General features: G+C 35.1%; 1 protein-coding gene across 1 annotated transcript; it reads left to right on the forward strand.

Moving 5' to 3' along the window:
• The first annotated feature begins 23,329 nt into the window (after positions 1–23,329).
• LOC125677079 (uncharacterized) lies at positions 23,330–103,929 on the forward strand. Its single transcript, XM_056159027.1, has 14 exons — positions 23,330–23,341; positions 25,181–25,375; positions 26,714–26,821; positions 30,904–30,970; positions 31,122–31,348; positions 31,929–31,997; positions 50,642–50,692; positions 65,343–65,861; positions 78,350–78,592; positions 88,821–89,321; positions 93,893–94,147; positions 99,108–99,338; positions 99,530–99,639; positions 101,777–103,929. Exons 2-14 carry the CDS (start codon positions 25,183–25,185, stop codon positions 102,986–102,988), a joined length of 3,786 nt encoding a protein of 1,261 aa, XP_056015002.1. The 5' UTR covers positions 23,330–23,341; positions 25,181–25,182; the 3' UTR covers positions 102,989–103,929.
• The last annotated feature ends 5,613 nt before the right edge of the window (positions 103,930–109,542 follow it).

Raw genomic sequence — 109,542 nt, forward strand, 5'->3', positions numbered from 1 at the left:
TTTACGATAAACAAGTTTAACGATTTGGTAACAAGTGGTTCTATTTATTAGATACAATATATCTCAGAATAGTTTACTTTTACAAATGATAGTGTGGATGTTGTTATTATTCAATGCTTAATCTTAATTTTACAAAGAGGAGTCCTGTGGAAACAGTGTATACAGTTACATCAGCACGATAAAAAAATCCTCATATCGAAACAGTCTAAATGCATGACGAGGGTAGCGGGGCATTACAAAACAACACAACTGTGGGCTTTTTACTCAAGTATAACATTGAACTATTTAAGATTTTCAATAATTGAATAGCGCTGAATTATTTAAGATTTTGTCTATGCATAATTTCAAACGGTTACCCGGAAGACTTGTCAGTTAGTGAAGGATCACCTCTGTGGGAAATTTTCGCTAAGACATTTTCGATTAATTATTTATCTGGTACACTGTCACTGTTAAAGATCGTATCAAAGATATTACAAAACGAGAGAAATGTTGAAATGGTGGAGGAAAAATATTTTTATTAAGTAAGCATAATTATAGACCTAGTAATGCATGTTCCGTGGTTCTAGGATTTGAGCAACATCTAATATTCTTCAGAACTAATTGTACTGTCACAACTTTGAAGAAATAGATGTGCTACATGTCGATGGTTTAAGCTTTATTGATCCGTATGATCAGTTGTATAAACCAGCAGACCACTCATAGCAACAACAGACCCGCAATCATTTATTCATTATTTTTGTTGATGTAGTGTCAGTTCCTATGTAAAGTTTACTCGTTCTCAAGTCCTTTCTCTTTCAAAGGTTTCAATGCTAGAGCATTGCTCTGACGTCATTTCTTTGTTCGTTTGGTCTGAAAAAAAAAATAACTTCCGATATCACTGAGTAGTCTGTCATTAATTTAGGTATTAATTAATGCTTAAGTACAATAAATGCCTCACACAGTTTTGTATGAAAAGAATATCAAACAGTTGTCTACTCTAACGGGCCTCACTCTGATATTATTTAAACAGAACTGTATACAGGAATCCAATATAAGTTCATTTCTTGATAATTTAATATGACGCCATTCTTGTTCTCAGAATGATACCTTCTACGTTTACCCCCCCCCTCCCCCTTCCCCTACATCATTTTCTTTGTAGTTCTACATTATCAAGTAAAATAATGTGGTTTGCCATTTTTCTTCTATATGACACTAACTATACTTTGCACTCTTTTGCTATAAATCATCCACTACATCGCGCTCTGGCACATCATTCAATTCCCTTTTAATATCGAACTCCTATCAATGTTTTTACAGGTGATTAACTCGGATAACCAGGATTTAATGCGTGGGTAATATGCATCTGTCTTAGTAAAATTGGACGACACAATACTATTAGAAAAAGGAACATTGAAATGAGCGATAAAAATATAATATCAGATTACTAATTAGAAAATCGATAATAAAGATAAACTAGTTATGACATCATTGTTGTTATTTGTACGGGTTTATACCACTCATTGTGTGTTTATCGTTCCCATCCGACCATTGATGATGTAAGCTGTACAATAACTTATTACACAAGAGTTTACAGTTGTATTCAGAAGGTTACTTTGAGAAGGTCTACGCTACGGAAGCGTTGCGTAATCACTGCCAAATGAAAAACAAGACTTTATCTGTGTATTGCGTATGATATAATAAGTAGTACTATCACAGACTAAGTGATACACGTGACATAAATAAGTCGTAGATACGAGATAATAAGTATGTATGTACGATAATCTGTACCGTACTGCGATACAACTGAGTAGTACGTAATATATGGCAAAGTGGAACGGTTTTGAAAAATCAAAATTTGAAATTCATTCTCTTGTATTTACATTCAGCTTTTATTTCAATCGGAATTCCCAGCAGGGAAAATGAGCGTACAATATTTATCTATATTCATACGCGCATCAACGAGGGAATGACTATCACTACAAGTTCTAAAAACATTGACGGCAAACATATATGATAATATTGAACTCACAGCGGGTGCCATTGTTGCTACATGCAACTATTTCAGACATTTCTCTGATATTCATCCACTGTAATTAATGTTGCTGCTCACTGCGCATCTTACAGCTAGTCGATTGTACTGTCCTATAATTTACATGATTGTTTATAACATTGCAAATTTTTTTTTCATATTATAATAAGTTATGAATTGAAGTATCAGAATAAAACGAGAGTGGAATCTAATCAATGGTAAGAGCTGAACAATTGTTTACTTCACAAATAAATCTCAATTTACCGCACTTCATAGAAAACGTGAAGCGCTGCAGTTTATAACCTAATGCATCTTCAACTATGAAATTTATTTTTTCATATTCAAATTTTACACTCCTTACTGTCAAAATCTGCAGGCATTAAAATGGACACAAGATACTTATATGTATTCATATGCGCGTTGTTCACCTCTGCAGCGCATTCATGAGGAAATGGCTATCACTAAAATCTGTAAATATATCAAAGGCAAACACATTGGAAATGTGAATATAATAGGATAAGTGCATGCATGGTGTAAAATAGATGTTTGATAAATTCTAACAGTAATACCAGCTTATTCAATGCGTGTATATTTGTAATATGATCAAGTTGAAGATGTACAATGCAGTTAAATGTTTTGTTTTGGAGTAAAAATGTACCTACCGCTAGTACACATTATTTAATTTAGTGTTTCATTGTTGTCATAATTAATAAGCAAACGTATTTCTTCGATTAGAAATGTTCAACTTATTCTCTTGAGCTTGATTCTCAGCTGGACCAGTGCTTAACTTATACTTGAAATTCTAAGCGACATCGTGCACGTTGAATTTAAAATGAAAAACAAATAGTATACCGTCCTCATAAAATATTTCGCGTTTTAGTCTCCGTTCGCAAGTAAAATATCGCTAATTACAAAGCCAATAGAAAGTAGCTCAATATGACATGTACATGTATTTGAAACAAATTAGAACTAAACAAAAATCAATGGTGTTGAAAAGAATCCTGTATGACAGTTCTTTGCGCCGATGAATCGCGAGCTGTTTTCTAACGTAGTCTTGTTTTGTCAGTAGAGTAGTAAAACACATTGTAGTGATGTCTACGTCCACGATGAAAGCGATTTTTGTCCACGGACTACTCTTCTCTCTGATAGGTAAGTCAGATCCACGCATTGAAACTCTTACATGTGATGTATCATTAAATATTAATCATCAGATGAACGAAACTTGCAACACATTTATCGCTTAATTAGATTTAGTTTTACTTTTTCAGTTCTTTCTTCATGTTTTATTAATTAATTTCTAGAAATGTTGTTTTAAATACTTTGATACTACAATTAGCAGTCAGTTTCAACAACACGATGCTGGACGGAAGACAATGTTTCTCCACACTTATCAAATAAGGGTTACTATCAGATTGATTTCCTAATGAGTTTAAAACTTGTATATTTATCGCATTACACTGTATGAAATAATACATGTTGCTATGCTAAAAATAGAGTCTTTTTGATCCCGAAATCGGAGACTCAAAGGCATACAGTTGATGACATGCCCGCCTCGCTGTTTGTCCGCAAAAACAGAACTTGTGAGTGATAGGAACTTTATATTTCATCTGTGTATTCCTTGCAACAAGGCATTTCTTTCCGTACCATTTTTGAGCTGATGACCTAATGACATTGACCTTCAGTTTGACCATAACATATTGTTTCACAAACACATTTTGCTTCCATGCTCAAAATGACACGAATTGCATTCAATCTAATGAAAATCACGATCGAATAGTGTAAGTCGCGGATCCAAGAAGTCTGGTTGTTGGGGGTTGATTTTATCTACTCCTCTATGCAATAAATTCGCTCAGGGTGGTGGGGACCTTAGCACTTCTTTAAATAAAAACAATCTCACAAGTTTGAAAATCAAACCACACGCAATATAATTTCTGGTATTTTTTAGCTCAGGTAAGCTGAAAGCTTAAATGAGCTTTTCTGATCGCCTGTTGTACGTCCTCTGTCCATCTGTAAAGGTTTTTTTTTAACATTTCCGACTTCTTCTCCAGAACCACTGGACCAATCATAACCAAACTTGGCATCCTTGGCTGAGGGGCTTCCAAATTTGTTCAAATTAAGACTCATGCCCCTTCAAAGGGGAGATAATCACAAAAATGCAAAAATAGGGTGGGGTTATTTAAAGATCTTCTTCTCAAGAACCACTGGACCAGAAATTTACAGCTTCCTCAAATAGTGCAAATTCAATGTTATTAAATTCATGGCCCCCGGGGTATCGATGGGGCCACACTAGAGGATCAGAGTTTTACATACAAATATATAGGAAAATCTTTTAAAATCTTCTTCTCAAGAAGCACTGGGCTAGAAGAGCTGAATCTTACATGAAATCTTTCTGACATAGCGCAGATTCACGTTTGTTAAAATTATTGTCCCGGGGTACGATGGGGGTCACAATAGGGGATCAAAGATTTGCATATAAATATATCGGGAAAATATTTTTAAAACTTCTCAAAAACTACTGGGCCAGGAAAGTGGAAATTTACATGAAAGCTTTCTAACGGTGCAGATTTAAGTTTATTACAATCGTGACCTCCGGAAGTAATAGGAGATGAAAGTTTTAGGTACAAATACATAGGGAAAATCTTGAAAAATCTTATTTGTTAAAGCCATGACCCCTGGGGTTATAATGAGGCCACAATAGAAAGTTTTACATAACTAATAAATAGAAAAAATATTTACAAATGTTCTTTAAAACCATTGGGCTAAAGAAGTTTACATTTGCACAAAAGCTTCCTAACATAGTTCAGATTGAAGTTGTAAAAATCATGGTTCCCGGGGGTAAGATGTGGTCACAGTAGGGGATCAAAATTTTAAACTTTTAGCTACAAATATATGGGAACAATCATTAAAAATCTTCTGAAAAATCACTGGCCAGAAAAGTTTACATTTACATGAAAGCTTAATGACATAGTGCATATTCAATTTTGTAAAATTCATGCCCCCCCCCCCCTTTTGGAGTAGGTTGGGGCCACAATAGGGATCAAAGTTTTACGTACGAATATATAGGACATATCTTTGAATATGAGCCAAGGTGACTCAGGTGATTGATGAGGTCCAGCAAACGTCAGCTGATTGACAGATAGAACACGTGTGTTTCGTGAATTCGTGTGTAAAAAATAGAAATTAGAAAATTAATAGTGAATAAAATATCAGTTTATCTTCCTTTCCTAAATACATATATCAAATTATTTTATTGCATTTTAGATTTATAGTGGTGAAATAATTTTCCACGATATCTGATTAATTCAATTAGACTTTTACATTACTCATTGTGTAGAATTAATCACACTCACATTCTATATGCACTTTTCTGTCGATTCACGTAATCTTCATTACTTATACACAGTTGAACCCACTATGTTTAAAGTTAAAATTGCTCAAGGAAAGGTGAATATAACGAACATTGATCAATCTCATAAGTCCTATAAGCAATACAAAACAGAGAGCTGGGGAAACATGGATCCATGGATATACCAGAGGTTGTATCAGGTGCTTAGGATGAGTAAACATCCCATGTCGTCCGGTCACACCCGCCTGAGCCCTAAATCTTGATCTTGCTCAATGAAAAAGACGGAATAAAAAATGAATTTCTTGATATTCTGTTCATTATGTCCAGTTGAATGATGCTTTTTCATGGAAGGTGGAGAGAACGAACAGTGATTAATCTCATAACTCCTATAAGCAATACAAAATAGAAAGTTGCATAAACACGGACCCCTGGACACATCAGAAGTGGGATCGGGTGCCTAGGGGGAGTAAGTGGAAATATTTAATAGTTTGGTGAATGCATAGCATTTACCTGTCGTTTTGTCAAATGCTAAGTGACATGTTTCATCAGGCCGTTCTTTATATACTGCTTATGACTACGCATTATTCCGTTTACCTGATCAATATATAGCACTCACGGCAGGTGTGACCGATCAATTTTGTATTGCTTATAAGATTGACCACTGTTGGTTATCTTGACTTTTTATGCTGATTTATCATAAGGCCACATACTGGTTGACTAGAATATGTACTGGTCTAGTTTCCAAACGTCTTAGATTCACATTTCGTGCCACAATTATCCACAATGTGATCTTGACCATTATCTGAAATGAGAAGTTGGTTATATGTAAAACTCATTTATTGGTTTTTGTTGCTTAAAATAGGTTTTGGTGAGTTCATTTTATCAACTCCTCTATAGAATCATTCCACTCAAAGTAATGCAGACTCTATCACATCTTACCATCTTTACAATTAGATTTAATATTCAGCTCTAGTAGCAAATACTTTGCTGAACGTATTTTATTATATATGATATTATGACATTATTTGTCGAAATGCGCATCTGACGAATCAAAATTGGTACCGTATAAGTTTTATATTACAACCCCTGGGTCGAGGCCTCTGCTGATGGAATGTAAGTCTCTTATGGTGTCTACAGCCCAGAAGCTAAGTACTTCGGTACTAGCTTCAAAATACGAATATTGATCTATATCTAATTGCTGTGAATAGATTTAGAAATTAATTTGAAAATTAAGGATTATCTCCCTCCTACATAGCTCTGATACTCAGACGAATTTGGCTCCAGTCTTTGGCACACTGGTTTTCCTTTTAGCTCCTACAAGTTTATTTTTATTTCGGATTTCCAAAATATTGGCTTGATCATCACTGAAGAGACATTATTTGTCGAAATACACATCCGGTGCATCGAAATTGGTACCGTATAAGTTTCATATATATACAAAATGATCAGAAGCAAGTTCGTAAAACTCGCATGTATGAGTTCGTAACATGTGTACATATTCGACGTTTCAATGCAAAATTTCTGTAAAACTGACTTTTCTACTGTCGATCAAGTGAATATGTAAATAGAAAACAACCAGAATATCACTAGAAATACAATCTAATGTCAACAGTGATACTTCACAGAATTCTATTAAAAAATTCCTGCATTCAGAAAAGGATTAGTAATGGTAATTTCACCGACCATAATGCAGTATTGGTTAAAAACACGGAGTCCCGCTGACTGAAAGTTCACGCTTCAGCGGTACCTTTGAAGTTACGGTTTCTCTAACAACCTTCAATCTGAAAAAAATCCATGTAACATGGTGTGTTGACAGAGTGTTAAGGTGATTGCTGGAATGCGATGATTCCATGTTTCCAATTATAATTTTTGCTGATTGTTCATTCGTAATTTGAGGAGTAACTCTTATTGATATTATGGCTATATCGTCCTTGTTATTTGTTTGTTTATTTATGTGTTGGGTTAATTGAAGGTATCAATAATGGATTTTCTAAAAAGGATATCGGCTTCAAGACTATTCGGCGTATTTTTATAACACATGTGTTTTCATGTATATACCCATCTCCAAAACCATATAGAGATCCCTAGTCATATGTAAATTTTATGTAACGATAACAGTTCCGTGGACCTTTCAATTCCAAAGATATGCATTTATTTACATACGTGTCAGCAATCTAGAAATCATTCCATCGGCAAAAATAGCGTCAACTGATTTCTGTTAGTGTCAAATTAAAGCAAACTGAAGATATTGTGCATAGCCACATTCAATGTTAGAGTTGGTGAATCCATTTTCCACTTTAACGATAAAACCAAGACATGATCGGCAGTTAATTCTTTTATTTTAATGTGGAAACAACCAGTTTAAATTTCAGATGTAAATTGAATCAAATATTGATAAAAGAAATTTTCTGTTTTCAAGAGAATTTCTTTGAATTTTCAAATTGAGCCATACGCCCTAGAATTCCATTTTTAATCCATATTTCTCGTGGGCTGCGACCACGTTCTCAAACAGCAAGTGTCAAATGATTTATAGATAGAACACGTGTACCTCGAGTGTAACAAATCGGTAGTGAATAGATAAATTGAATAGTTATATTGCCTTTTAGATTCATAATGGCGAAATAACTTTCCATAATATTTGATTGATTGATATTCCATTAGACTTTTGCAGCACTTGTTGTGTAGAATTAATCACGCTCATATTATATATGTACTTTTCTGTTGATTCACGTAATCCTCATTATTTGTATACAAAGTTGAAGCTATTAAAATTTTGCCCAAAAAAGGGTCAAAATTGCTCATTAAAAAGAAGGTAATGTAAAAACTACGATTTTTGTATATTATGTTCATCATGTTGAATTATGCCACAAAGCTTGACAGCTGTATGTACAATTGTACCATTTACTGAAACTTTAGTCTTCCAAAGTTGTCATTAAATCACATCTTAAACCACAAATTGAATTATTTCTACCATTTGAATGAGAGGTGAAGATAATGAACAGTGATCAATCTCATAACTTCTACAAGCAATACAAAATAGATAGCTGGAAAAACACGGACCCTTGGACACACCAGAGGTGGGATCAGTTGCCTAGGAGGAGTAAGCATCCCCTGTCGACCGCTCACACCCGCCGTAAGCCGTATATCCTGATCAGTAGATAGAAATATGCTGGCATAACGAACAAATTTTAGAACGAGAAAATCTTCCATATATATGCAAAAACCATTAGCTATACGAAACGTCGAAAGGGTAAGTATTAAGAGAATACTGTTAATTATAAACATGGATACAAACCCAGTGAAGGCGTCAAACCCGGTCAGAGATGCCACACTTTCATTATAACTGGCCAAGCCGGTTGTGGAATGACTTACATATGCACGGATAAAAATAATAGAAACCTGTAGTATTTAGTAGATAAGTTTTCATGGATTCCGAAAAAAGACCATGAAAGCACAGTTGACAATGCTCCACATGTTAACAACATGACCAGATAAACGGAGTTACCCGTAGTCAAAACCAGTGTACCAAGAACGGCCTATCAATCGGTATGAAAGACGTCAGACAGAATTTGACCCAATGATAGGTTGTATTGGCAAACTAGATCATTATAACGACCATATAATTTACGCGATGCTGATTTTAAAATTAAGACCATATGGCTATTTTTGTAGATTGGATATATAAAACTTTCATCGCCAATTATTGATGCTTACGAAATTGCATATGTGGGCAGTTTCCTACTATATGATTTGCATAGAGCTCTGTGAAATGAATTTCAAATTTTCAGTAATATCATAGACACTTTTAAAGATAAAGGATAAGTTTATACCTTGAGGTTTTTAGTAGAAGTTCTTGTCATTTAAGTAATGATAAATTGTTTAGTTGTGTAAGTCATGCCAATCCCCCCTTCTCTCCATTTTCTTAAAAGAGGAGTTGTATTAAACCAAAATCAAAAATAAGCATAAACCAAAGAATTATTACATTACAAGTTATCAAAAATGTTCTTGTACTAAATTATCAACATGAAATATTTTAACAAAAATGGACAATTTTTAGCGTACCTGATATGTTAAAATAGTGGAGTACAATTCAGACAACGTTTTCACTTACCAGTGTCTATATCTATGTTGAGAAAATTAATTGTTATAGAGACACAACATACATCAGCACAAGCTAATGGTTTTTAGGGTAATTCTCTATACCTTTTTATTTTGGAATGATTCCATATGTATCTGGTGCATATCTTTCAGTACCTTAATATATTTTTAAATTTCTACCCTAGACATAATAAGCATGATAATCTCTGATGATTATGTCATCTCCTAGGCTGCTTATTCTCTTTTTCTTGAGTTGGTAGACATTGTTTACTTTTTTGTTCTTTTTATAGAAAAAGTCATTATATATATATATATATATATATATATATATATATATATATATATATATATATATATATATATTATTTTCTATTATATCTTTTGTTTATCATATTAATTAATTCCAGTTTATAATCCGCGAAGAATAAACTGACCCAAACCAGATTATATTCGTATAATATGCCGCAAAATTCAAGTCATTCGTCATATAATTTCAATTCTTATTGTTCTTTGAAGTCGTTCATACTCCGACATATTAAGAAAATACTATAAATGCATTGTTTAGGCCTACTCAGAATAAGTCTTCAAATATCAGAAAATGCAATAATTTGCGGATTTTAACTCTATGACGATTTCTACTACATGAAAACTTACCCTGGCATGCAACGTTGTCGCTAATAGTAAATCCGACATAAGAAAATATATATAAACAAATGACAAATCGTGATCCACATGCCATTGTGACTAAAGTGATCAGATATAAAATCTGACATCTGATTTTTTTCTTTGTTGAAAGGCGGATCAAGCAATGAAGCACCCACCCACCCCCACCTGCCCCCCACCCCCACCCCCAACCCCGTATTCCAGATTGAGAAATGTGTTTCAAACTGAACAGGGTAATGTTTACTTGGTATTTCATAAAAGGCCCAAATCAGTGCTGCGATGTTAATTCAGAAAGGAAAAAAATAGTTCCAGCAACTGATTGTCAAGAGAGTGTGTCCCCATACCAAACCAGGTTATACAAAAATAGCCTGCGTTCCTCAATTTGACTTCAATCAATCAGAGACTAGAATACAATAAGGATTAAATTATTTAATAATATTCATATATTATTTTTGTTAAGTCTCGGTGCACAGTAACAATGAAATATTACGGGTAGGAGTTGACTATTGCAATTATTAAGATAATACGCTATTTCTGATTTGACCAATAATTGTTTCCCTTCATGGAACTCTTACGCACAGTGAGACGCAAAACATACTTTCGTCAACATGCGGTGGGTACAAACGGTTATCGATACCTTCATATATTGCTTAAAGGCCGTATATAAGACATTATGCATCCACCCAATCTGCAAGGTCCCATGATATTAGTAAATTTATAAGTATTCATAATAAAATATCTCAAACAAAAATCGATAATCACTATCATTCTTTGATTAAAGTATCACTCATGCAGAAGAGGAAATAAAAAAAATTATTTTCAAACATTTCGCAATATCATAAATTCTATAACGAATACAATTCTAAGAGTAGGACAAACACTAATTACTGTACACACCACAGGTGGGACCAAGTGCCTAGCAAGAGTAAGCATTCCCTGTTCACCAGTCATATTCGTCGTGAGCCTTGATCAGAGTCATGTATATTCAAAACGAGTTCATGTGTGTGAAAACAAAACCATCAGACAACCTTCTATTTGTTGACAGAGGGTATTTGCAAATTAGACCATTATAACGATGATACAATTTGCGAAATGCTGGATTCAAACACGACTGTTGAAACCTCTGTAACATCAGGCCCATGCTCGGCGTTAGGGCCTTTGATCAGGGAGGGATCTTTATCGTGCCACACCTGCTGTGACATGGGGCCTTTTTTTCGGTTTTTCGGTCTCATCCGAAGGACCCCCCCCCCCCCATTTAGTTGCCTCTTTCGACAAACAATGAGTACTGAGGACCTATTCCAATCCGGATCCCACGGGATTCATATGTAGCTGATAATGGGATATTGTTACATAAATCTGGGAAGTTTTTATTTCATTTCATTAGCATATAACAACAATATGAAAGAATACACATCTGATATACATGTATATACTCAACATATTATCTGTCATATATCAAAAAAATAAATTCGAAGTATCATGCCTATTGTAAATTACATGATATATTCTAAACAAACATGTATACAAGTGATGAATATGAAACATTCTATAATATGAACTAACTGAATCTGGGGAGTTGACGATGGAGAAGTCGAAGACATCCGGAATTTGTTTTATAGCTGTTTAATATCTGTGTTCAATAAAATTTATAGATATGGCAAAGATATGGAAAATCCTGTGGTGTCCTTTATTTCGAGGTCATTAGGATGATATGAATCTACATATGGATGAAAATGAGTATTGTTAAAAAAATAAAAACGTTAATGTATCCAATATCTACTTGAAGACAAGCGAACGGATCAGCTATTAAAGAAGCACAATTTTGGTGATGGAAATCCCAAAAGATCGTTACTGATTTTTTCTGTAGGACATGTCGGTTCTCTTGCAGAGGAGCAAGAGCAGTACACCACTCTTGATCGCGGAAATGAAACGCGGATTAAAGATGTATAGGCACATGTAAAAATACTATAACAATTGTCCATGACTAGGATTAAACTTGGGTCAGGCTAATGTGTAATAAGATCGCTGCACCCACTGTTCATTACGAGGATTTAAAGTGAGATCACAATAATCACTCCTCATATATTGGTAATGAGAGCATTTTAATTACTGCATCAACTGAACACCCTGATTCAAGTTTGATGAATAATGTCTTTAATGATCACACAATCATCGCTATGGGTGTTCCATATAATCTTCGCATCGGAGGGATCATATAATCCTCACTAGGGAAGAACATGTCAAACATCGCTAGGGAAGGACCAGACAATTCTGGCTAGGAAAAATCGGAGATTCCACGCTAGGGAGACCAGTCAATTCTCGTTAGAGGGAATTCAGACAAGCATGGGTCGGGAGAAATAAGATAATCCTCGATTGAGAGGGATCAGATAATCCTCTATAGGTCGGGATTCTGTAACTCTTGCTAAGGAGCTACCAGATAATCCTCACTAGGGAGAAATCGGAGAACCCTCGTGAAGTAGGTACCAGGCAATCCTCGCTTGAGAGGGATAAGAACATTCTCTCTAGGGAGAGCCTAGACAATCCTCGGTAGGTAGGGAGCCTAGGCAATCCTCGGTAGGTAGTGAGCCTAGACAATACTCGGTAGGTAGGGAGCCTAGACAATCCTCGCTAGGTAGAGAGCCTAGACAATCTTCGGTAGGTAGGGAGCATAGACAATCCTCGGTAGGTAGTGAACCTAGATAATACTCGGTAGGTAGAGAGCCTTGGCAATCCTCGGTAGGAAGAGAGCCTTGACAATACTCGGTAGGAAGAGAGCCTTGACAATACTCGGTAGGTAGAGAGCCTTGACAATACTCGGTAGGTAGAGAGCCTTGACAATACTCGGTAGGTGGGGAGCCTAGACAATCCTCGGTAGGTAGGGAGAGCCTTGACAATACTCAGTAGGCAGGGAGTCTAGACAATCCTCAGTAGGTAGGGGCTAAACAACCTAACTAGGGAAGGTTCCGAACTGCTATCTTATTGTTCAAATGTCTGAAATTTAGAAAATCTTTAATTTTCTTTTTGAATAAGTTTGAATAGCATTGTCATGGACTGAACGTTGTAGACATAGTAGACGAGTGTACATGGTATACATATATAATGAATGCACCTAGAATTATTGTGAGTCATGCGAACGCTTTCCATCAACAGGGGTACAACCATGAGGGGGATTACTTCATAGCATTATTTCATATTAAGATAATATCTTTGATTCAATGCCTTTTGAAGTTTTATTTACACATTACATTGTATATGTGAGTACACTGTGTAATGTTAGTAGTCAGCCTTTGTTGTGACCACGAGCCGAACATCTAAAACAGTGTATCAATGACAAATCCGGCGGGAAAGTTTATAAAAGAGGAAAGAAATTATATAAGGGCAATTAAGGACAGTGTTTTATCTCATTTCCAGAATCTGTTGCATTTTTTACGATTTTGAATGCTGATTATACAGTGATCCCCCGCTATACCACCCCCCCCCCTCCCCCGTTATAACGCCTCCCCCGCATATCGCCAAAAAAGTTCAAAATCCTGTTTTCCTCGCTATGTAAAACCCCGTAATAACGTCATCCCCGCATACCCCCATCTGCCAACCTATTTACAGGTACAATTTGGTCAATTACCGTTATAATCACCTCCGCTAATTATCGCCAATCAACGGCAGGAAAAGTTCAGTGAGCAGGCTTAACCAATTATCCACCGTTAGTCCTCCAGGTATCAAAGTTTGGAACAAATAATAAGTTTTCTTAAATTAAAACCACAGAGAAAGTGTTCAATTTCAGTTGATTTCTTGTATTTCATTTTCAGGTATCTTGACATCTCTGATACCAATCAATTTCTCCAAAATATGACACAAACTTTAACTTATGGAAGTTGTGAGGAGGAATTTTCAAGGGAATGTCAGATGGAGAAGAAACATCAGTCAACAAGACAGTGTAAAAGGATAAAGTGTCTGTTATAGGTGCTTACCATAGTCTGCCTATTGTGCATTCAGTGATGGTTTTTCAAACGAACTATGCTCATCAACAAAATGTTCTTAAAATTTGTGGAGTAGAGAGCCACTTTCAGATAAGACAGTAGTGTGGTTCATTTTAGTGGACATTATTTTAGACGCGAGGTGCTTTATGAAACTTAAAACACTGTGTTCATTCATCATAATGTAATAAGAGTTATTGTGGTCAATCATTTTATGCTTTAGTTAAATGGAGATAATGTGAAGTACATATGTAAATGCCCATATTCTGCACAACATATCTTTCAGTGACATTATTTCTTCGAGACCAAGCTCTGGAGAGTTGATGGTCATTAATGTGTAGAACTTTACTGATTTTTCTGTGTGTACAATAGCAAGTGCCACTTGCATTGAACCCAAACAGAGTGGAGAAATAATGTGTTGAATTCAGAGATTACAACTTATAAAATTTGCAGACTCAAGACTTTTTAAAGAAATTCGTGGAGGAGGGGGGTGATCACATTATAGATATGTCTATAAATGCTCTGATTGATGTAGTTTTACAGAGAGTGATATGTAATTTTTCAATTTGTTTTAAATTTCAGATTAATCAGTCACCAACTTGGCGCAAGTCAGTGTGAAATCTTTAATGTAAATTATTTAATATTGTTCACAGTTCGAATGTTACATCACTGAATATAGAAATTCTAAAAAAAAAAAATATGAAATTGATTTCCTCTCTTTTCCGTTTGAAAGAAATTGGAATTTATTTCTTCTCTTATGGCAGTGCAAAATTTTCACCAAATATATAAGTTCCATAAAAGGTCACTTTTATGACAGTGTAAAATGACTACGTTCAAAATGAGTACAAAAAATAGACCCTTTATTTGACTTATTTTGCCAAATAAAATATAATTTCCAATAAAGGTCATTTTAGTACACCGGAAAAGAAAAAATAAGTTAAGATTTAGCACAGAAAAAGCATGATTGAAAAAAAAACTAAGTCCTAAACGGTACAGAAAAAGCACATTAGATAAAAACAAAGTAAAAAAAAAAGCTTTCACAGGCAATCTGGTCTAGTAAAAAAAAAGTATAATTTTTCTAACCTTTGTCTAAAAAGTACGCTTTTATATGGTATAAAAGTATCATTAAAGTATACCTTGGTGTACTTTTTTTTGGTATGGGTAGCCTAATCGAGGGTTAAAATTAGGGTTAGCCCTCAGTTATTTATTTGTCATCCAAAACAAAGTGTTCCCATATTCTTTCTTGCCTTTTTGAGACGAAAACATTAATATCAAGCTAAATATCATAGGTCAAGAAATGATAATATGGCTTCCAATAATCTATTAATGTCCTTATAAGAGTATTAGGGTTATAGAGCATTAGGCTTGTAAGGAAATTAGTAGATTTTTGACCGCGAAATTTTCATTTCTTGAGCTATGACATTTGGCCTTATACCATTTCTTCGTCTCAATGAGGAAAAAAGGAATATGTCATCAAATATTTTTACGATTAATAGGTGCCCCCACCCTAGACATGGGCCATAACCCTAGCCATGTGAGGGTTAAAATCAGGGTTAGCCTTCAGTCATTTATTTTTCATCCAAAAGAATGTTCCCATAGTTTTTCTCGTCTCTTTGAGACGAAAAAAATGACATAAAGCACAATATCATAGTTGAAGTAATAAAAATTTTGCACTCTAAAATACTTTAAATTCGTATTTAGATTAGATCCCTTTTAGCAGGGTAGATAAGAAAGACATATTAATGTCCTAAAACTTTAGAATTCAAAAGAACTTTATATCATTTTATTCGTCTTGAGGAGACGAGAAGGAATATATCATCATATTTTATGTAACATGAATAATAAGAGTTTTGACCCCTCATAACCCGATTTGAGACTTGGACTTTTATCGGCGAACGACTGAAAATGCTTTTTGGGTTTCATAATTTTATTGATCAAGCTAGAATTATAAACTTGGTATCATCTGTTCTGCCTCATTGAGACAAAATAAATGATATAAGGAACATTAAGGTGTGACAATTAATAAGGGAATCAGCCCAAAAAAGCATTTTTATCACTTGCTGTAAAATGACTAAGTCCAAATTGTAAAAGGTTTTGGGCATAACATTTTCATTATCCATCCTACATTTATTTTCATTACATATTCTTTCTCGTCTCAAGAAACAAAGAGAATGATGTAAAGACCATTAGTGTAGCTTGAGTACAAAAGACATCCAGCCCCCCAAGTGATTAATTTCTACTCGGCGAAGTCAAAGTCCAGTTTTCAGTCAATAACTTTTTTATTTTTTGTCGCGGGGAAAATTGAAATCGCATATTCTTACACGTCTTGTCAAGACAAAGAATTTAATGTATAAATAGATATCAGGGTTTTGGACCGGAGAATCTGGATATGGCCTTTTCTGCCACCAAAAAAACCCGACTCCAGTTTCTCCACACATATTGAGAGCTGGAACTTTTATTACTAAGGCTATAATTTTGATATTGGTACTATTTTCTCGTCTTCTTACATGGAATGAAATGATTTAAAGAACTTTAACATACCTCAATCAATAAAAAAATAGATTTTTTCAGTGGGGATGATCTACCCCCTCAATAAGAAGATGAATAAAAATATGTGAAGCGATATATTAGCGAGCGAAGTGCGCGAGCGACGCGACGAGCTCGCTCCAATGATTACACATATGAGTCACGTAATTTGCTCTTCATCAGTTGAAAAAAGATGAGTATTTCCCATAATGCCTCTGGAAAAATGTCGCCGTCACTGCGGTATACTTCATTGACAATCCCGTAATTGAAATATTTAGATTGTTTAGAAAGTACAATTAACGTTTCTAAATTCCAGACAAGCTTTCTCATAGCTTCAAACGTTTTGTCTTTGCTTGGTTTGAGAGAAGAAGAAAAAAACATTGCAGCTAATATGAACTCACAATTTGTAACTGTTTACATCAAGCGCGTTATATTTCCCGCGTTAAATGAAGAGGTGCATAAATGTCGTGTTGCAAGATGTTAATGAGCTTCGCTCGTCTCAACGGTCACACCGTACAACATATTATTCTAGCTATCTGATCTAAATAGTATTTCGTACTTGGTTTTCAATGATATAAAAGAGGACACGTGCTTTAGAATAAAAGTTTACCACTGGATTACCTGGCACGTGCCTGTATGGGAAGGATTTACCTGGAATACACAATGGCGCGTGCCGCAGAATAAACAACGCTACCTGTAAATTACCTGACACGTGCCAAGATCGTCCCGCTCGTGCCAAGATACCATGTTGGAAGGGGTTACCTGAATTACACACGCACACGTGCCATAGAATAAACATTGCTACCTGTAAATTACCTGGCACGTGCCTCACTGAAGGCACACGTTTTACAGCATCATTAATATACTAATTCAACGAAATATAGAATTTAATTTGTAATGGTTATCTTTTAGCATCCGAGTAATATTCACATTATCAAAGAGATGGGCGAACTCTCTGTCACACTCATCTCTTTGAGAATGTGAATTTTACGAGGATGCTAGAAGATGACCGACTTGTCACATATTTCAAAAGCTTCTCATTTTACCTTCATTGAACCATACATTCAATACAGTGGTAAATTGTCATATACCATCGTCGGAAGATCCAAGTGTATATAAAATTTAATGCGTAAGACAACAAAACTAACTTAACGAAAATGATTATCCCTGTCAGTATCAATCACATATTGGTAACTTCATAAATTACTTCTCAGGAATTTAATTCTATATATGTATTTGTGCCAATGTTTCATGAAAACATTTATAACACAAATATCAAAGTAGGAAAAGTATTAAAGCCCTGCCTTAGCAAACTCTTTATAAAATGAGAGAGAGAGAGAGAGAGAGAGAGAGAGAGAGAGAGAGAGAGAGAGAGAGAGAGAGAGAATTTAACATTACTGACTGAAAAAAACGATCACAGGTATGTGTATATCTATTACATAACAATTCCTGTCTGCTTCAACGCCCTAAAGGGGCTGAAATAAACAATCGAACATGCTCCCCTGCTTAGAATTTAATGCCCAACAAAAATATCAGCATTGCTCTATCTAGCTCCGTATAGGCACCACGACGCGAATTTGGGATCCATGCTGCCAAGGGGGCTAATTTCGGTATTTTCGGTAAATACGGTAAATTCGACGGCCTTTTCTTCCTCAGATATTAAATTAATCGAATTTTATTTATTTTTCGCACATACATACATAATTTATGAATACTTTGGTGGGTAGAACATGTCCCGTAGAGCTACAATGCTACCCCTTTTATTCGGTTTAGAGTCTCTATATAGGCGCCCTTTCTGTGGCTCTATAGGGACTGAGAAAACCAATCCAATATGCTACCCTGCTTAGAATTTATCGTTCTTTCTAACAAAAATATCAGCATTGCTCTATCTAGCTCCGTATAGGCACCACGAGGGGAATGCGGGACCCCCAGCAGCCCAGGAAGCGAATTTCCGTATTTTTTTGGAAGAAACGACAAATTGGACGACCATTTCTTTCTCGGGGAGTTCATTAATCGACTTGAATGTATTCTTCCCATATAGATACATTTTTTATAAATGTTTTGGTGGGTAGAACATGCCTCTATCTACCTGGGTAGTTCTAGTAGAGCTAAAATATAGAGGGCTACCCCTTTTATATAGAAATCCGTCGTAGAGCATTTATAGAGCTGCCCTTTCTGTTGCTCTAAAGGGATTGGAAAAATCAATCGAATATGCTACACTGCTTAACATTTAATGATCTTTACCACAAAAGTATGCTCTATCTAGCTCCGTATAAGCACTCCGACGCGAATGTGAGCCCCCCCCCCCCCCCCCCCCCCCCACACACACACACACACACCGCGCAGTCCAGGAAGCGAATGTCCCTATTTCCGTATTATCGTTATATACGGCAAATTGGACGGCCTTTTTTTTTACCCGGGGAGTTAGTTATTTGACTTTAATTGATTTTCCCACATAAATACATTCTTTGTAGAAATTTCGGTTACCCCTTTTATTCGATAAAGAGTATCTATAGAGGCATCATTTCTCTGGTCGCGAAAGGGCTGGGGGAAAAACACTCAACAATTCAATATGCTACCCTGCTTAGAATTTAATGCTCTTTTAAACAAAAATATCAACATTGCTCTATCTAGCTCGGTATAGGCACAATGACGCGAAATACGAACCCCCCGATGACCTGGAAAGGATTTTCCGTATATTCGGTAAACATGGCAAATTGGATGGCCATTTTGTCCTCGGTGAAATAATTAATCGACTCTAATTTATTTTTATTACATAGATACATTCTTTAAGAATATTTTGGTGGGTAGAACATGCCTCTATCTACCTGGGTAGTCCACGTAGAGCTAAAATACGGAGGGCTACCCCTTTGTACGGAAATCCGCAGTAGAACCTTTATTGAGCGGCACTTTCTGTGGCCCTAAAGGGACCGGGAAAAAAACCCAACAACAATTAAATATGCTACGCTGCTTAGAATTTAATGCTCTTTCTAACAAAAATATCAGTATTGCTCTATCTAGCTCCATATAGGTACCCCGACGCGAATGCAACCCCCCCCCTCGCGAACCTGTAAAGGATTTTCCGTATTTTCGATTGATGTGGCAAATGAGACGGCTATATCTATCAAAGCACGAATGATTTAAAACAATTACAAAATTTAGGAAAACTGTTGAGAAATATGTGTAAGAGAAATATTAAATATGTTATCAAAAATAGCTAGATATATTCATGCATTTCTTAATTTTAATTGATTTAAAAACTCCATCCACCAAGTGCTATCTGATATAGTCACTGTTGGGACGTCTTTTGTATTTTGTTAATCATATGTTGTAAACAGATGGAACATGATTGTTTCTTCTGAATACACCTTATTTAAAATCCAAATACATTCCTCTATTATATTCCTCCATACCTCATTTACTGGAGACATTTAAATTGATCAACAGCGAAGTGCAGATCATTACAGGCAGACGCCATGACGGTAGCGCTCTTTAGAAGGGAGGGGATCAACGCCCGTCCGGATGTTACTTATTAGTACCGCGCACAGCTTTTCTGGTGGAATTATATCAGGTACAGAAGTTATGAAATACACATATCATATTTGTATTAGATGAATATAAGTTTGGTTGTACTTTCGCTTTGAAAATGTCGTCATAGTTACATGTATATAAATATTTATACATGTGTTCTAAAAATGTTTTATGAATTGTGAAACCGACTTTGAGTAGTTATGTAACAAATAAAACTAACAACGCGTTTTGCAATGGTAATCGCTTTAATTGAAGATGACATACATGTGCATATCTGTTCGATATTACTAGAGGAAATACACTGGTCTTATTTATGTTTGACCCGAACTGTTAGATAATTAGCGGATAAGAGGTGAAAATGTAACTAAATTAAAAAAAGTCCACATATAAAAACACTCACATGTGTGTTATTCATCACAATACATGACCGGTATTATGTAAATTTACCTATATAATACAGAATAACCCCCTCCCCCCACACATGTTTAAAGCTTCCACTGTGGGGAAGTGTTTCCCAACGGAATGCAATCCGCATAGTAAATCCTCGCGTCTCACAGTAACTGATGTTAAAGTTTCCTAATATGTCACCTTAACAAGGATACCACTCTGTGCTTTTGCTTGAGGCAGACTAAAGCCATCACCAATTGAAACTTGTCATATAAATGTCACAATAAAAAAAATGGAGTTGCATTATACAAAATACATAAAGTAGATATAGGGAGTTAGGAAACTAGTGAATTTTGTACATATGAACTTGGCACTTTAATCTCATATGCCACCAAAATACTGATAATTGTAATAAAAATTTGCAAACACAGATAACTAACATTTGGACCCACATTCCTTTTAATTCACCACCCGATTTTTAATGTGCAAAATAAAGCTGATAAGATTTCTTGATTCTGTGGCTATATCTATATTTGCAGTTTTATCAAACGTCTAAGTTACAGTTTTCCGACCCGTATTAATGAGGTCTCTTAATCGTGACATTGGGGTTTTTTCGTTTTTAAGGTCACATACAAAATACTTGGCGAAGGAATAGCCCGTGCACATCGTAAACGTCTTTTATTTAGTAGGACTAGACTTGTCGGATGCGAAGAAATAACGACCTAATATTTTTGCATGAACCCTGGGGTACACGCAGGAAATATACAACCGAGGCTAAACCGGATGTTATAGACAAAAGTCAGCTTATGTATGCATGGGTATACGTTTTGGGGAGTTGATTTCATCAATTCCTCTATGCAGTCACTCGGCTCAAAGTGTTGTGGACCTTACTACCTCTTTACAAACAGATGCCATGTTCAGCGCTAGCAACAAATACAATGTAGTTCGTAACCCGTTTACGCATTGCATGTTTAAATGCATAATTTCTATATAATTAACTTTTCTACCATCGGCCAATTGAGTATGTTAATTGAAAAACGACCAAATTATCACTGGAAATGCAATCTAATGTCAACAGCGATATTTCACACTATTCAAAAATCCCTACACGCAGACAGAATATCACCGATCATAGTACAGTACAGACAACAACAAAAACAAAAAACAAAAAACAAAAAAACAACAACAAACAAGCACGGGTATGCGGACTGAGAGTCTACTCTCTAGCGTGGGCCTAGAAAACAGTCGGTGTCTTCTAGGTATCCTACTGTAGCAGATGTGTGGAGCTTTCTAATTCAAAGAAATATACATATACATGTACACACGTTTCCAAAATCGGGAAATCAAACAATGGGGAATGATAGCGGTATTAACTGATTAAATTGAAGCGAACCGAATATCTCATGAATCGCCACATTCAATGTTGGAGTGGCTGCATTCATTGTCAACTTTATTGATAAAACTTCCGAGCTCGATAGTATATTTATTTTCATCATTTTAGTATGAAAACAACCAGGCAGTTTAAACTTTTTTCAAACTTTCACTTGTAAATCTTATTGAATATCGATGAAAGAAAAAAACACAAATATTTTGTTGTTTTCAAGATAATTTGTCATAAGTTTGAAAATTAAACCACACACCATAGAATTTCAAGGTCTTCGATACGTATTTCTAACGCAGATTTTTTTTTTTTTTTCCTGTATGATGTTTAATTTGAATGTCCATTGAATTAATTAATTCAATATCTCTTTGCTGCACATCTGGTTTTGCGTCACATTTTGAGATTATTTTTATCTCGATCCCTGATCCCTGATGCTTGATGCGCGTATGTTCCCAAATATATAATACGCATAGAACGCTGATACTTTGTTAAGTACATTTTACCATTTAGCTGTTTGTCTATTATTCCAAAAGTTTGATCGTATTTTTTACAGGTTTTCTTACTTTTGATTCAATGTTTATATTAAATATCCACCTCGTGAGTGTCCTACATCCGTACTCATATTACGAAGGATCAACTTTAGAATAATAAAACAACTTTTTTTTTTACAATCTATAGGAAGCATTAATTTAAATGCACCATAACATACATAGTGCAATTAAATTGATGCTTACTGTAGATTGTTTAAAATCGCTGTTTGATATTAAAATTGTTATAAGGTTTTTAGTAGAAACAAATGAAACTTGAAATGTTGCTGTCATATTGTTAGTATATGTAAATCCATTGAATATTATACTTGTTGTGGAAAATCATTGGCGTTTTATGTTCGTACTGCATACGATATTGTGTATACAATAGGTACTGTGTATTGGGTTGTGAGATATAATCGCGTAAAGAGTTTACTTCACTACACGACACGATATAAGTTATATTCAATGAATTAGACATTTAAATCAGAATTAAATATTTTAGTAATGTATTCTTTTACTAAACACCATGTATGCAAAAAATACAATATATTTAATGTTGATCTGTGGTATACTTTCAGATCAATGCATCATGGAATATTTCATATACAGGGACCGTGGAGAAGAGGGCACGGAAAACTACACATCATAGTTTGCAGGATCCATGTGGAGTAACAACAGACGGTAAATATAGTGGTTTATATGGGATGACAGCATCCGGTAAGTAAAATGATTTATCTGAAGTTACAACAGCCGGAAAGTATAATGATTGCTGTGTTATAACAACAGCCGGTACGTATAATGGCATCTCCTTAGTGACAACAGCCGGTAAGTATGGTGGTCTCTGTGGAGTAACAACATTTGGTAAGTATAATGGTTTCTGTGGAGTAACAACAGACGGTAATTATAATGGTGTTTTGGAGTGACAACAGCCGGTACGTATAATGGTTTATGTGAAGTGACAACATCTTGTAAGCATATTGTTTTCTGTGGAGTGACAACGTCCATTAAGTAATATGTATACGGTGTGACCGTTGGACCGAGCGAAGCATGTACGTAACTCCGTGTCCCGAGTGGTAATCATGATTCCGTTAAGTACGGTGGATTATGATTCATTTAAAAATGTATATTTTGAATGAAATTTCCTTGCGCTAAACACCCAGTAACATCTCAATATTAAAGGAGTTTATATGGGGACAACAGTTTTACATGATCCGCCTATTCATTGAACGCGGGAAATAAAACGCAAGGTGACGTAAACTGTGCATTGTGACGTCACATTTACCCTCGACTTTTTTCTCTTTTTCAAAGCAAACAATTATAAACAACAATAATACATTCCGTATGCAATGAAAAAGGCCGTTAAAACTAAACAAAATTAACCAATAAATTCAAAATGGTAAAAAAGTAACCGCAATTTTATCGTATATTCTTATTCAAAGAAACTCATGAACTCGTTCATCTATTTAGTCGTATCACGGTTTTATATGTATTTATTTGCTAAAACCTGTTACAATTATAATTATACTATTCACTTTGAACAAACTGAGTGTTTAAATTACGAATTGTACGTAAGAATCTTATATTATTGGCATTCAAAATAAAACACGAATAACTGTTGAAGCAGGTGATGAAAAAAAAAAATGGCGGCGCTCATAGGAATGACGGAAATTTCAGTGAACGTATATAGAGATTATCTCTTTTTCTTTTGCTGATTTTGACTTTTTTCTTTTACATACGTGTTACCTTTAGAGCCTTGCTTCGCGGACGGGCCTTCGGCCCGTCCGAGCTTCGCTTGGTATAATGGTTTCTGTGGCGTGACAACAGCCGGTTAGTATGGTGGTCTCTGTGGAGTAACAACAGTCGGGAAGTATAGAGATTTCTGTTGGCTAACAACAGGTGGTAAGTAAAATGGTTTATGTGGAGTGACAACAGTCGGCAAGTCTAATGATTTCTGTGGAGTGACAACAGCCGATAATTATAATGGTTTCTGTGGAGTGACTGTATCCGGTAAATATAATGGTTTATGTGGGGTGACAACAGTCGGTAAGTGAAATGTTTTCCGTGCAGTAACGACGACCGGTAAGTATCCCAAGTTGTTACAATGTTGGAGATTAATGCACAAAACAAAATGTGATGATTTACGTTATCATTGCTTAACTGTTGTTATACGCAATAACCCGAGTAAACCTAATACATCGAGTAAAAGATATCCATACGTTGGATAAAATACACAATGCTGTGACTTATTGTTGAGTCGCCTTCCGCTACCAAACATAAAAACACATATCTTGGTAATAGGTTACTCGATTGCAACATTCTGAAAAATTAATCTTTAGATCGGGCAGCTATTGTTGTATCGAAAGTGAATCGTACCTAATCATCACTAATTTGTATACAAGGGTTGCTGAAACGAAACATAATTTTTGTAACTCCTTTTTCTGAAGGGTTCCAATTTCTTTTTAGTTTCAATATTCTGCATTGTTTTAATTTCAGATAAGGTACATTGTACATTAGGAGAAAAAACCATTTGTTAACTGTCTTTTATTTAAAATACAGTTAAGTTCTCAAATTCAAACACTTTTGAATCCTTTGAAAATAATATCCTCATCATCTGATTTTTCAAATTTCTTACAATATCATACCAAGACTTAGTATGTACAATGCATCAACACTATCTCTAATTTTTAACTTTTGTTCCGTCTTGACACTTTCTTCTTTCTACTCTGATATCAAAAGGTATGAACTACCATGGCTTTGGCTACATTGTGGACTCCTGTCCTGTAAATGAGACGGAACAGAGAGCAGCTGCTAGGAGACTGAACTGTGGTGTGGATCAATATAGAAACAGTCAGTATGTCTGTGCTCCAAATCCGCAACGGACGGCTATTGTTGAATATTGCTACAGTGGCACTGTGGGACTTCAAAATCCAGGTAGTACGCCTTAGACATCACCAAATTGTCCTTGTCTGATGTTTAAAAAATCATATTCTTTACAACCGTAGATGTGTAAGAAAAACTAACTGCACAATGATGTAGAGCACGTAGAGCAGGAATGCCTTTACCAGCGATGTATATTTCATGATTCCTAGGATAGAGTTTAGACTTCAGGCCTAGCTAAAATTTAGTATGCAGTGTTTATGTATAAAACATACAATTCATATTCTAAATGCTATTGATTATAAATTCAAGCTAAATAGATATTCAAAAGCAGCATGTAGGCCTTTACTAAACTTGTAAATTTCATGGCCTCAGTGGTAGAGGCTTTGTTATTAGGGTATGGCCAAAGGGGTCAGTAAAACTGCCAAATAATGACAAATGTTCAAACATCTTCTCCACAACCATGACAACTGCACAGCTGTAAGGAAAGGTAAATCCATGTACAGTAACTCGCTTCTAAAGTGGAATAAAAATAGTGTCATTATTGTCCTTATCATTTAAAGGGCTTTTTTAAGTTTACTACAATTAGGGTATAAAAGGTAAATGCATATTTAGGAAATGCAGAAAAGGATATACCAACATTGTGATTTTTTTATGCCCCCGAGATGGAAGATCCGAGGGGGGGGGGGGTATATTGTTTTTGTCCTGTCTGTCATTCTGTCTGAAACTTTAACCTTACTAATAACTTTTGACCAGTAAGGGCTGGTGACCTTGGAGTTTGACCTACTTTTTGAAAACTTAACCTTGCTAATAACTTAAGTAAGTGATAGAGCTTTGCTATTTTACAGGAATATTCCTTGTGACAAGAACTTTCCGTGGATACTAAACCTTTTGCCCTTTACATTTGACCTACTTTTAAAAAAATTGACATTGGTCATAACTTCTAAATGGTAAATATTAGAGTTTTCATATTGCACATGAGGATTTCTTGTGACAAGATCTTTCTACTAGTAGCAATATATTCATCCTTCATTGTGACCTTGGCCATTATCGGGGGCATTTATTTCACAAACACATCTTGTTTTACTCTAGGACGGGTTCACATTAGTCAGACCGTGTTAATGTTACATATTTCATTTTATTTAAAGTCTTTTATCAGTATAGGCACTTTCGGGGGTATGTAAGTTTTAAAAACACATATTGTTTTATACAGTTGCTGGATATTAGACTTGAGCTTACAGATGTAGAACAGGAAATCTTTGATACATCTGATAACCCAGGTGGCCTAGTGATCGATACTTTAAGTAATACTCAGTTCTGTACGGATATTTTGTATCCGACACTTCCTGTACTTATTGATATTGATACTGTAACCACTTGCTCTCCAACCAGGCACCTGTTTGAAAGTATACAATGATGAAAGTTATGACTCAGTTAACTGTACCAACTTTAAGAAGGGCTGTACAACGGATTACTTCAATAGTGCTAATCTGTATAAATGTAAGTACACTATATTGATTTAAATAATGGTTATGCATACATTCTAGTGACACTCTAGTTTTTAGCTCACCTGAGCTGAAAGCTCAAGTGAGCTTTTCTGATCGCTTTTTGTCCGTCGTCTGTTTGTCTGTCTGTCCGTCTGTCTGTTAAACTTTTCACATTTTCGACTTCTTCTCCAGAACCACTGCGACAATTTCAACCAAGCATGGCCAAAAGCATCCTTGGATGAAGGCCTTTCAAGTTTGTTCAAATGAAGGGCCATGTCCTTGTCAAAGGGGAGATAATCACAAAAATGCAAAAATAGGGTAGGGTCATTTAAAAATCTTCTTCTCAAGAACCACTAGGCCAGAAGAGCTGAATTTTACCTGAAAGCTTCCTGACATAGTGCAAATTCAAGTTTGTTCAAATCATGGCCCCCGGGGGTAGGATGGGGCCACAATAGGGGATCAAAGTTTTACATTCAAAAATATATAGGGAAAAACTTTAAAAATCTTCTTCTCAAGAACCAATGAGCCAGAAAAGCTGAGATTTACATGAAAGCTTCCTGACATAATGCAAATTCAAGTTTGTTCAAATCATGGCTCCCGGGGGTAGGATGGTGCCACAATAGGGGATCAAATTTTTTCATACAAATATATAGGAAAATTGTTTAAAAGCCTTCTTCTCAAGAACCACTAATTTAGAAAAGCTGAGATTCACATGGAAGCTTCCTCACATAATACAGATTCAAGTTTGTTCAAATCATGGGCCCATGGGATTGGATGGGGCCACAATAGGTGATCAAAGTTTTACATACGAATATATAGGAAAAGTCTTTAAAAATCTTCCTCTCAAGAACCACTGAGTCAGAAAAGCTTATTTTTACATGAAAACTTTCTGATATAGTGCAGATTCAAGTTTGTTCAAATCATGGCCCCCGGGGATAGGATGGGGTCCCAAGGGGGATCAAAGTTTTGCACACAAATATATAGGGAAAAACTTTAAAAATCTTCATCTCAAGAACCAATAAACCAGAAAAGCTTAGATTTACATGAAAGCTTCCTGACATAATGCAGGTTGAAGTTTGTTCAAATCATGGACCCCGGGTGTTGGATGGGGCCACAATAGGGGATCAAAATTTTACATGCAAATATATAGGAAAAATCTTTAAAAATCTTCTCAAGAACCACTGAGCCAGAAAAGCTGATTTTAACATGAAAACTTTCTGACATAGTGCAAATTCAAGCTTGTTCAAATCATGGGCCCCGGGGGTTAAATGGGGCCACAATAGGGGATCAAACTTTTACATACAAATATATAGGAATAATCTTTAAAAATCTTCTTCTCAAGAACCACTGAGTCAGAAAAGCTGATTTTTATAAGAACACTTTCTGACATAGTGCAAATTCAAGTTTGTTCAAACTATGGCCCCCGGGGATAGGATGGTGCCACAATAGGGGATCAAATTTTTTCATACAAATATATAGGAAAATTGATTAAAAACCTTCTCAAGAACCACTTATTTAGAAAAGCTTAGATGTACATGGAAGCTTCCTGATATAATGCAGATTCAAGTTTGTTCAAATGATGGGCCCCTGGGATTGGATGGGGCCACAATAGGGGATCAAAGTTTTACATACGAATATATAGGAAAAATCTTTTAATATATTCTTCTCAAGAACCACTGAGCCAGAAAAGCTGAGATTTAAATGAAAGCTTCCTGACATAATGCAGCTTCAACTTGTTCACATCATTGGCCCCGGGGGTTAAATGGGGCCACAATAGGGGATCAAAATTTTACATACAAATATATAGGAATAATCTTTAAAAATATTCTTCTCAAGAACCACTGAGTTAGAAAAGCTGATTTTAACATGAAAACTTTCTGACATAGTGCAAATTCAAGTTTGTTCAAATCATAGCCCCCGGGGCTAGGATTGGGCCACACTAGGGAATCAAAGTTTTACATACAAATATATAGGGAAAAACTTTAAAAATCTTCTCCGCAAGAACCACTAATTTAGAAAAGCTGAGATGTACATGGAATCTTCCTGACATAATGCAGATTCAAGTTTGTTCAAATCATGGGTCCGGAGGTTGGATGGGGCCACAATAGGGGATCAAAGTTTTACATACAAATATATACGAAAAATCTTTAACAATCTTTTTCTCAAGAACCACTGAGCCAGAAAAGCTGAGATTTAGATGAAAGCATCCTGACATAATGCAGTTTCAATTTTGTTCAAATCATGGACCCCGAGGGTTGGATGGTGCCACAATAGGGGATCAAAATTTTACATACAAATATATAGGAAAAAGTCTTTTAAAATCTTCTTCTCAAGAACCACTGAGCCAGGAAAGCTGATATTTACATGTAAACTTCCTGACATAATGCAGATTCAAGTTTGTTCAAATCATGGCCCCCGGGGATAGGATGGTGCCAGAAGGGGGAGGATCAAAGTTTTACATGCAAGATGAAGATAACGAACAGTGATCAATCTCATAATAACTCCTACAAGCAATACAAATTAGATAGTTGGGCAAACACGAACCCCTGGACACACCAGAGGTGGGATCAGGTGCCTAGGAGGAGTAAATATCTCCTACATACAAATATTTAGGGAAAAACTTTAAAAATCTTCTTCTCAAGAACTACTAAGCCAGAAAAGCTGAAATTTACATGAAAGCTTTCTGACATAATGCAGATTCACGTTTGTTCAAATCATAGCCCCGGGGGTAGGATGGGGCCACACGGGGGATCAAAGTTTTACATACAAATATACAGTTAAAATCTTTTTCTCAATAACCACTGAGTCAGAAAAGCTGATATTTACAAGAAAACTTTCTGACATAGTGCAGATTCAAGTTTGTTCAAATCATGGCCCCCGAGGGGTAGGATGGGCCACAAGTGAGATGGGGGGGGGGTCAAAGTTTTACATACAAATATAGGAGAAAGCTTTAAAAGTCTTCTTCTCAAGAACCATTGGGCTTAAGAAGTTGACATATTCATGAAAGCTTTCTGACAGTGTAGATTCAAGTTTGCAAAGGGTAGTTTGGGCCATAATAGGGACTAAGGTTTTACATGCAAATATATATGGAAAGTCTTCAGATATGGGCCAAGGTGTCTCAGGTGAGCGATTTGGCCCATGGGCCTCTTGTCCTTTTAGCTCTCAGAAGTTTTTTGTTATTTCGAATTTCCAACATTTCTGCTTGAGCATCACTGAAGAGACATTAGATGTCGCCATGTGTATCTGATACATCAAAATTGGTCACGTACAAGTTTTACATACATGCATGTTGTAAAATCAAAAGTTAATACATGATTCCATTAATTATGTTATGTTTTATCACAGCGTAAGTAAAAAAAATTAAAAATTTTAATCAATACAATATGTTTATACAGAAAATATAATGATGTATTGTTAACTATTGTAAATAAATCACATTTGTATGAAAAGTCATTGTAAATTTTAATGAAATACAAAAGATCAGAAAATACAAGTTAAGCCATTGTGAAAGGGATAGTAAGGGTCGTTTTATTTTAAATAATTGAAATGAGTCCATTTGACTAAACAGGTCACTTTTGTAATTAATAACAATTCCATGTATTTATCTGCACTTATTTCCAAATTTAAAACAATTATAATATTCATACATCCCCTCAATTTTTGCTTCCTGGAAAAAAAATCAATCTGTTATATAAGTTGGCACCTAATGTAGATTTTGACGCACAGTGGATCATTTCAAAGTTGATAAATTTCATTCATTTATCTTTTTAAAAATAATATTAGAAGGGAATAAGATGATTTTAGATGAAGAAACAAAATCAGCAAAATGAACTTTTCTACCCCTCTAAGTATGGTAAATACATTACATCTTTAATCAAGCGTACAAAGTAAGTTATAGGTTTCAATAGTAGGGTTAATGCTTTAAAAAACAACACAGAGTTAGATATGTTTGACAATAAAATCCTTGCATTTACATTTTATTCTGAACATGCGGTTGCACTCTGTGTAAAATTCCATATGTGATCTTTATGTGTTGCGGATTTACAGATATCACACAGAGTGTAAATATTTCAGGCTACCTTTTCTCTTTTTCAGATCCAGCCTGTCATCAAATTAATACCCAAGATCGATGCTATTATGAAGATCCAACCTGTCCAAATATGTAAGTTAAGAAAGATGGTAAGAAACAGAAAGAGGTTAAATTAACAAACAGATTATAAAGATAAGTCTATCGTTTCTGTTTTAAATAGAAAAGAATCCTGTTATGTTCTTGTTATATGAAATTAAAATATTGCTTTCACTACATAAAACAGGGAGACAACGCCTTTCTCGAATGAGACGTTCACTTCAACACCCAGAAATCTATCGAATATCACAGACACAACCTTTAATTCTACCATGAACACAGCCATTCAGTCTGATGACAATGTCCTAAAGGCAATACTAACAGGCAGTTTTGCTGGAGTCCTCGTTCTTGTTCTTGCAATCTTTCTATTTTGGATAGTCCGTTTGAGGAAAAGGAACAGAGCTAGAAAAGAAGGTACAAAACCTTATGCATCTACAAATTACAACAAAATTGTCTGAAGTACATGTCTTGATAAGGTGTATATTCATCCAATGATTTCGTTCTTGACACCACTATCAAAACAAGAAACATTACTTGCATGTTTTACAGGAATGAAATACATGCCATTGATATTATTTCATGTTCAGATGATGCTGTGTTTGGATAATTTGAACTCCTTGATAGAAATTGTTGTGTATTATTTTCGGTTGCTTATCCACTGAATTCATTGTAATCACTCGGCAATTCAGAAGTTCTTTTCATTACATCAGTTACACTGCATTATTGTTTGAAATAGTGTAAGTGGGTGCCAACTAGAGACATCAATAGAACTAATTAATTGGATGCTAACCAAAAGAACCAACTTTTCTGACAAAAAAGCACTGTATTTTCCAGAATACTTATAAATACAGTATCATTAGCAATTGATCCTGAGACTTGTGATACGGTAATTGAAGTAGAAGATAACGGATGCACATCGAGCGATAACTTTTACATGTATATGTTAACGACTACATGTATACTGATTATGATGTTTTAAAAAATTCTTTTTCAGAAATTTCATATGAACTTGAAAGGTTTATCAATGTAGATACGGACTCACGACGCAGCACATCAACGATAGGTATAAAAGAATATATTTACAAACTCCCAGTATAAGTAAAACTGATAACTAATAAGAAAAAGAGGACCATATTGAAAAATTGATATTGACTACTACCTCCAGAATCAATGTTCTAAAACCACAAAATATTTCAGAAGAAAAAGCGAAATCCATTTTTTTCTATACTAACGTGTTTCGAAGCTAAGTATTTAATGGTAGCATTTTGCATGTTTGAAATTTAGATTATCAATAGAAAATATATTTCAAAATTCCTAATATTGCCAATGTAAAACTCAGTAAAAGGACTAAGGTGAATAGGACTTGGAATCTAATATACATGTATATCAGACATTACCTATAAATTGCATACACCAATTATGTAATTATGACCCCATATATATTAAGATCATAACATAGTTATGGCCCAAATTACTTTGTCTGTAATGCAACATTGAAAGCAACATTCATCAAAGTAGCTTGCATCGTTAACCTTGTTGTAACCATATAAAAACAGGTGATCCTCATTTCACATAAATCTACCGTGTTACAAAAAAATAAATTGTTATGATGTATTTACCATCCTTCCTGATCAATGAAGTCGTCACACCACTGCTACTTGATCGTCTCCCAATCTAGGCACGTAACATCGTCTCTCAAGGGAATGGATTGGTGTAGGTGAGAAGAATTAAAGTTGACTTGTCTAAATTTGTTGATATCCCTTAGGGAGGGAGAATTTGGATACTTCATTGAGAACATTACCTGAAAAGGTTTTCCCAAGGCTTCGGTTTCTTAAATCACACATGTGTGTGTATGGACGGGGGACAGTGCTCATCTTAAATTCATAATTAATATACTATCATGTTATCTTGGTATGTCTATCACGCAGACATTTTAATCAAACTGCATCAACACCGCTAAACTTTGCAAAACAATATTCCACACACCATCCTTATACTTACTGACACTTTAACTGACTCCCTCATTGAGATAATCCAATACCTTTATTCTACCCATACAAACATATTAAAAACACATAAATCTAAAATTAGTACATTGTATAGTTTAATTCTTCAAATACAGTATAACGTAAGATAAGCAAAAAGGTGCTCCAAACAGGCTTTGTCCTTTGTCCTGGGATACTAGGGAAAATGAGGGTTCATGTCCCTTTCGAAGAGAAGATAATCACAAAAATGCAAAAATAGGGTGAGGTTATTTAAGAACCACTGGGTCAAAGGAGTTGAAACTCATATGACAGCTTCCTCACATTGTGCAAATTAAAGTGTGTTAAAAGGTTAGGGTTGGGCCGCAATAGGGGGTAATAGATTTACATATACATATAGTGAAAATCTTTATAAAAAAATCTTATCAAAAACCAATGAGCCAGAAAAGTATAAATTTATTTGAAAGCTTCCTGATATAGTGCAGATTAAAGTGTGTTAAAATCATGGTCCATGGGGTTAGAGTTGGGCCGCAATAGGGGATAGTGGATTTACATGCACATATAGTGAAGATATTTTTAAAAAATCGTATCAAGAACCACTGCGCCAGAAAAGTACAAATTTATTTGAAAGCTTCCTGACATAGTGCAGATTCAAGTTTGTTAAAATCATAACCTCCGGGGAAGGATTGAGCCATAATAAGGAATCAAAAATTTGCATATAAAAATATCTGGAAAATCTTCAAAAAAATTCTCAAGAGCCACTCGACCAGAAAAGTTTATATTCACATAACAGCTTCCTGACATAGAGTAGATACAAGTTTGTTCAAAGCATGGCCCCCAGGGGGTAGAGTGGGACCACTATTAAAGGGAATCAAAGTTTTGCATGCATATACATGTATATTAGGGAAATCTTTAAAACTTTTCCTCAAGAGCCACTCTTCCAGACAAGTTTATATCTATATGATAGATTCCTGACGTAGTATAGATTTAAATCTATAAACATCATGGTTCCGGGGGCTAGGATGGGACCACACTAGGGGATCAACGTTTTACATACAAATGTGTAAGGAAATCTTTTAAAAATCTACTTTCAAAAACTACTGAGCCAGGGAAGTTTACATTTATATGAAAGCTGTCAGACATAGTGCAGATTCAAGTTTGTAGAATCATGGCCCCTGGGAGTAAGTTGGGGACACATTAGAGATCAGAATCTTACACGCGAATATATAGAGATAATTCTTTAAATATTGGTCAATGTGACTCAGGTGAGCGATTTGGCCCACGGACCCCTTATTTACCCTGTTGATATATTAATGATATCCTTACATTCATTCAACGATTGATAAGATCTTTAAACAAAAGCTCAAAACCAACTTGAGCTTTGGTGCAATCCAGATAGTCTTCAAATATGCTTATTTTGCACGTTTCTGTTTTAACTTTTGATGTGAATGTAACTTGTATCATTTAAGAAGCATCTGATTTTGGTTAATGTAATATTCTAATTCATCACATGATACGCTGGATGGTTCACATTTTTAGATATTTCTAACTGGATTCATTTTGCTTCTCACTTCTTCGGAATATTTCTGGAGACTTCTCAATGTCAGGAGTATTAATACACTTAATTCTATCTGGCAATGCGACAGAAAATAATGAGATGTATGACACGCTTATTTATAATATTCCTCTATAAAGCTATATTGTATGATTTATGAGATATCTTCTATCTTTCATAAGATATCTGATCAATATCAATTTTATAAGATATCTTGTGTAAGGTACAGTTTGTATGTTATCTCAAAAGATGTATATGGTATGTTATAAACTATATACGACATTCCTAAACTTTACGCAATATATTCTATATTATGTACTATACGTTATAAAGTCTATTGGATATCTTATTAAAAAAAATGAAGATATCTTATAAATTTCTTTTTAGAAGATATCATGTAAAGCATATAACATATATTTTATCTTTTGTAAGATATCTCACCAAATTTATAAGATATTTTATAAGATAATGAATATTTATAAGATGTCTCGTCAACTATATGAGGCGTCTTATAAAATAAACAAAGTATTTAATATGTTTTGTTAGATATCTTACAAAAGTAAACTCAAATGATACTTGATAAAGTATGAACTATATAACAAATTTCACCTTGATCAGTTATCTTGTATATTCAACTCGTCATATCTTACAGTTTATGAGATATATCATAAAATATAGGTTACAATATATATTATATTATATCTTATAAAGTTTATGAGATAAATTATATACTCTATAAGTTATATCCTATGTTCAATGATATATCTTATAAGGAAAATAATATATCTCATATTTTTATAGGAAATGTTATAAAGGATGAAAGGAGTAGATAACGAATAGTGATGAAAGGACATAAGAATCTCATAAATTTTTAAGTCATCTTATAAAATTTTAAAGATATCTTATAACATTGATGATATTTTTAGAGAGTAATAAATATGAAAACGGCGTACCATAGGAGGTGATCCGATCTGTGTGTATAATTTTATCAATGTGACGGAGATTTTGCATGGAATTATTCATTTTACGATGATGTTCAAGAAATGAGTAAAATGTGTTGATTTTTAATTATACAGTGAAAACCCAGTATATGATTACTCAGCAATTCGTGGTTTTTTTTCAAAACAGTTGTGAAGTAGATATTTATTGTTTGAGAGATACGAGCGTATTTAGCAGTTTCATTAATTAATGATAAATGCTACGTGTATATAATTTTTTGATAGACGAACCTCACTAAGTGGAACTAAAATTAATGTCGGAATTTTGTCATTGAAACAGATAACAACTTTTGAATTTCTTCCATTGAATATCTCAACATTGCAACAATGACATCGAACCTATTTTATTAAAAACATAAATTCATTTCCCGTTGTTAAAAGAGAATATTTACATTTCCAATATTTTGCCTTCAACATCTTTACCAACTGTAATGATAGCAAGTCCAATAGAAATGTTATGCAGCCGTGAACAATGTGCGTATGAATATTGATAGATATAGGTACATCTAGGTCTATTTTAAAGGCCGAAGCAAATGAATGTAGAATGTAAATAGAAAAAAAAATCATTTTGATAATACATGAGGACATGAGGACATGAACTGCGAACACTTCACGCCAGCATATTTTTTCACGACGACCCACGGTGATTCATGAAGTATGCTGACGTAAAACAACACAGTTCATGACCTCATGCATTATCGAAAATTGTTTTAAAAAAAGATACGTTTTGGTGTCAAATGAAAATGTAAAACCATCACTTTAAAATTAGTTGTACATGTGGATAGAACAGGGTGTGGTCAACAAAAACTTATAGGTTAAAACTTGAGAAGAAAAGACACATTTCTCACAATATTTTTCTGAGGTTTCCAGAATGATTTCAAAAGAAATATACAAAATCAAAGTTCAAGGCCAGAGGTTTAAGTATTACGTTATTCTACAATCCCATAAAACACGACAGACAGTTTGTAAAACACTTGATATTCCGTGTACCTCGAATACATCTCATGCCATTTTTCATTAACCATTGTCGCCGTTGTTGTTTGTAATCTATACTATTCTATACTATATTCCCATTGTAAAATGGTAAAAACGTGGTATCCGTATCGCGGCAGGCATTGGCACGTTATAGAACCATCACCGTTATGTCCCTCAGCATGGGTCTAAATTTGTGGTACTTTACGTACAGCTGCAATCAAATTAAAATTAGATCCGATGTGTAGCAATTAGTAGATGAACAGGTCATAGGATCTAATTTGAATTAGATTGCCTAGAGCTGGCGAGGTAGAAATATGAATGAAAAATGTTCAACGGAATGTCTTTAAAAATATTCTTCTCAAAAACCAATGAAGCAGAAGAGCTGAAATTTATATGAAAGCTTCATGACATAGTGCAGATTCAAATTTGTTCAAACCATGGTCCCCGGGGATAGAATGGGGCCACAAAAGGGGATCAAAATTTTACATAGACATATATAGGGAAAATCTTTAAAAAAGTCTTCTCAAGAGCCAATTAGCCAGAAGAGCTAAGAATTACATAAAAGCTTCCTGACATAGTGCAGATTCAAGTTTGTTCAAATCAAGGCCCCCGAGGGTGGGTCGGGGCCACAATAGGGGATGGAAGTTTTACATGATACTACATAAAGAAAATCTTTAAAAATTATCTTCTCAAGAACCAATGAGCCAGAGGAGCTGAGATTTACATGAAAGCTTCCTGACAGAGTGCAGATTCAAGTTTGTAAAAATCATGACGTCCAGGGGTAGGTTGAGGCCACAATACGGACTAAGGTTTTACATGCAAATGTTTATGGAAAGCCTTCAGATATGGGTCAAGGTAACTCAGGTGAGCGATGTGGCCCATGAGCCTCTTGTATAGGTTAACGAACACATGTATACGGATTGTGATTTTTTAGAAATGTCACATGGACTTGAAAGGTTTATCAATACAGATTTGGACTTCCGACGCGGAACCTCAATTATAGGGATAAAAGAATATTCACAAACTCCCACTATAAGTAAAACTGAAAAACTGATAAGAAAAAGGGGAATATATTTTAAAGTTTATATTCATTACAACCTCCAGAATCACTGTTCTAAAAACACAGAAGAAAAATCGAAGTTTAATTTTTCTGTAGTAAGGTGTTGTCACTCATGATTAAATCCATGCATAATTTCGAATCTATGTATTTAATGGTAGCACTTTGTATGTTTGCCATATAGATTGTCAATAGAAATTCATTTCATAATTCCTAATATTTGCCAATGTAAAACTCGGTAAAAGGACTAAGGTATATAGGACGTGGTATCTGATGTACATGTACATAAGATACTATCTATAAATAGCATGCAACAACTATGAAACTATGACCCCATATATAATAAAATTATAACGTAGTTATGGCCCAAATTACTTTGTCTGTAATGCAACATTGAAAGCAACATTCACCAAAGTAGCTTGCAACGTTAACCCTGTTGTAACCATATAAAAACAAGTGTTCCCCATTTCACATAAAACTAGTACTTATTGTAACGGGGACCGTTACAGATGTTCCCCAAACATTCCCCCATTCAGCAAGTGGTGTCATTTATTTCAGTACAAGTGGTTTTTACCATTGCAAACTGTGAAACATGTGAATATATAACTATTTCATAACGTTCAGTCCATTTCATGCTAATACAAATCAGTTATAAAGATCTGAGAGTTTTATGCACGTGTACGTACGTGCATATAAATAATTCGACCATCTCGATACATCAGAAGTCATACTATATGTGTAGAAGAGAAGTTTCACAACTGTTCAATGAAAAAGGAGAAATTAACGGCAACTCAAAACTACAAAGACCGAGATCAATGCACGTGCATACACGTGCGCGTGAGTACCACACAGCAATTTTGTTGATGCTATTCAATAGACATTTGAACAATATACTTACTATATGAATTTGGTATCAATTGCTTCACTCATAAGAAAGTTATTGGGATTTCAAAATCGTCCAATCAGAATTAAGCACACGTGCATGCGCGCGTGCAGGGAAGTGATTTTGAGACTATTAATAAATTGAGAGGCCCGAAACATACCTGCAACCTAATTTTCAAACCTATTCATTGCAATCTCAAAATGTTATACACCAATAATTAAATTTAGACGTCAAGAATTACAATGCACGCGCATTCACGCGCACGCAATTTTGATAATGGAGAATTTGTTGACACCATTTCATAGACATTCATATCATAGATCCTCAGGGTAAATTTGAATTCATTTCAGTTTTTAATTCAATAGTTATGACCATTTTAGTACCCGAAAAATGAAAGAAAAGATATGCACGTGCATACACGGGCACGTGAGTATGACTAAGCATCAATGTTGATGTCGTTCAATAGACATTTGATAGATATACTTACAGTATGAATTTCATATTGTTTCCATCATTTATAAGAAAGTTATGGCGATTTGAAAATCGTCCAATCAGAATTAAGTACACGTGCATGCACGTGCCGGATAGTTATTTTGACTGTTTTCGTTTGTTAAGAATATCAAGATACATATACAATACAAGTTTGAAAAGATTTTGACAAAAAACAAAAAAGTTATGGTCATTGAAAGAATTGAATATTCAAATGTAAATGCACGTGCGTGCGCATGCGCGTTTTCAAATTTTATAACATAGATTTGTAGATATTTATAATATTTACCTATCCTGCAAATATGATTAAATTGTCTTAATTTACTTGAAAGTTATAAACGGTTTTGTCTTATCCAATCAAATTGAAGCACACGTGCATGCGCGTGCAGAATTGAAATTTTGACGATGCCAAACGGTTAAGGGTCTCAAGTTATACCTGGAATATAAATATCAAACGATTTCATTGAAAAATAAAAAAGTTAGATGCATTCCAAAGTTTGTAAACAAAAAATCCAATGCACGTGCATGCACATGCATGCATTTTCAGACAAAATGACGTTCGTTCCGCACATCTACAAAGAGTATTCTATCATCCTAAAAAGGTTTCGTCTTGATCCCTTCAGTAGTTTCTGAGAACACTCGTGGACAAAAAAGGGTGACAAGAATAAAGAAAGAATAATAATAATAATAACTAGAAACTCATTACTAGTAATGAGTAGGTCTTCCGTTAGACCACTTCCGGTAAAGAACTTTCTGTTCCTACAAAAACCATTTAAATGTATCAGAAAATGTGCCTTAACAATGAATGAGAAATGTATTATCGAATTTTTTACTCCTTTCTCGTAACTTCCGGTGACGACCGGAAGTACTATTCAGATGCGTTTTCCTATAAATGACAACGACTCTTTACTGTCTATATTCCCTGAAAATTTCACGTCTTTATCTGAAAGAGTTCTCAAAAAAAAAAGTAAACCTAAGAAAGAAAAAGTAGTAGGTTACTACCGACCGGAAGTCAATTTTGAAAAACAAAATGATCAAAACTTTACAAGTTGATACTTTTATTAAGACATGTGAAAATCATATGAAAGACTTCAAATACAAGCGAGATTTATGGGGACAAAGAGACGAAAATTGAAAAGGTATTTTATCAAGAAACCGGAAGTAGTCGTTTTGACTACTGACAGAGTCAATATTCTTTTGACACTTTGAAGGAGACTTAATAAACTAGTATAGGTTTCAATTTAAAGGAAAAAGTTTGAAATTTGCGATTCTTTCCATCACTTCCGGTGACGACAGGAAGTGACGTTCGACATGTTCAAACCCCTTCTGGACGCCTACAAACGGAGATTGATCATCCCGGAATATTTGATGAACCTATATTTTACCTTTTCCAAGAAAAATGCTGGACAAAATTCCTTTTGAAAAACAGAAAATCGGCCATATTTTCCGACCGGAAGTGAATTTTGTAAAAACAAAAATAATTATAGCAAGGTCATTTCATAAGACATTATTCCTGAAAATTTCAGCCATCTCTGAGAAATCACTCGAAGAAATCGGAAAATCGACATTTTTTCAAATACTTCCGGTATAGACCGGAAGTGACGGACAAAAAAATTGAATGTATGTGTACAATGGACTAATGTCAGTTGATCAACTCTACAAGTTTCAAGCGTCTATCTACATTCATTGTTGAGAAACTGAAAAAACAAGGTTTGAATATGTCCACCCTATATCTCACGACCGGAAGTGAATTTTTTCAAAAATATTTAAATTTACTCTAGACATTTATAATGTCTATAACATATGTAAAATTCAAATCATTAACTTGTTTTATGACCGAGATTTATGGCACTGAAAAATGAGCGAATGAATAATCTTTCTTTGATATAACCGGAAGTTCGAGTTTCAACTTCCGGTGGGGTCAACATTTTTTTGAGAATTAGAACCAGACCTAGTAAACCGATATAGGTTTCAGTTTGAAAGAAAAAAGTTTGAAATATATGTTTCATTTAATCACTTCCGGTGACGACCGGAAGTGACGGCCGACATTCTTAACCCCCTACTGCACGCCTACAATTTGAGATCTATTAACTCTGAAAATTTGGTGACTCTATCTTTTACCGTTTCTGAGAAAAACGCTGGACAACGAAAACAGCTAATAAGCCGTATTTGCCGACCGGAAGTAAATTTTACAAAATTATTTGACGTGACTTTAGACATTTATAGTGACTATTATATATTTAAAACTCAACTCATTAACTACTTTCATGACCGAGATTTATGGCACTGAAAAATGAGAGAATGAATAGGCTTTCTTTGATATAACCGGAAGTTGAAGATTCAACTTCCGGTGGGGTCAACATTTTTTGAGAATTAGAACGAGATATAGTAAACCGAAATAGGTTTCAATTTGAAAGAAAAAAGTTTGAAATTCCTGTTTCCTTTAATCACTTCCGGTGACGACCGGAAGTGACGGCCGACATTCTTAACCCCCTACTGCACGCCTACAAAGTGAGATCTATTAACTCTGAAAATTTGGTGACTCTATCTTTTACCGTTTCTGAGAAAAACGCTGGACAAAATATCTTGTAAAAAGACGAAAATTGGACATATCTTGCGACCGGAAGTGAATTTTGAAAAAAATGAAAAAAATGCCTCGAGGTACCATTGTTCTCTATAACCTGTGAAAGTTTCAGGAAAATCCATCCAACGGTCTAGGAGACGAAAGGGGAAAAAAAAAAAAAAAATAATAATAATAATAATAAACAGTAGAATCACTAGAAGGTCTTCCGTTGAAAACGGAAGACCTTAACTAGTACTTATTGTAACGGGGACCGTTACAGATGTTCCCAAACATTCCCCCATTTAGTAAGTGGTGACATTTATTTCAGTACACGTTGTTTTGATCATTGCAAACTGTGTAGCATGTGAATATATAACTATCTTATAACGTTCAGTCCATTTCAAACTAGTTCAAATCAGTTATAAAGATCTGAGAGTTTTGTGCACGTGTACGTACGTGCATGCACGTGCATATAAATAATTCGACCATCTCGATACATTAGAAGTCTTACTATATGAGTACAAGAGAAGTTTCACAACTGTTCAATGAAAACCGAGAAATTAACGGCAACTCAAAACTACAAAGACCGAAATCAATGCACGTGCATACACGTGCGCGTGAGTACCACACAGCAATTTTGTTGATGCTATTCAATAGACATTTGAACAATATACTTGCTATATGAATTTGGTATCGATTGCTTCACTCATAAGAAAGTTATTGGGATTTCAAAATCGTCCAATCAGAATTAAACGCACGTGCATCAGCGTGCAGGGAAGTGATTTTGAGACTATTAATAAATTGAGAGGCCCAAAACATACCTGCAACCTAATTTTCAAACCTATTCATTGCAATCTCAAAATGTTATAGACCAATACTTAAATTTAGACATCAAAAATTACAATGCACGCGCATTCACGCGCACCCGATTTTGATAATGGAAAATTTGTTGACATCATTTCATAGACATTCATATCATAGATCCTCAGGGTAAATTTGAATTCATTTCAGTTTTTAATTCAATAGTTATGACCATTTTAGTACCCGAAAAATGAAAGAAAAGCTATGCACGTGCATACACGCGCACGTGAGTATGACTCAGCATCAATGTTGATGTCATTCAATAGACATTTGATAGATATACTTACAGTATAAATTTCATATTGTTTCCATCATTTATAAGAAAGTTATGACGATTTGAAAATCGTCCAATCAGAAGTTAGCACACGTGCATGCACGTGCCGGATGGTAATTATGACTGTACACTTTTGTTAAGAATATTAAGATACATATACAATACATGTTTGAAAAGATTTTGACAAAAATATAAAAAGTTATGGTCATTGAAAGAATTGAACCTTCAAAACACAATGCATGTGCGTGCGCATGCGCATTTGCAATTTTTATTACATCGAGCTGTAGATATTTGGCATGTCTACCTATCCTGTAAATATCATTAAATTTCCTTAATTGGTATGAATGTTATAAACGGTTTTGTATTATCCAATCAAATTGAAGCACACGTGCATGAGCGTGCAGAATTGAAATTTTGACGATGCCAAACAGTTAAGGGTCCCTTGTTATACCTACGATATAAATAGCAAACGATTTCATTGAAAAATAAAAAAGTTAGACTCATTCCAAAGTTTGTAAACAAAAAATCCAATGCACGTGCATGCACATGCATGCATTTTCAGACAAAATGACATTCGTTCCGCACATCTACATATGCTATACTATCATCCTAAAAAGATTTCATATTGATCCCTTGAGTAGTTTCTTAGAACACTCGTGGACAAAAAAGTCCCAAGAAGAAAGAAAGAATAATAATAATAACTAGTACTTATTGTAACGGGGACCGTTACAGATGTTCCCCAAACATTCCCCCATTTAGTAAGTGGTGACATTTCTTTCAGTACAAGTTGTTTTGACCATTGCAAACTGTGGAGCATGTGAATATATAACTATCTTATAACATTCAGTCCATTTCATACTAGTTCAAATCAGTTATAAAAATCTGAGAGTTTTGTGTACGTGCACGTACGTGCATGCACGTGCATATAAATAATCCGACCATCTCGATACATTAGAAGTCTTACTATATGAGTACAAGAGAAGTTTCAAAACAGTTCAATGAAAATCGAGAAATTAACAACAACTCAAAACTGCAAAGACCGAGATCAATGCACGTGGATACACGTGCGCGTGAGTACCATACAACAATTTTGTTGATGCTATTCAATAGACATTTGAACAATATACTTACTATATGAATTTGGTATCGATCGCTTCACTCATAAGAAAGTTATTGGGATTTCAAAATCGTCCAATCAGAATTTAGCGCACGTGCATGCGCGTGCAGGGAAGTGATTTTGAGACTATTAATAAATTGACAGGCCCAAAACATACCTGCAACCTAAATTTCAAACCTATTCATTGCAATCTCAAAATGTTATAGACCAATACTTAAATTTAGACGTCAAGAATTACAATGCACGCGCATTCACGCGCACGCGATTTTGATAATGGAAAATTTGTTGACACCATTTCATAGACATTCATATCATAGATCCTCAGGGTAAATTTGAATTCATTTCAGTTTTTAATTCAATAGTTATAACTATTTTAGTACCCGAAAAAATGAAAGAAAAGCTATGCACGTGCATACACGGGCACGTGAGTATGACTCAGCATCAGTGTTGATGTCATTCAATAGACATTTGATAGATATACTTTCAGTATAAATTTCATATTGTTTCCATCATTTATAAGAAAGTTATGGCGATTTGAAAATCGTCCAATCAGAATTTAGCACACGTGCATGCACGTGCCGGATGGTAATTATGACTGTACACTTTTGTTAAGAATATCAAGATACATATACAATACAAGTTTGAAAAGATTTGGACAAAAAACAAAAAAAGTTATGGTCATTGAAAGAATTGAACCTTCAAAAGACAATGCACGTGCGTGCGCATGCGCGTTTGCAATTTTTATTACATCAATCTTTAAATATTTGACATGTCTACTTATCCTGTAAATATCATTAAATTTCCTTGATTGGCATGAATGATATAAACGGTTTTGTATTATCCAATCAAATTGAAGCACACGTGCATGCGCGTGCAGAATTGAAATTTTGACGATGCCAAACAGTTAAGGGTCCCTTGTTATACCTACGATATAAATAGCAAACGATTTCATTGAAAAATAAAAAAGTTAGACTCATTCCAAAGTTGGTAAACAAAAAATCCAATGCACGTGCATGCACATGCATGCATTTTCAGACAAAATGACATTCGTTCCGCACATCTACATATGCTATACTATCATCCTAAAAAGGTTTCATATTGATCCCTTGAGTAGTTTCTGAGAACACTCGTGGACAAAAAAGTCCCAAGAAGAAAGAAAGAAAAATAATAATAATAATAAGAAACAGAGTAAAACCAATATGTTCCCAAACTTCGTTTGGGGAACATAATAAGAAACAGAGTAAAACCAATATGTTCCCAAACTTTGTTTGGGGAACATAATTACAAGAACGTAAATTGTTATGATGTATTCACCATCCTTCCTGATCAATGAAGTCGCCACACCACTGCTACTTGATCGTCTCCCAATCTAGGCACGTAACATCGTCTCTCAAGGGAAGGGGTTGGTGTATTTGAGAAGAATTAAAGTTGACTTGTCTAGATTTATTGATACCCCCTAAAATAGCTCGATCTCCAATATCTTAAACTGTAGGAAGGGAGAATTTGAATACGTCATTGGGAACATTACCTGAAAAGGTTTTCCCAAGGCTTTGATTTCTAAAATCATATATATGGGTGTATGGAAGGGGGACAGTGCTCATCTTTCGGTACATGGATTCAATTCCTAATTAATCTACTACCATGTTCTTTTGTTATGTCTGTCACACATACATTTTAATCAAACTGCATCAACACCGCTAAACTTTGCAAAACAATATTCCACACATCATATTTATACTTACTGACACTTTAACTGACTCCCTCATTGAGATAATTGAATACGTTTAACATACCCATACAAACATATTGAAAAAAACACAAATCTAAAATTAGTACATTGTATAGTTTAATTCTTCAAATACAGTATAACGTAAGATAAGCAAAAAAGGTGCTCCTAACAGGCTTTGTCCTTTTCCCTGGTATACTAGAGAAAAAGGCTCGCTCGTCAGTAAGTTCAGAACATACCAGATATACTTTTGGATAATCTAATTCGAATTTCCCCTGCATCATATAAGGACAAAATTGTGACATGACACTCTTTAGGTCATCTACCCAACGGAGCTTTTCTAATGAGCTGTTGTTCGTCGACTGTCGGTAAACTTTTCATATTTTTTACTTCTTCTCTAGAACGACTGAGCCAATTTCAACTACACTTGGCAAAAAGTATCCTTGGAGAAAGTGCTTTCAAGTTTATTCAAATGAGGGTTCATGTCCCTTTCAAAGAAAAGATAATCACAAAAATGCAAAAATAGGGTGAGGTTATTTAAGAACCACTGAGTCAAAAGAGTTGAAACTCATTTGACAGCTTCCTTACATAGTGCAGATTAAAATCATGGTCCCTGGGGTTAGGGTTGGGCCGCAATAGGGGATAATGGATTTACATGCACATATAGTGAAACTGTTTTTAAAAAATCGTATCAAGAACCACTGAGTCAGAAAAGTACAAATTTATTTGAAAGCTTCCTGACATAGTGCAGATTCAAGTTTGTTAAAATCATAACCTCCGCGGAAAGATTGAGCCATAATAAGGAATCAAAATTTTGCATATAAAAATATCTGGAAAATCTTCAAAAAATTTCTCAAGAACCACTCGACCAGAAAAGTTTATATTCACATAACAGCTTACTGACAAAAGCAGATACAAGTTTGTTCAAAGCATGGCCCCCAGGGGGTAGGGTTGGACCACTAATAAAGGGAATCAAAGTTTTACATACATATACATGTATATTAGGGAAATCTTTAAAACTTTTCCTTAAGAACCACTCTGCCAGACAAGTTTATATATATATGATAGATTCATGACGTAGTGCATATTCAAATCTATAAATATCATGGTCCCAGGGTCTAGGATGGGGCCACACTAGGGGATCAACATTTAGATACAAATGTTTGAGGAAGTCTTTAAAAATCTTCTTTCAAAAACTACTGAGCCAGGAAAGTTTACATTTATATGAAAGCTGTCAGACATAGTTCAGATTTAAGTTTGTAGAATCATGGCCCCCGGGGGTAAGTTGGGGACACGTTAGGGATCAAAGTCTTACACGCGAATATATAGAGATAATTCTTTAAATATTGGTCAATGTGACTAAGGTGAGCGATTTGGCCCACTGACCTCTTGTTTACTCTGTTGTTACATTAATGATATCCTTACATTCATTCAATGATTGATAAGATCTTTAAACAAAAGCTCAAAACCAACTTGAGTTTTGGTGCAATCCAGATAGTCTTCAAATATGCTTATTTTGCACGTTTCTGTTTTAACTTTTGATGTGAATGTAAATTGTATCATTTAAGAAGCATCTGATTTTGGTTAATGAGATATTTTAATTCATCACATGATACGCGGGATGGTTCACATTTTTAGATATCTCTAACTGGATTCATTTTGCTTCACTCTTCTTCGGAATATTTCTGGAGATTTCTCAATGTCAGGAGTATTAATACACTTAATTCTATCTGGCATGCGACAGAAAATAATGAGACGTATGACAGGCTTATTTATTCCTCTATAAAGCTATATTATATGATTTATGAGATATCTTCTATCTTTTATAAGGTATCTGATCAATATCAAATTTATAAGATATCTTGTGTAAGGTACAGTTTGTATGTTATCTCAAAAGATGTATATGGTATGTTATAAACTATATAAGATATTCCTAAACTTTAGACGATATATTGTATATTAAGTACTATATGTTATAAAGTCCATTAGATATCTTATAAAAATGAAGATATCTGATAAATTTCTTTTTAGAAGATATCATGTAAAGCATATAACATATGTTTTATCTTTTGTAAGATATCTCATCAACTTTATAAGATATTTTATAAGATAATGAATATTTATAAGATGTCTCGTCAACTATATGAGGCGTCTTATAAAATAAACAAAGTATTTAATATGTTTTGTTAGATATCTTACAAAAGTAAACTCAAATGATACTTTTTAAAGTATGAACTATATAACAAATTTCACCTTTATCAGTTATCTTGTATATTCAACTAGTCATATCATACAGTTTATGAGATATATCATACAATATATGATATATACGCTTTTCTTATGAAGGTTACAAGATACATGGTATTATATCTTATAAAGTTTATGACATATATTATATACTCTATAAGATATATCCTATGTTTAATGAGATATCTTATAAGGAAAATAATATATCTCATATTTTATAAGAAATCTTATAAAGGATGGAAGGTGAAGATAACACTATTCGTTATGACAGGACATAAGAAATCTCATAAATTTTTTAAAACATCTTATAAATATTTAAAAATATCTTATAACATTGATAATATTTTTAGATAGTAATAAATATAAAAACGGCGTACCATAGGAGGTGATCCGATCTGTGTGTATAATTTTATCAATGTGACGGAGATCTTGCATGGAATTATTCATTTTACGATGATGTTCAAGGAATGAGTAAAATGTGTTGACTTTTATTCATACAGTGAAACCCCAGTATATGATTACTCAGAAATTCGTGATTTTTTTTTTCAAAAACGTTGTAAAGTAGATATTTATTATGTGATGGATACGTTCGTATTTAGCAGTTTCATTAATTAATGATAAATGCTACATGTATATAATTTTGTGAAAGACGAACCTCACTTAGTGGAACTAAAATTAATGTCAGAATTTTGTCATTGAAACAGATAACAACTTTTGAATTTCTTACATTGAATATCTCAACATTGCAATAATGACATCGAACGTATTTCATTAAAAACATAAATTCATTTCCCGATGTTAAAAGAGAATATTTACATTTCCAATATTTTGCCTTCAATATCTTTACCAACTGTAATGATAGCAAGTCCAATATAAATGTTATGCAGCCGTGACCAATGCGCGTATGAATATTGATAGATATAGTACATCTAGGTCTATTTTAAAGGCCGAAGCAAATGAATGTAGAATGTAAATAGAAAAAAAACCATTTTGATAATACATGAGGACATGAACTGCGGACACCTCACAGCAGCATATTTTTTTTCACGACGACCCACGGTGATTCATGAAGTATGCTGACATAAAACGACACAGCTCATGACCTCATATATTTTCAAAAATTATTTTAAAAAAGATGCGTTTTTGGTGTCAAATAAAAATATAAAACCATCACTTCAAAATTAGTTGTGCATGTGGATAGAGCAGGGTGGGGTCAACAAAAACTTATAGGTTAAAACTTAGGAACAAAAGACACATTTCTCACAATATTTTCCTGAGGTTTCCAGAATGATTTCAAAAGAAATATACAAAATCAAAGTTCAAGGCCAGAGGTTTAAGTATTACGTTATTCTACACTCCTATAAAACACGACAAACAGTTTGTAAAACACTTGCTATTCCGTGTACATCGAATACATCTCATGCCATTGTCGTCGTTGTTGTTTGTAATCTATACTATTCTATACTATATTCCCATCGTAAAATGATAAAAACGTGGTGTCCGTATCGCGGCAGGCATTGGCACGTTATAGAACCATCACCGGTATGTCCCTCAGCATGGGTCTAAATTTGTGGTACTTTACGTACAGCTGCAATCAAATTAAAATTAGATCCGATGTGTAGCAATTAGTAGATGAACAGGTCATAGGATCTAATTTGAATTAGATTGCCCAGAGCTGGCGAGGTAGAAATATGAATGAAAAATGTTCAACGGAATGTAAAACAAACAAACATACAACGATGGGTAGCATTCTCTGTCGCCAGATCAAACATTTCATATGTACTTTCATTAAAACGTTTGCTGGGAATGTAAATAATGTGTGTCGTGACTCAAAAGTAGGTCACGGTGGCCTTATCTTGTAATCCATCCATCCAAACATACGTCTATGACGCACCACCATAGGCAATCCTTAATAATGCAGACACAATCTAACACACATAGTGCACACTAAAACATGTTATATACATGTGTATATATATTTTATTTGATAAAGACAATTTGTTAGTTTCTTAGATTTACTTAAAATGATTTAGGCATTGTTTAAATGTTTTTGATTAATTGTTAGAAATCTATAATTGAAATTTAATTGTTTTATTTGATCATTAGAAAGAACATTGCTGCACGTGTTTGTAATTTCTCAAACTTGACATCTTTCTCCCCGTCCCACGGTATCGATGCTATTCGCTTGAAATTGTTATCAGATTTTTGGTCAGATCTAAGACTGGTGTTTCTTTGAATTTGTTATGCTTACTCTAAATGTTTCCTGTCCTGTAAATTAATGTCATTAAGCTTTCCCCTAATTTTAGTACCGTTTTTAAATTTGTTTCATTGGTTCATTTAATGAAAAGTGGGAGGAGTTGTCAAAGATGAGACGTGCGTGAGTTTGTCTGTTATTCACTCTCTTTTTACTTTTACTTTTGACTCTTACAAATGTTTGTGTTAAAATGCAGTTTTTAATTTTGTACTTTTTGGACTTGAATAAATTCTAAACTTTAATAAGGAATCATTATTTACAAAACAACGAAAACACTACAAACACGCATGTGGTATAATTATTCAATAAGGGCCCTTTGAATACAAATTATATCAAATTAAGAAAAGCAAGAAAAAGGCAAGTTTTCGTTGCAAAATTAAATACAACATAACGCTTATCGTTTATAATAAGAAGTGTAATCCAACACAAAACGATATAGGAATCGTAATAGTCTGATTGATAAAGATGATAATATCGGCGATCAACAAGGAAGTTGTTCGTAACGAATTTAACAGTGACAAACATCCACCCTCCAATTGTCTGTAAGTTTTAATCTGATGAAATATTGTACATTGACAAAAACAATGAAGTTCAAACCGTTTACAATGCATTGAAATTATCCCAGTATATCTGATCTTTAATACTGTATCAAAATAACTCTACTGCCGGGGTATTCTTACTAATTGTTGCGTGCACTTATCAATGTATGTTTATAATTCATTTCAGAAGTAGAGCTTACACTTGGTGACTACAGTGTATGGAAAACACCCCTTTCAGGTAAGATATACTTTAAAATAATTAACAGCATTGCTCTTTTTATAAAGTACACATGGATCACTAACTTGAAAGCCAATCAATTCATCTTAATATCCCTAACGTCTAAAATAATTCGAAATAATATCCCTGGATACTGTTGTAATAACCAGGTAGGCTGTATGAGGATGTCCCATCATTTGTCCGTGTCGTTGTTCTACTGTCACATTCCAACTTTGAAACTGATTTTGGTGGATTTTTAAGACACCTGAACCAAAGATTCAAGTGGGCTTTTCTAATCAAATTTGTCCGGCATTTGTTTTTATTATTGACTTTTCAAATTTCTCTTTTCTTCTTCACAAACACTGGAACAATATGAAACAGGCATAGAACAAATTATCAGTGGGTTAATTGGATTAAAGAGTAGCTAAGGTCATTTAAAAAAAAATATCAAGAACCACTGAGCCAGAGAAGTTGTAATTTATATGAAAATTTCGTGACATCGAGTACATTCACCCCCCCCCCCCCTCCAAAAGTAGGGACAGTTTCAGGTAACAGTGGGGAATAACGTTTAACATGCGGTTGTGTAGGGAACACTCTTTTAAAATGTTCTACTACAGGGCCATAAAAGTTGAAATTTACATGGAAGTTTCATGACATAGTTCAGATCTAAGGTTGTTCAAATCATTGTCCCCGGAGGTAGATTTGGGGCCACAATAGGGATCAAAATTTTAAATGCAAATATATCTACGTAGAGGTGAAGATAACGAACAATGATCATTTACATAACTCCTATAATAAAAAAATATCAGTAGGGCAAACACAAACACCTGGACATATCAGGGTGGAATAAAGTGCCCAGGATGAGTAAGCATTCTTTGTTTGCATCTGCCTGTTACACCCGCCGTGGGTTCTATATCCTGTTCTGGTAAACGGAATAATCCGTAGTCAAACTTAATGTGCAAAGAACGGCCTAGCAATTGGTATGAAACATGTTGACAGCATTTGGCCCCATGTTAGATTGTTGTAGCAAATCGAACATAGAATTTGTGAAATACTTGCATTAAAAGGACCGTTGAAACCCTTGTGATATCAAAATACAATACAAACAGTCACACGGATAACAGGAGAGAGAGAACCACTTTGAACAATAGATTAGAGTAGAGTTCAAGTTTATGTTTAACATGGATCCCCATTCAGTACTACTATATACCGTAACTCATTATGTTTCTAATATTTTTCTCGCGCGCTTCGGCACAAACACCGTAAACGTCACTCCTTTATAAATATGCACTAGAAAATCATTTTCTCCTTCCATTCTGTAGGCCAGTAATTTTTTAATAACTGGGTATAATTTGTCGAAATTATAAAAACGTATTATTTTTCATAGTCTATCATACTTACAAAACGTTGATCCTGTTTCTAACAGCAAGCAAATTACTTTTTGATACGGCACATATACCTTTAAGGAGCTACTCTACATCGTCACCCTCTTATGTTGTCCCACACGAAATAATTGAAGTTTATCATTGCTAGTTGATACATTGTGGATCAGCCCATTGAACAAATAGGACGTGTCCTAATTCGCTCTGTGTAAAACATTGATTAGCAAGCCGAAAACAAAGACAGGGTAAAGACATTCGTAGATTTAATGCAATTTCGATACTTTTTTCTCGTATATTTTAGCAATCTTATGTAAACCTTTTCGGTTGTTCTGAAGATGGGATTGCTGGATTGTATCTTCTTTAACGTCTCTCTTGGGAATTTTTCACTCATATGGAGACGTCACCAAGACCGGTGAGGAGCTTCAAATTTAGGCCTTTACTCGGCGCCAACGGCCATTGGACAGTAAAAGTTTTTAGCGTGCCACACCTACAGTGGCACGGGACATCTGTTGTTTAGGTCATAGCCGAGGACCCGTGACATTCGCGCCTGATGCCGAGCGTTTGGCGATGGAACTGTCAATAACTGTGTTTACGACTTAGGTATGTCGCAGCCGGGATTCAAATCCCTACCTTCCGCATGCGAGGCGAAGGCTCTAAGCTCTAGACCATTGCGGCGGTTTGGAGATGGGGTAGGTCATCCCGGAAAAAAAAAGACAATCTATATGGAAATGTCTTGTGTCTTTCTGCCTTTCGTTCCCATCTAAAACCGATCGTTCGCGCAAAACGTTCGTTCCCGCATGGTAATTCGGAACTCGCGCGTCAGACAGTCAATTAAGGTCAACATAGCGCTTGGTAGATGTGGAAGTTGCTATAGCTGAAGTAGTAGTTGAAAGCTGACTTTTCTAAATGTTTGAATTGGAAGGAAAAAAAGGATTTTCAACATTCTAAATCGTGAGAAGAGAGGGATAGAGAATATTAAAGTCTTTATAAAAGAGCCCTACTTACAAATTGTTTGGCCAGGCTTCGATATCAGGTTCGTCGTTACCTGGATTCAGTTTAAAAGTTTACATTCTTCTCATTCACTGGTAGTACCAAAAACAGGTTACAATCATCCAAAATATATTTATTTGCATATGAAAATAAAAGTTCGGAGAGGCTCCTCGCCCCCCCCCCCCCCCCCCCCCCCCCCCCCCCCCCACTTCAATGCGTTTGAATAGTACATGATTGGGTATAGATAAAAGTAATATTTTTAAAAAATCCTCTCCGACAGAACACAACAGCGAGATCATGTTAGCAATATTGTAAGATATCTATCTTTACGTTGTATTGATTCTACTTTATAGGTAAAGCATAATCCTGTGGGAATAAAACGGAGTCATAATAAAACTCGTCTGATGAAGAATAATAATGTCAATGTGACTCGGGATGAGGATTGTGGTCCCCTAGCCTCTTGTTGAATTCATAAATTGATACAATTATGGGACATTGATGTAAAGATATGTCAATGTGCTATTAAAAAATTTTAGTTTATCTTTTTTATTCTCAGGTGACCTATTGCAATTGGTTGTCGTCGGTCGTCGTCCGTCGAACGTTAACAATTGAACAGTTTTAAATTCTTTTCAAACTTGGTATGAAGCATTATCGGAGCAAGGGGGACATCGGTTGTAAAATTCAAGACTCCAGCATGCTAGTGCTATTGATACTAAATTGAAACTAAATAGATATTTAGAAAGAGCAGGTCGTCCTTTACTAAAACTGTAAATCTGATGCTCCCTGGGATAGGGGTTTTTGGTATCAAGGTGAGGTCAAAGTTGTCAGTTATTTTTAAAAATGTGTAAACAATAGCAATTTTTAAACTTCTTCCTGATAACTATCATTCCAATTTTTTTTCAAATTTGGTATGAAGCATCTTTAGAACAAGGGAAACATAAATTGTAAATTTCAGGACTCCTGCACCCCTGGGGTCGTAGGGGCAAGACAAATAGTGCCCCAAATTGACCAATTTTCAAAACTCTTCTCAAGAACTCCACACGTGTAAGAAAAAACTAAATCCATAGTGATGTAGAGCAGGGAGGCCTCTAGCAAATTTTTAAATTTCATGATCCCAGGGGTAGGGATTTTGGTATCAGGGTGTTGCCAAAATAGTCAGTTATCAAATGTGTCAACAATAGACATTTTATCTTCTTGATAACCATTGCCCCAATTGTTTTCAAATTTGATATGGATCATTTTTAGAACAAGGGGGGACTTAAATAGTAAATATCAGGATGCTTGCATCCCTGGAGCCTTAGGGGCGGAGCAAAAATTGCCCAAAATTTACCAATTTATTTTCAAAAATCTCCTTTTCTAGAACCGCACATGTTTAAGTAATTCTGAATGCATAGTGATGACCTCTACCAGGAAGGCCTCTACCAAAATTGTAAATTTCATGATAACCGGAGAAGCGGTTCTGACCCCAGGGTGGGGCAAAACTTACTATATAGTCTCTATGTGTAAAACACTTAAATAACACCTTCTTTTAAGTGTTCTTGATACTAAATTGAAACTAAATGGATATCTAGAAAGAACAGGTAGTCTTTTACCAAAAATGTAAATTTGAGGACCCCCAGAGTAGGGGTTCTGACCCCCAGGATGGGGCCAAACTTAGTATGTAATGTTCATATGTGTAAGTTTGCTGATACTGTATAAAATCTAAATGCATACTTAGGAATAGCAGACAAGGATGTTCAAAAAATTATGAATTTCACAACCCAGGGTTTTGACTTCAAGATGGGTCCAAATGAGTCATATCTTTTGATGTTTTAATGTTAATACACCCATTATATTATGTAAAGCCTTTCATCAGTGTATGCACTTTTAAGGGCAGTGAAGTTTTATGAACATATTTTTGGTTTTATACTGTTGCTGAACATTAGAATTTAGCTTAGATATTCAGAACAGGATTTTTTTTCTAGATTTATCATAGCCCTTGGGAGTAGTGATACTTTTTCACTAGTATTCAGGTGACCGATAATGCCTTGAGGTATCTTGTTTAAATTCAAGATACTTCGATAAAAAAACCAAACTAGTTTAAGTATCAGTCAAGAAGAAAACAATATTTTGTGGATAATCTATTTTTGATACATGTTTGCTTAATTCTGTGGATTTGCTCCTAAATTCCGCGTCAGCACAGTGGCGAACATGACCTATTACCAGGGAAATGATGACGAAAGTCAACACAAGGGAACGTTCAAACGAATAAGTAACACCTTTTTCAATAACAATTAAGTTGTCACATTACTTATATCAACATTTGGATGATTTACTCAGGAACAAAGTATACTAAAATATTAGTTCTACGTGCGATAGAAACAAAGAACATTGAAACTGTTTATTTTCAATTAAAAACCTCCCGACAGCAGCCCCCCCCCCCCTCCCCCGAAAAGAAAATGTCAATGTTCCCCGCTTACTATGACGGGTGTTGCTAAAAATATATTATGCATTTATGTTATGAGGAGGTCAGCATTTCATAGAATCAAACGGCAAAAAGCAGAAAATTACAGAGAGAACAGGAAGTCACCCTCAGAGTTCACCATTTCATATTGATACCTCATACTGATGCATTATTATGTATTTTACATGGCGTATTTTGTGGATGACTGTACCAACAGGCGTTTGCTCAATATATTGCATAGCAAGTTTTAATAAGAATATTAAGCAAGTGTCTGTTTATACCATCCTTTTCCCTGGCTTTGTTATCCCTCCCCCATATTAGGACAGTATGTTGTCTCATAAATGAAGAAAAAATAAGTAAGATAACATACTGAAAAAGACTTGAATTATAATTAAACCACTTTCAAATTTTATTACTTTATTCTGGCTGCGACCGCAAGAAAAGATTTTATTAACCTATCCAGTGAATAATAGGTACCCCTTCCCCCTCCTGTAAACAACATTGTAAAAGATATTTAGAATAATTTCTTGAACAATTTCCCCCAAACAAAGCCTTTTGAAATCAAACGTGCTTTTAATCGAACTAGATATGCAGATGACTGAATTTGACTTGGAATTTAGTTCTACACCTGGTGCAAAATGCATTTTTATTATATAGCTAATGAATAGTGTATTATAAAATCTGCGTAAAATCTAGAGAATGTGAGCGTTCAATATCCTGAGAATTTATTGAACGCTAACTTTGCATTGTTTAAATTGTGTGCGCCCGGAACATTCCGAGTATGAGCTTTCAATATTTACCTTACCGTAAGGTGGCAGGGGACAGATTCTTTGGTTCTGAAACATGTGGGGTGTACATCAAAGTCAGATTATGACAGAGTGATAAAAAATATTTCCCTTTTATATCAATACTTGTATTTCATATTGGTGTAGTTAATAAATTATGACCCTACATTACATGTAACCTATAAATACTGGTGCTGGTGCACAAAACATGCTCTGAGCAGGTGCCCCTTTTTTGCTTTGATTTTCTCTCATTTGGGATAATCCGCACCCCCCCCCCCCCCCCCCTCCACACAAATACCATCAGAGTACCAAGAATGGAGATTTAGACACTGTGCACAATCAAGAACTGTCCTTCTTAAAAATCTACATTTCATATGGGGCCATCCACCTTCCCTCTCAGCTACAGACCTTTTGCTGGACAATGCATGTTTTCACCGGAATTCTTCAGCATCTGACCACGTGTCTTAGTTTCGTATTTGCACCCATCTATATGCTAGGAATCATGGTGACACCTACATGTTGTATATGGACCTTTTTATCAAGCACTCAGCTACATTTAACATGCATCCTAAAATTATTGTATACATTTTTACATATGTAATATCACTTTAGATATGGGCTATTTTCATTTTTTTAAGTTGATAGTGCGAAACTGTCCCCTGCTACCTAACGATGTAAAGAAGCTAATGCATGCAAGCTCGAAAGCTCGTGTATTTTTGCACCCAACTCGTGCCGATATTCACCAATATAAGTTCAATAACCATATAATGTATCACATCAAATTTTACAGCGAACGAGTCCGGTGTATTGAAAAAAGTTTTGTCTCATTTGGGATGAATATATGTGAAAGTTCGTACATTTACCGAGGAATTAACAGATTCATTTCACAATATATCAAATAGCTAAAAGGCGAACACAAAATGTATAGGCCTATATGCTTGAATGGAGTTAAAATTCATCTCACAATTAACCTAAATCTTAACGTATACAAGTATTTAGTTTAGAAATGAACTGCCAGTTCTAAACCCTCCCTATTTAGTATTGGAGTACTGCGGTCACCAAGTCTCTGTTAGTTAAAAAATAATCAATTAAACACAATATGTTTAACTTGTTGACTTAATACGATCATGGATTATTGTAATTTTATACATATCACAATTCCTGTTGTAAGTACACACATACACGGTATTATGTGTAAATACATGTACATGTGCTTTAATGACGTTTTGCCACGAGGGTGGTGGTGGTGGTTATGAACCACGTGTGTTCTTTTCATTCTCTACCCATAGGTGTCACTGCTCGCTAACATCTCTGTCTGCAGAAATTTCAAAATTCTTGTAAAACTCGTTTACTAGCGTTTAGCTAAATTCGGTTAATCAATTTATAATGCAAAATTTTAAGATAAAGTTGTTTTATCGCTTGTAAACAATTCCAAAATTGTTGATTTTAACCAAAATGAATATTTTTTCCCGATTTGTGGTGTTATCTATATTAATCATTCTAATTCATAAATTCTGTTCCGTTTTGCTTTCCATTTTCTATCCCCGTTTTAGCAACTTAACGATTTAGAAGTGAGAATCACGAGTTCTTCGGATATGACCTTCAAAACGGAGGCTCAGTGTCGCGACAAGAGTTGGCACGATAAAGAACCCTCACTGCTATGGTCCTAAGCGACAAACATAGGTCTGCACGGTACCTGTACTTCTCCTACAGCTGGTGACATCTCAAGTTCAAGATCTTCATTACTTTAAGCTTTACAGCTTATCGGTACAGCGTTACAAACAATATGAACATAAACATGACGTGGTATATCTACTGGAGAACGTATATATGTACGTAATTACAAATAGTAAAGTCACGGATTACAACTTTCTCTTAGTATTATGCTATTATATATATTTTTTCCAAGGTTACAAATTTCTTTGAAATTTTCGGTGTTAAACATTTGTATTAAGGTAAGGTTTGCATTATTTTGACATGTAGCGAACAGAGTCATGTTGCATACTAGTATGTTCAGTAGGAATTTATCTTTTAAAAGTTGATTTTTTGGAAAAACTTGCCGGTGTCGGTTTTTGATCAGATAGGCTTATTTTTGTGTGTTTTACATTTTCGGGATCTTAGTACAAAAAGGAATACTAGTGGTATAAAAACTACACGAGGCAGACTTGTGGGGTAAAAACCTGGTATAATTTTTAAAAAGAGTATTATCTGTAAGATTATACTAATTGGTAGAAAAAGATAATTTTAAAACACAAAAAGTAGCATTTTTTATATCTTGAGTAAAATTTAAATTGGTTGTCATGGCAACAAAATATGCATATTGAGCAGCTTTACAAGGTCTACGTCAGAAAAATTTCATTTTAAACATAATATTTGGACCGTAAACATTTAAAGCAATACAAGCTGTAACTGACGGTATTTTTTCAACTATCCAATTATTCACCAAATAACACAATCTGATTAAAATCAGATCCTAGAATACGCTCACAATCGCTACAATAGGCCTAGTGTAGCGATCTAAGTGAGCGGATTTTAGGATCTGGTTTTAATTAGATTGCCAAATAACACCACCCAGTTCAATTAGTATAATCCCAAAGATCTGAAGAAAAATTCTGCAAAATAAACAAGGGAATATTGTTTGAGAGCACACATACAATGAACGTTTTGTATAAACCGCCATTGTGTCGTCTACACGGACATGGGAACGATGATTGCCGAACATGATCGGGTTGCTGAGACCGAGGCCATATACAAACGCGAGGAACTACACGTGTCGTTTGATTTAAAATACTACGTTGTTTCATGAATGACTAAAATACTATGCAAGTGTAAAAAGGTAATAATTGCGCAAATGTGCCACTCAAATGAAATTTTGATTGTGAATTTTCTATAAAATTGGCATGTTAAACTGTTAACAAATCTAACACGTGCTCAGTGCCTCTCTTTCGCGTTTTCCGAACTGGTGACCTCCAAGGTCAATGCACATCGGAGGTTACGATCAGGGCTGCGTTCAAGATCGTAACGGCTACGAAGGGCTCGGTAGCGGTACGATCTTGAACGATGTGCCAGGCTAGCCCTACGTAGAGATAATAAGCGTTAATTCATACAGTGCGTTCAATAGACCTAGATATCTAGCCTAGCAGCTAGGCTAGCCGCTACGATTTTGAACGAGGCCCAGGAATTACTGACAGGATGACAATGATTCATGAATCTTTATTTTCTGCTGATTTGACGGGTTTATTGCTTCAGATTCACTTTGATCCTATTAAGTTCTATATATTCATTCACATATATGTTGACTATTTGTTCTTTTATTTTTTAATTTATTTCCGTCAGTTACAGCTTGTATTGCTTTAAGAAAGCAGATATAATTACTACCCACCGGGTTTTGCTTCCATGGTAAGATATTAAAAAGAATTATTTCATTTATGAGATTTGTCACTTTATTTTATAATTGCACAACTTTTGAAGAGTGCAGTGAATATTTTCATGAATAAGATACAATTGCATCCCCAAACTGATAAATGATAGTTGTATGTATTTGTCAAGTATTGTAGTATCACATTTATTAGAAATTAAGATGTTGAGTTGTTTTTTTTCTAAATTCAATACAATATAATATTTTGAATATCCCAGCGGGTTTTCCATGGTCCTGCTTCCGAGTCATAAATTCCGTGTTACATCAATCTGAACCTATCTTATATACTACATCTTTGAAATAAATGACCTCTTCTTGTTCTATTGCTTGATGTCTGTTTACAAAGTTTAACACACAACTGTAACCTTCACGACAATATAAAGCCCGGTCAGTGGTGGATCTAGAAGGGGGGGGGGGGGGGGGGGGGGGTAACGTAAATCTAGTAAAAATGACACTAATAAATATGTTTTAAAAGTCGACGATATGCAGATGTTCCTCAGACAAAATTCAGACTATTTTAAGATATACTAGAGAAGACACCTTTTTATTCTTACGTGATCAAATCAGTCGCGTTTTCTACATTTAAAAGTTCATGCGATAAATCGCTCTGTCGGCCCAAGTAGATTTCATAGCATTGAAATATAAAGTGCATGTAATTAGAGAGATAAAGCATTGGCAGGTTTATTTTTAGAAATGCTTGTGAATGACATAAGAATTCCTAGCTTCGTTGATGTCGAACCTTGTCTTTGAGGATACTATTCACAAACAATGATCGATTATAACAGCGTCAAAATAAATCCTACTTTCCCTAGCAAGATTTGCAGAGATTACATGTTCACAATATAATTTTAACGGAAATTAACCGTAGCGCATACTACATATGTATATATAAAATCAAAGTACTGAAAGTACTCATGGGAGTTGAACATTGTGGAAATTCAGTTAGAACATATAGCACTGGAAGGATAGGGAGATAAATGACTGAATATTATCATGATTTTAGATACAAATCAACTGTTGTTGTTTTTCAAAGCGTTACAACAGCAAACATAGATAATGGAAAGCCCATGGTCCACAACGCTCCTCGAGTAACTGAAATCATGTTGTTGTTTTCTAGAATTTCACCCCTTTATATTCTCATGAAAAATGTGACCACATATTATGGCCCAAACATTCAAATCAATATGGTTATCAATGCCTTGCAGTTATGAAGAAGTTTTTTTCCCTGTATATATACATTCAAGTTTAATCCTAGTTGTAGCTAATTCTAAGGATTCATTACTTGAAAAGGTAGTCCAATATGCTAAACTGTCACCTGAGTATACTACAGTCCTGTAGAGGATCAATGGAATGGCAAATGATTGTATAATAACTCAAAATAATTGAAATGCAAAAAAATTAAAAATCGTCCGGCATCGGAGATGCACAAACCGAGTTGCGCAAAGAATGGGCATAGAGGGAACCGGCAGAAAAGTTTGCAAGAATTATCAAGCAGGGAGCAAAATTTTGCGTACATAAATTTCAGCCGACTTAAATCCTTTGTGACCTTGACCTTTAACCCTTGACCAAAATCAATAGGCTTCTTTGTCTCATCAAGGGCGATAATCCATCTAAGTTTAATTGAGGTCCTATAATTTGTTAAAAAATTATAGTGCAGAAAACAAAATTTTCTCCAAATTTCAGTCTATTTATAGCCACTGTGACTTTGACCCTGTGACCCCGGAATCGATAGGCTTCTTGTCTTACTGAGGGTGACAATCGATCTAAGTTTGATTGAGATCCTATAATTCGTTCAAGAGCTATGGTGTGGGAAACAAAATTTTCTCCAAATTTCAGTCTATTTATGGTCAGTGACCTTGACCTTTGACCCCAGAATCGATAGACTTCCTGGTCTTACTGAAGAGATCGTATGATTCGTTCAAGAGCTATGGTGCGGAAAACAAAATTTTCTCCAAATTTCAGTCTATTTGTAGCCACTGTGACCTTAACCTTTGACCTAGTGACCCCATAATCAATAGACTTTCTCATCGTACTGAGGGTGACGATCCATCTAAGTTTGAATGAGATCCTATAATTTGCTCAAGAGCTATGGTGCGGAAATGAAATGTTGATGCGTGCCCGCCTGCTCGCCCAAAGGCACTTCATCAGATCATAAGCCGAGTTCGACTTCATCGCAACTCCGCTAAAAATGAAACACTAGTCAAATAATGTTAATTATCGTTTATTTTTCTATGTATATCAGTATCAATTTGATCGAAATCTTGTATTCAAATTGATTTGAATACAATATCATCGCATTTACTTACATGTCAATTATCAAAATTAGATTAATTCAGAAAAGTTACATGGATTATTTAATGGCGGATGTTTATAAAAGTTTATGTTGATTTACCTAGGAGTAAATCAGCTGACACAGAACCCCCGCTGACGACCACTATACAAATCAATACAAATTACTGCGCAGAAAAGTGCGTGATGACCAAGGGAGATTGAACATAGTTCAACTCCCAAAAATGTAGACTTCTATAATATCAAAGAAAATAATTTATAAATGATCATTTGAGAAACATTATTATTATTATTTTGTCATAGAGGGTTACACATACGCCACTTGACACTTGACAGCGGTAGTCAAACTCCCCGTCGAGGCCTCATTACGTCATTTACGAATAGACCTCTACTATGTGACGCAGCACAATATACAGATTTGTATATTGCGAGTCCGCAATTATCACGCAGGCAAATAACACCAAAGAAGTAGTTCGCAGTTAAAAGTTTGAAGATATTGATATTAAGAGCATTAATATAAAAGTATGGAATTTATTTTAAACATAAAATGATCAACAGATCGTTAAAAAGTAGGGAGACTCTGTTCAAATTATTGTGTAAAGTAATGAACTTGATGTTTACCTTCCAAACTTCCACCAGAGTTCGTTTGCGCTCAAACCAAACTCTTCCACTTAGGCATTATGGGATAGCGATTTCATATGCCGCGTATACTGTGACGTCACTGTAGAATGACGAAAAAACATAACGTCAAACATAAACAACCATCAAAACAAGAACGTAAACATCAAGTTCATTACTTTACACAATAATTTGAACAGAGTATCCCTACTTTTTAATGATCTTTTGATCATTTTATGTTTAAAATAAAATCCATACTTTTATATTAATGCTCTTAATGTCAATATCTTCAAACTTTTATCTACGACCTACTTCTTTAGTGTCATTTGCCTGCGTGATAATCGCGGACTCACAATATACAAATCTGTATATTGTGACTCACAATATACAGATCTGTATATTATGCTGCGTCACATAGGAGAGCAATCGAATCATGCGCTTGTCTTTTCCCGTAACCGGTAAGAAGACTCGGACGTGGATCGGCGCAAGAATTGCATCAAATCGATGCATTTCTTCGCCGGAAGCGTGCCCGTGGATGAGAGTTAAAAGGCCAGAACCGAATCCCTGAATAATGTTATTTATATTTTCACTACAAATTTAGTTTTGGTGTCATGAACGTCTTATTTACTCAAATACATAACATGTAGGTGGAAATTGATAGTGGTACAATACCTTAGATGTGTCTAATATCTTAGATGCAGTTGAAAGTTCACGTTTCATAGTGTAACGTACGACTGTGAAGTCAAAGTTACGTTTATGTATACGTAACAACCAACTCTGATGGCGTCGATCCACATACGAGGTTCATTTGCAGTTACGGAATTAGCCGAGTAGTTACGATTGATAGGAGAGGTATATTCGTAGGTGACGTAATGAGGCTTTGACGGGGAGTTTGGTTTACCTTCTTGTTTTAAAAGTTGTTTACGTTTGACGTTATGTTTTTTCGTCATTCTACAATGACGTCACAGTATACGCGGCCTAAGAAATCGCTATCCCATAATGTCTAAGTGGAAGAGTTTGGTTTGTGAGCAAACGAACTCTGGTGGAGGTTTGAGCGGTAGTAGACAACAAGTAAATATTATGACGCTTTCCCTCGATACAACTATGACGTGACGCATGTTTTCATTATGACGTCATAAAGCGCGAAGTGAATTGAGGTATATCAAGAGTTATCTCCCTGTTGTTGCAAACCTTACCTTAATTTAAACATTGATGGTTTTTTATAGGAATATTTCTTAATATGTTTCCCCCCGTAGTTCTGTATATATAATTATAACTAATATAAAATGGTATTCATCTTCAATATTATTCCCACAAAAGTACAACATCTATTAGTTCTGATTGCATTAAAATATCTGCCTGGTTCTATTCCTAAATAGTGGGAGGATGAAGACATTTTGGATATACACCTTTGTAACTTTAATGGAATCTATTTTCTAAGATAATATTGAAGATATTATCCATCAATAAAATATTTGTAAACTGAACATTTTCTTTGAATTTTCGATCTTTGTATGAGCGAAACATTCTCGACTGGACGTAAAATGAAAAACCGAACACCCCCCCCCCCCCCCCCCCCACCCAACAATCAATCTATCGCTAATCTGTTCCTGATAAAGGTGTTACTTAGAAGGGCGAATCCAGAGGGGGACCAAAAGAATTTCTTATTCAATTTCAACGAGACTTTGAGTCAAAATTATCAGAAAAGTGCATATACTTACATGTAGGCCTAATTGTATCATTCAAATTTATCAACAGCATTATAGAATTTAATTATACAATAAATAAGACGACACACTGATATATATTTACGATATTTTCGGCAGATACAAGAATCACTTAAGAATTGTTAAAAAGTATATGTAACATTAATTTTTTTATTTTTTTTTTATTAAGAAGCATAAAATTCAAAAGTTAAAAAGAAGTGCCAGGGAATGCTCAAAATGCAGGATTTTGCTCCATTTACCGCAGACCCCCGGCCTATTGGGAGAACCTTTTACATGTAACTCAGTTACAACGAAGACTAGAACTTAGGAATCATACACACTACGTAGTAAAATAACAGCATCCTCTTGTATAAACGGGTCTCAACATCTCCCTAAAATGTTGTGTACACAACCAAAAAAGTGTAAATGAGTTGGGGTGGAGATTGTGAAAAGTATCTAAAACCCTAAATCTGCCTATAACTTATTCCAAAGTCATTACTCTAAAATCGATGACGATGTTAAATTACATGAGCTATTCTGACTCTTTATTGCGTCATCAGAAACGTCAGATCATAGACAATTATGTCTGGAAAGTTGGGTCAGGGAAAGCCTGTGTAAAGCTGGATCTGGATCTCTATATTCATACCCAAGAACTACCCTCCCCTATCACACATATATACGCTTAGGAAGAAAGTAATAATTTGTCAACATAGGGCCTATGTTGAAAAAGTATTTCTTTCTATGCGTATATATGTACATTCTTGTGCTATAATTATACTTTCTGAGACCCATTTCTACAACATATAGCCTACATACTTAGACATTTAATTTAATGAAAACTACAATCATGTTTGGTACATGTAATTATCCATGCAGTGTTCTGTTGAAATGTTTCTGATGATTAATTAAAGAAAACTGTTCAACCATTATCAATCATAATCAAACTCCGCTGAAAATATCCTGTTTATATATTTTTGAACAAAAACAACAAAGACTGCGACTTATGACTTTCAACTTTCATGGTAGTATTTTTTTTCCAGACCAGTTCTCCTCCCTGTCTGATGACGAGGTGTGCGTGTTATTCTGTTTTCTGTGTTCTGACTCCGGTACCCCCGACTTTACTGATACAGACTGTCTAGACATTCTTAATGAGATACGACGCATGATATGCAGTAAGGACAGTGTAACAAGTGAGGAGGCACAGCGGACCCTGGACAGACTGAAGTCACGTGGATTTCTTTGGGATCAGGACGGAGTAGACATCACTGAGGACGTCAAGGACGAGACCATGTACCGTGTTATAGAACGTCGTATAGAACGTAGTATAGAACGTGGTATAGAACGTAGTGTTACACTGCTCTACGTGTATCGTTTATCCAGTTATACTACAGCAGTGAGGTATCTGAGATCACACAGATACACCAGGAAGTCTGGAGAGAAATGTGTCATTAGTAAGGACTCGTTAGTTGATTCCGTACTCATACGCCGTCTACAGATGAACATACTGACCCACGTCACCATGGAGGACACGCGTATCTGTGATGAAGTGTCACAGACATGTAAGTATTAAACAGATTGTGAAACAACTGTATTCAATCTAATGTTTATCTAATTATAAATAGATCAATCATGTATTAATCTATCGATGTATATTGTTTAAAGCTAGGGTATCGTTTTGTACATTAACGTATTTATAATTAATGATACAGTGGATTTCAGTGTATATATAAAGGTCTACGGAAACAATCCCGTATGTGTAAAAAAGTTCCAATGTCTACTATAAGTCTCGGAATTAGTTGGGACACACAGATTTCACAAGACTTGGTGACATTTCAGCTAAACATAAAGATTACACCATTATAATACAGAATATAGATATGGTTAATATATGTAAAATTGTTGTATGGGAGTATGAAACTCTGTAAGAAGAAGATATATTTTGTGTCATCATTGATTTCTGAGATACTAAACGTCAGTACAGGGGGTAATCCCGTTTTGATCCAGGATTCTGTAATGCATCAATATAGATTTATTCAAGGCATCACAGAGTTCGAACTAAAACGGGCTTAGCCCCTGTTAATGTTAGTAATCGCATAGCGATGACATCATATTAACTGATACACGAACTAAATTTTAGTAAAACAGAAAACCCAGACGTCCGATGGAACTCGTAATTGAGAACGGCTTTCACCACATATAGTGGAACATTGCATCTCAAATGAATTATATTCATCTGCTATAGTTTCAAATACACACAATCAAGTATATTGCAATATGTTATGTACAGTATTTTGGAAGCGGCTACTTTTTAGATCGGATTTCGATCTTTCATTTTTTTTTTCCGTTTTTAGTTCACCTGAGCTAAGAGCTCAAGTGAGCTCTTCTGATCACCCGTATTCCGGCGTCCGCCCGTCTGTCTGTCCGACCGTCTGTCCGTCTGTAAACTTTTAAAATGTTTGTCTTCTTCTCAAACACCACTGGGCCAATTACAACCAAAGTTAGCACAAAGCACCCTTAGGTAAAAGGAATTCAACATTCTTAAAATAAAGGGACAGGCCATCTTCCAAGGGGAGATAATCAAGAAAAGATAAAAATAGAGTAGGGTCATTAAAAAATCTTCTCAAAAACCAATGGGTCAGAAAAGATGAAATTCATAGATAAGCTTTATTAGGTAGTACAGATTCTAAATTGTTAAAATCATGGTCCCCGGAGGTAGGATAGGGCCACGATAAGGGATCAATGTTTTGCATACAACTATATAGGAAAAGTCTTTAAAAATCTTCTTCTCAAGACCCACTGAGCCAGAAAAGCTGATATTTATATGAAGCCTCCTCATATAATGCAGATTCAAGTTTGTTAAAATGATGGCTTCCCGGGGGTAGGATGAGATCACAAAGGGGATCAAATGTTTTACATACAAATATATAGGAAAAATCTTTAAAAATCTTCTTCTCAAGAACCACTGAGCTAGAAAAGCTGAAATTTATATAAAATCTTTCTAATATAGTGCAGATTCAAGTTTCTTAAAATGATGGCCCCGGAGGTCGGATGGGACCACAATAGGAGATCAAAGTTTTACATACAAAATATACAGAGGAAATCTTTAAAAATCTTCTCAAGAACCACTGAGCCAGAAAAACTGATAGGTACATGAAAGCTTCCTAACATAGTGCAGAGTTAAATTTGTTCAATTCATGCCCCCTGGGGTAGGATGGGACCACAATAGGGGATCAAAGTTTTGCATACAAATATATAGGGACAATCTTTTAAAATCTTCTTTTCAAGAACCATTGGGCCAAAGAGGTTCACATTTACATGAAAGCTTTCTGATATAGTGTAGATTCAAGTTTGCAAAAACCTTGGTCTCCAGGGCTACCTTAGTGCCATAATAGGGACTACGGTTTTACATGCAAATATATATCTGATATGGACCAAGTTGACTCAAGTGAGCGATGTGGCCCATGGGCCTCTTATTTTTTAATGTTTTAATGTTTGATTTGTGTGTGTATGTGTTTTTTGTTTTTGTTTTTATGTTTATTGTATCAACTCCTCTATGCAGTCACTCGGCTGAAGGTGGTGTGGATCTTGGCACTTCTTTACAAACAGATGCAAGGTTCAGCGCTAGCACTAAATAGGTCGTAAAACCGTGTGTACGTATTCAACGTGTAAATGCATAATTTCTGTAAAACTCACTTTTCTACCGTCAGTCATATGTAAATTGAAAAACAACCAAAATATTATTAGAAATGCACTCTAATATCAACAGCGATATTTCACATATTCGAAAATTCTTACACGCAGACGGAATATCATCGATCATAATACAGTACAGGTAAAAACACGGTGCCCCGCGGACTGAAAGCTCTCGCTTTAGCATGGGCTTAGATTGATTGATTGATTGATTGTATCTTGCTTAACATCTCGCTCGAGAATTTTTCACTCATATGGAGACGTCACCACGGTAAAGGGCTTCAAATCTAGGCCTGTGTTTGGCGCTTACAGCCATTGAACAGTGAGGGATCTTTAGTGTGGCACACCTACTGTGACACGGGTCATCCGTTGTTAAGGTCATCTCCGAGAACCCTTGACATTCACACCTGATGCTGATCATTTGGAGATGGAACTGCCACTACCTGTTTTAACGACTTAGGTCTGTCGTGGTCTGGATTCGAACCCCGGTCTTTCGCATTCGGGGCGAACGCCTTAACATCTCGGCCACCGTGGTGGTTGCATGGGCTTAGAAAAGTCGGTGTCTTTGAAATTGCGGTTTCTGCTTATTCTGTAACAATTGCATGGACCTTTCAAATTCAAGGACACATATACATGTACACATGTGTTCACAATCGGGAAATCAATCGATCGACGATGATAGTCGCGTCAACTGATTTGTGCTCAAACACAAATTAAAGCGAACTGAAAATATCGTACATCGCCACATTCAATGTTAGAGTGAAAGTATTTAGTTTCCACCTTATTTATAAACCAATAAATGTGTTTATGAGTTGGGCAGTAAATTTATTTTGATTATTTTAATGTGCACACAACCAGTCATGCAGTTCAAAATTTCAGTTTTAAATCAATCATTGATAAGGAAAATATTTTGTTTTGTGTTTTCAAGAACATGTGTCATAAAAAGTTTGAAATTCAAAGTATACGCCATAGAATTTCAAGTTTTTCTTAAATGCACATTTTTCCGTGGTCGGCAAAAAAGTACTTTAAGATGACATTGCACACTTTAAAAATCCCCTACACTGATTTAGAATATTTCACAAAACTATATGTAAATTCCCTATGGCACATCTTCTGGGATTCATGTGACGCAAGTAAACTTTATTCTATTCATTGAAAAGTAAACAAACTGTGTCACTTCGTAATGGAACGCCAGGACATTCTAGAATACGCACCGTACATTCAAAATTGACCCAATATCACCTACTGAACAGAGGACTTCGGTCTGAATGTATATCTTGTGACTGTCCATTAACTCTACATCACATACTTTTAGAATGCAATGATTTTATGCCTGTAAGGGATATACTTTTTAATTTGGTAATGTGTAATCAATGCAAAACATTTTACAAATATTGACCACCATTACATTATACAACATTTACAAAAATGGGATTTTTACAGACAAGGTTGAATACTTTGATAATACAACTGTTGATATAAACGAAATGATCTGTATTTTTTCCTGAGTAAATATTCTTAACTTTTAGATCATTTGGATGGAACGTTAACGGATGTCGCGTATTAAGGAGCACAACCCCCCGGCACGCAAAAGATCGTTTCCCTGATTTTCGAGAGAGAAGGCTCACTGGGGCCGTCAGGGAAACCCAAACACTCAAAACTAAACATATTTCATCTATTCAACCGCCATAAAATGGCTAAAATATTGCCAGATCGGCGTAAAAACGCAATCAACCAATCAAATACCAAATTAGTTTTTCTTTACTAAATAGTTAGACTAAATGATTTCATTGCTTTTAGATTCACAATAACTTTCCATTATACCCGGCCGATTAATTAATATCAGGGGCGGATCCAGGATTGCGGTTACGGGGGGTACCATTTTATGAATTAGGGGATCTGGGGACCGCCTTGAGGTGGTCCAGGGCGAAGCCCTAATGGGGACCCAGGGAGGGTTAAGCTCCGAAAGCTGCTGAATTTTACAGATCTTATAGGGCTTGAAAATATGTCTCCTATTTAAGTCATTCATACTATTTTCAATAATTTTTGATAAGGTGAAATTTGTTAAATGACGCAAATTTTAAGGGTTTTGAAAAAAATTAAATTCTCCCAATAAATTAATTCAAAATATCAAAATAATTTCTCATTTATTTCCATGGGAGTGGAAGAAATTGTTTTTTTTTTTATCGTTTAGTACATTTTTATCAACAAGATACCTCGATTTAATTATAATGGGAGGGGCGCCGGCTCCCCCCCCCCCCCCCCCCTTCAATCCGCCACTGCAATTTTGATAAGCCATTCAGCTGATCATAAAGCAATGAGCGGGTAATAGGCCCGCGAAATCTACAGTTCCTGATTTTAATCAATGTTTAGCTTCCATTTCAGGCGCAATATATATATATATATATATATATATATATATATATATATATATATATATATATATACACACAAGATCAACTTTTTGAAATTCAATTCAACAATGCATTTCACCCGTATACTCATTAAATCATGTTTTCACCACAGACATCTGAACTATGGATATTACTAATCCCCTCCCTTTTTAGGTCACCTGAGTAGACCTATTGCAATCGTGACCTATTGCAATCGGTTGTCGTCCGCCGTCGTGCATCGTCCGTCATCCGCATGGTGATGGGGAGCAGGAAGGCCTGTACCAAAATTGTAAATTACATGATCCCCGTGGTAGGGATTCTGACCGCAGAGGAGGAGGGGGGGGGGGGGCAAACTCAGTATATAGTGTTTATGTGTAAAACACTTAAATAACATTTTCTTTAGTGCTATTGATACAATATTGAAACTAAATAAATATTTAAAAAGAGGAGATAGTCTTTTACCAACATTGTAAATTTGATGATCCCGGGGGGGGGGGGGGGGGGGGGGGGGTTCTGGTATCAGGGTAGGGTCAAAATGGTCAGTTAATAAATATGTGAACAATAGACATTTTTAACTTCTTGATAACTATCATTCCAATTCTTTTCATATTTAGTATGACGTATCTTTGGAACAAGGGAACATAAATTGTAAATTTCAGAATTCCTGCACTCCTAGTGTCTTAGGTACGGGGCAGAAACTGCCGAAAATTGACCAATTTTCAAAAATCTTTCTTTCAAAAAACCTCACACGTGTATGGAAAACTAAATACATGGTGATGGAGAGCAGGCAGGCCTCTACCAATTTGTAAATTTCATGATCCCCGGGGTAGGGGTTCTGACCCCACGACGGGGCAAACTTGTTATATTGTGTTTATGTGTAAAACACTTAAATAACAACTTCTTTAGTGCTGTTGATAGTATATTGACACTAAATAGATATTTAGAAAGAGCAGGTAGTCCTTTCCCAAAATTGTAAATTTCATGATCCCAGGGGTATTGGTATTGGTACATGTATCAAGGTGGGGTCAAAATTGTCAGTTATTAAATGTGTGAACAATATCCATTTTTATCTTCTTCTTGATAACTATCACTCCAATTCTTTTTATATTTGGCATGAAACGTCTTTGGAACAAGGGGGCATAATTTTTAAATTTCAGGATTTCTGCACCCCTGGTGCCTTAGGTGCGGCGAAAAAAAAAAACTGCCGAAAATTGACTAATTTTCAAAATTCTTCTTCTCAAGAACCGCACACGTGTAACAAAAACTAAATGCATGGTGATGGGGAGCAGGAAGGTCTCTTCCAAAATTGTAAATTTCATTATCTCTGGGGTAGGGGTTCTGACCACAGGATGGGGCCAAACTTGTTATATAGTGTTTATGTGTAAAACACTTAAAACATCTTCTTTAGTGCTTTATACTAAATTGAAACTAAATGGATAGAGCAGGTAGTCTTTTATGAAAATTGTAAATTTGATGATCCTAGAGTAATGTTTCTGACCCCAGGGTGGGGCCAAACTTAGTATATAGTATTTATGTGTAAGTTTGCTGATACTGTAATGAATCTAAATGCATACTTAGGAATAGCAGAAAAGGATGTACAAAAAATGTTGAATTTCAATTAAAACCCAGGCTTATGAGTCCAAATTAGTTATATGTTTTGATTGACTGATGTTTGCCGCCACACGCAACGATTTTTTTAGTTATCTGGTGGCGCCCAGTTTTTGTTGGTGGAAGAGAGAACCCAGATACAGTATACCTGGGAAGAGACCACCGACCTTCCGAAAGTAAACTGGGAAACTTTCTCACTTATCAGCGCGAGCGGGATTCGAACCCACGCCGACAGAGGTGAGAGGCCGCGTGATTTTGAACGCGCGTGATTTTGAACGCGATATTCTAACCACTTGGCCACGATGCCCCTTCATATCTTTTGATGTTTTAATGTTAATACACCTACTATTTAGAGCCTTTCATTGGTGTATGCACTTTTGAAGGCAGTGAAGTTTTAAGAACACATCGTGTTTTATATTGTTGCTGAACATTAAAATTTAGATATTCAGAACAGGAATTTGTGTTTTCTAGATTTCGTAGCCCATGGAAGTAGTGATACTTTTTCACTAGTATCCAGGTTACCGATAAGGCCCGTGGGCCTCTTTATTGATATTTTTTTTGTGATGATGATTTCTCTGAAATATGTGAATTACCTCATACCTCCTTCGATAAATGTAATTGTGTCACGCTTTTTGTAACATTTAGAGATTGGCCTTCTACTGGTATATGATAAAATACACTACGCATCATCGACACCGGATATTGCTATATATGTACCAGTCGAAGCGGAAACTTCGTTAGGCTCGAGTAGGCACTTGCCTATACATTTTTTTTTTCAAAACACATTTTGTCCATATATATTTGCAAAAATAATATGTTCATATATATTTCTAGTTTTTAAAATCGGATATAAAATTATTGTTCCGTCGGACCTTAATTTTCTTTTTATAATGCATTCTACATGACATAAATAATGGTTGCATATTTTCTATAAACTTATTGTGATCACAATGACTCACTCGACTTAAACAATTACAAATCTTTGAAAAGTTATACAATATTTAATATGTATTAAAATTATTTTGATGCTCAGAGTAATGCAAATGAGTCCCAACAGCTCAAAACATATTTCGGTGGTGACACCCCGAGCAACCCCCCCAGCGGAAAGGGGCAAACCCCCTCCCGCACCCTCCCCCCCTCCGGCGTTTTCTCACCTCGGTCAAACCTTCATCGTTCGGGCGTACACATTGAAATAGTCCTTGCTATGCCCCTGGTAATAACACACTAAGATGGGAAGTCCTTTTAAACCACTTTTTACGCATTTGCTAACAGTACCCCCGTCAATGACTTAGAATTACACGAAATAGTGTCAATTTCAGTTGTATGACTTAAAGCGACACGTCTGATACGTGTGAAAACCGAGGAGTCGTCCTCTGTATGCGAATCAAATACAGCTATAGTGATGTTGTTTCACTGTTGCCCGTTATGAATAGTCATGATTTTGAATGATATGTACATTGAAATCAATGTTGGCCCATAAACGTGGATTTCACCTGTGGCGGAATTAGAGTCTCTCCCCCTTTTTGATATCTATTAATATTATCATGCGTATGAAGTAACGCTAAAAGAAACCTATAAAAGAACCTAAGAAGACTCAAAACACTGGAGCCCCCAGCAAGCTATTGCCACCCCAACTTTTAGCAAATCATGGATCCACCACTGATCATCAGAGATTAAATGAATATCATCCTAACAATGCAATCAAACTAAAGGCACTAGAAGGCCGGAATTTACAGAAGTTCCTTGAATCTGCCTGCATGACGAAGCCGTTTTGCATAAATTATCACACTTGGTGCTGTTGATTACCACACATACCCAACAAACTAGCAAGCTGAACAGTGATTCCTTACGGTACGACCATCGCAGATTTCGTATTAGTCCGCGCTCCCTTCGCGGTGTTAATCCTTCCTGCGCTATCTCTCCGCGGGATTTCATCGCGGGGCAGAGTTACACCTTCGCGGTGTGAAGTACCGTTGTTTATCTGTTATGGCAAACTACTTGTACAATGGCTTTTTCATTCGTTGAAAAAAATGAGAACGGCATGCTTATCTTCAGCTTTTTAGCATTAAATATCAGTATAACAAATGAATCATTTAAGAAATAATAAAAACGAAAATCAGGGACCTACATGTATATTGGTCCTTACTAAAACCAGATATACATAGGATTTAGCATATTTGATATATCTCCACTTTTTTATTGAAGAAATCGACATTTAATTGTATGGTGTTTTTCTTGGGGGGGGGGGGGGGTTGTATTTTTAATGCTACATATCATGATAATGTATCTTGGATAAGAGGATGTGTCCTGATAATTTTTACACTGAAAAAATAATACGAATAGATTTACAAATGACCGTATATGAGTGCAAAATTAATATGTTCCGTCTGTTTTAATGGTATTTGTGTAGACTTAGAGAATTTATTAAAAAAAATTATTGATAACAAAATATTGTTGGTGCTTTTAGGAATAAAAAATGTAAATCTTATCTTATGCTAAAAAAAAAGAGTTTGGTTTCCCCTTTCAATCGAACTTTGTTTTCTATGTACACCTGTTGGGTCTGGCCAGCACGTATTCTTAAAACAACACACAGGAGAAAACCCAGTGTGTATATCTTCATTACATGTACACAATGTCTCTATTCCAGAGCATGCAGGCTTATCAGCTTACAATTACCTATACCTAACAAACCAATAGTAATCAAATCAGTTTTATTTTCCAATTCCCTCGTCAAAACCTAGTTTCCTCGCTTACAAATTATTTATTCTTTTTCTTACGGTTAATGTCAGAACTATCAACAATACTTTCTAATTGCATACGGACCCCCCCCCCCCCCCCCCCCATATAACAGATACAATATAATCATCAATTGAAATACTCAAGGCATTCCATGTTAATGTTCATAGTTCCTGCGTATTTAATTTTCATTTTCTGTAAACTGTGATATTTACATCCGGTTGTAAGTTGTGGGGAAATTGACACACTGGAGATTTAAATATCATAGAGAAAACAGGTGGCGAGGTAGAAATATACTTGTAATTACAGATTCCAATGTCTTTGTCTGAGATAAAATTACAAGCAAGGGCATGTCTTAATTTTCTCATCGTGCTGGGTTACCACCACACTTCTTTCTCGACAAGAAATTAACCCCCTGACAGTTTATTGAACAACTTTTATTTTCTCTCTTACTTAGAAAAAGTTTACTTTAATTATATCCAACTCCCAATTGACTTTAATTGTATCCAAGATAAATAAATAATGTAAATATAGGGAGTTGTTTTGGTTTTATGGAGCTATCTGTCGGTTACCTCCTGTCGGTTTCCTTTGGGTTTATTCAAATTGTCACGGGAGGAAACTGACTGATAACACCATCGATTAAAACGGAAAAAAGCCTCGATGGTCAAGGTCACCGCGGTACTTCTTGTAGACATTATACAGGCCACATTTTTGGTCAACTGATATGATACACATATACATAATGTACCTTTGGCATCAATCATGAAAGAAACCAATTGCATTCGGTGTCAAAATTCAAGTTCACTACGGGACTTAAATTCATAGTCAACGGTAGACATTCTACATATCACATTTTGGTAGGTTGATTTGAAAATTCAAATGCAGTTTTGTTATCGAGAGAGGAAAACCCAATGCTTTTTAGGGATCAAAAGGTCAAAGGTCACGATGGGACTTCATAGAAAAAGCTTGTAAACACCCTCAGTAAAGAAACGTTTTTAAATTTTGGGATCAAAAAGTTAAAGTTCATTATGGAACTTCAAAGAAAAAAAAAACTAAACACTTTACATGCCATATTTCAATCGACTGATTTGATAGTTTGCATGCGGCTTTGTTATCAACAGTATCCTAGTGATGCGTCGTGTAACAAGGTAAGAGGTCAATGTCATTATGACATTTTGTAGAAACAAAATCGTGATAGCCATGCCTTTAGCACTGTTTATCAAAGGATGGAGTAATACAAAAATTACAGAACACTCCCACACCAAAACCTGCCAATTAAAAGGGAGTTAGGCAACTCCACCCCAATAGCCAACCTGTTAAGACCAACATTTCAGATTATCTTTCATTAATTATTTTGTAGTTTATTGTTCGTGACTGTAAGATAATAACTGCTGGGTATATACATTACACGGTTTCTTATTTTGTCAAAGATTGATATCGACAAATTAAATAGGCGGTATGCATGTTTAATAGACTTGGAATGCAAAATTAATCCTGGTAATTCTGATGGAATATGTTTCTTTGTAAGTCCAAGATATAACTGTAAGTATTTCTGAAGAGAAAATGGTATGTAAATAATTTAGATATTGATAAATTTCCTTAAAAATGTTATTTTTTCTGAGGGTCACGAGTATGAAAATCGTCATGATTTCTGTTGTAAAATTTTAAGAATTCTGAACACCTGTTATATTTCATAATTTATGACTTATTGCGATGCGTTTGGATGTACAGGTTAAAAGAGTTGTCCTCATTTCTTTGCTTCAATATTTGACTGTTGAATTTTTACCTATAATCTCCAAGACATTAATATAAAATGATTTTCATATCAACATTTTAGTTATGTTATGACTTGTTTAAAACATTCAAAACAAAAACAAAAAGAAACATCTTAATAAAAGAAGCGTTTCATTGAAAAGTTCTACCTTTTAAAAAACCAAGTCCAGTAAAGTCAAGGTCGTCAGACATACTTTAAATATATGTAATGTAATCGTCAGTTATATGTTACAAATAAGTTAAAAGTACACAGCCCATCAGTTAGACATGCATTATACCTATGTCACATGAATAGTCTAAACCAATCAGTTAGACATACGTTATACCTATATCACGTACATATTCTTAACCAATTAGTTAGACATACGTTATACCTATATCACATAAATATTCTTAACCAATCAGTTAGACATACGTTATACCTATGTCACATAAATAGTCTTAATCAATCAGACGTACGTTATACCTATGTGTCATAAATAGTCTTAACCAATCAGTTAGACATACGTTATACCTATATCACATACATATTCTTAACCAATCAGTTAGACACACGTTATACCTATGTGACATAAATAGTCTTAATCAATCAGTTAGACACACGTTATACCTATGTCACATAAATAGTCTTAACCAATCAGTTAGACATACGTTATACCTATGTCACATAAATAGTCTTAACCTGTTGTCAACGTGTGGTATTCATATGAGGGAGTTCTTGTACCGTGCATAAAGTTGTACATTACTTATTTGTTGCGTACAGCCGACATGTGGCGAATTACAAGTAATACTTTGATATACGTTTGAACTTAGAGTATGCACAAGAATGAAATGAATTTAAAATGAAACACGCCAAACAGCATTTGACCCTTTGGCATGTCGTATTGGCAAATTAGATCGATATAATAACCACAATATAATTTGCGAAATGTTGAGTTTAATGAATGAGATTGTTGAAACCCCTGGACATCCATTTCTCTGTCAGCAGCCTGACTCGATTAAAACAAACGATAATTCGCAGAACAACTTCTTGAGTATGGAATCAGTTGAAAGGCATAACACCATATGCAGGTATTTAATGGAAAATTGCTATATGAATATGAGAAGATAATGATAATGAAGCTGAGGTCATCCCATTTGTGATTTAGTTGATATGTTAGTTTTCCGTTAACATATATTTTCATTCATTTTGCTGCAACTTATGTATTTCAGCGTGACTGTCAGCGTTTCCTAGTTTATCCCCAGTGCATTGAATTTATTCCAGCGTGTTTGCTTCATTTCTCTTCGCACAATATTTCACCGATTTATTGCACCTACAGCTCACAATCCGTGTTGCTGATCACACTCTTGTCACCCGTGCTTTTTAAAGGTTTCTAGTGACTTATGACTCGAACTTTTACATCCATCTACGCCTCTGTGACTTGAATTCCAAGATTTATCTATAGCAGTTCTTAAGCTCGAATATAATGTTAAAATATAAATATTGTGAAAAGGAAAGTAGACTTTTTGGAATTTGGTTTAGTAAGACGGAACATTAAAATGCAAAACTGTTTCATGTCTTGCATCCTTATAATGTATGAAGTACAAATAGGTAGAATTAACATTCCTAATATACTATATTTATAACATTAGATGTTGAGTTAAGATCTAATACCACCTGGTCATTATTAAGTGGATACACGTCGCATTGCTCTCCGATGTTGTAGTTTATACCACGAGTACATAAGTAATATGAATAATAAAATGTAACATTTGTTTATTCACTGTAATACACATCAATTAAATCCTTCAATATGTAACTTACAACGTGCATGTTATCAACGATGTGTGTTTATCATTTTCTACAGTACATGTTCCAACAACCATATTACAAGACATGACGTTTGATCAACGACAGGAGTTTATAAGGGACCTGGAACATAGTGGGGAGTGTGTGCACTGCAGAGGCGGATCACAGGGGAGTGTACAACACGTCAAATGGCTCTGGAGAGACGACTTTAACCCAAGACCTGACATCGTGAGATCATGTATAGGTCTCCACCAACACTGGGATATTTACATAATCAACAACACAGCTTACAGAAAGCAGAGTAAGTCAAAAGTTGATTGGTTCAGAAAAAAAACCCACTCAACGGTACATGTAACGACTAAAAATCATTAATTATCAAGCTTAAGTATTAAACTTGACTACATATTCGTCAATTACCAAATGTTCTCGCAGACAGGCATGACTTTCAGAAACTAGAATTCTTACTATATCAGAGAGCTTTCATGTAAATATAAACTTGTCTGGTCCAGTGGTTCTTGAGAAGGTATTAAAATGGCCCCACATTATTTTGAATGTTTTCTTTTTACATGTGTATCCCCTATGAAGGAGTGTAGCTCTTTACTTGAACAAACTTAAATCCCCTTTACCCAAGAATACTTTGTGCGATGTTTGTTGAAATTGGCCCAGTGTTTCTAGAGAAGATGATGAAAATGGGGAAAAGTTTACAACGCTGATGACAAACACTGGAAAACGTTCAATTTAAAACTAAATCATACTTGAGCCTTTGGTTCAGGTGAGCAAACATATGTAATTTACAGTGGTTTTAATATAGAATAATTAACGAAATTTTAGTAACAAATTCATTTTTATTCCAAATAAAAAGGTGAAAATATGTTTCTAAAACATTTCTTGTTTATACAATACATGTGTTTGAATTTTATTTCATTTCTGTTGGAATTTTAAGCCGTTGAAATAAACGTAATATATCTTTCAAGATTCATACGCGTTTTGTTAACAATGCAGCGCATTCATGAGGAAATTGCCAATCTAATTAACATCAGATCCTAGAATACGCTCACAATCGCTACAATAGGATCTGACATAACCCAATAGGGGGTCATGTCCACATGACCTTTTGCTTGGAATATTCATGAGAACTATCAGCCAGTCAGATTGCGCCATACAGACAATGATGGCTATTTAGGCGGTTCCTGATAATTCGTAAACAAATTGCTGTAATCTCTCTCCCACGAAGTTTATTCCACACTGTAGAAATATATATTCTCGCATAACGAATTTTAAACTTTCGCAATAATGCCTAATCTATTCCGTTCATACAAACAACAAAACGTACGATATGAAATACACCTAAATTAAATCATTTGTGAATCCCGATTTATGTATGAATAGGGATGGGTACGATTTGAATAGTTTTCAAGATGGTTTACTTAAATAACGCGAGGAATAAAACGCCAGTCGATATAAACGGTGCATGGTGACGTCGCATCTAGCTGCGATATGTTTTCTTTCAAACCAAACAATCGCAGTCATTTTCCTTGAATTGTGAACACCTACGATTTCAAAGCCGACGCTCTGATTGGCTGACATAAAGTTCATCTGAACATGACACCTAATCGGATTATGTCAGATCTACTTCCTCAGCGTATACGGCGCGGATCTAAGAAGTATGATTTTAATTAGATTGAGGAAATTAATATCGTTATGTAGTAGTTACTCAGTAGATAGCTCAGTGGTTAGAGCACCTGACTAGAAATGCAGGAGTCCCGGGTTCGATTCCCGGTCCAGCCAAAGATTTTCTCCTTTATATACTACAGTTGCAGCAATTTAAGTTAAACTGTAATTCTAATTCGTTACCTTATTTAGGATCTAGACCTGTCTAAGTACTTAGAAAAAGTTAAGGGGCGAGATCAAAACTCTAATGTCAGACAAAAAACTAAATTCACATAGTTTTGAAGGTCCCCCTTCAAACTAGATACGATGAATGTTGAAACTAATCGCTTCATAAGTAAACACATACAAGTATACATAGCACTCTATATACCGGTACATTTTCTACTGTTTATTCACAAATGAAAGTTAATTAAAAGCATTAAATGTTCATTGAAATGTGATATTATTACATTTGTATGTGGTTTTTAACCGTCGCTTGTCGTTTTTCCCACTAAAATGTAATCGATGTCGGATAACATGAACTTACGGGATGTTCTATCCTCCTCTTACTAACTATTTGAATTTAGATTTTTATCCGACATCAATCTTTTGATCATGCCCCTAACAGGGAGGTCATCGATCGTGGTTACTCCTACCTTGAAACAGGACGTCGGTTATTTAAAATTTCTTCCACAATAACCACGACTTTATTGAAATACGATTTTGCTGTGTTTATGCGGATACATGAAATGCACCAGTAGAAAGATGTTTGTGAAGGATTGAAGTTTTTGGAAAATGGTTTTCCTCCGAATTTTCGAATGAAGTTTTGTGAATGATGAAATATAGGTGAATAGGAGAATGCTGTGGTAAGTATTTAAGGAATGACTTTAATTTTGGGTCATATTATACATGTACGATAAAATCTAATTTGGGTAAGTTTACTCTCTATAATCCACAAAGCGGATTATAAAAAAACCACACGTAAACTAACCCAAATTAAGTTATATCATATAAGATGTCCCAAAATTAGAGTAATTCCTTATCATTTTATGCAATCAGAGAAAGTACTAATCTTCCGTTTATCAAATTGTACAGATATACTGAAAAATACAGATCATTTGCACACCGCAATGATTCACATACATGTAGCAACCACAACGAAGCATTGCGCTGTGAAGGCGGTCATCTTAGTTCTACGGAGCTTATTGATCAGAATATTGAAGGTGACGTTCGCTACGATATTCATAACAGAAATCATGTGTAGGTTATGCATGCAATGCATATATCGCTGCCTTTGAAGTCACTCCAATATTGAGAAAATGCTGGGAATTGCAGTGTTTAGTCTTTGCCACTACCCACAATATAAAATATGTTTATATCAGAAAATGCAATGATTTGCGGATTTTGATTCTATGAAAGTTTTTACTACATTAAAACTTACCCTTGCATACAACATTGCCGCTAATAATGAATCCTAGGAAGAATATATGTAAGCAAGTGACCTTTCCATGTTTCAATGTGATATGGCGTCATTATGATTACGTAAGGTCTCTAAGGTCTCTTATTCATGTTGTGTTTTTGCTTTGAGAGACCGATAAATCCCCCTTTCCAGTGAGAAATGTATTTCAAAACGAGCAAGGCAATATTTACACATACTTAGTTTACCATTAATTTGAATATTTTTGTTTTAATCTATTATTCAAACATCATACAGAGAATGCATTGATTTTTACAACAGTCATTTGCATGTAAGTAGATTATATACGTCTTGCTCACAGGCAATTCTATCCCTTGGGTTCGAATTTACTATCAAAGGGTAAAGGTGTAAAATTCAAAATATAAGGTACCCTATTTCGCTGATATGAAAACAATTGACCAAATGGTATACAATTTTACTCTATGCGCTAATATATTCATACAAAATAAATCTACATTACTACCAAAGTCAATCCCAAAATTCCGTATACCTCCAAAGATAGTAATATGCAGGAACGAATTCGGAAAATGCGTATTATAGTTTGGTTGAATTTTAGTTGGACATTGTCACTACACGACAACTCAGAATGTTTGAGTATTGTAACAAGTCATTGCATAGAATTTGCAGTATTATATATAATTTCTAAGTTGAATTTCTAACCCCAATTCATAAACTGAACAATAAATAAATAACAAACCGTCTGTACTTTCACTTATCACGTCCATTTATTACCCAAATTAACGTTATAATAAATCGTTAAACACCTGTGTTCATGTAGTTTGGATAAAAATAAAATTATAAATTTGTATCTTTTTAAAGACTTATTATTAGCATAATCTGTGTACTATAATCAATTAATATTGATACAATGTATTTGAGTCTATATATCGTTCTGGGCCTTTAATCATTTGTTGGGTAATTAGTTCCACTGGGACGATCTAGACAGTATTCGATCTAATACCAGGTGTGTTTATGAATTACATTATGTACATCGTTGAAAGGACAAGAGAATTTGCTTTGCAAAATGGCAACTATAAACGAGACTGTTGAAACTCCTGTTAATTAAACATTTTTGTCAATAGTCTACGTCAATTCAAAACGTGATCCTACGCAGAACATGTTCATGTTTATCGAGTCATACGGGAGACATAAATACCATGATATATTGTAACATGAATATGAGAAGCTGATGTGCTTTCGCATTAGGGACATCATAGTTAAGTTATGCTGATGTTGTGCTAGGTTTCTGTACAGATAAATCTGAGTTCTGTCCAAATCATATCAAAAATATATACGAAATAAAGAGAACCTTTGAAACACTCGTCTCGATTGCTCTTTATTTAAGAATATTAAACACCGTTAAATTTCAGTTGTTTACAAATCATATGACACAAAAATAAGGACGAAAACTTTCCAAACACCATCCCTGATTATCATTCAATCTGATACATTATTTCTATAGCAAAACCAAGTGTTCTGATTAACAAATGTCACTTTTTTCAAGCCTTTTTTAAAACTTTGATGCAAGCTTTACCCATTCATTTCACTCTGAATAAATATTGTTCAAATTTACTAAACTTTTAAGAAAATTACCAGAAAGATAAATACCAATTATGCATAGGTTAAATGTTCATTAGATATGAATAGAAAGGCTATCATTATCCAAAATTACTTCTAATAAAAGAGAAAGAAACAAGCACCTGATCCCACCTCTGGTGTGTCCGGGGGCCCGTGTTTGCCCAGCTATCTGTTTTGTATTGCTTATAAGAGTTATGAGATTGATCACTGTTCGTTATCTTCACCTTATACATGAAATACAGATCCTCATTTATATACTTGGGATCCCGTGGGGATCCGGGTTAGAATAGGTCCCCAGTATCCCTTGCTTGTCGTAAGAGGCGACTAACTGGGGCGGTCCTTCAGATGAGACCACAAAAAGCGAGGTCCCGTGTCACAGCAGATGTGGCTAAAAGGCCATAAGCGCCGAGCATAGGCCGAGGATGTGCAGCCCTTCACCGGCGGTGGTCCCCATGCGAGTAATATATTCTCGTAAGGGACGTTGAACAACATTCCATCAATCAATTTAATATACTTGGGTATCACACTGTGCATTGATAATATTCTTTAGGGACCGGTGAATATTTATTGGGGTTGGGACCAGTGCATTCCATATTACCATTTGAAAAAAGCCCTATGTCGTATCTTCTAAAAATACAAAAAAATTCCTGTCCTATATCAGATGTGTAATAAAAGTGTGTGTCCTATCTAATAAATAAATATCTATGTTAGAATAAACAACATGTTTACTTCATTTAAAAAATCTCCTGAGTTCTTCATAATAATCACTTAAAATTTGTCTCTCCATTGTTATATCAGCTGAGGGATTCAAGTTCCTGAGAAACGTTTGTTTACTTTGTCATGTTTGTTCGATAATTTGTCCAGCGAAGTTAAAAATCTCATTATTTTCATCTTATTTTTTTCTTAAAGTGTTGTTTAGAGTGCTATATTTTGCAATTTTTTAAATTACTGTTGTACTGAATTGTTGTCTCATGTACTTGCAGGTATTTGTACATCTCAATACTCTCTAGGTGAAGATAACGAACAATGATCAATCACTTAACTTCTATAAGCAATACAAATAGAGAGTTTGGCAAACACCGACCACTAGTTATACCAGAAGTGGGATCAGGTGTCTAAGAGGAGTAAGCATCTCCTGTCGACCGGTCACACCCACCGTGATCCATATATCTTGATCACGTGAACGGGGTTATCTGTAGTCAAAATCAGTGTGCCAAGAACGGTCTGACAATCAGTATAAAACAAGTCGGACAGCATTCGACCCAATTATAAGTTGTATTGGCAAACTATCATATTATCAAATATGTGTTTAGACTTTAGTTAATTTCTGGTCTGTATCCTTCAGGTTATGACCAACATGATACACCATTTGTATTTTCTATGATTGAAATCTATACTCCATGCAAAACGTATATGTAATGTTTGCAATTTTATTCACATCTGAATACTTCTTTTGTGATTTTTTTTTTATTACATGTTTTGATATTGAAAAATTTCAAAGATCCAGTATGTTCTTGCAAATTATCTCTAGTATATTCAACCTGGACATGAAATAAATCATGAACACAATTCAGCATTATTGTTTGTAAGATAGTTGAATTAAAAGTTTAAATACTTTATGATATTTTTTGTTCATTGCTACATTTGCGAAAAAAAAAAAAAAAAAAAAATCAGTGTTGACAATAAAAAAGTTGGAATTCTATAAGTATGTAAGTCAAGATAAATGTGTGTCCTTTTGCATTTTGCACCGGTCCCAACTCCCCAATAACTATTGACCAGTCCCTGATGAGCTATTACAAAATAGCTGTAATATTGAAATGTGAAAGGAACAGGAGGAAATCCGGTAAGGTTAAATGCACTTAATTAAAAAGATTCATTTGTAAATAATTTAATAACTTTTAAAGTGATGACGTAACAACGATGCAGATTGGATGAAAAATTCCTTTAATTTCTGTGTCCAAAAAAAAAAATCGTCCGGACTTCATCTGCACTAATCATGCGGGACTAGTTTTCTCTGGAATGCATCGTTCCCCTTAACGACCGATCTCATTTTAGCGCTGCTTATAGAACGGGAATTTCCAAACATGCATTGTAAACAAAATTTATTTATTTGATGATACCAAAAATAAACACAACCAAAGATGTGAATAACATACAAATTATTTTAAAGAAACAGCACACGTAGGCCTAATGATGACGTGGCAGAATAGTCAACTTGATGACGTAGGGCACTGACTGGTAGAAGTAATCGTAACTATTCGGCTATTTCCGTAACCGCAAATGAACAGGTTACGGAAAAGGACGAGCGCGTGATCCGATTTTCCTTTAATTTGACGTAAAATCCATTTAGTTATGCCCAGTAACTGCGCCTCACCTGAACGCACAGCCAGTTTGGTCGTTGTTTCCATAGTATTGTTATGTTTAGGTATTCCTACGCATCAGAAACGTTGATTCAACCTTTTTTTTTAGGTGAGAGAAACTATTTGTTTTTCTATTTTAAAGATATAATTAAATGATCAGAAATAAAACTTATAATTCTTTATTTGATGCATGTATAAAACGAAAATTTGCTACGCGCAATGATGAAGTTTTCCGTCCAATTTTTTGTTTGATACATGCATGGAGTGAAGAATTATAAGTTTCATTTCTTAAAAGAACTTAATAAATTAATGTTATCTGGAATTAATCTAATGAACTATGGAGAAATGATGAAAAACGTTCAAGGTCATAGATAAGATGAAAGTCAAATAATTATGGCACAACTGAATTGCTTTTGATTTTTTTTTAATCAGTGTATGACGTCTTTGGAACAATTTTTTTCTAAGCTACTCAGTAAAGGATTTATAAAGGTCAATCAAGGTCACAGAAACACAGATATAAGATAACGTTACTATAAGTCATTATAATAATCAAATATAGTAATATTTTAGGGGTGGGGTCCAGGAATTCTGGTTAGGGTGGGGGGGGCGTGGATTTTTTTCAAGACGCCCCCGGAAGCTCCTTAGTTTTAGTGATTTTAAGAGTAAAATTTAATCCTATAATTAGCCTTTATAGTTGCAATTACACCCCTATTACAAATACAATTGGAAAAATTTCAGAAAGTTTTGAATTGTAGTTTAGGAAAAGTATCAACAAAATAAATAGGTAAGGTTAATATAACGTATTTTTATTTACATGTAATAATGTCGCGATTACATTATCTCTAACGTGCATGGAGCATATAAAGGCAGATATAGGCGGAAATTCATATATTTAAGCCACGGTATCAAATATGGGTATATCATCTTTAATCCATGACTTAGACCTCCATCTAAGTGGCTGTCAGGTGAAAATAAGCATGTTGGCGCTTTGACGCAGGAATCAATGTGATAGCGCATGAGAGGGAAAGTGCTTACTGATTTCACTTAACATATGATAGATATAATATATTCCATATTAATCTATTGTTATTTGTATTTGATATATTCTTGAAGTGACTGTTATAACTTATTGACATTTCATTGTAGATTTTCAGCATGATAAAAATTACATCACAATCACATTCGTTTACAAACGGCGTAGGGTTTCCCGAAAGTGACGGAGTTAGGGACTTTACGTATTTTGACATTCCTGCAACTTTTAGAATCAATTATTATATACATGTATATGATTTGATTTTCCCTCTTTCTATAGTTCGAATTGATTTGTAACCTAAACTTTGAAGAAAAAAATAGAGGTTGGCATGCCCCCCCCCCCCCCACACACACACACCCCTCTATATCCGCCAGTGTATTTAGAGATAATCATTATAGTGTATCCCTACCGTGTTAGCTACTGCTGTGATGTGATAATTTTACGTGTGTCTCTGTGTTGCAATTGTAAAATAGTGGACGCATGTATTATCTGCATTTTGTACACACTGAGAGAAAAGATTAATTGATGGGTATAGCAGTTTCATATTGAATTGCTTTTGAAATCTTGGAAATCAATTCAAAATAGATTATAACACATTAGTTTTCAAATGCAACAGCTCGTTTTCGTGATAAACCCACACACTGAATTTTAGACACCCCCCCCCCCCCCCAGGTAAGGGTTGTGAACTAAGAGTGTACCCCCTCGTTTTTTGTTGGGTTTTTTTTTTTATACACTTTTCCTCCAAAATAAAATTGACAACTTGAATCTTCACACATGAATAACACCGATATGTAAGTAAGATAATTATGTATGACCATAAACCAAATCGTCAATTCCGCGCTATACATTCTTATTTCTGTAGACCAAACATTTATGTAACGTCTAAATGATACATGTAACCATTGACGCAAACCAGAGTGACGGTCGACTCTGTGTGGTGGGAAATGTGGTCTTAGTTTAGCAGCGCTCGCACCGGGATGTATAGAAAGCGAGAGGGTAAACTTCCGGTAAAATGGATTATATACATTTGCACAGCGATTGTAGACGTGTCGATATAATGCCCTTTCAAAAAAAATTAGATATGGCGTGTATAACATTTAATTTTTTGATTAATTGTGGAATTGCGACACTGGAGAAAATACCAATGATCAAACGTTCATGTATTGTATTAAAAGACATTTTGTACATACGGCATGTCAAGCTTGATTAATACATACAGAAGTAGCTGTACTGTAGATCGTTAAAACTATGATGTTAAACAATGTATGCTGGAGGCCTAGTTTTTAAATGAACATTTCATTGAATATTTTGAATGGATTGATTGGTTGATTGAATATTGTTAAACGTCCCTTGAGAGAATATTTCACCCACATGGAAACGCCACCACTGCCAGTGAAGGGCTGCAAAATGTAGGCCTATCTTAGACGCTTATGGCCATTCAGCAGGGCTGGATCTGTATCGTGCCACACCTGTTGTGACACGGTACCTCGGTTTTTACGGTTTCATCAGAAGGACCGCCCCATTTAGTCGCCTCTTACAACAATCAAGAGGTACTTATGACCTATTCTAACCTGGATACCCACGGGATGAATATTTTGAATGTCTGACTAAAACTTTAACTAAAGATCGAATATATAGTATTATAAAAGGCAAGACTACAATGTTCTACGAAACGTTTCGCATACTTTCAATGAAATACTTGCATTTGAATAAACTAGGTATGATTTATAATTTCATTGCAAGTGTTAAAACAGTCTTATCACCCCCCCCCCCCCCTCCCACTTTATTCTAACACTTATCGGGAGTCATATATCAATGTTTGTTTGTTTTTTTAAAGTACATCACTTAGATAAAAATGGATAATCCAAAATTCTTATTCGAGTCTTAAAATCTGATATTGTCCATAAATTTATTGAAATAATCGCTGCTCAGTGTTGAGTATGAGCGTAATAAAACATGAGGAAGCCGGGGATGTATCACATAACAACTAGGCTAGCTCTGTTTAAAGTTTCTCCATGTGTCATTCACCAAAATTTTGATAAATGCATGTATTCTTAAAAGCTGTCACAATGGCATTGTACTGTTTGGACAATTCATTGATCCGAAATACACACGTTAGAGTGATAGATCATGAGGGGATCAAATAAGTTTTAGCCTTCTGCCGCCAAGACCAGCAATACTGACTCCTTTCGACTCTTATCTGTCTAAGAAGTCTCTATTGCCTGTTCCGAAGTTTTATTTTCTTCCCTCATAAATCAGCTGCAATCTAAAAAAAAATATTAAAATAATAATTTTAAATTCACTGGTTTGATTCCGACATTGTACGAACTATTCTGCTAGGTTAGGCCAATAGACTGAGCGACTTTTTATGTTAATGTTAATGATTGTTAATGTTAATTAAGAGTGCATCATAAAATTTTACTTGTAACAGGTAAATATCACGAGTATCCAGAAAATGTCAGAAGTTGTCTGTACTGCCTTCTGTTAGCTGAGCAACAGACCGTAAATACCAAGGGCCACAAACACAAACAACAAGATGTTCTAAGGAAAATCAGAGAGAGGTATTTTACAGAGCTTGCCTTGTCTGATGACGGCTATATGAGGAATCTTCCAGATGATATCATTCAGACACAGGACGAGGTCATCACATTTAAATCAGACGACATCCAACATGACGTCATGTACGCGTTCGTTACGGAGTGTCTGGTGGAGGACAGTGATCTCATGTTTTTCCTGACCACGGCGTCACGTGACGTGATATCAGAATACTGCAGGTCGTGGGATTATAAGAGGAGTGATGGAGAGAGATGTCTGTATATACCGAAGAGACCGGATAAGATGTACGACCTGTTCATAGACAGACTACAGCTGGACATCCTCACACACCGTACCGTGTCAGACAGGGGGATTCGTGACAGTATCAGTGTACGTTGTAAGTATGATTATCATGAATCACCTGACTTTGTTATCCACAGAATGTTTCTACATTGATTACCAATACTTTATCAAGAATCGTTTAAATGACATGATTATTGATGAATAGGTGACAATGTGCTTATGATGCTAACTTAGAATAGATAATTTTTTCCGCCATAATCATTCGTCTTCTACATTTCGTTTTATTGTTTATATAGAATCCTTCACTATTTGTATCTTTTCGCTAGAAGTTTAGGATTAACACTCAACTGATGTTGCAGTAAGAGTCAGCATTTACTTTGGCGGCGGTAGCTCCGATCGCCTATCTATGAGAGTTCGATATTGATATTTTTGTTCGCTTAGATGTGACCGATCAACAAGGGATGCTTATTTATAATTGATGGGTAGTATTATGGAGCGTAATGTGAATAAAAATTAGTTATGAGATTGATCACTGTTCGTAATCTTCACCTTTCTTTGAATAATTGTGAGTGAGTAAACAACATCACTTAAATCCTGCCTTAATTGTGGTCTATTGATTCATACAGTACCATGTTATGCCATTTTTATACCCCCCGCAACAAGTTGTGGGGGGGGGGGGTATACTGGAATCGGGTTGTCCGTCTGTCTGTCCGTCCGTCCGTCTGTCCGTCTGTCCGTCCGTCCGTCTGTAGACGCAATGGTTTCCGGACTCTAAAGCATTATCCTTTCCACCTACCGTCACCATATTATATATATGGACTACCCATGGGATGAAGATGTTCCGTATCGATTTTGGGGTCAAAAGGTCAAAGGTCAAACGCACTGGACATTGAAGTAGCAATATGGTTTCCGGGCTCTAAAGCGTTATCCTTTCCACCCACAGTCACCATATCATACATATGGACTACCCATGGGATGAAGATGTTCCCTATCAATTTTGGGGTCAAAAGGTCAAAGGTCATGCGCACTGGACATCGAAGTAGCAATATGGTTTCCATTTAAATTCTTTAATGACTTTTTTCATCGCATGGAGATGCTGTGTTCCTAGATACCTTTTGGATCATAATACTGAAGTTTTACCTATTACCAACACCCTTTGGGAGATTGGGGTAAGCGGGGGGTATTCTTAGTGAGCATTGCTCACAGTGCCTCTTGTTCAAACTAGAGGGGGATGCATACATGTATCTATCATGCATACAGTCACCTGTCACATGGTGATCAGTTGCTTGCTTACGACCGAGAGGTATATTATTCATTCAATTATCTATCTTCACTTCTACATCAAACTTGTGGTGTTTAATTATATTATGGTTTTATTCTCATCAAGCGCCCGATGTCGTATTATGGTCCCCTCTCCCGAAATAACATATTTTAATATATATATATATATATATATATATATATATATATATATATATATACATTAAATGCAGGTGGTATACTAAATGTATAAACCTGACTTTTGAATTTATTTTTTCCTTTTATTTTTCTAGAAGAAAATATTTTACGGAGATATAGTTGGAATCAAAATCAATTACTACCTTAAGTTAGATATATTTTCATACGAGAGTTATTGTGATTCGAAATAAAGGAAAATACCACAATGACCGATGAAAATGTTATTGACACGAAAAATATTGTTTGTCATATATTTAAGCAATGAATTATTATGTTTTTTTGTTTTTTTTATAGATGAAATGTGAAGATAACAAACAGTGATCAATTTCATAAATCCTGTAAAGAATACAAAATAGATAGTTGGGCAAACTAGATGTAGCAACGGTGTGTGGGTTCAAATTGAATATTGCACGTTGGAAATTGACAAAAACTCCTGTTTCTATGCACAGAATATGTGACTCCATTAGTAAAACTCGGGAGCTTCAGGGGATTCACCCCATGGCCTCCATTAGGTCGTTGATCTCAATCCGCGTTGGCCTCAAGGGCCCCAGACCCCTTGCCATGTTTTGCGTACACTTCATTTCCTTTTTTGGCTACGCCATGCTCTGTATAACGACAGGCGATGCAAAGATTTCAAATTTGGCGAAAGCAGTAATAAATTTATTCACAATGTCGTTCATAGATATGGGCGTAAAATGCTTGTGAAATCAGTTTCAAATGACATTTAAGGTATCCGATCCATAAAAAGCATTTATTTTCACAAAAAGTCAATGTCTGAAACAGTAACTCTTTTGTGAAAACAAAATGCCTGATTTTTAGTGAGATAACGATGAGAGAGAGAGAGAGAGAGAGAGAGAGATGATGCCACATTTATTTATAGTGAATTAATATGTATGGTGACCTTTACTTTTCTGGTAGTAGGAATCTTTTCACCATGAACTTTCTTTAGAAATTATATTCTAATTGATTTTATATGTCAGAAATGTGTTTTTGTGATAGGGACTCTATAACAGATATTTCTTATATGTCTTATCAATTTTGGTGAATCACTGTGTATGTTAATTATTTTTCATTTGATCAAGTTTTGTATAACATAGCAATTAATTATTGGGGGAAAATGTGGGTTTTATGGATCAGATACCTTAAGCATACATAGGCATTAAAGTGTGGCATAGTTTTCTTTTCAATTTCAAAGTGGGGGAATTGACTTGTCTAGACTTAAGTTCATGGTTATAATTATAAAACGTGTTTTGCTCAAATTTCATAATGCGAAATTGCACGTGTGTGGGATTCTTTTTTCATTTCCTTCTCCCTATCACAATCGATCCTAGCACTTTAGTGTTCCGAATGACAGTGCAAGGCCAAAGAGTGAACGCACAGTGAGCGCACAGTGGACACTTTGTGAACGGTGAACGCGAGCGGTTGGTGAACGGTGAGCGCACAGAGAACGCACCGTGAACGCACGGTGAGCGAACAGAAAAATAATTGTAAACTAGAACACTTCGGGGACTGTACCTAAAACATTACCTTGACCGGGAAAATGTTAATAAGTGTTGCTTTTCTTATAACTATGATCCCATTTCTTGAATTACCGGGTGTCTGTGATTTATAAAGAATTTCTATTTTGTATTGATTATAGGAGTTCTGAGATTGATCGCTGTTCGTTATCTTCACCTTTCATTATTCCATTGAATAATTAGAAATATCGAAACCGGCTATTAGAGTGTACGATTTGCATATTAAATGTTCTGCAATTTTAATCCAATGTTGGAAAATTCAAATGTTCACCCCGAATGCACGTGGGGGTGACAGAAACATTATATCATTATCTCTGCCAATCAGAAAGCTGGAAATATTCCAATAAAGGATGTTTTGATATTCGCTCTCTCTCTCTCTCTCTCTCTCTCTCTCTCTGTTTGTGTGTGTATGTGTGTGCCAAACATTAGTAAGCGTGTATTATACATTTATGATGGTTGGGTGACCTTGTCTCTCGCTTTCACCTCTGATTTGATAAATAGGACACGTGTTTAAGTGACATTATGTGTCTACCGCACACCATTTACAGTTTATTAATTATTTCCTTTCTATTTATAAAATACTTCTGCGGATACCACTAGTAGCATGCATTTTGTCAGAATTCTATTTGATTTTTATAAAATCTAGTTCAACTTTTTGGCATCTGTTCAAATAATATAACTCCTGTACCACCTATAGCATACATGTGATGCACATACGTATGCATTATTTCGAGGGGGTCTGTTTATTGTTATATTTGCACTTCAAAGTGATTGATTCTACAGAGTGACTCTAGAGTCTATTATATGCACACATTGGTATATACAAATGTTTGCATAACAGATATATGATGTGATTTGGATTTGCATTGTGATTTATCTTGGATCAATTTCTAACAACGGTCTTTGAAATCTTTTTGGTATAGATAAAAAAGATATTCTAAAATCACTCATATATATACAGTGTGTATGATAGTGTAAAATGTATATTTGTGGAGTAATTATTCGTGGGTGACGTAGATTCAATTTCTCCTTAAATGTACTGTCATAAAGCATGTGTGAAAATTGAGATTCGAGGCAATTGGGGATGCATGGAACAGGAATGCCTCTATTACAAATATAACTTTCATGAGCCTGGGAGTAAAGGTACAGAATACAGGACAGAGCCAGATTGGCAAATTAGTAATTATATGTGCGGGTGTGACCGGTCAACAGGGGATGCTTACTCCTCTAGGCACCTGATCCCACCTCTGGTGCATCCAGGGGTCCGTGTTTGCCCAACTATCTATTGTGTATTGCTTATAGGAGTTATGAGATTGATCACTGTTCGTTATCTGCACTTTGTATGTAATATTCTTTAGTGCTATTGATACTAAATTCATAAATTTATACTATTTGGATGTTTAAAAAGAGCAGACAGTCATTTACTAAAATTGTAATTTCATGACCCCAGGGGAGGAATTTCAGTATCAGGGTGAGTTCAAAATGGTCAATGTCATGTTTATTGAATATAATAAGAATTGGGCATCTCTAACTTCTTGCAACATATTCCTCATTTATATCCGTGGATTCCGATAACTGAGCCATTTAAGCAGATTATAAATGAATTCAAACGACGTTGACAATCATCTGATAAATGAGTTTTTCAAATAATTTTAATGTAAAACGTTGAATTGAGGGATTGTTTTTACAGTGGAAGTACCTCTAGAAATATTGCTCTGGGACCAAGAGGCCAGAGAGCGGTACGTGGAGTACGCCAAGAGAGGAACACAGACCGTCCACCACGCCAGGGGGATGATCGTAGGATGTGCCGGGGCCGGCAAGACCACGCTACTGAAACGGCTGCTCAGGTGTAGTGACGCAGAGATACGGGATGTGACATCAACGGAAGGACTGGAGGTCCACGAGGAGATATTCCAAATATGTGAAGAAACGAAAACATTGAAAGGTAAACATAGTGATTGATGAAATAATATTCAATGACGAAATACCGCCATACTTCGATGAAATACGACGTTATATGAAGGTCCCACGTATATATCGGTCCATCACTGATTATGACGTCATGGAACATGCACTGGTTAACTATCCATCATGACAAAATATGCACTGAATGACAAAATATGTTCAGGGGTTGTTTAAGAAAGTTAGCCACTCAGCTTTTGAGTATAACTGCGTATAATGCTACCATGACTCTGTAGATAACGATTCAATACTTATTCTATTTAACGTAGTATATCATATATTTACCACTTACATATATCCTGTTAAATGTTTGCATGCCGATTCAAAATGTAAAACGGTTTTAAATGGATTAAATCTTGTGGTGGAAGGATTCTTTAATCCAAACGATATAAATTTGCAGTTTTTGTGTCTTATGCAAAAATCGATAATGATTATATATGTCGAAATGCGCATCTGGTGCATCAAAATTGGTACTGTATAAGTTTTACATATTTAAACGTGTATATGTTATACAAGTAGCAGTTTCTACATTCATCTAGTCCAGAAAATGGATGACTTCAGCAGGAGTCCCAAAATCTGGCATTTGAATAAGGAATGTATAAGCAAACTCAAACAATGTTTAATTTGATCCAAAATTGTTCTGTGTTATATGACAGGAGATTGAAGTTCGCATAAAATTACCACAAATGCCAAAAATAAATAAAACATATTCATAAATTCAAGGGGTTCTCCCTTGAGAAATCATATAGCCCATGCGTCGAGCAAATTCATATTCAAATTCATTCTTCATCTTCTATTAATGCACAATATATATTAATTTCATTTTGCTTTACGGATGGGCAAACATTTTCCAAACAATGATCTGGATGAAATTTAACAGTTACCAGGCTCCATTTGAATAAAAGGCGGGGAAACGTCTGATCCTTGACGTAATGATGCTATCAAATAAGCAATAACTTTGATTTAAGTTGAAATAGTATACTTGGCATCCATTTCACTAGCTGAAAACAGACCAAGCTTAATTCATAACACACTTAAAACAGAGAAATTTTGTGGACCTTTTTTTTTATTGATATACACAATCGTACCTTGTTCTTTGGTTCATATATTTTATAAATAGAACGCATGTTCTTAAAAAAACATATTTCTGATTTACTTGAAATTTCTAATGAACATTCAGCATTTTGGCCAATAATTCACAAATTCAATCCATAACTCCTTCTTGTTATTCATAGTTCATAGAGGAGGGGCATATTGGTTTGCACCTGTCAGTCGGTCGGTATGTCGGTCGGTAGACCTCATGTTGTCTGCTCAATATATTGAGGACCATTCACTTGATCTTAATGATATTTCATATGTGGGTTAAGGAGCATTATTGTTTTTCAGGTCAAAAGGTCAAAGGTCAATTTACTCTTGACATAAGAATATATTGTCTGCTCAATATCTTGAGAACCATTTGATTGACATACGTCAAACTTGGTACACTGATACAACCTAAAGAGTAGATGGCCCCTTTTGATATTGACATCACATGATCAAAGTCAAGAGTCAAACTGGACATTGGAGTTTACTGTACGCTCAATAACTTGAAAACCCTTTGCCTGAGGGACACCTAATTTAGTATACTGCTACAGCTTTAGAAGAGGAGAACCCTATCAATTTTGAGGTCACTTGGTCAAAGGTCAAGAGTCAAACTGGACATTGAAATGTACTGTTCGCTCAATATCTTGAGAATCCTTTGCTTGCCAGACATTAAACCAGGTACACTGATATATTTGTAAAATAGGATGACCGCTATTGATTTTGCAGTCACTTGGTCAAAGGTCAAGGGTCAAACAGGACATAGGAATATACTTTCCGCTCTATATCTTGAGAACCTTTTGCTTGACAGACCTAAAACATGGTGCACTGGTACATCGTCAGAAGACGATGACCACTATTGATTTTGAGGTCACATTCTCAAAGGTCAAAGGTTAAACTGGATATAGTAAAATAGTGTCTCCTATATTGTAAGTATTAATTAGTTGCTTGTTTGACACCGAACTTGGTGCACTAGTACATCATAAGCAGTAAACGACCGTTATTGATATTAGGTCGCATGGTCAATTCACTCTTGACATAGGAAAATATTGTCTGTTCAGTATTTTGAATTGGTGAAGCTACTATCAATTAGACGATATGTGTGTATAACTCTAATCAATTTTGCACCATTGGGGACATCTGCGTTTTTACAAACATCTCTTGTTTCAGAACTATGGTCGATATAACTATCTAGTTTACCAACATAACCTACCATTGGGTCACATGTTGTCCGACTTGTTTCATACCAATGGTTAGGCCGTTCTTGGCACACTGATGAAAGGTGAAGATAACGTACAATGATCAGTCTCATAACTCCTATAAGCAATACAAAATAGATAGATGTGCAATCATGGACCCCTGGTAACACCAGAGGTGGGATAAGGTGTCTAGGAGGAGTAAACTTCCCCTGTCGACCGGTTACACCCGCCGTGAGTCCTTTATTACGATCAGGTAAACGGAGGTGTCCGCAGTCAAAATCAGTGTGCCAAGAACGACCTAACAATTCCTATGAAACTCGTCTGACAGCATCTGTCTCAATGATATATATTGACTACTGACAACCCAGAAAGGGCTCACGGCGGATGTGAGCGGTTAACAGGGAATCCATAATCCCCTAGGAACCTGATCTCACCTCAAGTATATCTAGGGGCCATGTTTGCCCTAGTATCTATCTTGTATTGCTTAAAGGAGTTATGAGATTGATCACTGTTCGTTATCTTCGCCTTTCATCTATATCTCAAATATTTAAGCTAAGCTTTTTGATGATATGTAATTTAAAAAGAATAGAGTTACTCTTGAAGGACTCTCAAATTCCGTATTGTGAAAAATCCGTATATTAAGTGCGAAAAGGTCATCATTCGCATTCCAGTAGCATTGAACATTTTTTTATATAGATATCATATTGATAGCTGTCATCAGAGCGTCCTGATTTCATTGATTTCTGATGCTTCTTTTCTGTTGACATCAACAGACAAATCGAGTTCATGGTAATATTTCGTTAATACATTCTAAGTGAAAAAAGACATGTTAATACAGTGTGGCTCAACAACAAGCACCATGACCCCCCTCTTCTTCTTTTTAATTTCATAACTCCCCTTCAATGTAGAAATCAATACTATATCCAAAGAGTGACAAAACTCCCAAAACTCAGGATCGAAATTGTAAATTCTACGGATCCTCTCATGTCTTCATACTCTTATAGATGTAGACTTTGCTGTTTTAAAAAAAATATGTTATGTTTTTGATATACAAGTATTTTGACTGCGGATAACTCCGTTTACCTGAACAGGATATAGGGCTCAAGGCGGGTGTGACCGGTCGACAGGGGATGCTTACTCCTCCTAGGCACCTGATCCCACCTCTAGTGTGTCCAAGGGTCCGTGTTTGCCCAACTATCTATTTTGTATTGTTTGTAGGAGTTATGAGATTGATCACTGTTCGTTATCTTCACCTTTCATAAGTTTCTTTGAAATGTATATGCCCTCTTATTTGGATTTCAAATACAACACATCCTCATCATAATAATTAAATGATGAACTGTCTTGTATCAATATGTAGACCACTCATTGTCCTATCCTCTTTTTTTTTTTTTTTTTTACGAAAGTCGAAGTCACGTACAAATCGTTGCAGCATGCATAAGGTCTGGTCGTGGACAATTTAAAACAATTTCTTAAGCATATATCAAATCGGAAATCTAAGGAAGACGTGCTTTAGTAGTATCATTCCTTTATGTCAAGGCTTTGTGATGTTACACATGTTCATTGTCACATATTACCGGAGGCGACGATATGTACATGTATACACCCTCCTAGTACGTATGTTCCGTGTGAACATATTGTCGCTTACAACAATATATATGCTGAAGCCATCCTGTTCCCCAATTTAAAAAGGTACATATTGTCGGCGACGATATCTATATTTATGAATACGACATCTTGAAATAAGTTGAATTTTTTTTAACAAATCAATACTATGAAAGGTGAAGATCACGATGAGTGATCAATCTCAGAACTCCTACATGAAATACAATATAAAGAGTTAGATAAACATTGACTACTGTAACCATAGTTGGGAGCATGTGCTTAGGGGGAGTACGCATATCCTATCTACCGGTTACACCAACCATGATCTTTGATCAGGTAAATGAAGTTATCTGTAGTCAAAATTAGTGTGTCAATAACGGTCTAACAATCAGGTATGAAACAAGTCAGACAGCATTTGACCCAATGATATGTTTGATTCAAAAACAAGATTGCTATAACGACCATAGAATATGCAAACTGCTGACTTTAAACGAGATAGTTGGGACCTCTGCACCACCAACTTGTTTGTCAGTAGTCTGCCTCTTTCTAAAAATTGATAGATCGCAGAACAAGCTTCAGTGCTCTTTTGCATCGAGTCAATTGAGATGAATAAATACGCAAAACAAGTTCTTGCATAGAAGCTTAAATAATCCCGTTTATCATAAAGTTGAGTTGTTCGTTTGTCGTTAATATCTGTTTTCAATAAAATATCTAAGTATGAAGCAAAGGTAAACGACTCTCGTGTTCCTTTTTCATTTGATTATGGACATCCTCTATCTTTAATAATGAAACTATTTCAAAATCGCAACTCTATCAATAATTTTCTAAGATTTCAATGTTCTTTTTTTTTTTTTTGGTTAAAAAAATCCCAATTACTCGTTTAAATGTTTCATCGTTACGCTAGACCACTAGACATGTTTGAAATTTACCTTCAATGATTACGAAATTCTTGCCACTTCGTCATATGCTAAACATCAATTGAGAATGGAAATATAACACACTTTTTAGACATAGATTTAAAACAAAACCTGTTTAGTGATAATATATTGCTTTTTACAGTTAGGTCAAAAGATATCGGTGGCAAAAAGAACAGCAATGGGACTGATGAAAAGACGGTAACTTTCTTTGACTTTGGAGGGCAGTGTGCGTATTACGCCTGTCATCAGATTTACCTGACCAGAAGAGCTTTCTACATGGTGGTAGTGAACGCCTCTAAACGTCTGGACCAGGTGGTGGATAAGGAAGTGTGTGACCAGGCGGACACCGTTTTTGCTGGATGGACATACGGAGGTACAAGTATATATGTTTCCTGTGTACTCATATTTACGGAACTTTTGAGTCTCTCTTTTATGCAATTTAAAATGTTCTTTTCACATCATTTCTTAGGTTCAGTCCATCCTCATGTTTGATCCATGTGTAATTAGCAACATGTAAATGTAAGAGTTAAGCCCCGTTGTTCGTATGGATCTTTTTTGTTATAGAATATTTCATATTCTGGCTGAAATCTGTCCATACTTATTGTTCCACAAGAGATGGACAGAAGGTGGAGATCATCATCGTGGCCTCTCACTGGGAAAATACAGTGTACAAGGTAATACAAAAGAAGGGAAGTATGTTTTACTAGGGCCCGCCATATGGATGTGTCATGTAGTAATCGTTCTGTCCTTTCGTCTATGCGTCCGTCTGATTTCCAATCAAACCTTTCTATGACACGCTCTAACTCGAGTTGCCTTGGTAGGATTTCCATAGATTTATACATAACTATTGAATTAGGCAAAGGCAAACCCCTTTTTCAGATTCCTAGGATGTGTCTATAGAGTTATGAGACTTAGAATGTCTTGACATCAATAATAAAATGACGGTTTATGCAGCACGCAGTATCATGTGACAAATTGAGCAGATTTGTATAGAATTTACACGTAATGCTAGAATTAAGATAAGAAAAAATCCAAAAAAAAAATATTTGGTTTTCAGTTTTATCAGTTCTGCTGTTCCGGAGTTATGTGACTTTTACATATTTGTATTAACATTTCCGATAAGAGACACTGTCTTTTTTTATATGCCAACTAAAGTAAATTATTACCAACGGAATAGACTAGATGTTTCTTCAACTTCTGTCGGTTTCGTTATCATCTGTCCGACATTCAGTTATACGTATACCAAGTTTTCAGTCAATTTTAATGAGACAGTAATGGATTTTCATCACAATGTTTGTCGTGTAATATGTTAGTAAGTTATTCTTCATAGTTGATGTATGAAAAGAATGATATTCAACATAAAAATTCACTTCATGCAATGATTATATGTACCGGTACTATGCTCATACGATAGGGAAACACCAACTGGGTTTGGTTCGTTATGTGAAAAGTGTTACTTAACTAGTGGTATTATGTTCTCCATTAGAGTTAATGAAAGAATTAGTACAATAGATGAAATATAACTCATTCAGCGAAAACGGTGCGATGCGGTGTCATATTTAGCTTCAGTAGTTTTCTTTAATAAACAAGCATATCAACAGCAATAACCGACTTTTTGAAATTTACGAAGGTATGGGAAAACATGTTTGGTTATTAAACACGTCTGTGGTACTTTCAAAACAGGTTATTTTTTATGGGTTTTTCGATGAAGTACCACAGTGACGGTTATATTTTTCCAGAACATATTTGATAATCCTCGTCATTTTTGCTGCGATTTCACAACGTGCTAGCGGCTAATAGAATCATTAATGGCGGGTTGTCGGGCTGGCGGGCGGTCGTCCCTGTAAGAGTACCTACTTCATGTAATCAACTCCTCTCACACCTCTGACTTGACGTTCCTTTAACATTTTACAGCTGTTATGGATACATTGGAAAGGTGCATGTGCCTTTTTGAAAGTGATCAGACATTTTTCGAAAATTTTACGTCTAGTTGAACTTAGTCATTGTTTAAGCATTTCTTGACTATTTTATGTAATCAACTCCTCTCACACCTCTAATTTTACGTTTCTCAAATTTTGTACAGTTGTTTTGGGTATATTGAAGATGTGTATAGTACTTTTGAAAGTTATTATATATTTTTTTCAAAACAAATGCACGTGCAGTTGTACTTAGTCATTTTTAAAGCATTTATATGACATCCTTCAGACCTTGAATAGCTATTGAGGAACCATTGAAGATGCGCATGCGTCTTTTTGGAAGTGAGCGGACATTCTTTGAAAAATTTACATGTACATGTAGCTGAACTTTGCCATTTTTTAATCGTTGTGCCTACTTTGTGTAACCAATTCCTCTAACAGCTTTTACTTAGCATTTTTCAGACCATGTACATTATAGATGTTATAAAATCATTGAACATATACATGTGACATTTTAAAAGTGCTTGCTTTTTTGAGAATTCTACATTTAATATTTCATTTTTCCATTATGTTTTGTACTGCTGTTTTAATGTTTGTAGCACTGGGGGGGGGGGGGGGGGGGTAACATGTGTAATTGCAGTTTTTTATACACAGTAGTAGTACTTAGTTTCAATATTGCTATATATTTCAAAGCATTGAAAACGCGTATTTTGATATAATTATATAGTAACAAATAAGTAATTTAGTTGTTGTTCAAAACACCTATTCTGTCCTTGAGCAGATTCCTTGAATTAGCTTGTTTATGAAATCATACATTTGATTTCTAATATGTTCTTAATTTACAAGTTATTAAATGATTATTCATAATTTAAAGATAACTATTTTAATTCAACAGGACAAGGCCAATTTCCTGGATTGCCTACTAGATGTAATACCAGCTCAATCTGATCTTGCACAGTATATCAGAGAAGACCGGTGTTTTCTGATACAGTTTCCACCAAGTCAGTCAATCGCTGAACTGGAGAGATGCATTATCGACATCACAACTCAACCAAGATGGAGCGAGAAGATACCGCACGAGTGGGTTTTTTTGAACAGCGAGATCAATGAGAAGAAACTGGAACGAATTGTACCTATCTCGGACATTCATGAAAGACTGCCAGTTAGAGATCACAAAAAGATCCAGAGTGCAGCTGATATGTTGCGTTATTATCATGATGCTGGGCGGGTTCTTTACTTTAATGAAGAAGGACTGAAAGATTCAGTCATTATTGATGTCCAGTGGTTTGTGAATGCATTTAAAACAATCATCACGGACCGGCTGCACGTACGCGGATACATTGCTAGTCGTCAGGATTGGATTGAGTACTACAACACGGGGAACTTGAAAGATTCACTTCTGGTTGATATATGGGATCTGGAAGAGAAGTATATCAACACCCAAAATGAGAAAGCTGACTGCGAACATTGTAGGGGTCTGCTGCATCATAAAGGTTCCATGTTGAAATATATGGAACGACTCGGGTTATTGGCTGTTGGACACGACCTTCATTATATCCCTTGCATGAACAAAAGGAAATTTGAAGAAACACAGAAAAAGGTCATCCAAGAATCAACATCGAAAACATCAGTGTTGGTGTACGTCTTTGATTTTTTGCCCTACTTCCTGTTTTATCGAGTTGTTGTGGCTTGTATGCAGATCAGCAAATGGGAAGTCCTCAAGAATAATGACATCAAATGCCTGTACAAGAACGCTGCCATGTTTAAGCATGCAGATCACTACGTCGTAATACTTGTTACATCTACTTCAATCCAGCTTCAAATAATACGAAAGGGAGACATGCTCATTAAAGGCATTACAGATGCGATCAGAAAGAGAATTGACCAGCTATTGAAAGATGTCACCGACACATTTCACAAACACCTGTCTTTCAAAATAGGCTACGCGTGCATGGAAGAACAGGATCAGATTATCGGATTGGAGATAGAGGGGAGGTTTTTAGAGGAAAGTGAACTGGGGTCAGGGGAGAAAGTGAAATGTCCTCATCATGAAGTGGAAGACTACCATACAGTTAATGCTGACTATTTGAAAAAGTTCTGGAAGTAAAAAACAATCGGTTTATATGTGTACGCCCATCATCTGACTTACAAGCTTCCTTTCGGAGGAATACAAGTTTAATTTGCGTTTCATCTGGATTGATTCATCGGAACCTACTTAAGTGTTAAGAGTAGGTAAAAAGTTTCCTGGACTTTTTTTCATCATGAATAAAGATATTGCACTGACAATTTGTCACATTTTTCCTCACAGAGAAACACATAATCAGTTCACATGCCAGCTAAATTGGTGTGATACTATTCACTCTGTGATTCGTTACTTTTCATACTAACGTAGGATAAGTGAAAGTAACAAACACATTTGGCTTATGTTAAACTTCCTGAATTGACGTAATGTCTTTATTTGATATACTTGTACAGATGTTGCTGCTTTCGTGTTATTCACTAAATGTTTAATCCTGTTATGTTTCTATTCTTATTTTACCTGTTGTAAACACATTTTGTAAGCTGCTAGATTTTCATTTTGTATTTTCATTATAATAATGGCGTAATGTATAATAACTTATTTCTGTTGTACTTCTCTGGTCCGACAAAATATTCTTTCAATCGATTACGGTTTGTTGGATAAAAATAAGACTTAATTTTTGTAAGGTATTTGATATATCATCGAATTATCAAATTTATGTTATTTTAATATGTTTACCTATTTATAGTTAATGAAACTATTTCTTCGTTGATTTTCATAGGGCTGTTTACCTGTAGATTTAGAACGGATGTCATTGGATTGTAACGGACGGTTGGGTGACGGGACTGCGTCAAATAGTGCGAATGCTTTCTTTCATACTTTCGAACTAATGGCTCCGTAGAATAATACGTTATATTTTCATATATCTTGTACATATATGCTACATGTACATGTCATTCAGATGTGCATTTCCATTTTCTCTTTAGCGAACATGTATATGTGATTTAGTTAATAAATAGGAAACAAAGTGTCATAGTTGTGAAAGATTTGGTCACGGTAACAATATAGAAATTATTTATTCAAAATAAAGCAAATCATAAATTGCTGCGAAGTATTCATTCGAAAAGACTGTTACGTTTATATCATAATTAATTACCTTATTCATGCACAAGTACATACATGCATATCAAAGGAACCGAATGCATGAGATTTTCGTCAAAAAATGTCAATAAAATAAAACTAACATGGATCAAATTCGCAACAAATGCATGCAATTCTTCTGTTCTGCTCAAGATATAGGACTTATTGAGGGTGTGACAGGTCGATAGGGTATGCTTACGCCTTCTAGACACCTGATCCCACCTCTTGTATATATATGTCCATGTTTGCCTGTATCTATTTTTGCTTGCCTTTAGTAGTTATGAGACCGATCGCTGTTCGTTATGTTAACTTTTCATTTTGATACAGTTGATAGACCTTGCAACTAGTTATTTAAAACATATTTAAAAACGCATAATTTTGGAATGGTGAAAATCACAAAAAGCCATCAATTTCATAATTCCTATTAAGTAATGCAAAATTGAAAGTAGGGCAAACACGGACAGATGGATATACCAAAAGTAGGATTAGGTGCCTAGGAGGAGGAGATGTCCCCTGTCGACGGTTCACATCCTAACCATTACAAGCTGATCCAGATGTTTGGCGACTTATGAGTGCCAAGAGTGTACTCTGGTGGTGCACAGGTTCTGATATTTCTGCTTCTATGGGAGGAATCTGACTAACCCTAACATAATTGTAGGTTAGTGTATAATGAATATCTCCGCTGTTGGTAGGTGGGGTCTATATCATCGCTTCCTCTTCCCTGTCCGAGTTGTGTCCGCTTGATGTTCTGATATTTCAGTGAGTTAACCGATTTTGTCAGTTACCATGAATATGCCTGATACTTTTATGATCGTTTGTTTGAACTGTTTAATATTTAATTTGATGTAATTTTTCAAGCATTGTATTTTCTAGATGAAACCGTGTTGACATTGCAAAGCACGCGGAATAGATATATTTGTGAAGTGAATAGTAATGATAATTTTTTTTCCAGCAAATAGCATCAGGAATGCTGTTTAAGTCAGTTTATATTCTGTTAATATTTTACAAATCCTGATTAAAATTAATGTTTTATAAAGTAGAATCGGTGAGATTGGGTTGGTACTTGAGGGAATGTATAACCGATTTTAAATGTTATAAATGTATAACCTGATACCTTTTGTCCATTAATGTTCAGGTTTTGTGTAGAGACCTGCGATTTTCAGCATACCACATGCTAGTTCATGTCTTCCATGAAATATTTTAAGTTAAGGTTAGTGGCATATGATTTCCAAGTCAAATAAAGTTATAAGGTTTATGTTGCTGATTTACTGAAAATATCCAAATCATTCACTGGTCACCAACGCATTTCAGAAGACATCATATTAGTGCGCCTTATATCCGTTATATTAGTTATGATACAAATGTAGATACAGTTGCATGGTAGTTTGAAAGTGACTTAAAAAACTACGATTTCAATCCTATATTTCTCTGCGGTCGTTCACACTGAATTGTGTCAGTACTTTTCACGTGTACTTGTGACATCAAACGTTTGGAATGTAACAGATACCAGTCACGAATGTTGTGCATTCCCACTCTTGCCAATTAATGTCCCGCCATCTCAAACCTAATTAAAATCAGTTTTCACTAACATTTTTTAAATTCATTAATACATGTTCAATGCAACACCCATAATACTAATATTTTGGATGTTCTGAACAAACTGATATAATCTATGATATGTATTTGCCATATAATGAAAAATAGGGGGAGGGCATTCAATACATTGGATCTCAGCTGGGAGTTTTACATTTCGAAAGCATTTATTTCCTCTTTTTGATGTTCAGCGGTCTATTAAAAGTAATGCATAACTTTTAATGGATAGCTTATATCATTTTGTTCATTGTATTATTTTTTTCCCTACATTTTGTTGAGATTTTGTAACAAAATTTGTCGGATTTATAAACATTTTAATTAACAGATATATTAACTTTATATCATAATGTAGGAAAATGAATATCGTAAACGTGAGCTGAATGTGAAATTCTTAGTTACCATACGTAATATTGTTTATTTTGAGCATCAATAGAATTGTGAACATTGATATATTCATTTTCAACATATACATGTGAATTAGATTGCTAAAACAGCTACAATTAAGCCCTATACATATAGGTGTCTAAGTCTACTGAAATATGAGCAGGAAGTAAATTTTACCTGTTAAAAACAAGCACCTGTCCTTCCACCTTCGGAGTCACATTGAACTGAAATGACCGGCTGTTACTTTTCTTTCTGAAACGCTTTTGAAGCTGAGTTAGAGTTGCGTTTACGATAAACAAGTTTAACGATTTGGTAACAAGTGGTTCTATTTATTAGATACAATATATCTCAGAATAGTTTACTTTTACAAATGATAGTGTGGATGTTGTTATTATTCAATGCTTAATCTTATTTTTACAAAGAGGAGTCCTGTGGAAACAGTGTATACAGTTACATCAGCACGATAAAAAAATCCTCATATCGAAACAGTCTAAATGCATGACGAGGGTAGCGGGGCATTACAAAACAACACAACTGTGGGCTTTTTACTCAAGTATAACATTGAACTATTTAAGATTTTCAATAATTGAATAGCGCTGAATTATTTAAGATTTTGTCTATGCATAATTTCAAACGGTTACCCGGAAGACTTGTCAGTGAAGGATCACCTCTGTGGGAAATTTTCGCTAAGACATTTTCGATTAATTATTTATCTGGTACACTGTCACTGTTAAAGATCGTATCAAAGATATTACAAAACGAGAGAAATGTTGAAATGGTGGAGGAAAAAATATTTTTATTAAGTAAGCATAATTATAGACCTAGTAATGCATGTTCCGTGGTTCTAGGATTTGAGCAACATCTAATATTCTTCAGAACTAATTGTACTGTCACAACTTTGAAGAAATAGATGTGCTACATGTCGATGGTTTAAGCTTTATTGATCCGTATGATCAGTTGTATAAACCAGCAGACCATTCATAGCAACAACAGACCCGCAATCATTTATTCATTATTTTTGTTGATGTAGTGTCAGTTCCTATGTAAAGTTTACTCGTTCTCAAGTCCTTTCTCTTTCAAAGGTTTCAATGCTAGAGCATTGCTCTGACGTCATTTCTTTGTTCGTTTGGTCTGAAAAAAAAATAACTTCCGATATCACTGAGTAGTCTGTCATTAATTTAGGTATTAATTAATGCTTAAGTACAATAAATGCCTCACACAGTTTTGTATGAAAAGAATATCAAACAGTTGTCTACTCTAACGGGCCTCACTCTGATATTATTTAAACAGAACTGTATACAGGAATCCAATATAAGTTCATTTCTTGATAATTTAATATGACGCCATTCTTGTTCTCAGAATGATACCTTCTACGTTTACCCCCCTCCTCCCCCTTCCCCTACATCATTTTCTTTGTAGTTCTACATTATCTAGTAAAATAATGTGGTTTGTCATTTTTCTTCTATATGACACTAACTATACTTTGCGCTCTTTTGTTAAACCATTCACTACATCGCGCTCTGGTACATCATTCAGTTCCCTTTTAATATCGAACTCCTATCAATGTTTTTACAAGTGGTTAACTCGGATAACCAGGATTTAATGCGTGGGTAATGTGCATCTGTCTTAGTGAAATTGGACGACACAATACAATTAGAAAAACGAACATTGAAATGAGCGATAAAAATATAATATCAGATTACTAATTAGAAAATCGATAATAAAGAGAAACTAGTTATGACATCATATTTGTTATTTGTACGGGTTTATACCACCCAGTGTGTGTTTATCGTTCCCATCCGACCATTGATGATGTAAGCTGTACAATAACTTGTTACACAAGAGTTTACAGTTGTATTCATAAGGTTACTTTGAGAAGCTCTACGCTACGGAAACGTTGCGTAATCACTGCCAAATGAAAAACAAGACTTTATCTGTGTATTGCGTATGATATAATAAGTAGTACTATCACAGACTACGTGATACACGTGACATAAATAAGTCGTACATACGAGATAATAAGTATGTATGTACGATAATCTGTACCGTACTGCGATACAACTGAGTAGTACGTAATATATGGCAAAGTGGAACGGTTTTGAAAAATCAAAATTTGAAATTCATTCTCTTGTATTTACATTCTGCTTTTATTTCAATCGGAATTCCCAGCAGGGAAAATGAACGTACTATATTTATCTATATTCATAAGCGCATCAACGAGGGAATGACTATCACTACAACTTCTAAAAACATTGACGGCAAACATATTTGATAATATTGAACTCACAGCGGGTGCCATTGTTGCTACATGCAACTATTTTAGATATTTCTCTGATATTCCTCCACTGTAATTAATGCTGCTGCTCACTGCGCATCTTACAGGAAGTCGATTGTAATGTCCTATAATTTACATGATTGTTTATAACATTACAAATCATTTTTTTTTTCCATATGATAATAAGTCATGAATTAAAGTATCAGAATAAAACGAGAGTGGAATCAAATCAGTGATAAGAGCTGAACAATTGTTTACTTCACAAATAAATCTCATTTTACCGCACTTCATAGAAAACGTGAAGCGCTGCAGTTTATAACCTCATGCGTCTTCAACTATGAAATTTATCTTTTCATATTCAAATTTTACATTCCTTACTGTCAAAATCTGTAGGCATTAAAATGGACACAAGATACTTATATGTATTCATATGCGCGTTGTTCACCTCTGCAGCGCATTCGTGAGGAAATGTTTATCACTAAAATTTGTAAATATATCAAAGGCAAACACATTGGGAATGTGAATATAATAGGATAAGTGCATGTATGGTGTAAAATAGATGTTTGATAAATTCTAACAGTAATACCAGCTTATGCAATGCGTGTATATTTGTAATATGATCAAGTTGAAGATGTACTATCATAACTGACTTGAACTTCGTAATAGCTCATATACAAGTTTGGGGATGAAGTATTTTTAAGTCAGCTATGGCGCAAAGCGTGATATGCAAATACTTGCTAAGTACCAATTAACCTCAGGAAATTTGTGTTCTCAGGCTGAACGGAGTAGCCCTTTTTTGTTCAATCTGTATAAATGAAAGACAAAGTTCTGTTCAGCTACTCTTTTTTATTAAATAAACATTTCGTCATTATAATTATTGATTACAATTCATATTATACAATATACAATTGAATAATAATTACAAACATTATTATAAAAGTTTACACAAAAATTAATGATCTGAAGAATTGAAGTTATTTCAGAAATGCGCAATTATACTTAATATCTTACCTGTATAAATGAAAGGCCAAAGACAAAGTTCTGTTCAGCTACAGAAGAGATCTGTCTTTGTTCTTCGCATTTATATCCCCGTACATCCCTCCAATATGCCTTACCATATTTGTTATATCTTAATAATCTGTACATATAAAATTGACATTGGCTTTTAATTCAAACTCAAAGCCAACACAATTATTTCTTTGAAAAATCTATAATTTAGCGTTGCATACTCAACTTCACTTCTAAAGTT

This window comes from Ostrea edulis, chromosome 3, assembly GCF_947568905.1.
Source record: "Ostrea edulis chromosome 3, xbOstEdul1.1, whole genome shotgun sequence".
In the NCBI taxonomy this organism is placed as follows: Eukaryota; Metazoa; Mollusca; class Bivalvia; order Ostreida; family Ostreidae; genus Ostrea; species Ostrea edulis.

What these genes read in the sequence shown, in the direction of transcription:
- LOC125677079 (XM_056159027.1), top strand. Translation starts at nt 25,183, where the DNA reads ATGAACTACCATGGCTTTGGCTACATTGTGGACTCCTGTCCTGTAAAT. An exon ending in TAGTGCTAATCTGTATAAAT is followed by an intron (nt 26,822 to 30,903) that starts GTAAGTACACTA and finishes TCTCTTTTTCAG; the next exon opens with ATCCAGCCTGTCATCAAATT. An exon ending in TGATGAAGTGTCACAGACAT is followed by an intron (nt 65,862 to 78,349) that starts GTAAGTATTAAA and finishes CATTTTCTACAG; the next exon opens with TACATGTTCCAACAACCATA.